This window comes from Hypanus sabinus, chromosome 15 (genome assembly GCF_030144855.1).
Source record: "Hypanus sabinus isolate sHypSab1 chromosome 15, sHypSab1.hap1, whole genome shotgun sequence".
Lineage (NCBI taxonomy): Eukaryota > Metazoa > Chordata > Chondrichthyes > Myliobatiformes > Dasyatidae > Hypanus > Hypanus sabinus.
Genome location: NC_082720.1, coordinates 65,733,293 through 65,860,110, shown reverse-complemented (window position 1 = coordinate 65,860,110; position 126,818 = coordinate 65,733,293). Strand labels below are relative to the sequence as shown.

Here is a 126,818-nt window from a genome sequence, read left to right as displayed (position 1 = left end):
GCATGGGGTGTCACATTATTTCCCGCAGAGCGAAAGGGACGCAAGATGCCAACCAGACAATTACTGGAAAGTCTGAATCTTGGGATCCTGATATTGCTGGCCTGTCCTGGTGAGATTCCTGGTTATTAGACGTTATGCTCTTTCTGGGAGATTCCTGTGGAAATTTTTATTGGTCAGAATTTAATATCTTTCTGCTAAGCTCACTGGCACAAAGAGAGGAGTTGGGGTGTGGGGGTTCTTGTCAAGATTTCCAATCCTCAGAGTAAAACTGGTGATTATGGAATGCATACATTTTTATCCCATGCCAGGCTGATGTGCTCTCACTCCAATCCACTACAGTAGAGGGCACTTTTTTTCACAAAATTACATAAATTTTTCACAGACACAATACAATTTAAAATTAAAATAGGGTTACAAATATCTACAAAACACTGAGTTCCCAATGGGAGGGACATTCCCTGAAATCCCCCACTATGCCTACAGTAACCACATGCTCCCTTTCTATGGGCACTTGGGTACAAAGAGGGGCATGCATCATCTTGGGCAGAGACCTTGATGGTCCACTGTCAGGGCAAGGTCATCCTGTCCCACAGTGATCTTCTGTCGGCTTTGGTTGTATGAAGGATGCCAAGGAGCCGTGTTGCTGTTTCATCCACTGAAACAATTTGTCTCTCTCTGGTTTGGTGAATCTGTGGACTCTCTACCTTCATCATGTGGTTTTCGGCCTTTGGTTTTGCTTAGCTGTTGCTCAGAGCTTCTTGCAGGGGTTGTCCCTCCAGACAGTTTCCAGTTCTCATATTCTCCACACCAAAGCAAAAAGTGCACACAGACAAAAATAGACTAACAGCCAATATGCAAAGGAAGGCAAACTGTGCAAATACAAAAATAAAATCGATAGATACATAAACACATGTATAACAAAGTAAATAAGTAACATTGAGAACATGAGTTCTAGGGTCCTTGAAAAGGAGTCCACAGGTTCTGGAATCATTCAGTTTTGAGGTGAGTGAAGTTATCCACGCTGGTTCAACAGCCTGATGTTTGAAGAGGAACTGTTCCTAAAGCTGGTAGTGTGTGACCTAAGGTTCCTTTAGCATTCCTAATGGCAGCAGCAAGAAGAGAGAATGACCTGGATGGTGTGGGTCCTTGATGATGGATGCTGCTTTCTTGTGGAGGTATGCTTAGAAGTGCTCTGTGGTGGGGAGGGCGTTTCCTGTGATAGATTGGGCCATATCCATTACTTTTTGTAGGCTATTCCATTCTTGGGTGTTGGTGTTTCCATACCAGGTCATGAGGCAGATGGTAAGAAAAATCCCCACTGCGCATCTATAGAAATTTGTCAATGAAATTTAGAAGGTGAATAATTGATATTCATTAATTGTGTGTGTGTATTTTTGTGTACATAACAGAGACAGAGAGAGAGAGAGAGAGAGAGAGAGAGAGAGAGAGAGAGAGAGAGAGAGAGAGAGAGAGAGAGATTACTTTTCAGGTATCCCACAAACAATCACTCCATGCAAAACTGTTAATCTGCCAAGACTCATCGACCTGCACCTGGACCATAGCCTTCCCAGCCATGTACCTATCCATATTTCTCTTAAATGTTGAAATCAGCCCCATATGCACAACTCAATATGCCTCCCTCTGAGTGAAAATGTTCCCCAGATGTTCCACTTAAATATTCCACCTTTCACAGTTAACCTATGCCTATTAGTTCCAGTGGAAAAAGCCTGCTTGCATTTAGCCAATCTATACTCATTATAAATTTGTATATCTCATATCAATTCATCCCACAATCTTCTATTTTCTAGGGGAAAATATCTTAACACATTCAACTTTTCTCAATAACTCAGGCCCTTGAGTCCCTGAAACAGCTTTGTAAATTTTCTCTGCACCTTTTCAATCCTACTTACATTTTTTCTGTAGTTAGGTAACCAAAACTAGACACAATACTCCAAATTAGTCCTCACCAATGCCTTGTACAATTTCAACATTACATCTCAACTCTTGCACTCAATACATTGATTTACCAGGGCCAATGTGCTAAAAGCTTTCTTAATGAGCCTACAGTGCTTATAAAAAGTATTCATACCCCTTGGGGCTTTTCATGTTCTTTATTTTACAACATTGAATCACAGTGGATTTAATTTGACTTTTTTTGAAACTGATCAACAGAAAAAGATTGTCTTGTGTCAAAGTGAAAACAGATCTCTACAAAGTGATCTACATTAATTACAATATAAAACACAAAATAATTGATGCATAAGTATTCACCCACTTCAATATGTCACATCAGATCATCACTGGTGCTGACAATTAGTCTTAGAAGTCAAAAGATTAGTTAAATGGCAATCTGATTTTGAGGACCTGTGTGCAGTCAAGATGTTTCAATCGATTGTAGTGAAATACACCTGTATCTGGGAGGTCCCACTGCTGCAGAGTCAGTATCCTGGCAAAAACTGGACCACAAAGACAAAAGAGCACTCCACACAACTGTGCAAAAAGTTATTGAAAAGCACAAGTCAGGAGATGGATACAACAACATTTCCAAGCCAATGAATATCCCTTGGAGTACAGTTAAGTCAATCATGTGAATTTACATATGAATGGCAGAGCAGACTCAATGGGCTGAATGGCCTAATTCTGCTCACGTCTTTATAAAGAATATAATTTTACCTCAGTTACATGCAACAATCCCATATGTTTTATATTATTTTATGGAATGGTGGATTTAGCTGGAAATGCTGCATTTAATGCTCCTCCACAATACCCCCATAACTAAGTGACTAGCTGGGACAGATCAGAGGGTAGTCAAGAACAAACATTGCTTTGGCTGGACTCATCCTGTTACTTACTCATGGGGCAAAAACAGCTACAGAGTGGTATGATTAAATAATGTTTTTACTGAATAATGGTACACGCTGGGCAACTCATGCTGTGAGATCCATGAACCTGGCCTGCAGAGAGAAAAAACAAACTCACGTGAAAACCACTATGACAGGAGAGAACGTTACACATGTAGGTGCCCAAGTGGATTCATTGCTCCATCATAATGCATGCACATCAATCACCATCTTGCAATCGATCTGATGCAGTTCACATCCATTCGATTGGGTGGCAGATTTTCTTCCTTTTCACATATTCTTTCACAAGACAATCCAGTGGTTGTTTGTGCACTGCTAGTTATAATTCTTCATTTTAAACTCCCCTCATCTATGCTGGGATCTAATGTCTGGAATCTGGTCCAATAAATCGAGCATTTTCAAACAAACTCTCACATTAATCATCACCTGACTTCATTGTCAGCAGAACAATCAACATAATGCTTATAAATTTCACTGAGAGCACAGCAGTTTGAAAATATTGCTATTTCTATTGGTTGCTAATGGTGTATCAATTTTTGGAATTTAAAACTTATTTGCATCTTTGGTAGAGTGACATCCCATACCTTAAATATGGTTGAATAGAATTAGGGACACAATCCAGAAGAGGGATGTTAAACAGACATTTCCAAAGAGGACGTTGTGCCACAACAGGTGTTCATAATGGAAATAGCTTACACTTAGAGGCCACTTTATCAGGTACATCTATTCATCTGATTATTAATGCAAATATCTAATCAGCCAATCATGTGGCAGGAATTCCATAAGCCCATAAGACAGAGGAGCAGAATTAGGCCATTTGGCCCAAAGAGTCTGCCCTGCCTTTAAATTATGGTAGATCCTTTTCTTTCCCGGCTCAGTCCCACTCCCTGGCCTTCTCTACATAACATCTAATGCCAATGGTAAATCAAGAACCTATCAATCTTCCAGCTTCAATACATCCAAATGCCTGGCCTCACCAGAAACAAATTCCACAAATTCATAACTCTCTGGTATTGAGAAATGTACCTGAAACATAATCACTATATATACCTGAAATATAATCACTATGTATTAGCTATTTACTATACTATGTAATCTCTTCTAGGTACCGAATATTAATATGTATTATTTTCTAAACACATTTTGTTACATGTTGTTTTCGCTAGATACGTTGTACTCTTTTAGCTGCATATTATGGCACTTACAGAACACCTGTTTGTTTTGCAGCACTATGAGCTGAGATGTATCCCATGTATTACACTCAACCTTTGTTTAGTATGAGATAACGGTGGCGGACAGGATGCTGCAAGCAGGAATGTAATGTGAGAGAGGCTGTCCAGAAAACATGATCTTGGCCACGAATAAGCTCCCAATGCAAATGGGTGAAACATAATGGTGGCGCACCGCGGGCTAGGCAAAAGCGATTAATTAATTCATATATAAATGATATGCAATTAAAACTCGATTGGGTATGCTGATGAAACCGGAATGTAACTGAGATAAGAAATTACTATAAAGAATGCTGTACACCAGAGCTCAGTGGGCTTTCGGTGACAAGTTCATTGATTGCCTCAGCCTTTGTTTGCAAATAAAGGTTTAATTTTCTTGAAGAATTGTCTGTGTCTCCAGATCATTTCAAGTAACCACGACACTGGCTAAAGAAATTTCTCTGCATCTCTGTTTTAAATGAAACCCCTCTCTCCTGAGCCTGTGACCTCTTGTCCTAGACACACCCACCATGGGAAACATCATCTCCACATCAATTTTGTCTAGGCCTTTCTATATTCAAATGGTTTCAATATGATTCCTCCCCCCCCCCCCCCAGCTTACAGTGAGTACAGTCCCAGAGCCATCAAACGTTCCTCATATGATAAGACTTTCATTCCCGGCATCATCCTTGTGAACTTCCGCTGAACCATCTCCAATGCCAGTATATATTTTCTTAAATATGGAGTTCAAAACTGTTCACAATACTCAAGGTAAGACTTCACTACTGCCTTATAAAGACTCAGCATTAGATCCCTACTTTTCTATTCTAGAGCTCTTGAAATGAATGCCAACTTCAATCTTCATATCATCTGCAAACTTGGCAACAAAGTCATTTATTCCATCATCTAAATCATTGATATACTTCAAAAAAAAATTGGATGCCAACACTTAACCCTGTGAAACACCACTCGTCACTAGCAGCCAACCAGAAAAAAATCCTTTTATTCCCAGTCCCTGCCTCCTACCAATCAGCCAATGTTCTAACCATGCTAGTAATTTTCCTGTAATACTATGAACTTGGTAAGCATCCTCATGTGTGGTACCTAGTCAAAGGCCTTCTGAAAGTCCAAATATACAACATCCATGGCATTTCCTTTATCTATTCGACTTGTAATCCCCTCAAAGAATTCAACAGGTTTGTCTGTCAAGACTTTCCCTTTAGGAGACCATGCTGACTTTGTCCTATATTGTCCTGTGTCACCAAGTGCTCTGTAACCTCTTCCTTAACAATTGACTCCAATATCTTCCCAGCCACTGAGGTCAGCCTAACTGGTCTACAATTTCCATTCTGCTGCCTCCCTCCTTTCTAAAAGAGTGGTGTGACATTTGCAATGTTCCCGTCCTCCAGAACCATGCCAGAGTCCAATGATTCTTGCAAGATCATTACTAATGCCTCCACAATCTCTACCACTACCTCATTCAGAACCCTCGGGTGTCATGGTCCGGATTGGGTTCCCTTTAAATTTATCTTGTTTGTGTTATGATCTGGACTGTTGACTCCTTGTTTCCCTTTAATTCCCTGCTTTCCCGTGTTCCTCGGGCTTGGTGATTAAAGGCAATTTATTCTCGACTGTTTATAAGTCTCCGGCTACAGCCGTTCAGTGTGGGAGCGTTAACAAAATCACCAAAGCCAGTGTGAGCCCAAGTCATTCAGGAGGAGCCAACTGAGTTTCTTGCCAGAGCAAGCCAAGTCTCATCTTCCTGCCCTTCCTGACAGTCTGACTCCATGCTTTCTTTGCCTTTATCCAATCTGTCCTATCCCAAGTCCCTTCACTGCGGGTCCTATACCCCTGCCAAATCAGTTTAAACCCTCCCCAACAGCTCTAAGAAACCTGCTCAGAAGAATATTAGTCCCCCCTCCAGTTCAGGTGTAACCCGTCCCTTTTAAAAGGTCATACCTCCCACAGAAGAGATCCCAATGATCTATGAAACTGAAGCCCTGTCCCCTGCACACATTCTCAGCCATGCATTTATCTGTCAATTCAACCTATTTCTACTGTCACTGGCACATGGCGCAGGCAGCAATCCAGAAATTGCTTCCCTGGAAGTCCTGCTTCTCAGTTTCTCTCTTGAGGACCTCTTTAATTTTCCTTCATATTTCATTGATACCAATATGTTCCAAGCCATCTGGGTGTTCCCTTCCCTCTCCAGTGTTTTATAAAGCTTCACCATTACATCCTTGCTTTTATATTCCAGTCCTCTTGAAATGAATGCTGGCATTACCTTTGCCTTCCTCACCACAGACTCAACCTGCAAACGAACCTTTAGGGAATTCTGCACAAGGACTTTTCAGAGCCTTTGTGCTGTATGTTTTTGAATTCTTTCCCCATTTAGAAAAAAAGGTCCACTATTTCATTTCTTCTGCCAAATTGCATGAGCAGACATCTCCCAATACTCTATTCCATCTGCAACATCCTTGACCAATCTCCTCATCTCTGGGAAAGGTCAGAGGAGAATAGCCAGACTGATTCAAGATGACATGAAAGCAATCATGACTCAAATAAGCAGATGTTAACAACAGTTTTGAGCAAAGGGGCAACTCTGAATGCACAATATGTTAAATCTTTAAGTCTCTGTGCTACAGGTGCAGAAAACTACAAATGTACACTCTGTGATAATTAAGTACCTTCTGTATGTAGTAAAGTGGTCACAGAGTGCATTGACATACTTGTTCTGTACATCATGTCCATCATTTTCTTGCAGCTTCTAAACACCATTGTGTGTCGCTGAAAGACTGCTATGGTCCCGTTTGACTGTCTCCCATCTCGCTCCTGTCTCCTTGATTACGCCTTAATTACAGTCATTAGATTCCCAGTTGCTGCTAATTCACTTGATTTCAACACATATGGTGTCCATCAGTGACTGCAGTATAAGAACCCTGGCGTCACAACGACTGGTCGCCAGTTCGTTGGTCTATTGCTGTGTGATAACTTTGTTTCTCGACCGCTTAGAACCGTTAGTTCTAAGTTCGGCTCTAGTTTCAAATTATTCCATGAAAACCCCGTCTCCGTGTCAAGACTCTATATCAGAGCTCCGTGTCAAGATACCTCTTGGTTATCTGTTCCACCTTCACGACTATGCGAGAGAGTGGATCCCGAGAAGATCCGGGCAGTGGCAGACTCGCCCAGTTACAAGCAACTCCAGCGACTTCTGGGGTTTGGAACTTCTATCGCCGGTTTATCAGGGATTACAGTCGGGTGGCAGCGCCAGTTACCTGACTTATCTCACCTTCAACACCTTTGCTTTGGGACTCCGAAGCTGACTCAGCATTCGCTGAACTGAAGAGGCGTTTCATGTCCGCTCCCATCCTGGTCCACTCGGACCCCTCCAGTCAATTCATTGTGGAGGTCGACGCCTCCAACTCCAGTCCCAACCTTCTGGACCTGATCAGAAACTTCATCCCTGTGCCTTCTTTCCTCGCCGGCTGTTTCCCCCTGAACGAAATTTTGACGTGGGGAACCGGGAGCTACTGGCGGTCAAACTAGCGTTGGAAGAATGGAGGCACTGGCTGGAGGGAGCGGAACACTCGTTTATCGTCTGGACCGATCTCAAGAACCTTGCATAAATCCAAATCACCAGACGCCTGAATTCCCGCCGGACCCGTTGAGCATTATTTTATGGTCGGTACAGATTTACTCTCGCCTATTGTCCAGAGTCCAAGAACAGGAAACCTGACGCACATTCCCGTCAATACAATTCCAAGAAGGACCTATCCAGCCCGGAGACCATACTTCCGCCATCCTGTGTAGTGGCTGCCCTCACCTGGGAAATCGAGGCCGTGGTAAAAGAGTCCCAACGGGCTGAACCTGACCCCGGCACTGGACCCGGCAATCGCCTTTTCGTGCCCGATTCCGTTCGATCTCAGGTTCTGCAGTGGGGGCACACATCTTGGTTCGCCTGCCATCCCGGGAGTGATCGGACACTGTCTCTTCTGAAAAGACACTTTTGGTGACCTTCCATGGACGCTGTTACCCGTTCCTTCATCTCTGCATGTTCCGTCTGTACCCGTGGAAAAGCTTCCCACCGGCCACCTGCTGGATTACTTCGTCCCCTACCTGTCCCTTTTCGTCCTTGATCTCACATAGCACTGGATTTTGTAACGGGACTACCCCCTTTCACATGGGACCACTGCTGTACTCATTGGTGGTCCGTTTTTCCAAGACTGTGCACTTTGTAGCCCTCCCTAACTCCCTCCAGCTCGGGAGACCACAGACCTCCTCGTCCACCATGTCTTCCGCATTCACGGAATTCCTTCGGACATTATCTCCGACCGGGGCCCCCAATTTGTTTTGCAAGTCTGGAGATCCTCGTGCTGAGCCTTGGGTGCCCCAGTTAGCCTATCGTCCGGCTTTCACCCACAGACGAATGGACAAACCGAACGGGTGAACCGGGATTTGGAGGTGGCGCTACGTTGCATAACAGTCAACAACCCGTCTTCCTGTAGCAACCACCTCGCGTGGGTAGAGTATGCCCACAACACTGGTGAGCACCTCCACCGGAAGATCTCCTTTTGAATGCTCTCGGTTACAAACTCCTGCTGTTTCCCGATCAGGAAGAGGATATTGCGGTGCCTTCTGTTCAGGCCCATATCCGCCAGTGCCGTCAGGTCTGGGAAGACACACATACGGCCCTGCTCCGATCAGCTCAGCTGACAGCAACTGGAGGACTGTCGATCGCCATTGGACTCCTGCACCTGAATATCGATCTGGGCGGAAGGTGTGGCTCTCGTCTACAGATGTTCCTCTCAAGAACGAGCCCAAGAAGCTCGCCCCTCGCATCCTGGGACTTTGAGATTGAGAGCATAATCAACCCCACGGCGGTTCGACTCAAATTGCATAAATCTACGTACATCCATCCTACATTTCACATTTCCCAATTAAAACCGGTTTCCATCAGCCCCTTGTGCCCTCCAAGGGAACCCCCTCCACCCGCCCGGATGATCAATGACTACCAGCTGTTACTGGTTGTGCACTGTGGGGGTAGGGGCCTCCAGTACCTGGTCGACTGGGAAGGATACACCCTGAGGACAGTTCCTGGATTCCCCACTCCATCCTGGACCCTTCCCTCATCCTTGACTTCTGTCAGGACCATACAGACAAGCTTGGGGGATTGCCTGTAGTCTCCCTTTGGGGGGGTGGTATTGTCATGGTCCCATCTGGCTATCCCCCATCTTACTCCTATCTCCTTGATTATGCCTTAATTCCTGTGGTCAGGTTCTCAATTGCCGCTAGTCCACTTAATTGCAGTACACCTGGTTTCCATCAGAGTCTGCAGTATAAGAACCCTGGTATCACAGCGACTTGTTGCCATTTCATTAGTCTACTCCCATGTGATAACTTTGTTTCCCAACCACTTAGAACTGCTTGGTATAAGTTCAGCTCTGGTTTCATGTTATTCCATGAAAACCCCATCTCCATGCCAAGACTTTGAATCAGAGCTCCCTGCTCTGACTGCCCTCTGAACTGTCCTGGACAGCCACATGGTTGTGAGGGGGGTATTATGGAGGAACAAGAAATGTAGTATTTCCAGCTATGCCCACATTCCATTAAAGTATATAGAACACAGAGTTGTTGCGACAGGCTAGAGTAAAATTATGTAATTTATTAGACACGTGACATAGGAACGGCCTTAGGCAAAGCAGTCCAATGACTCTGCTCCACCAATTACATGTAAGTTCTTCCTACTGTACCAACAACCTTAGCAAAGATCATTTTCAAAAATGGTCCAAGATGTTTAACAGGAACTTTATCCCATGAATTGTGACCACAGCCATAGAAAGGAAGGTAGGTGAGATTAACAAGAGATTGTCAGAAGCAGATTCAAACTCAGAATCAAAAATCAGTTTCAATATCACTGACATAAGTTGTGAAAATGTATTGCTTTCCGGGAACAGTCAAGTGCAAGGCAAAAGGGAAATAAAATAGTTTAATGAAAAAGGAACTGGATAAAAGTTTGAAGAGATTTGCGGTTGGAAACCTCGAGACACAGGACTTGGCTATTGAATATGTAAGGATGAATGGTGGAGCATTTAAATTCAGAGATGCATAAGACACCAGGATTGGAGATTCAAATAAATATTTCATATGAGTTTGCACAAGATTGGAGTGATAGAGATTTGTGAGCACATGGTGAATTAGAACAAATAGTAGCAGCAGATCTCTCACTTCTAAATGTCCAATGGATCTTTCTATTTAATTTCTATTTCAGTAATGTTTCTTTTCTGTGCATTTCAGGCACTGTCAAAGATATCTCCCTTCTTCTCCCCTTCTCCTGATCCTCTGCCTAACCTTTATAAAAAAAACCTTGATAGCTAGTCAAGCCTTACTCCTCAGCTCAATCAGCTGTTAAAGCTATTAAAAAGAGAATGTGCATGTCTGACTACACTGTTACAAAATATTATTAAAAATAACAATATAATGTGTATCACAAAAGCAAAATCAAAACATTTCAAGAAAATGTCAATAGTCTCAGATTCACTTTGAATTCTCTCTGCACTGAAACCCTGATCCTTTACCTCAGAGCACAGTCTAGAAATTGTCAGCCAAGTTCTTTCAGTATGTGCTGACCTTGGTCACTGCACAAGCACATATGACAACACCACAGTTTATGGCTTTTCTTGACAAAATTTACATTAAAGGGTTTTGGATCAATGCCCCTTTCCTCAAATGTTTTTGAAACAGGTTCTGAGCATTAACACAATGCTGGGAAAGGGTAGTGAAACAAGGAACTGAAAGCAAGTTTTTGGTCCTCCTGTGAGTCTGAGGAACACCATCATAACTTTTATGTTTGCACTTTCCAACTTTTTAGGCTAAAAAAGTTTTGACTTTGAGAGAAAGAAAGAACTTTGTGAGATGCAGTCTGATCTTGCACTCAAGATGAGATTTATTGACCTACCCCTAGATGTTCTGGATTTCTGTTGAGGAGTATCCCATAATTCATAGGAAAGCAATTAACATTTTGCTGCTCTTTTCAGGTTCTTATATGTGTGAGCAAGCTCTTTCTTTTTTATGAAGCATCAAGAGAAGGATAGGGATCATTTCATTTCAGTTGAAAGTGAAATCCCTGTGTGCTTATCTCAAGTTCAACTCAGAGTTGAGTATTCCTGCAGCAAAAATCAAACACAGGTTTCAAATATTTGAGCCTGATCATGTCACTTCAAAGAAAGCGTATTTTTCAAAGACATGTATGAAATTGTGTCTTAGACTATATTTTCATTTGTATTGATTTGGCTTGTAGTTTTTTGCAATTTTATGATTCAACATTGCCAATAAATGTTCCTAGTTTAAGTAGCATTAATTGAAATCAATTTACAATTATTTAAATTAAATTTATCAAGCCTACCTTTAGAAAAATTAAATCCCATTTTGACCTAACCCAGTTATTTAACAGAAATGCATTATGTTTGCCTTACGAGTTTTTAAATTTTATGAAAGCAGGTAAAAAGAGATTAATTTCAAGTAAGTTAAGATTAATCTCTTTTTTCAAGAAAGGTTGCTTAAAAAAATCATTCTTTACCCCAAAAGAGCATTTTATTTTATTTTTAGATTATTATATCTACAACTTACTGATCACGCTAACGTATCATGACCTGTAGATTTAATGATTTTTACACAAGGATTCCCTGAGGCCTGAAAATTATTTCAAGGGCTCCTCCAGGGCAGAAAGGTTGAGACGGGCTAACCTAAACAGTACAGATAAGTGAAATGATACAGATTACTTCCTTTATTATAATTAATATTCAGACTTTTCATTAATTTATTTTTAACTTGTTATAACATTTATTTCTAAATGTTTTCCTATTGTTCCACAGATATTTGCTCATCAGAGGTCCACTGGATATTGAGAATCGTGTGTCCATAGAAGACAAACATGACCTTGAGACAAACATGGATTGTGTATATGAGGAATGCTGTGCAACACGAAGTCAGGAGCACAAAAAGTAGACATGAGGTTGCTTTAGAAGACATAGTGAAGAGGATCTTAAGAGTTTCTACAAAAATATTAAGAGCAAAAGGATAACAATTGACAAAATTGATTGTCTGAAAGATCAGAGGAGGAGATGTTTGCTGCTGAACTGGACAAATTTATGGATGACTCCAAGGTTGGACAGTGAGGAAGACGATTAAGGCTTGCAAGCAGGATCTAGACCAACTGGTGAAATGGACTGAAAAATGGCAGATAGAACTTAATGCAAACAAGTGTGATGTGTGCACTCAAGGAGGACCAACCAGGGTAGTCTTGCAAGGGTAGCATGAGGGCACTGAAAATGCAATAGAACTGAAGGATCTGGGAATACTTTGAAAGTCATGTCACAGGTAGATAGGCTCTTAAACAAAGCTTTTGGCATATTGGCCTTCATAAATTAATGAGTTGAGTACGGGAATGGGATGATATTTTGAAATTGTATAAGATGCTGGTGAGGCCTAAATTGGAGTATTAAGTCTAGATTTGATCACCTAACTACAGGAAAGATGAAACTAAGATTGAAAGAGTGCAGAGAAAGTTTACAAGGTCTTTGCCAGGACTTAAGGAGCTGAGTTATAGAGGATGGTTGAATAGGTTAGGACGTTATTTCCTAGAATATAGAAGATTGAGAGCAGATTTGATAGAGAGATACAAAGTTATAAAGTGTATAGATAGGGTAAAGCAAGCAGGCTTTTTCCACTGAGGTTCAGTGAGACTAGAACTAATAGTTGTGGGTTACAGGTGAAAGGTGAAATATTTAGGTAGAACATATTCACCCAGAGGGTTGTGAGAGTGTGGAACGAGCTGCCATCACAAATGATGGATGCGGGGTTGAAATCAACATTTAAGAGGAATGTGGATAGGTACATGGATGTGAGGGTTATAGAGGGCTATAGTCCAGGCACAGGTCAATGAGAATTGGCAGATTAATAATTCAACATGAATAGTTGGGTAAAAGGGTCTGTTTCTGTGTTTTAGTGTCCTATGACTCTAAATGTTTGTGGTCTCTCTCTCTTTTGTACATCTTCCTCTCTTGTTTTCACACATTAATACATAAAAACACACACACATGTATGCTAGTAATAAATATCAATTATTCACCCTGTAAATTTCATTGACAAATTTCTCTAGATGCACAGCGGAGAGTATTCTTACTGGTTGCAGCACAACCTGGTGTGGAAACAGCAATACCCAAGAATGGAATAGCATGCAAAAAGTAATGGATATGGCCCAGTCTATCACAGAAAAAGCCCTCCCCACCAGTGAGTGCTTCTAGAAGGAATGCTGCCAGAAGAAAACAGCATCCATCAGCAAGGACACACACCATCCAGATCATGCTCATGCTTTCTTATCACTGCTGTCATCGGGTAGGAGGTAAAAGAGCCCTAAGTCCCACACCACCAGGTTTCAGAACAGGTATTACCTTTCAAACATCAGGCTCTTGGACCAGCGCAGGTAACTTCACTCACCTCAAAACTGAACTGATTCCAGAACCTGTGGACTCACTTTCAAGGACTCTACAATCATGTTCTCAATGGTGCTTTTTTGTCTATAGGCCTGTATGTATCTATCTGTTCATTTTTTTATGTACAATTTGCACAATTTGTCTTTATTTGTATATTGGTTGTTTGTCAGTTTCTGTGCACAGTCTTCGTTTTGATATGGAGAACATCAGCAGTCTGGAGGGAAAACCCCTGCGAGAAGTTCTGAGCAAAATCTGAGCAAACCTGGTGGCCGAAAACCACTCAATAAAGGTGGAAGTGTCCACAGATTCACCAAACCAGAGAGAGACAAATTGTTTCAGCAGATGAAGCAGCAGGACGGCTCCTTAGCATCCTTCATACAAACATAGCCGACAGTGGATCACTGTGAGAGAGTATGACCTCACCAAGGCAGCAGACAAATGAGGCTTTTACCCTAGATGAAGCCTGCCCCCTTTCCCAGGGTAAGTTCCTCCCCAAGTGTCCATAAAGAGCGAGCATGTGGAGGATTTCGGAGAATCGTGCCTCCCACCGGAAATGAATATTTTGCAGATATTATTAGTAACTACATTTTAATTTGAAATTGTATTTTCTTTGTGAAAAAGTTATGTAATTTTGTAAAAATGTGTCTTTGGTGGCAATGGAATGGAGTGAGAACAGATCAGTCTGGCATGGAATAAAAAGATATATTCATTCCATTAACACCAGTTGTGCTCTGAGGATTGTAAATCCTGACAAAAAACCCCACACCCAACCCGTGTCTTTATGCGAGTGAGTTTAGTATAAAGATGTTAAATTCTGACTACGAAAAATTTCCGCAGGAATCTCCCACAAGGGACATAACATTGATTAGAATTACAGGGGTCTGGAGTCTCAACCGAACAGCCCAGCAGTCTCAGAATCTCTTACAAATTCACCCTCAACAAGAAGATTTAGACTTTACAGGAAGACTCTGGTCGGCACCTTGCGTATCTCTCCACTCTGCAGGAAATGAAGAGATATTCCCTGCCCAACTAGTCTGCGCTCACTCGATTCCTCTGACACCGAGGTCACTTTTATTTTAGAGAGCTGCATAGGTTTTTCCAATAAGAAAAATGCAATTTCAAATTAAAATCCGATTACTAATATCTACAAAGCACCCAGTTCACGGTGGGGGTGGGGGGAACACAGTTCCCTGAAATCCCCCACTGTGACCACAGTAACCGCACGCTCCCCTCTAGGTGTACTAGTGCAGAAACTTACTCTGGAAGAGGGGCGGGGAGTCGGCTGGCGCAGAGGTCTCGACTGTCCCCGCCCCTGGTTATCTACTGTCAGCTTTGGTTGTATGAAAGATGCCGAGGAGCTGTGTTGCTGTTTCATCCGCTGAAACAATTTGTCTCTGTGGTTTGGTGAGTCTGTGGGCTCTTCCGCCTGCATCGAGTGGTTTTCGGCTTCTGGTTTTGCTCAGCTTGTTGCTCGGAGCTTCCCGCAGTGTTTATCACTCCAGATCGTTGCCAGTGCTGATATTCTGCACATTGAACAGTGCGGTACGCACCGCATCCTGAAGGGGAAGAGCGGTGGTGAACCACAGTGTCTCCCATTGACTCGAGTCTCTGCTCAACCAACTCTTTCACACAGAGGCTGCTTTATCCGCAGTGACTCTACCCTCGGTGGGAGCAAGAATTTAGTTCTCGGTGTTCTGCTCGTTGGGTTTATTTCTCAAACGCCTCGGCCTGCAATTGCAATCGGTTTATTTCTGACCCAGGTACCGATATAGGACCGAGGTGACGATAAACTGTAACACGGTGACTGTGATCGGTGAAGAGAAATCTCTCTCTGTGTGGAGAACCAGCCGTCAAACTTCTGCAGTTTGTGTGATCTCATACTTTGTGTCAATGTCCCAATCGTGTTCAGCTGGAAGGAGCAGCGGGCGAGAGGTGCAGGAGAGGGATACTGTACTCAGTGACTGCGATCAGGAAATCGGGGAGCGAGGGCTTAACACGTCCCAGCAGAAATCTGTCCACATTGGGTGTGATCTCAGCTCCACTCCGGTGCACAACTCGGTCACATTCCCCGCGGTAGCATAGCGGTTAATATATCGATTTACAGCGCCAGAGATCCTGATTCGATTCGATTCCCGCCGCTGTCTGCACATTCCGCGTTGAGATGCTCTGACTGCTCCTGTTTCCTCACACATACAGAGGATGTACGGGTTCGGGTTTGTGAGTTGTGAGCATGCTGTGTTGGCGCCAAAAGCATGACAACACTAACATGTTGCCAATGCACATCGCAAACTATTCGAAATGACGCACTTCACCGCATTTTTAAATGTTTGTTGCATATGTGACAAATCAAACTAATCTCCCTCTCAGAAGCAGAATATGTTCCTTTTGAAGAATGATGAGGTGAACAACGAAGATGACTCTGGTGATCAGAAGGATCAGTTATCAGTAACAGTGATAGAAATCACAGAGAGGAAAGTGGGTTGGGAAAACAGATTAAATGTGCATAGGTTCGAACGGCAGGTGATGTTTTTTTCCCCCAATGAGTTGCCCTATCTCACAGAGTAAGTAGCCAGAAAGACTTTTCTATCAGACAAGCAAAACAGTCTAGAGAGCCCACTACCCAGGACATGTCCTTTTGTCATTGCTACCATCAAGGAGGAGGTAGAGGAGCCTGAAGACACACACTCAACATCTACGGAAGAGCTTCTTATAATCCACCATCTGATTGCTGAATGTGCAACGAACCCATGCACACTTTCTTAGTATTTATTGTTTTCCATTTACATGACTTATTTTATGTATATAATTTATTTATATATATGCTTATTGTAGTTTACAGTTTTATTACTTTGTCTCGCAATATAGATTTCTTAAGATTATTATAGCTGGGAAAAGCTCCCACTACCTATTTAAATGCTCCCAATTGCAAGCAGCTCAAATAGCCTCTGATACCAAACTCCAGTTCCTGACCTTTATGTGTGGCTTTGCTACTAAGCCATTTCTGCTAACAGGAGGAGGGCCAAAGACGGGTTACTGACACCTTAAAACCAGTAATTTCAGGAAAGTAGTGCTTATCAACCATGATTGGCAGCCCATCTAGAAGGAAAACTGATCTCAAACCTCCACTGCCTTTCATGTATACACACTCATGGGGAAGACGTTGAAAGCGGTGGCGCTGAGGTGGTGCTTGCTATAGCACCAGCAGAAATTACAATAGCTCCACCAAGAAATTAACCGATATTTGACATACAAATTGCAGCTGGTTTCTCTGTCTAGTTTTGAATACAGCTTTGTTTCTCCAGTTGATCTAGTGAAACAGCGCCCCCAATTACCATAGCACCCACGCAGCAATAAAGGTATAAACTCTGTGCTTGTCTAAGGTCAGATCCACTCTACACTTCAGCTTCTTCTTTCGCTGTCAATGTCTTGCCGTTGCTGTCTTCACTCAGTTCAGTTAAACCGATCTAAGATCACTTAAGGTGGTGATGTCACTCACTCGCACTCACGCGAGAGATTGATAGTATACATACGTTGTGTAGGGTCCAGGCGCAGATCCATGGCTCGCAAGTCCATTGGATGCCCCCCCCCCCCCCCCACACACACACACACACATTGTGCGTTTACAAGCTAGCGTGGGCCTGGCACGTGCATTATTTTGGCCGGCGTGAAAAATGGATCGATACTTCGTGACAAAACGACTTCATTCAGAGGAATCAGTGGTGTCTCGGCCTGAGCCTGTCTTAATTGAACGTGGCATGCAGAAAGATGCAGTAGGTGGGGATGAGGACGACAGCAGTTCATCGAAGGAGTGTTAGGGCGAAGTAGAGGAACAAGAAATGGAGCGGGATTCGGAAGAGGGCGTGGATGAAGCTGTTCTTAGTGCTGGTAGGAATACTGTTAGCGATGTTAGCCAGCAGCCTGAGGAAGGGCCCCGTCGGCCAGCAGTGAAAAAGTACCCTTCGCAACAGTTTGGCAATCAACAAAGGAGTTTCATTTGTGGCTGGCTTGACCTGTACTCCTGGCTGGAATATTCGATCACGAAAGATACTACGTTCTGCTTCGCATGCAGACATTTTCTGTGTGGAGGATATGGGCTCCATTCTGAGTCTTCTTTCACTGTCACCGGTTACCGCAACTGGCGGAAAGCTACAACAGCTTTAAAACCCACCATGTAAGTGCAGCTCATAAGTTTGCTATGGAGGCATCGGCCGAATTCAGATTGAGAAAACAAGCCGGTTCAAGATTGGGAAATATGCTTGAAAAGGATGTGCAAAAATAGTCCAAGAAAATCGTGAGTATGATATTACAGTTACTGCTATTAAGCCTAACGGTTCTGCTTAGACTTCCAAGCGGTGATACTGTTGATTTTTGTTTTAAATTTAGTAGCCGAATTCATTGAGGTATTGCATGGTCAGAGTACGATTTGTCCAACTCTTGGTTGCCTTATTTGACTTTAATAACGGTGTGTCTTTTGGCATTGTCTGTCTATGTAATGCGAATAGCAGTGGACAGTGCTGTGTTTTTCAGTTGAAAAGAACGCGTTTGACGCTGATTGCGGGATTCGTCCGTGATTCATGTTGTGCGCTATGGGTCGGATGCTCTGTTGGTTTGCTTGTTTATGCTCTTTGTAACGCGGGTTGTCTCCGATGCTGTTGACAGTGTCACAGTTCACTTGTATATTAGATCTATCGATTGCTGTTGCTTGTGAATCAACAGAGGCATTTGTAGTAGGCATATAATGCTTGAAAGTGACTTTTGAACGCCACGCGTCTGGCCTTGCGAATACATATTACCATACGATACATCTCTCAGCACCATTACTGAATAATTCAGCCCCACTGTAGCACCAGCAAGAAAAAATCTCTGGTGCCGCCAGTGACTGGAAACATCTGCAATGCCACTGATGCCAAACGGTGTCAGTCTCTGCCATTCCTTTGGAATTGTCAGGTACATAAAGAGGGACAACAACTTGCTCTCCGTATCGTACTGCCCTGGCTTGCATATCAAGTGGACAGCTGGGACACAACATTTTGTCGACCTCGACCAACGGGGATTCTCAATTAAAGTGTACGGCTGCAACAAAACAACAAATTTCAAAACATATGCTGGTAATATTAAACCTGATTCCGAATGCGTTCATTTTTTGGGCGGTGAAGCATTTACCAAAGTAAACCAAAGGGGTGGGGAAATACCAACAGGCAGAGAAATGAGTCTGAAGGAATCCTGAGGCACCATTTTCTACCCGGTGCCCAGATTTGAGGAAGAAAGCAATACAGAGCCAAAAGATAAGTGAACCTGATCTCTTGTACACAAACAACACACACAAAATGCAGAAGGAACTCAACAGGCCAGGCCGCATCGATGGAAAAAAGAACAGTCGACATTTTGGGCTGAAACTCTTTGGCAGGACCGATTCTCCTTGAGATTCTTGTAGACTTCTATTATTGGAACTGTTCAGGGTTATCTTACATTGATACATGGTTAAAATGATGAGTCTGTCAGCCTCATTTATATTAAATAATATTTCCTTTCATTTGGTTGAGACCGAGAGAAAGTGCAAAGAGGTTCTCAGAAATGTTATTTCACATAATACCCTGTTCTTTGTTCTTCTTGGGTGGTTCGACTAGGTTAACCACGACTTGTCTCCACTCTGGTCTATGTATCATGACCTCAGGTCATTGGTAGAATATTCTGAGGGTTCAGAGTTTTTTGCTGTTTTATTTTATATTTTGTGTGTTTCATTTAATTTTAATCATAATGTATTGTTGTGCTTCGGGGTTTCTGATATCGTATAGTTTGGTCTTAACAGACCCCAATCTGTTAAGTTAGACAACTTCTCCTCCACTCTCACCCTAACTCAGTTATATTGTAAATAACACTATTCTTTGGATTTCTGGTTAGATGCTAAATGCATTTTATTTGGCTTTGTATCTGTACTTGGCACAATGACAATAAAGTTGAATCTAATCTAATCTTTACATGTACAGTAAATTGCAATTGAATCAAAATCAGAGTTAGGTTTAATATCATGGTCATATTTCATGAAATCTGTTATCTTTATGGCTGCATTACATTGATAAATAAATATAGAGCAAAATACTGAATTACAAAAAGCATATACAGTACATGTCTATTGAATAGTTAAGATAAAAGTAAGTAGCGCAAAAAAAGCAGAAATAAAAAAAGTAGTGAGGTAGATTTCATGGGTTCAATGTCCATTCAGAATTCAGAGGCTGTTCCTAAATCATTGAGTGTGTGCCTTCAGATTCTGTACCTCCTTCCTGATGGTAGCAATGAGTACAGGGTGTGTCCTGGGTGGTGAGTGTCCTTAAAGCTTCCTAAGACACTGCTCCTTGAATGCTTCCAATTAATTCTCTTGAGACTTTTCAGGTCTCCAATTAAGTATACTAAGCTTTTGTCTTTTTATCAGAATGGTTACTTGTAAGCTTATCAAGAGTCTGAAGTTTTAAACAGATGGTGCTAACTCTTCGGGGGCTTGTTGGTCCTGATCCTTTCCTCGTGAAGTTTGGCAAAGTTACTCTGAGTTATCCTAGACCCTGTAAGCTTAACTGTTTTGTTTCTTTTGCTGATAAAATTCCTAGTTCTGTTTAACTTTTCTGAATCTCTGTGTGATCCTGCACTTGAGTCCGAAGCTGCAGTGTGACACAATGAATTCTGAGGTAGCTGATGAGTCCAATAAGGAAACCACAGACTGCCTGACAGGGTGGGTGTTGCAAGGGGGTGTTGGGAGTGGACCCAAGTGCGGGACACAGGCACCGAGAACTTGACACGGAGACAGATTTGGACGTGACTGGGACTCGGAGCCTTGGCTTGGAATGGGGCTTGGACTTGACAAAACAAAACAACGACAGACCACTCGTATTCTGGCTCGGAGCAGCAGCAAAATGGCCAGCAACACACAGCTGGATGGCAGGCTCTTGACTCGACCCAGGAACTACAGGTAGCAGGCTCTCTCTGTCACAGAGGTTGACCCATCCTTGGTGGCCCAGAACTTGCATTGCCGCACAGGCTCGGAAGACAGTCCCTATTCTCAGCAGCCTGAGCTTGCATTACTGCCCCAGCTATGGTGACGGACCAGCCCCGAGTAGCTGTAACCCAGAGTTTTTATCCTATTGGTTTGAATGAGGATTAGGTGCCCTAATCAAGGAGCCTGGTGGAACACAGGGAAAAGGAAATTAACTGAACTGAATAATCAACAGACCGGACCATGACAGTGGGTAGATAAAATGGGTAGATTGTGAGGCGGTTTGTTCCTTCTTTTGCTGGAGTATTACTTCTGTGTGTTCCTGGTGTGTGGAACTAAGGTTTCTAGTACCATACCATTCACGACCTTGAGCCAACCATGGACCAGAGATTCCCAGAAGTCAGTGAAGAAGTTGTCTCTTCCTTGAAGGAGGACCTTAACGCACCCATAAATCTTTTTCTCTTGATTATATTGACATGGAATTTATCTGGAGAAAGAGCTACAAGGCACATGACACCAGTTTCTCAATATTCTGAAAACCCCTGACGTTCACTACTGTGTTATAAACTAATATTAAAAATTTTAAAGAAAAAAGGCCAAAACACATGTAGTGCAAAGAATGTGCAAGAATGTAATTATGTCACATATATGCTCCAGCATGCATCACCGCCCAACCTGGGAAAAGCGTATAAATTCCACACAGGATCACCCATTACTTCAGATCCTGCAGAAGTGAAGTGGAAGAAAATCAAGAGACATTTCCTGAAATTGACTTTATTCCACATTCTTTCTTAGGTTCTACCTTAAAGCCAAGGTTTGTACAAGGAACAGTGAGCTGAAGATCTGTGATACCCGAAAAGGTGTATTGATTTGGCAATGTGGGATATGTCATCAAACATTTCATAAAATATCACTGCTTTGAAATTGTTGGACTTCGCGTGGTACAGGACAGGCCACACAGCTTTTCATTGGGAAAGGCCTTCCCTTTGGGGTCTCCACCATTGTAGTGTCGTCACTGCTGTAAAGAGCAAGTGTAGCAGCAAAGATGTGCACAGGAAATTCAAACAATATGTTGTTTCAGAGTTGGAGAGCTCCGAGAGAGGAGGCAATGCACAGGTCTGGGAGTGATGTTTAAAAGGGGAAAGCTTCGCGGGAACTTGGTTATATCCAAAGCACCAGTCATTAGCTGGAGAGCAGGGAAGGTTCAGGCATAAAAGGGAGACACTGCCTAGCAGAGCGGTCATCTCTGGGGTGGTTTGAGGCAGCATAGCAGGGCTTTGGCTCGTTTGATCTACAGCGAGTTAAGAGGGTAATTGGATGTTGTTTTTTAATTTGCCTTTTTTTTTGGAGGAATAGAGAACATGTCTGCAGGGTTAATACTTTGTTCTGGGTGTCAGATGTGGGAATCCTGGTATTCTTCCAGTCTCCTAGATGGCTACATCTGTGCCAGGTGCACCGAGATGCAGCTCCTGAGAAACCGCATTAGGGATCTGGAGATGTGGGTTGATGACCTACAGCTTATCAGGGAAAGTGATCAGGTGATAGATAGGAGCTGCAAGAAGTTAGTCACCCCGAGATGCGGGAGTTAGATAAGTGGGTGACTACCAGGGAAGAGATAGGAAGAACATAGATAGTAGAGAGCACCTTGTGGCCATCCCCCTCAGTAATCGTTATCTTGTTTTGGATGATGTTGCGAGGGGTGACCTAACAGAGGATGACCACGGTGATCAGGTGTCTGGAACTGAACCTGGTTCCATGGAGCAGAACAGAGAGAAGATGAGGAATGTGATAGTCTTAGGGGAATCCGTAGTGAGGGGAACAGACAGGATGTTCTGTAAGCCTGATGGAGATACTCACATGGGGAGTTGCCTCCCAGGTGCCAGGGTATGGGATATCACAGATCGGGTGTGGAGTATTCTGAAGGGACTGTGTGAACAGCCAGAAGTCTTGATACACGTAGATAGAAAATGGGAGGAGGTCCTGAAGAGGGAATTCAAGGAGTTGGGTAGGAAGCTGAATAGCAGGACCTCCAGTGTAGTAATCTCAGGATTGCTGCCTGTGTCATGTGCTAACGAGCACAAGAATAGCATGGTCAGGCATATTGATGTGTGGCTGAGAGACTAGTGTAAGGGGCAATCCTTCAGATTCCTGGATCATTGAGACCTTTTCTGGGGAGGTCCAATCTGTATAAAATGGGTGGGTTACACCAAAACCCAAAGGGGTCCAGTATTCTAGCAGGCAGATTTAATAGAGCTGTTTGGGAGGGTTTAAACTAATTTGGCAGGGATGGGAACTGGAATGATAGGGCTGAGGAAGGAGAATACAAAAATAAATCAAAGATAGTGCGCAACTGAGATGATAGAAGGGACAGGCAGGAGACAAGGCATAATCACAGCCAGTGGGATGTTACAGGGCAAGAGAGGTGTGGTGCAATTAAAATAGAAAGCAACAAATACTGGACTGAAAATGTTATATTTGAATGTATACAGCATAAGAAATAAAATGGACAATCCTGAAATTCGGCTGCAGATTGACAAGTATGATGCTGTGGCCATCTCTGAAACTTGGCTGAAGGATGGCTGCCATTGGGAACTGAACATTCAAGGATATATTGTGTATCAGAAAGCTAGGTTAGTAGGAAGAAGGAGTGGTGTAGCTCTGTGTTTAAGAAATAATATTAAATCATTAGAAAGGGATGACGTAGGTTCTGAACATGTAGAGACTCTATGGGTTGAGTTAAAAAATGACAAGGGTAAAAGACACTAATGGCAGTTGTATACAGGCCTCCAAACAACAGCCAGGATGTGGATTACAAGTTACAGCAGGGGATAGAAAAGGCATATCAGAAGGGGAATGTCATGATAATCATCGGGGATCATGAAGGTGGATTGGGAAAACCAGGCCAGTACTGTGCCTTAAGAGAGAGAATTTGTAGAATGGCTAAGGGATGGTTCTTCAGAACAGCTTATTGTAAAGCCCACTAGGGGATCAGTTGTGCTGGACTGGGTGTTGTGCAATGTTCCGAAGGTGGTAAGAGAGCTTAAGGTTAAGGAACACTTAGGGAAAAGTGATCATAATATGATTGAGTTCACTTTAACATTTGAGATGGAGAAATTAAATTCCAATCTGTTGGTATTTCAGTGGAATAAAGGAAATTAAAGTAGCATGAGAGGGGAACTGCCAAGGTTGACCAGAAAGAGACACTAGCAGGAAGGACAGCAGAGCAGCAATGGCTGGAGTTTCTGCAAAAAATGAGGGAAATGCAAGAGAGATATATTACAAATAAGAATAAATTTTCTAATGGAAGATGGACACTACCATGGCTGACGAGTGAAGTCAGAGACAAAGTAAAAGCAAAGGAGAGGGCATCCAAGGAAGCCAAAGCTAATGGGAAGATAGAGGATTAGGAAGATTTTAAATACTTGCAGAAGGAAACTAAGAAGGTCATTAGGAAGGACAAGATAAATTATAAAAGGAAGCTGGTGACTAATATCAATGAAGATACTAAAAGTTTTTAAGTATATAAAGGTTAAGAGAGTTGAGGGTAGATGTAGGATCAATGGAAAATGATGCTGGAGATATTGTAATAAGAGTTGCAGAGATGGCGGAAGAACTAACTGCATATTTTGCATCAGTCTTCACAATGGAAGGTATCTGCAGTATACCGGACATTCAAGAGTGCCAGGGAAGTGAAGCTCGTGCAGTGAAAATTACAACTGAGAAGGTGTTCAGGAAGCTTAATGGTCTATGGACCTGATAGAATGCACCCTCAGGTTCTGAAGGAAATAGCTGGAATGATTCTGGAGGCATTAACTGATCTTTCAAGAATAGATAGATTCTGGCATTGTCCCGGATGATTGGAAAATTGCAAATGTTATTCCACTATTTAAGAAGAGTGGGAGGCAGCAGAAAGGAAACTATAGACCTGTTAGCCTCACATCAGTGGTTGGGAAATTGTTGGAATCGAACCTGGAGGCACATGACAAGATTACATGTTAGATTATGAGGACACTCAGTCCTCATTTATTGTCATTTATAAATGCATGCATGCATTAAGAAATGATACAAAGTTCCTCCAGAGTGATATCACAAAAATACAGGACAAACCAAAGACTAACACTGACAAAACCACATAACTGTAACGTATAGTTACAGTAGTGCAAAGCAATACCATAATTTGATAAAGAGCAAACCATGGGCATGGTGAAAAAAAAGTCTCAAGTCCCAGTCCCCAATCGCAGGCAGCAAAAAGGGAGAAACTCACCCTGCCATTAACTTCCAGGCACCGACAACTAATGCATTGGAAGCACCCAACCTCAGCAGACTCTGAGTGCATCTGAAAACTTCGAGCCTCTGACCAGCCGCTCCGATACAGCCTCCTGAGCGTCATCCTCTGCCAAGCATCTTCAACCTCATCCTGGCCGCCGAAACAAGCAAAGCCGAAGTCTCAGAGGCCTTTTCCTCTGGAGATTCCGGACCACACAGTAGCAGCAGCAGCGAAGCGGGCATTTCAGAATTTCTCCAGATGTTCCTCCGTGCTCTCACATCTGTCTCCATCAAATCAGAACTGTGCATGGTACCCTACTTAACAAATAACAGATATCATTTCACTGGAGAGGCTGTGCGCACTGCGTCACTCCGCCATCTTCTCCTCCTCCTTCATGTGGGATAGGCCAATGCCAACATGGTTTCCTGAAAGGAAAATCCTGCCCAACAAACCTACTGCAATTTTTTGAGGGAATTACAAGCAGGGTAGACAAAGGAGATGCAATAGATGTGGTGTACTTGGATTTTCGGAAGGCCTTTGTCAAGGTGCCGCAAATGATGCTGCTTAGCAAGATAAGAGCCCATGGAATTACAGGGGAGTTACTAGCATGGGTGGAGCATTTGCTGATTGGCAGAAAACAGAGAGTGGGAATAAAGAGATCCTATTCTGGCTGGCTGCTGGTTACCAGTGGAGTTCCACAGGGGTCAATGTTGGGACCACTGCTTTTTACGATATATGTCAATGATGTGGAAGATGGGATTAATGGATTTGTGGCTAAATATGCCTACAAAGGTAAGTGGAGGAGCGGGTAGTGTTGAGGGAACAGAGAGCCTGCAGAGGGACTTAGATAGTTTAGAGGAATAGGCATGTTCTTCCAGCTACCACACAGAGTTCTGTGAAGCACCCTGGTTCCCTCACACATCCCAAACACGTGCAGATTGGTTTGGTTACCTGATCACTGTAAATTGCCATTCACATAGGTGAATTCAGGAGTAAGTTTATGGCTATACTGCCTTTGCTGAGATGTTGTAACATCAATGAGAAAGTCAGCCAAACTTCATTCAAAAATGACGTGAGAGTCAGGATGCAGTGACATAGCTCCTTAGATTTATTGCAAACTCAATGGCGTGACATAGTGAATAAGGAGTGAAACTGAAAAACAGCAAAATACAGTGCAATTACTGCATTGTTCCATTCTTACAAGTAAGTATGCACAGGTAAGTTAGAACTTGGTAAAGTTTTCTGCAAGATAGCGTGCAACAGAGATGATAAAAAGGACAGGCAGGAGATGAGGCATGATTACAGCCAGTTACAGGGCAATGGAGGCATGGTGCAGTTAAAACAGAAAGCAACAAATACTGTACTGAAAATGTTATATTTGCATGCACGCAGCATAACGAATAAAATGGATGATCTTGAAATTCAGCTACACATTGGCAAATATGACGTTGTCGCCATCTCTGAACCTTGGCTAAAAGATGGCTACCATTGGGAGCTGAATATCCAAGGATATATGGTGTATCAGAAAGATAGGTTAGTAGGCAGAAGGGGTGGTGTGGCCCTGTGTATAAGAAATAATATTAAATCATTAGAAAGGGATGACGTAGGATCAGAAGGTCTCTATGGGTTGAGTTAAGAAATAACAAGTGTAAAAGGACCCTAACGGCAGTTGCATACAGGCCTCTAAACAGCAGTCAGGATGTGGATTATAAATTACAGCAGGAGAAAGAAAAGGCATGTCAGAAGGGCAATGTCATGATAATCATTGGGGATTTTAACATGAAAGTGGATTGGGAAAACCAGACCAGTACTGGACCTCAAGAGAGAGAAAATGTGTAGAATGTCTAAGGAATGGCTTTTTAGAACAGCTTCTTGTTGAGGCCACTGGGGGATTGGCTGTGCTGGATTGGATGTTGTGCAATGATCTGGAGGTGATAAAAGAGCCAGGGTTAAGGAACCGTTAGGGAACAATGATCACAATAGAATCAAGTTCATTTTGAAGTTTGAGAAGGAGAAACTAAATTCCAATGTGTCAGTATTTCAGTGGAATAAAGAAAATTACAATGGCATGAGAGGGGAACTGGCCAAGGTTGATTAGAAAGAGTAGTGTCTCTTTCCTGTCAGGAAGACCAGCAGAGTAGCAATAGGTGGAGTTTCTGCAAAAAAATAAAAGAAGTGCAAGACAACCAGATACCAAAAAAGAAGAATTTTTTGAATGGAAGAAGGCCACAACCTTGGCTGTCAAGTGAAAGTAAAAGCAAAAGAAAAGGCATACAAGGAAGCCAAAGCTAGTGAGAAGATAAATAATTGGGAAGCTTTTAAAAACTTGCAGAAAGGAACTAAGAAGGTCATTAGGAAGGAAAAGATGAAATATGAAAGGAAGCTGGTGACTAATATCAAAGAAGATACTAAAAGCTTTTTTAAGTATATGAAGGGTAAAAGAGAGTTGAGGGTAGATATGGGACCAATAGAAAATAACACTGGAGATATTGTAATGGCAGATGCTGAGACGGCAGATGAGCTGAATGCCTATTTTGCATCAGTCTTCACAGTGGAAGATATCTGCAGTGTACCAGACATTCAAGAGTGTCAGGGAAGTACGTGCAGAGAAAATTATAACTGAAAAGGTGCTCAGGAAGCTTAATGGTCTGAAGGCGGATAATTCTCCTGGACCTGATGGAATGCACCCTCAGGTTCTGAAGGAAGTAGCTGGAGAGATTGCAGAAGCATTAACAATGATCTTTCAAGAATCGATAGATTCTGGCATTGTACTGGATGACTGAAAAATTGCAGATGTTACTCTGCTGTTTAAGAAGGGTGGGAGGCAGCAAAAAGGAATCTACAGACCTGTTAGCCTGACATCACTGGTTGGGAAGTTATTGGAATTGATTGTTAGGGATGAGATTACGGAGTACCTGGAGGCATATGACAAGATAGGCCAGAGCCAGCATGGTTTCCTGAAAGCAGACTCCTGCCTGACAAATCTAATGCAATTCTTTGAGGAAATTACAAGCAGGGTAGACAAAGGAGATGCAGTAGATGTGGATTATTTGGATTTTCAGAAAGCCTTTGACAAGGTGTCACACATGAGGCTGCTTAGCAAGATAAGCGCCCATGGAATTACAAGGAAGTTACTAGCATGGGTGTAGCATTGCCTAATCAGCAGAAAACAGAGAGTGGGAGTAAAGGGATGATATTCTAGCTGGCTGCCGGTTACCAGTGGAGTTCCACAGGGGTCGGTGTTGGGACCGCTGCTTTTTATGATGTATGTCAATGATTTGGACTATGGTATTAATGGAATTATGGCTAAATTTCCTGATGATACAAAGATAGGTGGAGGAGCGGGTAGTATTGACAAAACAGAGAGCCTGTAGAGAGACTTAGATAGTTTAGGGGAATGGGCAAAGAAGTGGCTAATGAAATACAATGTTGGAAAGTGTATGGTCATGCACTTTGGTGGAAGAAATAAATGGCAGTCTATTATTTAGATGGGGAGAGAATTCAAAATGTAGAGATGCAAAGGGACTTGGGAATCTTTGTGCAGGATACCCTAAAGATTAACCTCCAGGTTGAGTTGGTGGTGAAGAAAGTGAATGCAATGTTGGCATTCATTTATAGAATATAAGAGCAGGGATGTGACGTTGTGGATCTATAAGGCACTCATGAGACCACACTTAGAGTATTGTGTGTAGTTTTGAGCTCCCTATTTTAGAAAGGATATACTGACATTGGAGAGGGTTCAGAGAAGATTCACAAGAGAGATTCCAGGAATGAAAGGGTTACCATATGAGGAACATCTAGCAGCTCTTGGGCTGTATTCCCTGGAGTTCAGGAGAGAATGGTGGGGGGGTGGGATTTCATAGACACATTCCGAATGTTAAAAGGCCTGAACAGATTAGAAATGGCAAAGTTATTTCCCATGGTAGGGGTGTCTAGGACAAAAGGGCATGACTTCAGGATTTAAGAACGTCCCTTTAGAACAGAGATGCAGAGAAATTTCTTTAGTCAGAAGGTGGTAAATCTGTGGAATTTGTGCCACGAGTGGCTGTGGAGGCCAAATCATTGGGTGCATTTAAGGCAGAAATAAACAGGTTCTTGATAAGCCGGGGCATCAAGGGCTATGGGGAGAAGGCAGGGGAGTGGGGATGACTGGAAGAATTGGATCAGCCCATTATTGAATGGGAGAGTGGACTTGATGGGCTAATTGGCCTACTTCTGCTATATATTATAGTCTTAAAATGCCAGACAATATATGAAATAAGTTTTTGCTTAACAGCTGACTCGACCATGCTGAGGACACGTTTGTGTTACTTTCACAAAGCTACATGAATCTCTACCATTTTCTCCACAACTTGCCCAATGTCTAAAGCATTGGGTGTTTTCTAGTTAATCACATGATCTAATGGATTCAGAATCAGGTTTATTATCACTGACACGTGTCATCAAATTTGCTGTTTCATGGCAGCAGTACAGAGTAAAATATTAAAAAATTACTGTAAGTCTATATTTATTTATATCACTCTGAGCACCGGTGTTCCCCAGGGCTGCGTGCTCAGCTTGCTGCTGACACATGACTACACTGCTCGATCCAGTTCAAACTGAATCATCAAACTCGCTGATAACAACAATGGTTGGCCTCATCCACAACAACAATGAGATGGCATACAGTGTTGCAAGGGGGCTGTGGGAGCAGACCCAAATGCAAGACACAGATGATGAAGTAATAGGAGCAGGACAAGGATTATCAAGAATGCAAGGGAAGTCAGGAAGCAAGGATTGATCATAGGGAAATCCAAGAGAAAGCAAAGCACCAGTTTTTAGAAACAAAGCTGGACGTGGACACAGGCCCTGGAATAGACAGGGATAAAGGGCCTGGGCTAGGACATCGAATTGGAGCACGCGACCTGGACGAGGAACTTGGAACTAAGAGCCTGGACGAGGACTCCGAACCAGTGACTAGACAAGGACTGAGGATCAGGGTCTTGACTGAGACTAAGGACCAGGGTTTTGGCTTGGACTCGGGACTTGGATCGGACTTGACACTCAACTAGGACTTGGATCGGTCTTTACACTTGACTGGGACTGCGAACACGAAGCCTTGACTTGGATTGGACTGGGAAATGAAGCACAGAGCCAGGACCACTCCTTGGATACAGGACATGGGGCCAGGACTCCTCTTAGACACTGAACACAGAGTCGGGCCCCCTCCTTAGGTACCGGACATACGGTCAGGACTCTTCTTATACACAGAACATGAAGAGACAAATCTCCACTCAAGGTAGTGACAAATGGCCGGACCTACCCAGCGAAGGTCTGGACATGAAGAGATGGTTCCCAACTCAAGGTAGTGGCAAACGGCCGGAACTACCTAGCGAAGGTGAGGACATGAAGCGACAAGACCACACTACAATAGACGGTTCCTTATCTTGATGCAACAAGGCTCTAGTCTCACTCTGGTGGGTTAACTTGATGGGGAGTTGCAGATGAGTTCACAGATGAGGTAATTCACAGGGTTCTGATGGGAATGGTCCAGAAAGGAATCACTGGTTCCCCAGAGCTACCATTGTTGCCAAACCAAAACGAGAATCAGGTGCCTCAATTAAGGCACCCAACGGAACAAGGGAAAAACGGAATAACCGGAGTACGGAATCCATTGACCGGACCATGATCTGGAATGCGGACCTCCTGGACCAGACCATGCGAGTACCCCTCCCCCCTTCCCCATGGGAGTCTCCAGGCGACCAACAGGCTTGCCCAGATTATTGGTTACCTGAGTGGTTGGGGGAGTTTCAACAAGAGGGGACCCTGGATGGTGCAAGTTTAATGACAGTGTCTGTGTTGCTGGGTCCATGTCTGACTGGGTCATTCTGTTGCAAGGCGGTGGTCGGAGCAGATCCAAATGCAAGACCCAAACACTGAAGTACTAGGAGCTGGACAAAGATCATCAAGAATGCAAGGGAAGTCAGGAAGCTAGGATTGATCAGAGTTGGAACCACTATGGTTCTGGAAGTGCACATTACAGACAATCTCACCTGCATTCTCAACACCACCTCAGGAAAGTACACCAATTTCTCCATTTCCTGAAGAGATTGAGGTAAGGGAGGCTTCCCAGCCCTCCAACCACTCCAGCCAATTTTACAGAAGCACCATCAAGAGTGTTTTGACCAGCTGCATCACCGTCTGATATGGGAATTGCAAGGTATCCATCTGCAAATCCCAACAAAGGTTTGTGAGGGCTGCTGACAGGATCATTGGGGTCTCTCTTCCACCCATCATAGATATTTATCAAGAAGGCTGCATAAACAGGACCCTTAGCAGTGTAAAGGATCTTCCCACCTGACCAACAATCTCTATGATTCCCCGCCATTAGGCAGAAGTTATTGTTGCATTAGAACAAGAACTATTAGCATGGGCAACAGCTTCTTCCCCCAGGCCACAAGATGATTGAACTCCCTGCTACTACCCAGATCTAATCACATATGAAGTTTCAGTATCATTAAGCTGTCTAATTTTTAACTTGCTAGATCCATAAATGCACTTTTTATTTGTTATTTTACTTGTGATAATATTACTTTAATCATTATATGTTTGAGTTGTAGGTTTTGTGTTGTACACCTTGGTCCGGAGGAACGTTGGTTTGTCTGATGTATACATGTGTATGGTTGAATGACAATAAATGAACCTGACCTTGAACTTGAAAGTGAAAATGAAGAAATAATGCAAAAGACAAATAATGAGGTAGTGTTCATGAGTTCATAGACCATTCAAAAATATGATAGCAGAGGGGAAGAAGCTGTTCCTTAATCAGTGAGTGTGAGTCTTCAGGCTTCTGTACCTCCTCTTGATGATGGACATATCCTGGATGGTGAGGATCCTTAATGATGGATGTCACCTTCTTGAGGCAGCACATCCTGAAGATTTCTGTATGGCATGGAGAGTTGTAACCATGATGGAATCAGTTTAGTCTCCAACCCTCTTCAACCTCTTATGACCCTGTGCATCAGAGCCTCCATACCAGGATGTGATGCTCTCCGCTGTACAGCTGATGGAATTTGCAAGATTCTTTTGTGACATGCCCAATCTCCTCAACTTCCTACAGAAGTAGAGCTACTCTCATGCCTTCGTTGTGATTGCATTAATCCACTGGGTCCAGTAGAAATCCATAAGAGAGGCTAGGCAAGTGTAACAGCCTGGTTAAAATTTTTACTGCTATCCTGTAAGTATTTCATTTTGGCATTTCTGTAAGAGCACTCTATTCTGCTTTCAGCTTGTTTTGGTTTGAGCAGAGATAAGGGGCTTTGTTCAATATAGGAATGTGGTGTCAGCCAATCAGGATGGTAGAATTTGGGGAAGATTCTAAAGAATGCTGGGTGGGCAGGTGTTTGTTGACGGGAGCTGGGAGAAGACAAGAGGGAAGATGGTGGAGGATGTTGTTCCTGTTCCACGGGTCCTTTGTGCAGAAGAATGGCCTTGAGGAGGAAGGGCCAATACTTCCATGGGAGAGCCAGTTTGTTCAAGATGGATTTTGAGTGAACTTGGGAAGGTAGTGTGTGCTTTCACACAGACCGGGAGTCCAGTGCATGAGTCACAGACAACTTCAAGATTTCAGCTCCACCATGCAGATGGGCTTCAACCTTCCCACAGGAATCTGAAACTGAGTAGAGGCCTTGCCATAATGCCATGGATTGCTTTTGTCACCCAGTGACAAGAGGGTCACCTTTTCCTTTAGAAAAGTCATAAAAGCTGAAAATGTTGAAATTCTGAAATGAAAACAGAAATTATGCTGGACGTGCTCAGTGGATTAGGCAGTGTGCCAGGAAAGAAAACAGAGTTATTGTTATAGCCTGTGACTCTTTATTGGAATGATAATGTTGCCTGATTCTCTGTATCTTTCCAGCATTTCCCATCTTTGCATTTGGAAGCTTTCAGGGGTGTGCAAGGAAGATGATCCCAGGTATGTGGAGTGTAATTGATCAGGAAAGGGAAGGACCTCACACCATAGGTTTGCCCATGTCCCTGAGCAACAAACAATATGCAAGAATACCTCAGCAGGTAGAGCAGCATCTGTGGAAGGAAAGGGATTGTCAATGTCTCAGGGCAAAACCCTGCAGCCAGCATCAGCAGTCTCTTGTGTCTTCATCTGTTCCTGGTGTTGGTTGTGCCTGTGGTTTCCCACCCTAAATGTTGGAGAATTGCTGCAGCTTCCCACATCACCAGGAGGAATCCAACATCAGACTGCAGAGAGAGAATTCCTGCTGAACATTTATCAGGATCTTCTGAACTGCAACATCCAGAAGTGCAAATTTTTATCTTCAAAATACAGAATTAATTCTATTCTGATTTCAAAGTAATTTTTCAGTGTTTCGCAATTGAATTGGCAGGAATTCCTGACCACATCAGTTGGCTGCTACTCCCAGTCCCAGGAAATCTGAGCAACACACACAAAATGCTGGAGGAACTCAGCAAACCTGGCAGCATCTACGGACCAGAACACAGTCAGTGTTTCAGGCCAAAATCTTTCGGCAAGACTGGAGGAAAAAAAAAACTGAGGAGTTGAATAAAAAGGTGGGTGGAGGGGAGAGAGAAACACCAGGTGATAGGTGGAACCAGGAGGGGGAGGGATGAAGTAAAGAGTTGGGAAATTGATTGGTGAAAGAGACACAGACTGAAGAAGGGGGAATTGGATAGGAGAGAACAGAAGGCACTTGTAGAAAGAAAAGTGGGGAGGAGCTCAGAGGGAGACAATGAACAGGCAAGGAGATAAGGTGAGAGGGAAAAGGCAATGGGCATGATGAAGGAGGGGCGGGAGGTCGAAGTTTACTGGAAGTTTGAGGAAACGATGTTGATGCCAACAGGTTGGAGGTTATATGGGTAGCCTCCAACATGTTACCATGAACATTGATTTCTCAAACTTCCAGTAGTACCCCCCTTCACCTTTCCCCATCCCCTTTACCCTCCCTCATCTTAACTTCTTGTCTGTCCATCACCTCCCTGAGCACCTTCCCCCTTTTTTCTTTCTTCCCTGGCCTTCTGTTCTGTCACCAATCAGCTTCTGAGCTCTTTATTTCATCCCTCCCCTCCAGGTTTCATCTATCACTGAGTGTTGGTCTCCCCCAACTCCCCACCTTTTAAATCTACTCCTTAGCAGTTTTTCTCCAGTCCTGCCAAAGGGTTTCGGCCTGAAACATAAACTGTACTTTTTTCCCATTGATACTGCCTGGCCTGCTGGGTTCCTCCAGCACTTTGTGTGTGTTGCTTGGATTTCCAGCATCTGCAGATTTTCTCTTGTTTGTTAATGAGAGAGGTCACAGGAGAAAGTCCAGACTGGTTCAAACTGATATGAAGGTGACAGTAACTCAAATAACCATGCGTTACAACAGTGGTATGCAGAAGAACATCTCGGAATGCAAAACACATTGAACCCTAAAGTGGATGGGCTACGGCAGCAAAAGACCGTAAAGGAAGTGCCCAATAAAGTGGTGACTGAATGTATATCACTATTCTTCTATACCTTCTGGGTCAAAATCATTGACCTACTTACTAATAATGGAGAGTGTCCTTACCTATAGGACCACAATGATTCAAGAATGGAGCTCACCACCATCTTCCAGAAGTGGAAGGTGGATTTATCCATTCAACAGCATAGATTAAATGACTAAATATTCAGAAAGCCCAGATTTGGTGTAAATAGGTTAGTGTCCTATGAAGGACTAGTGTTTTAATGTAACCCCATTGTGTTTTGTTTAAATCATTACTGTTTGTCATGACAAGTTTGGAAATACTAAAGATTGGCTTTTATTTGTCATATATACTTTGGAACATCAAAACCTGAGTTGAAATGTTGCATTTTGCATAAACAACAACACAGACAAAGGATTGTGCAGGGGGCAGCCCACAAGTGTTGCCATGTCCCTGACACCAATATAACACGCCCACCATTCATTCTAGTTGTATTGTAACAAATATGCCCAGTCTATTTAATCTATCTTGCATAATGAAGCTGTATTTTTTTCACATCGTATCCGTAGAAGCTGAAACAAAATGTTGAAATTGTTTTCAGAAATATGATTTTCATTTATAAATCAGAAGTGATAATGAGATGATTGAATCTTTGAATTATGTTAACTCATGGCAAATACATTCGTGAAGGTGCATCGCAAATCGAAAATATAAAAAATGATTTCAAAATATTCTACTTTCCACATATCCACTCCTTTGCAGATTATTCATATGTTTTTTTGTTATCTGTGCATAGATAACAGATGAGGCATTTTCATTTGAAGAAGGCAGGTTCTGAAAGAGAGAAATACCGGTTATGCTCAGTGAACACAGTATTAGGTACAGTATGTCTGTTCAATAATGTAAATATCTAATTAGCCAATCATGTAGCAGCAACTCAGTGCATCAAAGCATGCAAGCATGGTCAAAAGCTTCGGTTGTTGTTCAGTTCAAACAGTGGAATGAGGAAGAAATGTGATCTGAGTAAGTTTGACTGTGGAGTGATGGTACCAGACAGGGTGGTTTGAGTATCCCAGGAACTGCTGACCTGTGATATTCACATACACCAGTCTCTAGATTTTACAGAGAATGCTGTTAAAAAGAAGAACATCCAGTGAGCAGCATTTCTGTTGGCTAAAATGCCTTATAAATGAGAGAGGTCAGAGAATGGCCAGGCTGGTTCAAGCTGACAGAAAGGTGACACAGCCTTCTTGGGTATGGGGAGAGTAGTAGGGATAAGCTCCCACTACATATTAAATGCTCGCAATAGCATTCATCTCAAACAGTTTCAGAGAAACAAGTCCAACTCCTGGTCTTCACGTGTGGCTTAGCTACTGAGCCTGGTGGAGACATTTAACCATTTTGTACTAAAAGGAGAAGGGGCAAAGGAGGGTTACTGGCACCTTGAAAAAAGGCACTTCATGGCAGATGGGGCTCAAGAGTTGTGGTTGGCAACACATCTAGGAGAAGAAAAGCTCTTATCTCAAATCTCCACTGTGTTGTGGCTATACCCACTAATGGAAAGGCTTTGGGAGAAAACCCTGAGGGGAAAATCCAGAGTTGGAGTCCCCAAGGCAGTACTACATTGTGTTCAAACCTGTCTGGCAACTCCTCCAATGCTCTTGGTGTCAAACTGTATTGGTCCATTGGATTCATCTGCTGCATGGAGAGCAGGAGCCTGCTGCTTGGGCAACCACTTGTTCTCTGTAGCATACCACCCTGACTTGCCTATTGACATCAACAGCTAGGACACAACATCCATGGTCGACCCCACCCAATGGAGAAAAATCACAAAGCTGATGTGCAGAACAGCAACAGAATTCATGAAGATACACTCAGTGGTCACTTTATTAGGTGTTGGATGTACCTAATAAAGTGTCCATTTAGTGTATATTTCAGCCAGTTGATATTTTATCTCTTTAGATCAGAAAAGATCTCTACAGATCAGAAAAGATCTCTACAGGTTTGATTTGGAAGTTAATATTTGTTGGAATTGGGATTTCACCAACAGAAATCAATGTTCTTACAGTATCTGACACTTGATTGGAGGATAGTGTGGCATGTGTCTCCCCTGTGATAATTTCAAACATCACAATTAAAAGATGACAGTAGTGGATCACACTGATAAAAGAAGTGACAAATAGAATGCACGTGTCCTAAATTGACTGTATCACTCTCTTCCTGACAAAGATTAGCAAACTAATAATGTTAGCAAAGCAATAAGAATAGCGCACGACTGCGCAAATATGTGGAAGTCGGCCAGTGAGAACAGCAGGAAGAGTTTAAAAGGAAGACAGATTTACAGAGTGGGTGTTGGAGGAGCGGGCAATGGAGTAGTGGGAGACAGAGTAGGAAGCCTTTGGCTCAACGGGGCATAGGCGATAAGGGGTCGAGGCCAGGTAGGTTATCTTTTTAAAATAAAAGCAGAGAATATGTGTGAGAGGTTGGTTTTTTGTGCTCGGTGTCAGATGTGGGAGGTCCTGGAGACTCCCGGCCTCCCGGACGACCACATCTGTACCAGGTGCGTTGAGCTGCAGCTCCTTAGAGACTGCGTTAGGGAACTGGAGTTGCAGCTCGATGACCTTCACCTGGTCAGGGAGAGTGAGGAGGTGACAGAGAGGAGCTATAGGCAGGTAATCACCCCAGGACTATAGGAGACAGAGACGTGGGTAACAGTCAGGAGAGGGAAGGGCAAGAGGCAGATACTAGAGGCTGTCCCAATAGCTACAATAGGTACTCTTGCTTGAGTACTGTTGGGGGGGGGGACAGCCTATCTAGGGGAAGCAATAGTGGCTGTGCTTCTGGTACAGAGTCTGGTCCTGTGACTCAGAAGAGTAGGGAAAGGAAGAGAATTGGAGCAGTGATAGGTGATTCTATAGTTAGGGGGTCAGATAGGCGATTCAGTGGAAGCAGGAAAGAAACGCGGATTCTAGTTTGCCTCCTTGGTGCCAGGATCCGGGATGTTTCTGATCATGTCCATGATATCTTGAAGTAGGAAGGAGGACAGCCGGAGGTCATGGTACATATTGGTACCAATGACATAGGTAGGAAAAGGAAAGAGGTCCTGAAAACAGACTACAGGAATCTAGGAAAGAAGTTGACAAAAGTAACAATCTTGGAATTATTGCCTGTGCCACATGACAATGAGGATAGGAGTAGAATGAGGTGATGCATAAGTGTGTGGCTGAGGGATTGGAGCAGGGGGCAAGGATTCAGATTTCTGGATCATTGGGACCTCTTCTGGGGTAGATGTGACCTGTGCAAAAAGGACGGATTGCACTTGAATCCGAGCGGGAAGGTTTTGGCTGGAAGGTTTGCTAAGGCTACTGGGGAGAGCTTAAACTGAATTGCTGGAGTTAGGAACCAAACTGAAGTGGTGGAGGAAAGGAAGGTTGGCTCACAAATAGAGAAAGCTTGGAGACAGTGCAAAAGGGAGGATAGGCAGGTGATAGAGAAGAGACACGATCAGTCTGATGGTTTGAGATGTGTCTATTTTAATGCGAGGAGTATCATGAATAAAGCAAATGAGCTTAGAGCATGGATCAGCACTTGGAACTATGATGTTGTGGCCATTACAGAGACTTGGATGGTGCAGGGGCAGGAATGGCTTCTTCAAGTGCCAGGCTTTAGATGTCTCAGAAGGGATAGGAAGAGAGGCAAAAGAAATGGGGGCATGGCACTGTTGATCAGAGATAGTGTCATGGCTGGATAAAAGGAGGAAGTCATGGAGGGGTTGTCAACAGAGTCTTTGTGGGTGGAAGTTAGGAATAGGAGGGGGTCAGTAACTCTACTGGGTGTTTTTACAGACCACCCAATAGTATCAAGGGCATTGAGAAGCAGATAGGGAGACAGATTCTGGAAAGGAGTAATAATAACAGGGTTGTTGTGGTGGGAGATTTTAATTTCCCAAATATTGATTGGCATCTCCCTAGAGTGAGGGGTTTAGATGGGGTGGAGTTTGTTAGGTGTGTTCAGGAAAGATTCTTGACACAATATGTAGATAAGTCTACAAGAGCAGAGGCTGTACTTGACCTGGTATTGGGAAATGAACCTGGTCAGGTGTCTGGTCTCTCAGTTGGAGAGCATTTTGGAGATAGTGATCACTATTCTCTCTCCTTTACCATAGTATTGGAGAAGGATAGGAACAGCCAAGTTAGGGAAATGTTTAATTGGAGTAAGGGGAAATTTCAGGCTATCAGGCAGGAACTTGGAAGCGTAAATTGGAAACATGTTTTCAGGGAAACGTACAGAAGAAATGTGGCAAATTTTCAGGGGATATTTGTGTGGGGTTCTGAGTAGTTATGTTCCAATGAGACATAGAAAGGATGGTAGGGTACAAGATCCGTGGTGTACAAAGGCTGTTGTAAATCTAGTCAAGAAGAAAAGAAGAGTTTACGAAAGGTTCAAAAACTAGGTAATGATTGGAAACTAGCAAATTATAAGGCTAGCAGGAAGGAGCTTAAGAATGAAATTAGGAGAGCCAGAAAGGGCCATGAGAGGCCTTGGCAGAAAAGATTAAGGACCCCAAAGTATTCTACAAGTATGTGAATAGCAAGAGGATAAGACATGAGAGAATAGGACCAATCAAGTGTGACAGTGGAAAAATGTGTATGAAACCAGAAGAGGTAGCAGAGGTACTTAACAAATACCTTGCTTCAGTATTCACTACAGAAAAGGACCGTGGCGATTGTAGGGATGACTTACAGTGGACTGTAAAAGTTTGACAATATAGGTATTAAGGAAGAGGATGTGCTGGAACTTTTAGAAAGTATCGTTGGTTAAGTCACCAGGAGTGGATGGGATGTACCCCAGACTACTGTGAGAAGCGAGGGAGGAGATTGCTGAGCTTCTGGCAATGATTTTTGCATCATCAATGAGGACAGGAGAGGTTCCAGAGGATTGGAGTGTTGTGGATGTTGTTCCCTTATTCAACAAAGGGAGTAGAGATAGCCCAGGAATTTATAGGCTAGTGAGTCTTACTTCAGTGGTTGGTAAGTTGATGGAGAAGATCCTGAGAGGCAGGATTTATGAATATTTGGAGAGGCTAATATGATTAGGAATAGTCAGCATGACTTTGTCAAAGGCAGGTCATGCCTTACAAGCCTGTTGGAATTTTTTGAGGATGTGACTAAACACATTGATGAAGGTAGAGCAGTAGATGTAGTGCATATGGATTTTAGAAAGGCATTTGACAAGGCTTATTGAGAGAGTAAGGAGGTATAGGATCCAAGGAGACATTGCTTTATGGATCCAGAACTGGCTTGCACAGAAGGCAAAGAGTGCTTGTAGAATGGTCATATTCTGCATGGAGGCTGGTGACCAGTGGCATGCCTCAGGGATCTGTTCTGGGACCACTACTCTTTGAGATTTTTATAAATGACCTGGATGAGGGAGTGGAGGGATGGGTTTGTAAATTTGCCGATGACAAAAAGGTTGAGGGTGTTGTGCATAGTGTGGAGGGCTGTCAGTGGTTACAGCAGGACATTGATAGGATGCAATACTGGGCTGAGAAGTGGCAGATGGAGTTCAACCCAGATAAGTGTGAGGTGGTTCATTTTGGTAGGAAAATATGATGGAAGAATATAGTATTAATGGTGAGACTCCTGGCAGTTTGGAGGATCAGAGGGATCTTGTGGTCCAAGCCCACAGGACACTCAAAGCTGTTCTGGTCAGCTCACTACAGGAAGGGTGTGGAAACTAGAAAGGGTGCCTAGGAGATTTACGAGGATGTTGCCTGGATTGGGGAACATGCCTTATGAGAGTAGGTTAAGTGAACTCGGCCTTTTCTCCTTGGAGTGACAGAGTATGAGAGGTGACCTGATGGAGGCATACAAGATAATGAGAGTCAGTGATTGTGTAGATAGTTAGAGGCTTTTCCCCAGGGCTGAACTGGGCATCATGAGGGGGCATAGTTTTAATGTGCTTGGAAGTAGGTACAGAGGAGATGTCAGGGGTAAGTTTTTTAATGCAGAGTAGTGAGTGTGTGGAATGGGCTGCTGGCAGCGGTGGTGGAGGCAGAAATGATAGGGTCTTTTAAGAGACTCCTGGATGGCTACATGGAGCTTAGAAAAATAGAGGGTATGGGTAATTCCTAGGTAGTTCTAAGGTAAGGACATATTCAGCACAGCTTTGTGGGCTGAAGGGCCTGTATTGTGCTGTATGTTTTCTATGTTTCTGTGCTCAATTTAATTGATCAAAATGTAATTGCTCAGTTTAATTGATTTGATCGATTAAGCGTCCAGCTGAATTGGAAAATTCGAGCATGGGCCAAATAGACGTAGCAGGGCCCGGGTCTGAGAATGAGGAATGACGTAAGGTTTGGATAATTTAAGCGCCAAGCCAGATTGTTATGGTCAGTGTGATGGGCCAGAGGTAAGGGACAGGCCAGTTCAGCTCGGTACACAGTGTAATTTACTTGTCTCTGCACTGACCTGAGGCCATGCCTACAACTCATGGCCCCCTGCATCAGATGCAGTGATGAATGGCTTCCTGGTTGTGGACTGATTTTCATGAACTTCAGTTCTGAAAGTTATTTGCTTACTTCTATTGTTTCCACAAATTGTTGTTATGTTTCTGCACATTGAATGTTTGATGGTCCTCTTTTAATGAGCTCTATTGAGTCTCTTTGTTTTGTCGCTGCCTGTAAGGCGTAAATCTCAAGGTTGTGTATAGTTTACATACTTCAATAATAAATATATTTTGAACTTTGAACTTCTGAATTTTGAATTTCCAGAAATCTTGTATCAATTCATACAGGTAAGAAAATGCATAGACCACAGTGAGCTAAAGAGATGATTGCAAATGAGATAAACTTTTTCATAATTCTTGGATGATTCCAGGTCAATGAGGAGTTGTGAATGTGAGCGTTCTTCAGTAAGTCCACTGGGAAATAAGGAAGTGGGAAACAGGAACTTTTTCCTGTTTTATTTCTATTGAAGTCAATGGTGTTCAAGAGAATGAAGGGAGATGCCATTGAAATAAATCAGATACCAATAGGCCTGGAGAGAGTGGTTATGGGAAGGTGCTTCCATTAGTAAAAGTGTTGTGAATCTGTGGAATTTCTTGCCACTGTGGCCTGTGGTGCCCAAATCGGGTATATTTAAGGAAGAGATTAATGGGTTCTTGATTGGTAAGGGGGTTAAGGGTTACAGGGTGACTGTTTGTAAAAAAAAAGATCAGCCATTATTTAAATGGTGGAGCAAGCTTGATGGACCAAATGACCTAATCCTGCTCCTTTCTCTTATGGTTCTGAGGTCTTACGGAAGAGTGAGAGATTAGAGACTTGCATTGAAATATACAGTGAAATATTAAACAAAAAAATGCCAGCAGATGCTGAAAATCCAAAGCAATGCACTCAATGTGTAGCATCTATGGAGATGAATAAACAGTCAACATTTTGGGCTGAGAATCCTCTTCAGGACAGAAAAAGAAAGGGAAAGATGCCAAAATAAATAAGGTAGGGGATGGTTAAGTAGGATAGCTAGAACATGAAAGGTGAAGCCAGTTGGGTTGAAAAGATAAAGGACTGGAGAAGAAGGAATCTGATAGGAAGGGAGAGTGGACATAGGAGAAAGAGAAAGAGGAGAGGATTGTCTGGTAAGAAGGGGTATGAGACCAGTGCGAAGAATAGAAAAAGAGTGGAGGAGGAGAAATCAATATTCATGCCATCAGTTTGAAGACTATCTAGGCAGAATATAAAGTGTTGCTCCTTCACTCTGATGGTGGCCTCATATCTTGGCATAAGAGGAGGCCGAGAACTGTCACTTTAGAATTGGGATGGGAATCAAAATTAAAATATTTGGCCAGAAGGAACTACCTTTTTTGATTGATTTGATTTGACACAAACAGTTTGCCATTATGCCATGAGGTTGATTTGACTCAAGTGACAGAATGAAATGTGATGATATGGACAGGAGATCAGACATTCATCACTTTTACTGATTTAGAATTGTGTTAGTTGACTTTATATGTCCTTTGAGGACACAAATCTGCCTTGATTTGGCATCCGGCCAGCAGCAACACTGCACAGTTGTGTTGCAATATCAGCCCAGATCTGTGGAGGGAGACCGGACCTGCTCATAAAAGGCTGGGTTACGGACTGAGTCTCAGCTGACTGTCCCACGGTGTGTTAATGGGGTGAGCGAGAAGCTTTAACCCAGGGCGGCCATATCAGGAGCCCAAAGCATTTCAGACTCATCACCAACAATCCTCATCTTGATAAAAAATAAAAAAATTCAAACAATTTTATCACCTGGCGCATTTTTCTCGAAGCAGATGGATGCATAATGAATATTTTTCTGTGTGTCTGCAAGGACAAATAGAAACAAAAATGATAAATATAAAGATTAGTTTTATTTGTACATGAACATTGAAACATCGAAACATGCAGTAAAATTTGTTGTTTGTGTAAACAAATAACACTGTCCGAAGTTGTGCTGGTGGCAGCCTACAAGTGTTGCCGTGCTTTCCACACCACATAACATGCCCACAACTTACCAACTGTGAACATAGTCTTTGGAATATGGGAGGAAATTGGAGCACCCAGAGGAAACCCACACAGTCATGGGAAGAATGTACAAACTCCTTACAAACAGCATCAGAATTGAATCCAATTGCTGTAAAGCGATAAGCAAATCTATTCACTACCGTGCTGTCCCAATTGATTTGAGTTTGTTCAATCTACTGAGTTCCTCCTGCAGTTTGTTTTATTGTTCCACACTTTTAGATCTTGTGTCTACAAGGAATTTGCTACTTTATCAGGAGGCATTAACATGCAAATCAAGTAATGGATTAATTCCAAAGTGCAAACATCACTGTTCAGTAAGGTAAAAATATTTAATGTGTCAAATATATTAAATCATTTATGTTGTTAATAGTTGTATGCATGTATACAAAACAATTATGTATATAATTTTAGTGGTTGGGCAATATCCTCCTACATTTCCTCTCTTTATTGCTTGTACTATATGACAAAGACATAACATGAAGATTTTTACTCCCTTGGATGTAATAAATAAATAAATAAACAAACAAACAAACAACAAACAAATTGCTTAGGGAACAATTTTCATCAACTTCACTTCTGCTCTCCATCACATCATCTTCCCCTTCCAACCAAAAGTTGTTTCAACCATATGTCAGCTCTTTTGTCAGTGAGTGCATCTGTGAAGTATCAGTCTAGATTACACATTCAACATGGACTTGAATCCAGAATTTTCTATTTCTAAGGAAATTAGCTTGTCAGACAAAGGTAACTTATCTAACCCCAACCTGTACATCTTCAGAATGTGGGAGGAAATCAGAGCACCCGAGGAAATCCCGAGAAAACGTATAAACTCCCTACAGTCAGTGATGGGAATCGAACCCTAAACTTACTGCTCGTGCTGTAAAGTACTGTGCTAATCAGTACAATGTGATACTGCCACAGAGCATCCCAAAGGATATCACCTCAGAATAGAGGGACATCAATTTAGAACAGAGATGAAGAGGAATTTCTTCAGCTGTAGAGTGGTGTACCTGTGGAATTCATTCCCACAGGTCGCAATGGAGGCCAAATCATTGAGTATTGTAGAAATAAATGTGTGGACTATTTTCTAAACAGAGAGAAAATCCAAAAGTCTGAGATGCAGAGCGACTTGGGAGTCCTTGTGCAGAACACCCTAAAGGTTAGCTTGCAGGTTGAGCCAGTGGTGAGGAAGGCAAATGCCATATTAACATTTATTTCAAGAAGTCTCGAATACAAGAGCAAGGGTATGATGCTGTGGTATTATAAGGCACTGGTGAGGCTTTGCCTTGAAGTGAACAGTTTTGAGCCCTTCATCTTAGAAAAGCTGACCTAGTATTGGAGAGGATCCAGAGGAGGTTCACAAGAGTAATTCCAGGAATGAAAGGGTTTTCATACGAGGAACAGTTGATGGCTCTGGGTCTGTAATCACTGGAATTCAGATAGATGAGGGGTGATCTCATTGAGTCCTTTCAAATGTTGAAATGCCTAGACAAGAGTAGATGTGGAAAGGATGTTTCCCATGATGGGAGAGGCTAGGACAAGAGTGCACAGGGACGCCCTTTCAAAACAGAGATGCAAAGAAATTCCTTTAGCCAGAGGCTGGTGAATTTGTGATTTTTTTTGCCACATACAGTTGTGGAGGCCAGGTTGTTGGGTGTATTTAAGGCAGAGATTGATAGGTTCTTGTTTGGACATGACATCAAAGGTTATGGGGGGAAGGCTGGGAAGGGGGTTGAGGAGGAGATAGAGAAAAATGATTAGTTATGATTGAATAGCAGAGCAGACTCGATGGGCCAGATGGCCTAATTTTGCTTGTATGTCTTATGGTCATATATTTTAGGCAGAGGTTGAGAGTTCCTGAGTAGTCAGGGAAAGAAGAGTTACAGGGAGAAGACAGGAGACTGGGGTTGAGACAGAAATTGATCAGCATGATGAAATGGCAGATCATACTCAATGACTCAAATGGCTCCAATATCTTATCGTCTAACACACATTGCATTGTTCCATATTTATTAAACAGAATCTATTAATGTAGCCCTCGCCTTACTCACTGGGCTCCTATGAAAACTTTGCTCATTAGCCAGCTCTGCTAACAGCCACGTGATTCAGCAGTGTGGAGACCACTTTTCACAAAAAATACACACCTAGGGTCAGGACGTTTTGGGGTTTAACTAAACAGGAAACCAGTGGTGTTCCCCTTAACAAAACCTTGATTTGAGCAAATGCTGTGTAAATACCGCCCATACACAGTTGTCGGTTGGCAAAAAATAACAGATTGTACACCGCATAAATTTATAAATGAAGTATATTTACAAATGTCAGTTTCATTGAAAAGTTAGTAGGAAAGAAAAAACAAAAAATTGAAAGTGTGTGTTACAGTTAAACCAGCTGAATGTGCACATAAAGTTGGAGCTTAGCCTGGAGTTGCCTTTTACTCAAGCGCCAGACCCATGATCTACATGAAAGCACACACTACGTTCCAGATCTCACTCAATCCATCTTGAGCAAATGGGCTCTGTCTTGGGAGAAATGGCCCTTCCTCCTTGGAGCCATTCATTGGCACAAAATATTTAGGCAATGGAGACGCTCCTTCCCATGGGATTCTCAGCCATCCTCCCTCCTGTCCTCTCCGAAAAAAATATCCCGTACTAGACTACTGTCCATCACAAGTCACTCTCCATCTCAGTGACTAGAATTTTCTCCTGATTCTGCCATCCTGATTGTCTGACACAACATTCCTATGTTGAACTGCAGGGCTTCTTATCTCTAGCCGAAACCGAAACTTCCTACCAGCAGTAAACACAGCTTTTCCAGAAACTGCCAAAATAAAATTTCTGCAGCCTAGAAACAGAATTCTTAACCAGGGCATTATATGAAGACCATGACTAATTTTTCTCTCTGATTTCATTCAGCCACTTCTCTCAGTTTTGACTTGATATTATTTCTACAGGATATATGGTTCTGCAGTATATAAACCCTGCCTCTGTGATGCTGGAGATTAGATGTTTGGAATCTGTATGATCACATGGCCTCTTGGAATTGAGATACATGTGGGTAGTTTGGGTTAATTCAGTTTATATTCTCTTAAATTCTAACAAAGTAGCTGCAGAAAGGATTTTCCTACAGTAGAGAGTCCAAGAAATAAACAGAGTTTAAAGACAGTGGTCACTCAGGAATGAAATGAGGAATTCCCAGATCATAATGAACCAGGTGAATTCTCCACTGGTTAAAGCCAAATCGTTAAATATATTCATAGAGTTAGACTTCAACCAGAGGGGTTAAATAATATGAAGAGAAAACTGGAATTTGGGAAAAAAGAGTTTTCACATTAAAAAAGTGGTCTGATTTATTTAAAAAATTCTGATTTTTCTAGAAAGATTGCTCTGCTGTTCATGTCTATTTAGAAATATCACATAATTTCTGGAGAAAACAAGGCTGTCTAATATGGCATCATCACACTACACTGACACTTTGGCTTATCATATGCAGTGATTCCAGAAACATTGAAGTACTGTTGAAGCATGTTGGAGGTATTCAACAGTGGATGAGATCTCATGAAATGGATAGTCACTTTTAGAGGGCAGGTGATGTTCTGCTGCCACCAACCATGCTGTCCATTTACCAGAAGTTTGATCAAGTTGTGTCTTTTTATTTATTTATTGATTGGGATACGGTGCGGAATTGGTCCTCCTGGCCCTTTGAGCCATGTCGTCCAGCAGCCTCCTTGATTTAATTTGAGCTTAACCATGGGACAGTTTACAATGTCCAATTAATCTACCAACCAGTACGTTGTGGAGCACCTGGAGGAAACACCAGTGGTCACAGGGAGAAAGTACAAACTCCTCACAGGCAGCAACAAGACTTGTATGTGGATTGTCCATACAGTAAAGTGTTGTGGTCTATCTATATTGGACTGTTGTAGAATGCAGAGTGAGGTCTGTGTTGTATGAAGAAGACTGGGAGGGAGCGAAGAGTAGGAGGCTCTAGACAGGGCATTGGATTGATCTGTCAGTTTCGTGCCTGAGATCCCATTCCTCCAAATATTCATTTTAATTGCAAACCTACAAACTGTTGAGTTAGTAATTTCACAAAAGTTCAAGGAGAGACATTCAATGAATAAGAGATTGATCTATTTACCTCTTTGTATTGCCTTTCTACTCACAGACATATATTCAGCAATATGGCTGGTCTCAGTCTCTGGCATCTCATTAGTTCCTGGAAAATAATCATTTCATTTCCTTAGTTCAATTTGCAAGAAGCAACATTGGGTATCTTTGGAAAAAAAGTGCTCTATTAATAATGACAGCTACCAGCATGAGGCTGAGGTTGATAGAATGATGATTAGCCAGGTCACAAAGGGATACTGGGAGAAGTCAAGAGACTGGTGCTGAGATGAAAGTGGATTGGCAATGGTGAAATGGTGTAGAAAACTTGATGAGCCAAATGGTCTAATCTGTCTCCTATATATTTTTGTCTTATAATGCCATTATATTTCAGTGTTTGAAAATAACTTTTAAGTTACTTAGTCAAGATGAAACTGCTGTGCGCTAATGGGACATAAAAGTAAAGTTGCTTTGATACCTCTGCCTTGATGTTACCTTCTATGGACTGAATTTCATTTGGACTTGCATAAAGATTAGAATCATCTTCTGTGTTCCTCATTGTTTGCTGCGATTTCTGTTTTGGATTTCCCAAAGCTGTAAAGACAGAGGACAGCTTTCAAAATGCTTTCCACTTTTTTCTCGAACTTCATGCATTTCGCAAAATGCACTTCAACTGCCCATTATTTCAAATTTTTACAAGTTAAAAATATGTGACAATATGTAATTGATGTTTCTATAGTCAATAGATTCATCCTTAATGATAGATTAATATCTGACTTTGGAATCATATTCCTCTTCAAGTACCTTACCTGTAATCTTGCGCTTTCTTAGACACAACACCATCACCAGGATAATGATGAAGAGAAAGGCCAGTCCACCAGTAATTACAACAATGGTGTGTTTAAAACCGTGATCCTCTGTCAAAACAATAAGCATTGATTTCTCACTTATTTTGCTAACATCCTTCAAAAGCTGTCTAAATGGCTGAGAAATAACATTGACTAATTTAAATCACAGGTTCTGGGTTTAATTTCTGATCAAGGTTAACTAACCTGAATATTGAAGAACTGTGGCGACCCATTTCCTAGCGTATCCGAACCGACTCACAATTAGATAGCCTACGGGGGTTTGCGAGCACAGAGCTTTGGAGCCTCTGCGCCTTGGGGGGCCGGTTGACAGAGGCTTAAAAGTGAGGCTGAAGTTTTCGAATAAAGTTTTTTCCTTCGACTGCAGTTACCGACTCCATGTCGTAATTTTAGCGCTGCGTGTAGCACACCGCTACAGAACTACACCAACCTCAGTAACCATCAGAGAGAGACAAGAAATGGATCACAGTGGAAATTAGGTCCCGATCTCAATCGGGCATCGCTTTCTGGCAGGAGATGTCTGGGAATATGCAGCTGACAGGGATCCAGTTCATGTGTGAGGCTTCCCACTGTTCAACAGGGGAATGTCCATCATAGTCTGTGTTTCTACTGGGATAGGAATTGCCACAGTGAGGTGGCTTTTGCCCCAGAACTTCTATCCCCTCTGAACGGGAGCTGCAAATGCGAGATACATTCAGCAGGTTAGATAGCTTTTGTGGAAAGAGAACTGGGAGAATTAATGTTTCAGGTCTTTTGGAAAAACCACTGTCAGATTCCAAGGAAGTATATTTGGAAACTTCTCCAGCAGATTTGAAAAGCAGTCTTTGGAAAAATTTTGATCAGATTCCAAGGAAGAGTCTGACCTTAAATGTTAACTGTTTGCAGTTTCCACAGATAATGTCATACCTGCTTAGTGTTTCTAGGCCACTACCTACCACCCCACTGACCTCTGCCTCCAGCATGTAATTCTCTGTAACTTCAGCCATCTCCAACAGGAGCTCACCACCATTCACATCTTTCTGTCCCTCACCCCCACCTTCCCCTTTCAGTATGGATAGCCTCCAACATAACTCCCTTGTCCATTTGTCCCTCTCCACTGATCTCCCTTCTTTTACTTATCCTTGCAAGTGCGACTCCTCCCTTGCTACCATTCAGGGCCCTAAACATTCCTTCCAGGTGAGGTGACACTATACCTGTGAGTCTGTTAGGGTCATCTACTGTATCCAGTGCACCTGGTGTGGCCTCATGTATATTGTTTAGACCTGATATAGATTGGGAGACTGCTTTGCTGAGCACCTATGCTCAATCTACCAGAAAAAGTTGGATCCTCCAGTGGCTTGCCATTTCAAATCTACTGCCTATTCTCATTCCGACATGTCAGTCCAATCTATTGCTGCGATAAGGCCACACTCAGGTTGGAGGAGCTACATCTTATATTCTGACTGGGTAGCCTCCATGAAAATTGATTTCTCGAACTTGTGGCAATTGTGCAACCCATCACCACTCCCCATTCCTGTTTCCCTCTTTCACCCTATTTCCTTACCTGTCCATCACCTCCCTTAGTGTTCCTCCTCCTTCCCTTTCTTCTATTGTCTTCTATCCTCTCCTATCAGATTTTCCCTTCCCCAGCCCTTTATCTCTTTCACCAATCAAGTTTGCAGTTTTTTACTTCACGCACCTCTTCCAGTTTCATCAATCACCCTCCATCCTGTACTTCTTTCTCTCCTCACCCCACCTTCTTGATCTGACTTCTCATCTTTTTTTTCAGTCCTGATGAAGGATCTCGGCTCAAAATGTCAACTGTTTATTCTTTTCCATAGATGTTGCCTGGCCTGCTGTGTTCCTACTGATATTTATGTGTGTTGCTTTGATTTCCAACATCCGCAGATTTTCTCCTTTTGAGGTTTCCAGTATTTTTCTCTTTACTTCCTGTATCTAGAACTTTCTGTTTTCCAAGTACTAAAACTCTGCTGTGCATTTAACTACCACCTACTGATGACCGTGCAGCTGAAATTCACAATTCCATTGCAGTCCCAGTGAAAATTTATTTGTGTATTTTCGGCACACACCCATCACTGATCTATTCACACTGTGACTGACATCAAGTCTCCTGTCTTTGAAGGACATCTTAGCACCTGACAGAATCAGGCTGTAGTTAGGCCAAAGGATGAGGAGCTTTGTGTGCCAGACTGACTGGAGTTGTGAAAATAATGAAGAATATAAATGAGAAAATACTGTAAATTATACTGCGAACATGAGTTGCAGTTTTCTTGAAATTGAGTCTATATGTTGTGGAAACAGTTCAGAGGTTCAGGTGAGTGAAGTTAACCACACTGCTTCAGGAACCTGATGGTTGAAGGGTGATAATTTTTCTTGAACCAGAATGTGTGTGATCTAAGGCTCCTGTACCACCTCCTTGAAGAGTGTTACAACTAGGGGTTGTTTTTATCAGTCAGTATGTGGATTGTATTTTCTTGGTGTCACCTCATGAGGATGCACTGTTCCTTGGATTGCTTACCTTTCATGTCTAGTTTTCAGTTTGTATTGCAGGTGTCTCATTTGGTATCATGGGGATTGTTAAACTCTCTTTGCATTTATCACATTTATTCAATTTTCTATAATTAGCATTGGATTTTCAATGTCTTGATATTGTGGTTGTCGTCTTTGGGGTTATTGCTTCATCTGAACACCAGGGCTATCTGATTGGTCCAGTGCATACCTTGTGGGTGGGGGACGGGGAGCATGCCAACCCTTCTTTGCTCGGCTATTGTGGACCATGGTCTGGTGAAACACTGACCAAGTTCCTTTGTGTATTATGAGAGATTTCAGTTCTTTAAGATCCTATAGAGTTTGCCTGAGTTTTTGTTAGTTTTGCTGGTTAACTTCTATAATAAATCTTTTGTTTTGTTTGAATTACCAAAGTTTCTGGGATTCCTGCATTTGAATTCAGCAGTGAGCCAGACAGAGTGTATGGCCTGTACAGTGAAGCATAGCAGTGCTCCTTGTGAATGTGCTTAATGGTGGGGAAGGAATTACTTGTAAAGGACTGTGATATAATGGGAATGTTGCTGCTTCTCAGAGTATTAAATCACCAACTTGAATCACTTCCACTGTCCACTGTTAGAGCTCAGCATACAGAGTCTATTCCAGGCTCTGATATCAGATGCATGATCAATGTGGGCAGCCCACAGAGCTAACAAAGTGTAACTCAGGGCTCAGTGGCAATGCTAACCTGAGAGAGGGCACTACCATTGGTTCACTAATCCTTCCAGTGCATTCCAGTGGTTGGCATTTTAATATAGTGGCTATCATAATGCTTTACAGCACCAAAGAAAAGGATTCAATTCCCGAGGTTATCTGTAAGCAATCTGTCCGTTCTCCCTGTGATACGTGTTTCCTCCGGGTGCTCCAGTTTATAGAACATAGAATAGTACAGCACATTACAGGCCCTTCAGCCCACAATGTTGTGCTGACCTTCAAACCTTGCCTAACATATAACCCCCCACCTTAAATTCCTCCATATACCTGTCTAGTAGTCTCTTAAACTTCACTAATGTATCTGCCTCCACCACTGACTCAGACAGTGCATTCCACACACCAACAACTCTGAGTGAAAAACCATCCTCTAATATCCCCCTTGAACTTCCCTCCCCTTACCTTAAAGCCATGTCCTCTTGTAGTGAGCAGTGGTGTCCTGGGGAAGAGGCACTGGCTGTCCACTCTGTCTATTCCTCTTAATATCACGTACACCTCTATCATGTTTCCTCTCATCCTCCTGCTCCCCAAAGAGTAAAGCCCTAGCTCCCTTCATCTCTGATCATAATCCATAGTCTCTAAACCAGGCAGCATTCTGGTAAATCTCCTCTGTACCCTTTCCAATGCTTCCACATCCTTCCTATAGTGAGGCGACCAGAACTGGATACAGTACTCTAAGTACTCACAGTACACTGTACTCATAGTTTTTTTTCACATTCCAAACACACATGGTTTAGTAATGAATATTGATTTGTGGGCATGCTATGTTGGCACTGGAAACATGGCAAAAATTGTGGTCTGCCCCCCATCTCATCCTCGTACTGTGTTGGTCGTTGATACAAACAACATATTGCACCGCATCTTTTGATGTACGTGTCACTAGTAAAGCTAATCTTTTGGGAGGATTTTGCTGAGTCTGCCTTGATGTTACCATTTGAAAGGATGGTCCTGACCAAAAACAAGACAAATATCCTCCATTGCAACACAAACAAAATGCTGGAGGAATTCAGAAGGCCAGGGAGCATCTAGGATAATAAATCCTCCAATATCTAATACACAGAAAAACATTGTCCACTAATATGAAAAGATCACAGTGACAACCTGGAAAATATGAATCACTTAAGATGGTAGTGCGATATTAGTACGCAGCAGCCTCTCCGCACTCTGGATTGGGGATTGTCAAACGTTATGTGGATTTTCTGGTGTAGTCTGTTTTGTCATGTGCTTTTGTGATATCATTCTGGAGGAACATCGTCTCATTTTTTAACTGCATTGCATTTGTTGTTTCTAAATGACAACAAACTGAATCTGAATCTGAATCTGACTTTGAATCTGACTCGTCAAGTTTCAGAGGTCACCTCTCAGAAAGGACAGACATCAGTAATGAAATTCATGTGTGGTGAACTACATATACCCGTCTGGACACCCCCCCCCCCCCCCCGCTGACTGCTCCTGTGGCTCCTCCCACTGACCCCGGTATAAAGGCGATTGAGGCCTGAGCCCTGCCCTCAGTCTCCAGGATGTAGAATGGTGGTCAATTGCTGCTTGTTCTTTCTTCCAGTCAATAAAAGCCAATATCTCACCTCAAGTCTTAGAGAGTTATTGATGGTGCATCATCATGATTGCTTTCTAAGTATCAGGACAACTTTTTGCTCTTTAATCTATTGTGATCCCACCTGAGGCCTGGTCTACCTACCAGAGAAGTAATCTTACAAGCATGTGCTGGACCCAGAGATATGACAGAAACATCTTTTATTTGAAAGAAAGATCTCAAAGACGTCAATGTAAAAAACCTTGGGTCTGTTTTTATGAAACAAAACACACGTCCATTTTCTTTGGACCTTATCATCTGTCGGAATAATCAGCACTCTGGCGCCCCACAGAGTCTTGAAGAACTCATTACAGCTCCGCAAGTGCTCATGAACCATTTAGTTTCACTCAATGCTTTTAACAAGAATAATATTTTATATCAAGTAATGAAATAAGATGACTAAGAAAATTGATAAAAGCAGCATGGAAGATGAAGTTCACATGGATTTTGGAGAGTCTTTTACAATGCCCCACATGACAGGCTGGTTTGGAAGTAATTCAAAATGCTTTGGAAAGTTGGGAACATAATAGGCAGGGTGATAGGAGACAGAGAATTATGGTAACTAAGCATTTTCTGACTGGATGTCAGTGCCAAGTGGTGTACCACAGCTGACCATTGCACTTATGCAGTTAGTATAGACCACATCAACACCCTGCCTCATCTACCTCTGATATTTTTTTAAAGATTTTTGAGACATGATCTCACACACACTGAGCCATGTTGATTCTCCCTAATCAATCCCGGTTTTTCCAAATAAACGCTAACCTTGTCCCTCAGAATTCTCTCCAGTAGTTTATACATGGGAGCCGTTAAGCTTACTGGTCTATATTTGCTCAGTTTTAATCTGCAGCCTATCGGAAATAAAGACACAATATTATCCACCATCTACTTATCTGGCACTTCACCCACCACTAACACTAATGTATTTACCTCAACTGTGGCTCCATAAATTCTTCCCTAGCATCCATCAATTCCTTTGGATATTCTAGATAAAGACCTGGAGATTAAGCTAACATCATACATTTAAAGATAATCAGCGTCTCCTGCACTGCAATGTGGAATATCCAAGAGACATGCCGATTAACTTTCCTCAGTTCCCTTGTCCTAATGTCTTTCTCCATGGTAAAAAAAAGAGTAGATTTATTCATTGAGGAGCTCACACATTTCTTATGGCTCCACACATAGACTCAGTAGTCACTTTCTTAGGCATCTTCTTTAAGTAATAAAGTGGCACTGAGCGTATGTTCATGGTCTACTGCTGTCATAACCCATCCACAGCAAGATACAATGTTTTGTGTGTGCAAAATATTCTTCTGTACAACACTCTTGTAACACATCATTATTTGAGTAACTGTCTACTTTCGCTCAGCTTGAACCAGTCTGGCCATTTTCCTCTGAACTGTCCTATTGAAAAGGATTTTTGTCCGCAAAACAGTCAGTAACTAATTTTTTTTTGTTGTTTTCGCACTGTTCTCTGTCAACTCTAGAGACTGCTGTGTGTAAAAATCCCCAGAGATCAGCAGTTACTGAGATACTCAAGCAGACTTTGTCTGTTACCAACAATGATAAAAGTTGTTCAGACTACATCACATTTTTTCTCCATTGTGATGTTTGGTATGAGCAACCACTGAACCTCTTGACCATATCTGCATGCTTTTATGCATTGAGTTGCTGCTACATGATTGGCTGATTCAATACTTACACTCAACAGAACGGCCACAGAGTGTATTTGTTCACTTTGTTCACGTGTGTTTTACGGCCAAGCCTCAGAAGTTGGGACTATTAGTCATGGGACATCATTCAGATGTTATGGTTACTTACTTGCAGATACAGCACAGAACAGTCCTTTGCTGCCCAATGAGCCACACTGCCCAACAACCCTACCTTATCCAACCCTAGCCTGATCACAGGACAATTTACAATGACTAACATCTTTGGAATGTGGGAGGAAACTAGAGCACTGGGAGGAAACACACATGTTGATGAGGAGGACATGCAAACTCCATAAATATGGCACCAGGATTGAGCTCTGAAGAATGACATTGCAAGCTGTAATATAGTCACACTAAATGCTGCTCTGCCGTGTTGCAATTGAATCTGTTGTGGGTTGGGGATAACAGCCAGTTAATATCAACAAGAACCACTTTTTGTCCATCTAGTCCAAGGCACTATTAATACACACTATTGTCTGCAGAGAGCCAACTTTCAACAAAGTGATAAAAAAACTATATTTTGATTGCCTGACATTTCATCCTAAGAAGCCTTCTCATTGTCCACACATGTTAGAATATTCAAAGGTATATTGTCAGTGGAGATTTTTACACATTCTACAAATGCATTTCTATACAAGACTTGTATACACACAAATAAGAGCATTAGGCATTGGAGCAGAACTTGGCTTATTGAGTTTACTCCTGATCATGGCTGATTTAATTTCCAGATCAACACCATTCTCAAGACTTGAGCTGTAACTTTTATGGCATTAATCAATCTCCCCTTCAAATATATCCAATGACATGGCCTCCACAGCTTGATGTGTCAAAGAATTCCACAGATTCATGACACCCTGGCTAAAGAAATTCCTCTTCATCACTGTTCTAAAGGAATGTCGTTCATTTCTGAGGCTGTGCCCTTTGGTCCTGGATTTCCTTATTAGTGTAGACATCCTCTCTATGAACACTTTATATGGGCCTTTCAGTATTTAATAGGTTTCAATGCGATCTCTCTTTATTCTTCTGAACAAGTACACACCCAGATCCATCAAAGGCTCCTCATACATTAATCCTTTCATCCCCTTTGTTGAAGGAGACAATGTAAAACTGTATTTAATGACATGCTATTATTTTAGAGTTTAAGGAGTAGAAAATACCAATTTACTTTGAGTTCAGTGAGATACTTTTGAGGATTTCTCTAAAATGTCTTGTCATGCTGAACAAAAACATCTTACATAGACTCTCCAGTCTCCACATGACTCATTCACTGTCACAACACTAATTGCTGGGATTCCCAATATTACACTGAAGTATCACTCTCTAATCTGACCCAGGAGAGGTTTGATTTAAGTTGGAAAAGGAGAAGGAATTTCTCAGTTGAACTTCATGCTTTAAGCATGTTGCTTGTGTTTTACAATTTGAGATTTTAAAAGATTTCTCATTAAAATTTAATTTTAAGAGCTTTGAACTGCCTGACAGTGTTTGGGTTGGAGACAATACAGTGCTCTGATGCCCAGTCACTCTTGGGACTTTGCCATTAATGTCTAGAATGGGCTTAGCATTCATCAGTGTGGACAGGATAGAAGGTGTGTGGTGATTGTGGCCGTGGGCTTGGTCCAGTAATCGAATGGAAAGTCTCCATTTACCTGACATTACCCAATGTTGTCTTGACTCTGTGAACCTCCCAAGAGAATCAGAGATACAGGGAAAAGAACCTGTTTGGAAGTTTCACTGAGGCAGTGAGGATGGTTTGTTGCTCAGTGTTGACATGTGAACCACCATCACAGTGCTGTGTGTGAACAGGAGCTGCTGGTGGTTGTCACGGTGACTCCACTTTCTATGCAACACCAAGACATGATGCTGTATCAGGATCTCGGTCTAAAATACTGAAAGGCAAATGGCAAATTAAACTAACAAAATGTTTTAATGATCAGCTCTAACAGAAGAGCCTCCTTCCTGTGTGCTGTGACCGTTACACAGAGACAAGCAGGCAGCTACTCCACAGAGAGACTTTCTGGAAGCTTCTCTATAACTATTGCTGCAATTTACACAGGAGAGTTGATCATGGACTACAATCCTTAAAAGGTGCATTCGCCACATTACATGAACCACCTATGATAAAGTGCAATTTTAGTATCCCATAATTGGTAACACTTACCCGTGTCTACAGTAAAGTTTGCTTTGCTTGTGAAAACAATGTTACCATTTTCCCGCACTTCACACTGATACAACTCCCCATCCTCCACTGTAACGTGTCGGAGCATCAGATAGACGGTGTTATTCAGCCGGATCTGATCAGTGTTTCTCCTGTTCTGCTGGGATGAGCCCACTGGATTCCAGTGGAGACTGACAGTATCTGGGAGTCTGGAGATGGTACAGCTGAGGGTGACGTCACTGCCCTCCACAGGCCGCTGTGGACTCGCCTCAACTGTGAGAAACAGACCAATGAGATTCAGAGTGAGTGGTGACATGTACAGTCCAATGATCGGGCTCAAACTGAACTGTGACCATCAAGGAAAAACTGCAGATCTTGGAAATCTGAAGTATAACTATTCTGATGATGTGTGTTTGACCAGTATCTTTAAATGTTCCCCATTCCACAAGTGCTGCCTGATCGGCATTTTCTGTTTTTGACCTCAGGAAATTTATTTTCTCTATAGTTCTTCATGTATGCGTGCATCCAAGTCGTAGAATAGCACAGCAGGTCCTTTGAAACTCAGCCCAGTTCAGCCTGGGTTAGTGAGGCAGAGCAGAAACCAGGACCTTTCCCCAAATCCGCTGGAGTGTCAGAGTTCAGCTCAGGGGCAGGCTGTTTGAGGGGATTTGTGGCTGTTGATACCCCAGTGGGCTGGTGATGGAATCTCACCAGAAGATGGTATACTGGAAGTGTAACGACTGTCTGACTGGGATTACCATATTACATGGAAAAGGCAGCAGTCTGACTCTGTCCTCAATGTGCCAGCACGATTCAGTAAGTCAACCTGACACATGGACAAGGAGTCTGTGGATAAAACTGACATCTAAGGTCATTACAGTCGCAGAGTTGATGAGTCCTAATGCAGATTGTTTTGTGCAGTTTTGGACACCAGCCTATAGCAAATGTGGAAATAAGGATGACAGGTAAGCTAATAGAGGTGTATAAGATGATGAGAGGCATTAATCATGTGGATAGTCAAAGGCTTTTACCCAGGGCTAAAATGTCAAGCATGAGAGGGCACAGTTTTAAGGTGCTTGGAAGTAGGTACAGAGGAGATGTCATGGGTAAGTTTTTTTTTTAAAACACAGAGTGGTGAGTGCATGGAATGGGCTTCCGCTGGCAATGGTATAGGCGGAAACGATAGTATCTTTTAAGAAACTCTTGAATGGATACATGGAGTTTAGAAAAATAGAGGGTGATGGGTAACCCTAGGTAATTTCTCAGGTAAGGACATGTTCAGCATGGCTTTGTGGACTGAAGGGCCTGTATTGTGCTGTAGGTCTTTCTATGTTTCTATGTACTGAGAAAATTTAAAAGGATGTTGCTGGGTCTGAAGGATCTGAGTTATATGGAAAGATTGAATAGGTTAGGGCTTTATTCCGTTGAATGTAGAAGACTGAGAGGTGATTTGGTAGAGGTACACACATAATTGTGAGGGGTACGGACAGGGTGAATACAAGCAGGTGTTTTTCACTGACGTTGAGTGGGACTATAACCAGAGGACATGCGTTAAGGGTGGCAGGTGAAATGTTTAAGGGGAACATGAGGGGAAACTTCTTCACTCAAAGGGTTGTGAGTGGGTGGAAAGATTTTCCAGCGCAAGTAGTGCATGTGAGCTCAATTACAAAGTTTAAGAGAAGTTTGGATACGTAAATTGATGGTAGGGGTATGGAGGTTGGTGGGAGTAGACAGTTTAAATATTTTCAGCACGGACTTGATAGCCGAAAGGACCTGTTTCCTTGGTGTACATTTCCATGACTTTAATTCTTTAAAATGGTTCCTGGGCGGTTCTCCTTTCATTGAGCCTCCATGAGAAAGGGCTTTTCAAGAGACATTGGTTCGCTGAATGCCTGCTCTGACTTTCAGTCCCTCCTGGAACATGGCTAGAAATAATGAATTCCAGGAGCATGCAAGCTAACAGACATTTTGATGTGGTGAAATCAATGTGGCACAATTAAACCCTTTGAACAATGATACAGGGCCAGTACTTTGGTCAGGATGGTATCTCATGACAACTCTACTGCTCTTTAGTCTGTCTGATGGCAGCACGTAATAAGCCAGAGCAACTCAGCATGTCAGGCAGCATCTCTGGAGAGAAATGTATGTTGACTGTGCATTTCTCTGCATAGATGCTGCCTGACCTGATCAGTTCCTCCAGCTTTGTGTATTTCTCCAGATTTCAGCATCTCCATGAGACAGTGATCTTCCCCTCATTTAGATGTCTAGACCTATCAATGTTTAGCCCTATGCCTGGTCCTCAGACTGGATTAGTCTGGGTTGTGCTGAGGGATTTGCCAGCTCACACTCACTGCTCTGATTCCCCAGGGTCCTGCACTCACCTGGGTTAAATCTATAAGGACAAAGATTGGCTGAGAGCATTCTGGGGCCAACCAACGGTGCCATATATGGTGCACAAGCTAATTGAATAGACTTGTGTCAAACAGACGGGGCAGACTAGCACCTCCTGCAAACTGTGGAGAGTTATCCATAGGAGGCAGAGTCACATTCCCAGGTTTGTGCTCTGCTGAAGCTGCCAACTGTTGGAATTTTGCTGAATGGTACCAATTATATTTCGGTCTCAGCATGGTGATTTGGATTCATGCATACGAGTTTTCGATGCAATTGAATTAATACATTTATCCCTCTGACTTTAACGCTGCTTCCTCAGCTGCCCTCATGGAGTGAACTCCGATAGGGTCCAAATTCCACAGACAATGGACTTTCTCATTGTTCTTGACCAAGTGAGCCATTGACATGGTCCACTGGGTAACACTGATCATCAGTTTCAGTGTCCAGTCTCACCCCAGACCCACTGTGCTGAGATTCATTACACATCATCAATGTGTTTCGTAACACAATTTAGTCCATATTGGTGGTCGCATCCATTAGTCTCGTGAGACCATGGAACTGCACCTGGAATGGTTTTGAGGATGCAGGCCTGGGCAAGGTTGTATGGAAGACCAGCAGTTGCCCATGCAGCAAGTCTCCCCTCTCCACGCCACTGATGTTGTCCAAGGGAAGGGAAAGGGCCGATACAGCTTGGCACCAGTGTCATCGCAGGAGTTGCCAGAACAAAGTTGAAGACAATGTCAGACTGCCTTAGGGACTCCAACTCCAGGATTGTCCTCAGAGCTTACTCCCAAAGCCTTTCCCATGAGTGGGTACGGCCGCAAGGCAGCAGAGGTTTGAAATCGGAGTTTTCCCTCTCCTAGGTGGACTGCCTTCCCAGGCTGATGAGCTCCATCTACCCAAAAGTCCATATTACAGCATGCCATTGAACAGACCATAGTACTCACTGTGGGGTAGATTCCTTGGCTTCCTGCTCTTGCAGAAAATTGTCAATCTATTTTTATGTTTGAACCAATGAACAAATGTTTTTTCCTTAGTTGTTTTAATGGGAGATTTACTCTAATTATGTGCATAGAAATATGTTATTGATCCTTGTCTGGCTCACTCACATTTAATCTCAAAGTTTTCATATTCTTTCTGAATTTGTTATCTTGGCTGTGTTTGAATCAAAGTGATTAATCCTGCAAGTTCAATTGGGTACTTTCTAATTCTCAGATTAATGGTGCCAGAATCTGGATCCATCCACTGGTACAAGTGTCTGCTTCTCTAGTATGACACCCTGTTCCACCAGGCCCTGTCTGTTCTTTGGGAAGGCCCCAGTTTCCAGATGTCCTGCCCTGAATGTGGTTTCTATTCCCAGGCAACAAAGCCCTTCCTAGTGTCTTTCCCCTCCCCAGCCCCTGTGAACTGCACGTTCCCCATATCTTCCTCCTTCATTTTTCATCTCCTCCCCCTTATTCAATGCTCCACAGTCCTCTCCTTCTGCTTCCTTCTGTTTCAGCCCTTTGCCTCTTCCACTTATCACAGCCCAGTTTCTCATTCCCCTCTTTCCCCACATACCCACTCTCCTCCCTCACATGGATTCACTTAACACCCACCAACTGTTGCTCCTTCTCTATCTCATCCTTTTATTTTGACTTCTGCCTTTTTCCTGACTATTTATTTCCTCGTGAACAGTCTCAGCCAGAAACATAGACAGTTCTTTTCAATTCATAGATGCTGCCTGACCTGATGACTTTCTCCAGTATTTTGTGTTTGTTGCTTCCTTTCCTCACTGTTCCTGGTGAAATAATCAAACACTATTTGCTCCTGTCAAACATTTCAAAGGCAGTGATCAAAAATCATCCCTATATTTGTTTTAATGGAAGATTCACTCTTGGCATTGAGTGAATGAATTCTCACAAGTCTCTCAATCTCTCAGTATTTTGCAAGAAATTATTTGAAGAGAAACAGAGAACTTATCTGACCCACTCACCTTTGATTCCAAATACTTCATATTGTTGTAGGATTTTCTTCATTGGTTGTGTTTGGGTCAAAGTGAACATCCCCGCAAATTTAAATTTAGAACATATAATTATCAGATTAATACTATCATACTCCAATCTTTGTTCCTGATACAAGTCATTGCCTTTCCAGTCATTGTACCAATATCCATTCCAACTGCCTGAGTGGCTTCTCATGAAAGACCTTAACTTATAGGTGTGCTGCCCTGAGTGTGGTTTCCAGTCCCAGACAACAGTGCCATTCCCAGGATCGTCTGGTCCTTTTAACACAATGTCCTCTCTCTTATCCAAGAAATAAATCTCATTTCTGTTTTCTGTTGGAAAGAGAAACAATAACAAATGAATGAATATTTAAGACACATTTCCTTCTTCCCATGTAGGTCATTTATGTTGAAGTTCATTATTTCCATTTTTTTTTAAACTTCTACAGACTCTTAAGTGAGGCAGACACAGCCTGTGAAAATGCCTGTGTTGAATAACCTGGCTGAATCCCAAGATATTTCTTGACATGAGAGGAGTGAGTGGAAGACAGACTGAGGTGGGAGACGGTTGTGCTGGGTCTCCACCTACTCTGTCCTGTGATAAGATTTCTGGAGATGTGTGGGTATCAGGTGGATCCTGTATGCACCCCTAGCCCTTGTCATGGAGGACTCGAGACAGAATAAACCTTCTTCTTTATCCTTCCTGTAATGTGATCACCAGAATTGTTCACAATATTCCAAATGTGACCCAAATAAACAGTTACACAGCTAACCTGCCACATTTTATACTCAACATCTTGAGTGATAGAGACAAGCATGCCATCTGCCTTCATTACCACCCTATCTACATGTGCTACCACTTCAAAGAGATATGGACTTGCATCCTTCTGTTAATCAGTACGCCAACGAGTCTTTAGAATGACATTTAGCATATACATTCAGAATCAAAGTCATTTTTGATATCGCTGAAATTTGTTGTTTTGTGGCAGCAATACACTGCAATACAGAATACTAAAAACAGTAAATTACATCACAATTTGAAGGTGTCGATAAGACTACAAGACCATAAGATATAGTATAACTAGGCCATTTGGCCCATTGAGACCACTGTGCTATTTATTCATGGGCAATTCATTTTTTCCTCTCCTCAGCCCCACTCCCTAGTCTCCTCACTATAACTTTTGATGTCATAGGCTATCAAGAACCTATCAATCTCCACCCTACATACATCCAATTACCTGGTGTCCACAGCTCCCTGTGGTATCAAATTCTACAATTTCATCACTCTCTGGCTTAAAAAATTTCTCCACATATCTGTTTTAAATGGACGCCCCTCTATCGGGAAGCTGTGCCCTCTTGTCTTAGGCTCCCCTACCATGAGAAACATGCTTTCCACGTCTACTTTGTCTAGCTTGTTCAACATTCAAAATGTTTCAATGAGATCCCCACTCATCCTTCCAAGTTCCTGCGAATACAGGCCCAATCATGCCACCCCCTCTGCCTGCCTTCCTATCTCTCGAGGGACAATGTGTAACCCTGGACATTCAGCTCCCAACTACAACCACAATTCAGTGATGGCCGCAACATCAAATCCAACCATGTATAAAAGTGCAACAAAATCTTGCACCTTATTTCTTATACGCCGTGCATTGGTATATAATTTAGTACATTATTTAGATACAGTAAGTACCATATCTGCTTTTTTTTCGAATCTGCATCCCTAATACAGATACTCCCCCTGCTGGCTGCAATTTTGTTCTAGCATCTGCCTCCCCTTCCAGTTTTGCCCTATCATCTGCCAGTATCTGGGATGCTGGGGAGACTTGTGCCCATGATGCAGCTGGCTGCAGCTTCTTCCAATCCTGTGCAGTGGCCCTTCCATACCAGGCAGTTATGCAACTAGTTAGGATACTCTTCATGGTACATCAATAGAAATTTGAGAGTGATTTTTGTGACATGCTAATTCTCCTCAAATTCCTAATGAGATATTGCCATTCTTGTGACTTCTTTGTAGTTGAATCAAAATGTTGAGACCAGGATAGATCCTCAGAGTTATTAACATCCTGGATCTTAAAACAGCTCACACTTTCCACTGCAGATCCCTCAATGTTCCCTCAACTTTCTGTTCCTGAAGTCCATAATCAAATCCTTGGTCTTACTGATGTTAACTGCAAGGTTGTTCCTGCAACCCCACTCAGTCAGCTGATCTGTCTCACTCCTGTATGCCTCCTCAACACCAAATGGAAATTTTCCAAGTTGATTCTAGCCACGACAAACCCCTCTAACACTTCACCATAGTAGATGTGAGTGCAACTGAGCGATAGTTGTTGAGGCATCTCAACCTGCTCTTCTTGGGCACCAATATGATTGTTGCTCTATTGTAGCAGATGAAAAACTTCAACTTCAGCAGTGAGGGATAGATGTTGTCTTTTTAACACTTCCATCAGGTGATTTTGGCAGGTTTTCGGAATCCTGCAAGGTCCATTATCAGGGCCTAAGGTCTTCGTGGGATGTTACCCTCTTGAAAGATATTCTAATGCTGGTGTTTGAGGCAGTGATCATAGGGTCACTCTGCAGGATTCACATAATGTAGTTTTATTCTCCTTTTCAAAGATTGTAGAAAAGGCATTGAGCTTATCCAGAAGTGGAGCATCCATTCATGATATTATGTTGCACTTTGAAGGAAATAATTGCCTGCCAACCCTGCAGGAGCTGATGTGCTTCCTATTCTGTTGCTAACCTCAATCAGAATTGGTTTTCCCCCTCAAAATGGCCTTCCCTAGGTTATCACTGAACTTCTTGTAAAATTCTGGATCACTGTTCCTGAATGCTACAGATATGGATTTCAGCCGACTCTGAGTCTCCTGGTTCATGAACAGCTTTTGGTTTGAGTAGCTCAGGCAAGTTCTTGAAGGCATACACTCAATCACATGGATTTTGATGAAGTCAGTGACAACTGTGGTGTATTCATTCTAATTCGGAGATGAAATCCTGAATATTGTTCAGCCCACGTATTCAAAGCAGTCGAGTAAGTGCTCCTCTGCTTTCTGAACATACTATACCTTCTTGGCCCTCACCACTGGTGCTTCCTGTACATTGGGAGTAAAGGGCAACCAAGTGATCAGACTTTCCAAAGTGTGGGTGTTGCATGACATGGCAAGTTTTATTAATGGTGGTATAATAGTTTTTCCAAATGTGGTGGCTCCTGTAGCTCTACATGTGATGTGCTGGTGGTTGTTGTTCAGAGAGTTCTTCAAGCTTGCCTGGTTGAAATCCCCCACTATGATAGGGAAGTTATCAGGGTGCAAGGTTTGGTGCCTGCTGATTATGTTGCTCAGCTTTTCCAGTGCCTACTTGTTGATGGCCTGAGATGGAATGCATGATAGTGGTAAAATCACTCAGCAGGTAAAATGGACGACATTTGTCTACTAAATGTTCCAGATCAGCTGAGCAGGAATGAGATAGAATTGCTAGATTTGTGCATCACGATGAGTTAATCATAAAGCACACTGCACCTGCTGTGCCTTTAAAAGACTTTTAAAATGGTGAAGCCATTGAGCTACAACACTCCATCCAAAATGATTGTGATAGCCATGTTTCCCTCAAGCAAAGTACACAGCAGAAGCTAATATCCCTCTGGAACACACAGATTAACACTGTCCTCAACTGCTCTGTATTATATAGTTATATGGACAAGGTTGTTTTAAATTCAGTCTACAATCTCTATGTGCCTTAATCTTCTGGGCCAACCTACCATATAGGACCTTGTTGAAAAGTTTACTAAAGTCCACATATCCTCATCTTTACCCTCATCAATTATCTTTGTGTCAACTCAAAACAAAACTGTCATTTGTAAGTCATGACTTCCTCATCGCAAAGCCACACTGATTATTGCTAATAAATCCATGTTGGTTTAATGTGAAAACATCCTATTCCCTAAAAACCATCTCCAATAATCTTCCTACCACTGATATGAGGTTCACTGCTGTATAATTTCCTGTTTTGTCTCTATTTCGGAAGTAGAGGAGCGATATTGTCCATTCTCCAACCCTTTATGCCCTTGTGTGGCAAAAGAAGATTAAAAAAAAAGATTTGAATCAAGGAATCTCCTTTCTTGCCTCCTGTAATAACCTTGGAAAGAACCCAGCAGGCACTGGGACATCATTTGCCTTACTGCTCAAAAAGGGACTAAACATCTCATGCCTGGGAACATAAGCAAATTCTTCCCTGGTCGCATTATGTTCTTCTCCTCTATGAATACTGATGCAAAATTCCTTGTGCTTGTCGATCACGTTTTCGCTACATCTTATAACAAACAGCATGAATTCAGAATGGATCAGTATACTTGCCATTCTTTCAGTAATACATCAGCTTGTCTTTCTGCAGTTTGTCATATCCTCAAGATCAATTGACAAAATGTTGCAAGTTCACTATTAGCAAACACTCTGGTACATTACAGGTTCCTTTTGTAACAGACCAAAATGCCATTTTTTAAACTACAAATAAAGTACATTTTCAAAGGCTTCAGGCAAAAATTTACTCCTTTGTCATTGAGTGGTGTTACCTTATTTCGAGTCGCTCTGTTGTGTATAATGTTTACGTAAAATTCCTTGCAATTCCCTTTAATCCCATTCACCAAGGACACCATGGAGTCTTTTGGCCTTTTTGCTTTCTGGTTTAATTTTGTTTTGTACTCCCATATCAGATTCCTAAACCTCACATATTTTTCCGTTCCCATTATAACTAATTTGGAATGGAATGGACTTTATTACTTACATCCTTCATATACATGAATAAAACCTTTGCATTGTGTCTCTGTCTAAATGTACAATGTGCTATTTATAGTAATTTACAAAAAATTGTATGTACAACAGGATAGTCAATATAGCATAGAAATACAGTTGTGTCAGCATGAATTAATCAGTCTGATGGCCTAGTGGAAGAAACTGTTCCAAAGCCTGTTGGTCCTGGCTTTTATGCTGCAGTACCATTTCCCGGATGGTAGCAGCAGGAACATCTTGTGGTTGGGGTGACTTGGGTCCCCAATGATCTTTTTACACATCTGTCTTTTTAAATGTCCTTTATAGTAGGAAATTCATATCTACAGATGTGCTGGCATCTCTTGTCATCTAATGTTTAACATTTTTTTCCTCTCACAGGAACATAGAACCAGTTGGCCTTTAACAATTTCTCACATGGCTGATATGGAATTACCAATAACTGCTTCTCCCAAGCAACTTTCCCCAACTCCTGCCTAATACTGCTGTAATTAACCATTCCCTGAATTAGCGATTTGCCCCAAGTCCCAGTCCTCTGCATATCTATAACTATTTGAATATTTTTCTAGTTGTAATTGCTGTTCCCAAAGTGCTTCACCAACCTCCCACCTCAATCCTCTCCACTCCAAAACTCACCTGGAAAGGCTCATTTTCCAATACAATGTCCAGTCTGGCCTCCTAGGCAATATTTATATAATCTGTCAAGAAATTGTGCTTGTTGCACATAACTAACACTCTATAACTAAACCTTAGCACTAACTTGTCTTGGTCAATATTGAAGAGATTAAACATACCACCACATGTACTAGTTGCTTTTACACTTTTCATAATCTAATCCATGTTTTATTCCTTTATCTCCCACTGTCTTTGTGGACATTAGCCCATCTGCTCATAAATAGAGCATTGTGTTTGCTATTGACACCTTCCACCTCAGACAATTGTCAGGAGATAGATGGCATGGTGATGCAGGAAAAGAGCTTGTGGTGAGATAGAAAACAATTATATCAGGTATTATTGTGTAGAAGGGGTGCATGTGTGTGTAATATTTTCTCATCACATATTACAGTTGACAAGCACAAGATGATGTCAGCAACTGACTGGTGAAAGCAAGAAACAGTTTTCAGATGGTGTCATTAAAGAATGGCATGAGGATGAGAAATAGGAGGGTCCCAGTTTAGGTTGTCAGATGGAGACAGGGGAAACTGTGCAGAAGGTGAAGTGAAGAGATTGCAGGTGAGTTTTTAAGCTCCAATTGGACCAGCAAGTTGAGAGCAGTTCTGCTTGGCTGAACTGTGGTGGGGAGTTGTTGGAGATGTTGTAGACAACTGTCTCAAAGGCTGCAGACAGGCTGCAGAGGATAAAAAAGGAGAATTTCCCTCTGCAACATACTCACAGGATGTCATTTCTGACTGTGGTGGGAATTGTCTTGGTGCAGAAGGGAAAAGTCCTGGGGGAGGAGCTCAGAGATGGAGCTCTGTTCATGACAGATGGATTGGGAGACAGCAGCACATTCAGGAACTCAGAGAGGAATGTGAGTTTGACACTGGGGTGCAAGTTTATATCAACAATAATAAAACAAAGTGATTGTTATCAGAGAAGAAAAAGCACTCACTTTGTGTGGAAACAGGATGAAGATGTAAAACAAAGAAATAAAACTTCAAACACGCTGGCAAAGTTCTCCAGTGAAACCACAGCCTCATTTTGTGGGTTTCCTGTAAGAAATGAAATGCAGCTTTAGACTGAGAAGCAGAAACCCATTGACAGCTCCACTCAGCCCATTTTAAAGGTGTTGAAGCAGGCAGTGGCCACTTTATTAGGTACACCTGCACATCTGTTCAATAATATAAATATCTAATCAACCAATCATTTGACAGCAATTCAGTGCATTCAGACATGGTCAGACTTTCAGTTTGTTGAGACTAAACTTTAGAATGGAGAAGAAATGTGGTCTAAGTGACTTTGACTGTGGAATGATTGTTGATGCAAGACATGGTGGCTTGAATGTCTCAAAAACTATTGGTCATCCAGGATTTTCACACACATCAGTCTCTAGAGTTTACAGAGAATGGTGTGGCAAAAATGAAAAAAAAGTGGCAATTTTGTGGGCAAAAATGCATTTTAATGAGAGGTCAGAGGAGAATGGCACACTTGAACTGATGGAACTACGAGACCACTTCAGTGTCGGAGGTATTACTGTGAATCATACAGTATGTAGTCCAGGCTGGGTGTGGACAGAATATAACAAAACTGAGTATTTTTTTCCAAGATTGGTTTCAAGTCACCATGAACCTGACTGGCTTTGAGTTCTAGATTTCTTCGTCATTTTCACCTGAGGACAGAGATATTGAGGCTGGAACTGGGGCCTGGAATTATTTGGCAAAAAGCGAGCTCTATTGCTTTGGTCGTTGACAGATATTTTACTGGGTATAACACTGAGAAAATCTTGACCGTGAACCACTTGGGAACTGAAGTTCTAAATTTCATTTTGTGGGCTCTGCCACTGGTATATTGTCACTGCTGTAATAGAGTCACAGATTCTACAACACAGAATCAGCCCCTTTGGCCCATCTTCCTTGAGCCAGCCTGGTCTTTGTCTACTCCTCTCTATCTGCACTCGGTCCACAGCCCTCCATACCTCTCTAATCCATGTACCCATGCAAAATTCTCTGAAATGTTGCAATTGAATTCACGTAGAGCTACAGAGTCACAATGCACTGCAGCACAGAAACAGGACTTCCTGTCTATCGAATCCATACCGAACTATTATTCTGCCTAGTCCCATCAGCTCTAGCCAATAGCTCGCCATGTTAATTTGAATTTTAAGTACTGTTAAAGCTGTAGGAAACGTTACTATTGTGGGGTGGAGTTTTGACAAAATGGCGGGTAAAGGCTTTGTTCTGGTTCAGACTAGTGCTGACATAACGGCATGGAACTGCCTCGTGCTATTGGAGCCCCGGGAGAGAGGGGGCTGTGGTCTGTCTAAACTTTCTGGGAGGAGGAGAGTGTAGGGGAGAGGGCCAAATTGCAAGCCGAGTCTCCCGTAGAATTCAAAGACGGAGTTTTCTCATTTTTGCCGAGCGACGGGAGGGAGTGGTCTGATTTGGAATGTCTAATGAGTCCCCCAGTGAAGAGTGAGAACTCGGAGTTGGTATCAGCCCTTACCTCCCAGGCAAATAAATGGCCCAGTGCCCAGGTAGAGGGTCCTAGTTATCAAAAGCTGAGAATGTTTTCTTGAATCAAGCCCCGAGGGGAATAAAAGTATGAGACTTGGCCGGAGCAGACTTGTTAATTGTTAAATAAGTGACAGTGCACTGATGATGTAAAGAGACAGAGATTAGTTGAGAGTTTGAGGTGGAGGGCTGCTGACCTTGAGAGAGCCGTGAAGGCAGTAACCCCTTGCCACTGCTGCGGCCTACATGCAAACACTGGAAAAGGCATTTCACATGATAGGAAACCCAATGACAGGGTTTCAGATCACGTGCCAGGAGAAGGGGGAGAAGCTTTCTGCCTACCTCTTTCAGCTAGGGAGGCAGCTTAATTGCTTGTGGCATAGAGGGGCCATTCAGACGGCTGAGGTGGATAGGTGAAGAATGGACCAAACAGAGAAAGGTGTCCAGTCCCAGGACCTGGGGTCTCCGACTATCTGGACACGCCTCCCTCCCTCATTTGTTGATCTGATCAAAGAAGTACTGGAGGAGGAGGATGCATCAGAGGTGTGGGGTGGGGGGCTCTGTCAACAGAGTACAGTCCTCGGTAGTGGCCCCCTGTATCGAGGTGACCTCGGACACCCAAGTTGTGGAGTGATAAAGGAGATCGTGGCAGAGTTGAGAACTCTGATGTCCCAGGTTGTTATCAGTGGGTGTGCCCACCCCCCTATGATGAAACTGATAGGGAGGCGGACCCTCTAAGGGGACGGACTACGTAGAGGGCTGCTAGTGGCCAGGGTTCCACGAGAAGTGGAGTGACTGGTATTGTCTATTTTAACTGTGGTGAAGAGGAATACTTCAAACACACTTCAAATGGGAGTGTGAATGACAGGAAGCCCCTCGGAAAGTGAGTCCCCAGGTATCTAAGCAGAGAGAGACGTCAGGAAACTTAGAAGAGACCCAGTGAGGGAACGGCCTGGTGTATTGGGGGGGGGGAAAACATGTTCCCAGCAATATATCAAGGAAAATGCTAAAGCAAAAAACCCTATTCCTGAAAGCTCAGTGGGGCCAAGTTCCAGTGTATCACTACAAATAGAGGGTATTTATGCTAGAGCACTGTTCGACACAGGGTTGCAGGGCACTTTGCTGTACTATTCATTTACAACCGATATCTGATGCATTTACCATTGACACCACTCAGAGCACTAGAGATCTGGGGTCCTAGTGCAGGTGATGATCCATATGCTGGCTATTGAAGCTGGAGTTTTCGGATGCAGATGTGGGAGTGGCTGAGGTCCTTGATACATCAGTGCTGGTTTGTCCGGACCCCCTTGAGAAGGGTGGAGTTTCAATTCTTGTGGGGACAGATACTCTCATTGTGAGGAGACTCATGGGAGCCTGCAATGATAGAGCTGGAGAGAGCTTTCTGAGATCATTGTCCATTCACCCGGTGCTTCGAGCTGTGTGAATGGCTGTCTTGGGCCATGTAATGAATTTAGATGAGGATCTGTGTGGTTCATGCAGTCAAAACCCAGTGTGTTACAGCCTGGGGAAGTAGAAAGGGTGATGGGAAACCCCAAATTTCCCGGAATGCCTTATGCCAAGGCCCTCTTAGTGAATACTCCGGAAAACCATGAAGAGGAGTCGGGCGTGCCCGCTGGGTACTGGTGAGGCCTGAACTGCAGAAGCTCTTGGTTGTACAGGTGAACAGGACGGCAGTGACCATCAAGAACACTACGAAGAGGGAGGTCACCTTCAAGTGGCGGATGCCCCGGGGCATCTTTTTCCCAGTGACAGTAATGTCTGGTGTCCCTGTCAGGCAACCCAGGGACAAACTCTGTTTGAACAAGGTAACGTTGACAGCTGATTCATTCAACTTTGGGGACTTCCCAGTACCTGTGAGTTAGAGAAGGAGGTTGATAGAAAAGATGTTGAAACTGGAATGTGTCTTTTCAACTAACGAGTGTGATGTGGGTTGTTCCAAAAGCACTCACCACACCATCCGGATGACCGAGGACACCCCGTTCAGAGAAAGGTCATGGTGACTGGCCCCTGCAGAGGTGGAAGATGTTCAGCAGCAGTTATGTAAGCTGAAGGAAGCTGGGATCATCACTGAGTCCAGAAGCCCCTCTGCATCCCCAATAGCAGTGGCCAGGAAAAAAAAGTGAGAAGGGACAGATGTGTGCAGAGTATGTGTACTTTGAACAGGCATACCGTCTCCAACTAGTATACAGTCCTGAAAATCGAAGACCCATTGACCTGTCTGAGTGGTGCGAGGTGGTTCAGTGTGCTGGACCTGAGGAGTGGATATTACCAGATCAACCAAGAGTGAGACCAACAAAGAGAAAACTGCATTTATATGTCCACTAGGATTCTTCCAGTTTGAAAGGATGCCCAAGGACATATCAGGAGCTGCTGCAACCATCCAGCATTTCATTGAGAAAACAGTGGGGGACATGAACCTGCTTGAGGTATTGCTGTATCTGGATGACCTCATAGTCTTTGGGTCCACCTTGGAGGGACATGAAGCAAGGCTACTGAAGGCTGAAGGGTTTTAACTTTTCCCTAGATGAGTGCCAGTTCTGCAAAACATCTGTTAGCTATGTTGGGCACATAGTCTCACGGGGGAGTAGTTACGGATCTGTCTAAGATAGTGGCAGTGACCACATGGCCAAGGCCCCAGACTGTAAGTGCTTTGTGCTCGTTTCTTGGGTTCTCCGGATAATATCAAAGGTTCATGAAGGCCTATACAAAAGTGAGTCACCCTTAAATCAGCAACTATGTGGTTACCCTCCCTTGGGGAAGAAAGAGAGGAGGGTAAAGAGTATCTTAGCCTTTCGGAGCCTTCTGGACCGAGGTGGGATGCAAAATGTCAAGAGGGTTTTCTGGGGGGACGTCACGTGATGACGTAGGATCGAGACGCTGGAACCCTGCCCTCCCGTAAAAAAGTAAATAAATTAATGTTTAAGTGAAGAAAAGTTGATCAATACTTTTTTAAGGTTACTTATAAACTACTCCGGATTGTTTTAAGCTATGCCTCATAAACAGAGGATGAAGAAAACTACTATCGTGAAGACAGCTCAAGTTGGAACAGAATCAAGGCCCACTTCTACTGAGGAACCGCCGACTCAGGTACAACACATCACCGGTGAAACAGAACAGGAGACTGCGGCAGCATCAGCCATTTCTAAAGGAAAAGATCAACGAGAACTGCGCAAGCGTAAAGGAACGAGCATGCGCAAACGAGAGCAACCAGAACTACAAAACCCAGCAGCGACTGAAACCGACAGTGAAAGTGAATCTCAGAGAGAGTCGGACTCTCTGGAAAAATCAGACGAAGATGGAGATGAAAGTTCCTCTGAAAATACAAAAAAGACTTTGAGGCAAATAATGCATAAATTAAATGCATTAAAAGTAATTAAAGAAAAAAATAATAAATATGGTGGCTATGTTTGATAAAATGACAAAGAAACAGGAAAAAATGGAAAAGAAAATTACAGATTTGGAAGTCAAAATGGAAGATATGGAAGGAAGAATGAAGAATATGGAAGATGATAATAATGCCTGGACATCAGAAAGAAAACAACTCGTGGAAAAAATTGATAAGCTTGAAAATTTTAGTAGACGCAACAATATTAAAATTGTTGGACTTAAAGAAGATACCGAAGGAAAAGACCCAATAAATTTTTTTCAAAAAATGGATCCCTGAAAAATTGGAAATGGGAGAAGAAACTTCAATTGAGATTGAAAGGGTGCACAGAGCCTTAAGGCCAAGATCACAGGATGATCAAAATCCGCGATCAATTTTGATAAGATGTTTAAGATACCAGGATAAAGAAAAGATTTTGAGGGCGGCTGCCAAAGGTGCCAAAAGAAGAAAAGGTCCATTGATGATAGCAGAGAAACCAGTTCTTTTTTATCCTGATATAAGTTATAACCTTTTGAAGAGAAAGAAAGAATTTAATCCAGCTAAGAAAGTCTTATGGGAAAAAGGTTATAAGTTTTTAATGCGTCACCCAGCAACACTGATAATTTTTTTGGAGGAGGGAAAAAGATTTTTTCCCGATTATCGAGATGCAGAGGCGTTCACACAAAAACTTCCATTTATTCGCTAATTAAACGTAGAGACATCTAAATGTAATGGTTAAAGACGAAGACAGAGATAACGAATGGAACTGATGGACATTTAAGGATGATATAAGGGAGAAAAGTAAAATTTTAGAAATATTAATTGAGAATAGTATGTTTTTCCTTTTTTTATATGTATACTTTTTATGTTGCGGGGGTGCTGGGGAGCTTTGAATTGGTTACTACGGGATTCACGTGTGTAATCATGGCGATTGCCATGACCCGTACAATAGAGGGGGGTAATATAACCATATAACCATATAACAATCACAGCACGGAAACAGGCCATCTCGGCCCTCCTAGTCCATGCCGAACGCTTACTCTCACCTAATCCCACTGACCCGCACTCAGCCCATAACCCTCCACTCCTTTTCTGTCCATATACCTATCCAATTTTACCTTAAATGACACAACTGAACTGGCCTCTACTACTTCTACAGGAAGCTCATTCCACACAGCTATCACTCTCTGAGTAAAGAAATACCCCCTCGTGTTTCCCTTAAACTTCTGCCCCCTAACTCTCAAATCATGTCCTCTCGTTTGAATCTCCCCTACTCTCAATGGAAACAGCCTATTCACGTCAACTCTATCTATCCCTCTCAAAATTTTAAATACCTCGATCAAATCCCCCCTCAACCTTCTACGCTCCAATGAATAGAGACCTAACTTGTTCAACCTTTCTCTGTAACTTAAGTGCTGAAACCCAGGTAACATCCTAGTAAATCGTCTCTGCACTCTCTCTAATTTATTGATATCTTTCCTATAATTCGGTGACCAGAACTGCATGCAATATTCCAAATTTGGCCTTACCAATGCCTTGTACAATTTTAACATTACATCCCAACTTCTGTACTGAATGCTTTGATTTATAAAGGCCAGCGTTCCAAAAGCCTTCTTCACCACCCTATCTACATGAGACTCCACCTTCAGGGAACTATGCACTGTTATTCCTAGATTTCTCTGTTCCTCTGCATTCCTCAGTGCCCTACCATTTACCCTGTATGTTCTATTTGGATTATTCCTGCCAAAATGTAGAACCTCACACTTCTCAGCATTAAACTCCATCTGCCAATGTTCAGCCCATTATTCTAACTGGCATAAATCTCCCTGCAAGCTTTGAAAACCCACCTCATTATCCACAACACCTCCTACCTTAGTATCATTGGCATACTTACTAATCCAATTTACCACCCCATCATCCAGATCATTTACGTATATTACAAACAACATTGGGCCCAAAACAGATCCCTGAGGCACCCCGCTAGTCACCGGCCTCCATCCCGATAAACAATTATCCACCACTACTCTCTGGCATCTCCCATCTAGCCACTGTTGAATCCATTTTATTACTCCAGCATTAATACCTAATGACTGAACCTTCTTAACTAACATTCCATGTGGAACTTTGTCAAAGGCTTTGCTGAAGTCCATATAGACTACATCCACTGCCTTACCTTCGTCAACATTCCTCGTAACTTCTTCAAAAAATTCAATAAGGTTTGTCAAACATGACCTTCCATGCACAAATCCATGCTGGCTACTCCGAATCAGATCCTGTCTATTCAGATAATTATTAATACTATCTCTAAGAATACTTTCCATTAATTTACCCACCACTGATGTCAAACTGACAGGTCTATAATTGCTAGGCTTACTTCTAGAACCCTTTTTAAACAATGGAACCACATGAGCAATAGGCCAATCCTCCGGCACAATCCCCGTTTCTAATGACATCTTAAAGCTCTCCGTCAGAGCTCCTGCTATCTCTACACAAACTTCCCTCAAGGCCCTGGGGAATATCCTGTCAGGACCCGGAGATTTATCCACTTTTAAATTTCTTAAAAGCGCCAGTACTTCCACCTCTTTAATTGTCATAGGTTCCATAACTTCCTTATTTGTTTCCCACACCTTTCACAATTCAATATCCTTCTTCTTAGTGAAGAAGAAATCGTTCAAAATCTCTCCCATCTCCCTCGGCTCCACACATAGCCGACCACTCTGATTCTCTAAGGGGCCAATTTTATCAATGTTGTGTTTTTTTTCTTTCACAACATTAGTAGGGGGGTATTTTGTTTTTTTCTTTATATTCTATTTTTCTTCTATTCTTTTGCCTGGATGATTGGTGGGGACACACAGAGCAACATGGAGACTTCTAAAGAGATTTCCCAGGATACCATGAAAGTGAAAGATTAGGTATTATTATAGATTGAGTAACATAATTAAAAATAATGACTAATTTATTGATTTTTTTAAGTTTTAATGTTAATGGGCTTAATGGACCAATAAAAAGAAAAAGAATTTTAACATATATTAAAAAAATGAAAATAGATATAGCTTTCTTACAAGAAACTCATTTAACGGATATAGAACATCAGAAATTAAAAAGAGACTGGGTTGGAAATGTTATTGCAGCTTCATTTAACTCAAAGGCGAGAGGAGTTGCAATTTTGGTTAATAAATATTTACCAATTAAAATACAAAATGTATTAATTGATTCGGCAGGAAGATATTTAAAAATTTTTCAGAACTATGGACTCTTACAAATTGGTCAAGTATGACAAATACAATAAATGTTTGGTTAAGATTAGTGCAGTATAATTTTGTACATTAATTATATATTACACCACAAAAAATAAATAAATTAAATCCAAATTTATCGGATCAGTGTTTCCGATGTAACCAAGAAACTGGTACTTTTTTACATTCTACATGGTCTTGTTCTAAAATTCAACCTTTTTGGACAAATTTAAGACTTTTACTGGAACAATTTACAGGAACACAATTTCCCCATAATCCAATATTACTCTTATTAGGTGATATTGAGGGATAAAACCAAAACTCAAACTAAATAAATATCAGAAAGAATTCATAAAAATTGCACTGGCAGTAGCCAAAAAAGCTATTGCAGTTACTTGGAAATCAGATACATATTTAAGTATAGACTCTTGGAAGAAAGAAATCTATGGCTGTATTCCATTAGAAAAAAATTACTTATAATTTAAGAGATAAATATGAAACATTTCTGAAAATTTGGAGCCCTTATTTACTAAAGACAGGACTAAATATATAGATGCTCTGAAAATGAAACAATTGGTTATTCGGGGAAATAAATAAATAAATAAATAAATAAATATAAATAAAAGTTATTATGAACTCCATGGAGCATGTGGAGATCTTCCAACAACCAGGCACTCTTTCTTTCTTTTTTTTCTCTTTCTTTCTCTTTTTATTTCTATAAGGTAGTCAGGGGGAGGGGTTAAGGGGAGGGGGGAAGGGTTATATACATTTTTTTCATACTTTACTCTGTAAGTAAAAATGCAATAAAAAAAGTTTTCAAAAAAAAAGAGGGTTTTCTGTCACTGAAGCAGCTTATGACACAGGCACCTGTGCTGGCTTTTGCATACCCCTGATTATCATATGTACTGCATACAGATGCCAGCAGAGAAGAGTTAGGGGGTGTTCTGTATCAGGATCAGGGCACAGGGTTGAGACCTGTTGTGTTTGTCAGCCAGAGTCTATCACCCTCTAAGAAAGATTATCCTTCGCATAAGTTGGAGTTCCTGGCATTGAAATTGGCTGTGGTGGATAAGTTGAGTGTCTACCTCTATGGTGTCAAGTTTGAAGTGAAGATAGATAATGATTCCCTAACTTATATCCTGACCTCGGCCAAACTGGATGCCACAGACCGTCGGTGGTTGGCGGCCGTGTCTGTCTATGATTTCAGCCTGAGTACCAGCCAGGAAGTAGGAACATTGATGCTGATGCTTTGTCTCGATGTGCGCATGAAGGGCTGGACAGGGTCGAAGAGTGGGAGAGTGTTTCTGCCCCAGGGGTGAATGCCATGTGCCAGATTTCCATCATGGTGAAGGCAGAGGGGAGGCAAGGGCAGGATTGAGCAGAATTACAATTGGCAGATTCTGATGAGGCCATTCCACAAGCTTATTGTGACCTGACTTGTTCTCAAAACAGACCAGTTACCGGAATTGAGTCCTGCTGAAGTGGCAGCTACTCAACGGGATAACCCAGGCATCAGTAACGTTTGAAAAGGGAGACATGGCCCAAGTGGAGAAGATGAAACATGCTGTGGAGCCTCCATTACTGAGAGAATGACCTGGATTTGAGTTGTGGAACCAGATCCTAGTTTGGGTCACATTGCTTCCAGACTGGCTACAGTGTTCCCAGCTGGTTCTGCCTGAGAAGTATCAGAGGATTGTATTGAAATCACTTCATGATGATTCTGGCCATTTCGGGATTTAAAAGACCTATGGATTGCTCAGAGATCTATTCTACTGGCCATGGTTGAAGCCGAAGTTCGAAGAACAGTGCAAGTGGTGTATTCACTGTATACAGAGGAAGATATTGCCTTCAATGGCCACTCCATTGTCCCATTTGCAGAGTGCGGGGCCCCTTGACCTGGTGTGCATGGATTTCCGGTCAATAGAGCCAGATGCCAGCATTGTGGCAAATGTTCTAGTCATCACAATCCACTACACCAGATACGTGCAGGCTTTCCCTACCAAGGGCTAGAGGGCATCCACAGTGGCCAAAGTGTTATGGAGGTATTTCATTTATTATGGCCTGCCCAGGTTGATACATAGTGATCAGGGATGGATTTTGAGAGTAGGCTCATACATGAGTACTGAGCGTGCTTGGAGTTGAGAAGTCAAGGACTGCTACATATCATCCACAGGATGATCCTCAGCCTGAGAGGTTTAATTGAACCTTGGGAGACATTCTAGGAACCTTGGAAATTAACAAGAACAAGTGGAGTTGACATATTGGATGTCTGGTCCACTGCTACAACTGTACATGAAAAACAAGATTCTGGGCACTCGCCATGTCATCTGATGTTTGGGCACAAGGCGAGGTTGCCCATCGACTTTTGTTTTAGGACTGGTGAGGAAGACCTACCACCGAAGACTTATCCGACGTATGTGTCTGAAATGAGAAGGGAGCTGAAAAGGGAGCCGAAAAGGGCTCATGAATTAGCTGAGTTTGTGGCTGCCAAGCAGAATCAAAGAAATAAGAGGATGTATGACCAAAAGGTTAGGTTCTCCCAACTCATGCCAGGATACCAAGTCTTTATAAGGAATTTAGGGCTACCTGGGAAGCATAAATTGGCTGACTGCTGGGTGGCTATGCCCTATGTAGCTGAGAGTAAGATGTCAAATGTGCCAGTTTTCTGGGTGAAACCAGAGGATGGGAATGGGACTGTCAAGATTCTCCATTGGAACCAGCTTCAACCACTGGGACAAGAGATTCATGTTGACCCAGAGGCTGCCTGGAGCCTACACCTAGTAAGAGGACTGTGTGGGGACACAGAGCGACTGAAGAACCAACAGTAGGGGAGATTAGACTGGCCTCCACCCCTGAATAGGATATTGATTCGGAGGATGAGGAAATGGGGTGTGGTATGTGCAGCCTTTTGCTAACTCCCCATTGATTGAGGAAGAGATTCCCAACCCTTCTTATGCTGAGTCAGGTGAAATCGGGGGCACTATCTGTGGACAGGCTGGGTTTCAGCAGGACCGTGAAAGGGATGAAGGGAGGCTCAGCCAAGTGGCAGAGGGATCCAAGTTGCAGGAGGGCATGAGTGATAGACCCGGGGAGGCCTCACCAGATAGACCAGCATTATCCCACGGAGTGTCGGAACCTGACAGTAGATGACAGGGTAAGGTGGTCTCATAGAATCAGAAGACCCCCAGATAGGCTGAGCTATGTAGCACTGGGGAACAGAGTGCTAGGGTATTTCCCTAGTGAGATATGTCACTACCCTTTATAAATGGATTGGAGGTTCTGGCATCACAAAATTCCTTTGAAAGCAGTGCTATTAATAACAGGATGACGAATTATTTCGAAGTCATGAGGACATGACTATTTTAGTGAGAGGAGAGTGAAATGCCATGATTCACATGGTTCATATTTTGTCTCTGTTATACAACTTCATCTTGAATGCGGAGTGACTGAGCCTTCTTGACCACCCTCCCAAATAGGATCTTGTCAAATGCCTTGCTAAAGTCCAAGTAGTCAACATCCACTGCCTTATCTTTATCACTTTTCCTTGTTACTACCTCAAAAATCTCTAAAAGATTGGTTTGACATGACCTACCACACACTAAGCCATGCTGACTATTCTTAATCATCACACATCTATTCAAATATTCATATATCCGGTCCATTAGAAAACCTTCCAGCATCTTTCCCATGACTGATGTCAGGCTCACTGGCCTATAATTTCCTCTGTTTCATTTTAGAGCCCTTCTGAAGCTGTATAACATCATTGGCTACCTTCAGTGCTTGGCACCTCACTTGCCACTAGGGATGATTTAAATATCTCTGCTAGGGGCACGAAAATCTCTGCACTTGCCTCCTGCAGTGTCCAATGAAATGCCTCATCTGGCCATGTCGATATATCACCTTAATCTGCCTGAAGACAGCAAACACTTTCTCCTCTGAAATCTCTATAGAGTCCATGAAGATTATACAATTTTACCTTCTACATACTCTATCTCCTGAGTAAATGCAAATGCAAAAAATGCATATAAGATCTCCCCCATCTCATTTGGTTCCATGCATGGATTCTGAGCTTCCAGAGGACTAGTTTTGTCCCTTGCAATCTTTTTGCTTTTAACATATTTGTAAAATCCTTTCTGATTCTCCTTCACATTGTCTGCAAAGTCAATCTCATCTGTTTCTTTTAGCCCTCCTGATATCCTTCTTTAGTGTTCTCTTGCATTTCTTAATGTTCCATAGTCACCTCATTTGTTCCTACCTGCAAAGTACCTTTTATTTTTTCTTAAACAGAGGTGAAAATCTCTTGAAAGCCAAGGTTCTTACACCTGTTATCTTCAACTTTTATTCTAACAGACACATACAAGCTTTGTACTCACAAGATTTCACATTCGAAGGCCTCCCACTTATCAAGTACACTTCTGCCGGACAACAGCACGTTTCAATCCATACTTGCCAGGTCCTTTCTGATTAAGGATCATTAGGAATTCTACATACTAATTCAGAACACTTTCCTGAAGACATTTGATAAACTCTATCCTACGCAGTTCTTTTAAAATAGGGGAATCCCAGTTAAATAGTGGAAAGTTAAAATCACTGACTATAACAACCTTATGGTTCTTGCAGCAGTCTGAGATCTCCTTACAAATTTGTTCCTCTAAAGTCTTCATACTTTTGGATGGTCTGTAAATAGCCTCTTAACATGGTCATAGCTTTCTTAGTGCTCAGTTTCACATGTTTTGACTCATTAGACAAGTTCTCCAATCTGTCCTGACTGACCACTGACGGACTTTTTCCTAGACTAGTGATGTCACCACTTCTTCTTTAATCCCTCCCACACTGTCATGCCTAAAACATTGGAACTGAAGAATATTGAGCTGCCAGTCCGGACCCTCCTGCGGCCAAGTATCAATAATGGCTACAAAATTATAACTCCCAAGTGTTGCTCATGCCCTGAACTCATCTGCCTTTCCTGCAATACTTCTGGCATTGAAATATACACATCTCAGGACATTAGTCACACCATACTCAACCTTTTGATTCCTGACTTTGTCTGACATCTTTGAGGTGATATGACACGTAAGAAAGTTATTAGAGAGAGTTCTGAGCATGCACAGGGATGATAGAAAGATTGAGAAACATGGTATTGTAAAAACATTGTGGCTGTTGTTAAACAAAAGTTTTAGTTTAAACAGAAAGTGGTTCTTTATTAGTAACCCACGGTACGTATGAATATAAAGAACACAACATGGTGTCAGAAGTCAGTCTAGAAGAATAATGAGACTACTGCTGGCTGTTGATAAAGAAGCAGCACTTTTATAGGTGCTCCTACTCTTTTTAATTTACTACTTCCAGCTTGTTTTGAAAACTTACTTTTAAATGTGATATTGCTTTTTGATGAGTCGTGTTAAAGCTGCTAAAAAAGAAAAGACCCTCCTGTAAATTTGGTCGACTGTCTCTCTTTGGGAGGGGGGTGGAAGTGGTTTTCTCTTTTTCTATCAGCTGCTTAGTTCTCTTAGCTTCATTTGTTGCTTGGTTACTTTAACTTAAAGCTCATTCTTTGGATTTAATATATATTCCTGCTGTTTTTAATCTAACCTCTCTTTTAAGTAATAGTTAAAATGGATCATGCAATCAATTTACTCAGTTTTAATGTGAAAGGATTAAATCATCCTGTGAAACGTATTGGGATATTTAATTATATTAAGAATTTGAAAGTCTCAGTTATTTTTTTTTACAAGAAACACATTTGAAAATGTGATAATTTATGTCCTTTCAGCTGTTGGAAAGGTGTATCTTTCCATTCCTCCATTCAGGTGAACGCAAGAGGAGTTTTGATTTTTATAGACAATTCAGTTTTGTTAGTTCAACATATTGTAGTGTCTGATGCAAATGGACCTTTTGTTATAGTGTCAGGGAAATTAGATAATAAATTAATGATTTTTGCTAATTTGTATGTCCCAAATATAGATGATCCAGGGTTTTTTGAATTTTTTTTTTGCTTTTGCCAGACATATATTTATATTCTTTGGTTTTGGGAGGATACTTCAACTGCTGTTTTGGTCCTGTTTTAGACCGTTCTTCTTCTAAATGATTGATTTGTAGTAGATCTGCCTCCTTTATCCAATCTTTTCTAATGAAATGTGATATTGTAGATATTTGACCTTTTTGGCATCCAACAGATAAAGGGTACTCATTTTTTTCTCATGTTCATCATTCGTATTCCAAGATTGATTTTTTTTTGTTGTTGATAGCCAATTGATTCCATTGGTTTGGTCCTATGAATATAAAGAAATTGCTGTTTCAGATCATGCTCCTGTGTCTTTATCTTTAAATCTTCCAGGTGTCTCCCAAATAAACAGATTCTGGCATTTTAATCCAACTTTGTTATGAGATAAAGATTTAAAAAAAAATTTTCAGAGGTAAATTATTCTTTTTTTTTTGAAGAGATTCTGCTAGAAGAGACTTCCCATCATATTTAATGGGATGCTTTTAAGGCTTATATTAGAGGTCAAAGTATCTCCTTTACTCCAAGCGTTAGGAGAAAAGATAATAAGGAGAGAATTGAATTAGCCAATCAGTTGAAACAATTAGACCAAAAATATGCTTTGGCTCCAGGTCCTGTTTTATATAAAAGGTGTGTTGAAATTAAAACTAAATACGATCTGCTTTTAACTTATCCAATTGAAATCCAAATTTTTAAAGATAAAAGTCAGTCTTATGTTCATGAAGAAAAGAACGGGCAAACTGTTAGCTAACCAATTAAAGACCTTTACAGTTAAACATCAAATTAAAGAAATTTGTAAAGCTAATGGTGATAAAGCATCTGATCATTTAGAAATAAACAATGCTTTTAGAGAATTTTACTCTAAACTTTATAGTTCTGATCCTCCTAACGATAACACTCTAATAAATAATGTGTTGGATCGATTAAACATTCCGACACTTTCTGATGATATTTGAAAATAGTTGGATCAACCTATTTCTTATGAGGAAATTGCCGAGGTTGTTCACTCTATGCACTCAGGGAAGACTCCAGGTCCTGATGAATGTTCTGGAGAGTTTTATAAGGATATTTCCTCTATGCTTATACCTCATTTATATTCAGTCCTTTCTGACTTTTAAAAATTAGGTAAGTTGCCACAATCTTTTTATGAAGCCTCTATTTCGCCTATTCATAAGAAGAATAAGGACCCAATTGAATGCTCTTCTTATAGACCTATTTTTTTTAACTTAATGGTGATACTAAAATTTTATCTAAACTTTTGGCTCATAGGATTCAAAATATTTTGCCATCTATTATCTCTGATAATCGGACTGGTTTATCAAAATGCGATTTTTCCACTTTAATATTTGTCATTTACTGCATGTTATTTATTGTCCTTCTAAAGAGATTTTGGAATGTGTGATATCCTTAGATGCTGATAAAGCCTTTGATTGGGTTGAATGTAATTATCTATTTAAATCTTTACAAAAATTTAACTTTAGGCCCAATTTTATTCAATGGATTAAATTACTTTATTTATCTTCCTCTGCTCAGGTTCTTACTAACTCTCAGTACTCTAAAGTAGTTAAACTTCATCGTGGAATAATCAAGGTTGTCCTTTGAGTCCTTTGCTTTTAGGTTTAGCTATTGTTTTCCAGGAATCTAATGATGTCACTGGTATTTTAAGGAGGGGTATCACCCACAAAGTTTCACTTTATGCTGATGACCTTTTGCTCTACATTTCTAATGTGGAGTCTTCTTTACCTTCTTTACTTTATTTATTCTCTAGCTTTAGTCAATTTTCAGTATATAAACTTAACTTTCATAAGAATGAACGTTTTCCTTTGAATGATTTGGTATTAATACTAACCTTCTTTTTAAATTTGTAAGAAATCATTTTACTTATTTGGGCATAACAATCACTAGGAATTACAAATTCCTTTCTAAAGAAAATATTTTTACACTTCTGAGTTATGTTGAGAAGATACTATCAAGATGGTCACCACTCTCTTTATCATTGATTGGCTGAATCAATTCTATTAAAAAGAATATTTTGCCTAAATTGTTATATTTATTTCAGGCCATACCTGTTTTTATTCATAAATCCTTTTCTGATTCTTTGGATTCTATTATATTTTCTTTTATATGGAATACTAAAATTTCTCAATTAAATAAAGTTCATCTTCAAAAAGCTAAAATGAATGGAGCTTTAGCATTACCCAATTTTTGGTTTTATTACTGGGCAGTCAATGTACGAATTCTTAGGTTTTGGTTATATTTTATTAATTGAGAGGACTGTCTGGTCTGAGTTTCTTTAGAAACTGTTAATAAATTTTCTATCATTTCTCTTCACAGATCCTCAATTCCTTTATCTTTAAGTAATTTAACTGATAATTTTGTAGTTAAACACACTTTGAGGATTTGGGTACAATTTAGAAAATATTTTGGTTTATTGAGTTTTTCACTTTCCATCCCATTTTTTCTAACTTTTTTTTAAACCTTCTATGGCTGGTGTAATTTATGAAGAGTGGAATAGATTAGGTATTAAATGTTTTCATGAATGTTTGTTGGAGATAGTCTCTCATCATTTGAACAACTGTCAGTTAAGTATAGTCAACCTAGAACTCATGTTTTTCAATATTTACAAATTAGAGACTTTTTGCGTTCTCAAGTACATACATTTTCTAAATGTCCAGATAAAAATTTACTTGATATGATTTTCAATTTCAAACCCTTCTATAATGCCACTATATCTAATATTTATGGTATGTTGTTGGGAATGAGAACTATTCCTTTAGATAAAATTTAAAATCTTTGGGAACAAGATTTACAGATTTCAATTTCTGAGGACACTTGGAATCAAAATTTAAATTGGTTAATCCTTTATTGTTATGTGCCCGTCATTCCCTCCTACAATTCATAGAGGTTCATAGAGCCCATATGTCTAAAGATAAGGTATCGCGTTTTCATTCGGATATATCTTCCGATTGTGATAGATGTAATAATGGACAAGCTTCACTAATCCAAATGTTCTGGACTTGTCCAAATCTTGAAAAATATTAGAAGGGAGTATTTCAAACTTTTTCGGTGCTTTTTAAAGTAAATCTTAAACCTAATCCTTTGACTGCCATATGTAGTATAGTTGGAGAAAATGATAGTACTTTGGAGACACATGATTTGCATATTTTGCCCTTTATTTCTCTTATAGCCAGGAGAGCATTGTTGCTTAAGTGGAAGGATGCTGCTCCACCTACTCATACTCACTGATTTCATGATGTTATGCCTTGCTTAAAGTTAGAGAAGATTTGCTGTTCAATTTCTGAACCTAGACAAGATGTTTTAACATTGCGGGACCTTTTTTGAATTACCTACAAAAACTTTGATTTGCTATTAAGCACAGATGTTGGCTAATAATATGTTCTACTATAAGTAAGGATTTTTCCCTTTTTCTTTTCTTTTAACCAAACAGCTGTTTTTTTCTGGTAGTGGGTTTAAATTTTTTTTGTAAAAAATTGTTTCTTTTCAATTTTTAAATTTAATCTATATGGATATGGTGTAATTACACTTCATCTGTGATTTCATTATATTGTCATCGTTATATATTATATATCTTATATACTATATATCTTACTGTACCCAATATTCTTTTATGTAAGAAATTAATAAAAACTATTGAAAAGAAAGAAGGAAGAATAATACATTTCCTAACACGAGAGAATCAAGGATAATTTTGTGGAAAAAAGAGTTCAAACTGTCGCATGGATGTAGCTGGGGATGAACCCAGATGCAGGACACATGCGCTGCTGCAGACTCATTAGGTGTTAGCACCACTGCGAATGGAGAGCCAGTATCCCAGAGAGTCTTTATACAGAGACAAGGTTCATGTGGAGAATCCAGGAGACGATGCAGAACTTAGAACTGACAGTTCTAAGTAACCATGAAACAAGGTTACTCATACAAGAGTTGGCCAATGAACTAGCAGTTCCTTATTGTGATTCCAGAGTTTTTATCCTGCAGTTGCTGATGGGAAGCAGGTGTGTGCAATTTGCTGAACTGGGAATGATTGGAAATCAGGCAAGGTGTTTAGGGCCAAATTAAAGAAGTAATGGGGAATTGCCAGATGGGACCATGACACAAACTGTTTTGGTGTTTGCTAACAGTTGTACAAATGGAAGGTTTGGAGCCTCCATCGACACTTCAACATAGCTAAGAAATGGAGAAAATTTAAGCAACATTTTGAATTGTACTTTTAAACCAAAGCAAGAGGCAGAGAGGGAAGAAGTAAAGGCATCTTGGAGAGAAGCTGTTTTTTTTAAACTGATCAGGAAAAAGAGGCTAGACTGTGCAGGCACGTGATGTAGCGTGCCAAATGTTTAAAAAGGAGAGGAATTTTTCAACAATCTTTAAATCAAAATAAGAGGCAGAGAGGGAATAAGTAAAACCATCTCGGAGAGAAGTTGTTAGAAAAGTGGCTAAACTGCGCAGGCGCATGACATAGCGTGCTAAAGATTTTTTTAAAAAGTCCACCATATACAGCGGCCATCATTGGAGTGGACTGTGGCAGAATGTGACAGCTTTGGCTCAACAGGTTTCTGCGAGAACAGGCAGAGGTGAGGTTTGAATGTGGCATGACTGCGCAAGCGCGTGAAAGTCGGCCCATGAGGCAGCCGGAGAATTTAAAAAGCAAGCAGAGTCTAAGGCCGAGCTTCACTCCAAGTGAAGTAAGGCTGGGTAAGTTCCTTTCATTAATTTAATTATTTTATGTGTAGGTAATGAAGGCAGCATTTAGGGCAGTTGAGTTCTCTGTTTACAGTATGTGGGAAATCAGGACGATCACAGTTGTCCCTGAGGACTACACTTGCAAAAGGTGCATCCACTGCAGCTCCTGACAAACCATGTTAGGGAACTGGAGCTGGAGCTGGATGAACTTCGGATCATTCGGGAGGCGCAGTGGCAGAAATAAACAGAAGTTACAGGGAGATAGTCACCCCTAAGAGTCAGGAGACAGGTAGCTGGGTGACTGTCAGGAGAGGGAAGGGGATTAGACAGAATGAGCAGAGCACCCCTGTGGCCGTTCCCATCAATAATAAGTATACCGTTTTGGATACTGTTGGTGGGGACGACCTACCAGGGACAAATTGCAGTGGTTGCATCTCTGGCACTGAGTCTGGACCCTCAGCTCAGAAGGGAAGGAGGGAAAAGAGGAGAGCAGTAGTGATAGGGGATTTGATAGTTAGGGGGACAAATAGAAGGTTCTGTGGAAGAGATCAGAAGAGATCAAGAATCCCGGATGGTCTGTTGCCTCCCTGGTGCCAGGTTCTGTGATATCTTGGATTAAGTTCTCAGTATTCTCAAGAGGGAGGGTGAACAGCCGGATGTCGTGGTCCATGTAGGGGCCAATGACATGGATAGGAAGAGTGAGGAGGTCCTGAACGGTGAATTTAGGGAGCTAGACGCCAAGTTAAAGGACAGGACCTCCAGGATAGCAGTCTCAGGATTGCTACCAGTGCCACGTGCAGGCGGGTTTAGAAATAGTAAGATAGTGCAGATCAACAAATGGCTGAAGACATGGCACAGGAGTGAGGGTTCAGATTTATAGATAATTGGGCAGTTTTCCAGGGAAGGTGGGAACTGTTCCGGTGGGACAGTTTACATCTGAACTGGAGAGGGACAAATATTCTTGCAAGTTTGTTTACTAGAGAGTCTCCAGTGGATTTAAATTAGAGACAAGGGGGCGGGGGAAGCCAGAATGTAGGAATACATGTATGGGAGAAAGAAAAAAATATAGTAAAGTTGTTTACACCGTTAGAGATAAACAGAGAGGGAGAGGTGGAGAATTTCTTAAATGCATTAATTTTAATGCTTGAAGCATTGTAAGAAAGGTGGATGAGCTTAGAGCACGGACATATACCTGGAAATATCATCATGTAGCTAGTAGTGAAACATGGTTGTAGGAGTGGTGTGATTGGCAACTAAATACTCCTGGATTTCGTTGCTTCAGGTGTGATAGAATCGGAGGGAACAAGAGGGGGAGGTGTTGCATTGCTTGTCAGAGAAAATATTACAGTGGTGCTTTGGCAGGATAGATTAGAGGGCTCATCTAGCGAAGCTATTTGTGTGGAATTGAGGAATGGGAAAGGTGTAGTAACACTTATAGGGGTGTATTATAGACCACCAAATGGGGAGCAAGAATTGGAGGAGCAAATTTGTAAGGAGATAGCAGATATTTGTAGTAAGCACAGGATTGTGATTGTGGGAGATTTTAATTTTCCACACATAGACTGGGAAGCCAATACCATGAAAGGGCAGGTTGGTTTGGAGTTTTTAAAATGCGTGCAGGATAGTTTTTTTTTGCAACAATACATAGAGATACCAACTAGAAAAGGGGCAGTGTTGGATCTCCTGTTAGGGAATGAGATAGGTCAGGTGACGGAGGTATCTGTTGGGGAGCACTTCTGGTCCAGTGATCACAATGCTATTAGTTTCAATATAATTATGGAGAAGGATAGGACTGGACCCAGGGTTGAGATTTTTGATTGGAAAAAGGCGAACTTTGAGGAGATGCAAAAGGATTTAGAAGGAGTAGATTGGGACAATTTGTTTTATGGGAAGGATGTAATAGAAAAATGGAGGTCATTTAAAGGAGAAATTTTGAGAGTACATACTCTTTATCTTCCTGTTAGGTTGAAAGGAAAGATTAAAAGTTTGAGAGAGCCGTAATTTTCAAGGGTTATTGGAAACTAGGTTTAGAAAAAAGAGAGATATATCTACAATAAATAGAGGTAGCATGGAGTAAATAATGTGCTCGAATATAAAGAATGTAAAAAGAATCTTAAGAAATAAATTAGAAAAGCTAAAAGATATGAGGTTTCTTTGGCAAGTAAGGTGAAAATAAATCCAAAGGGTTTCTACAATTATATTAATAGCAAAATGATAGTGAGGGATAAAAATGGTCCCTTAGAGAATCAGGGTGGACAGCTATGTGTGGACCCAAGAGAGATGGGGGAGATTTTGAACAATTTCTTTTTTTCAGTATTCACTAAGGAGAAGGATATTGAATTGTGTAAGCTAAGGAAAACAAGTAGGGAAGTTATGGAAACTATGATGATTAAAGAGGAGGATGTACTGGCACTTTTAAGGAATATAAATGTGGATAAATCTCCAGATCCTGACAGGATATTCCCGATGACCTTGAGGGAGGTTAGTGTAGAAATAGCAGGGGCTCTGACAGAAATCTTTCAAATGTCAATAGAAACGGGGATGGTGCTGGAGGATTGACTTATTTCTCATGTTGTTCCATTGTGTTAAAAGGGTTCTAAGAGTAGACCTGGCAATTAGGCCTGTAAGTTTGATGTCAGTGGTGGGTAAATTAATGGAAAGTATTCTTAGAGGTGGTATATATAATTATCTGGATAGACAGGGTCTGATTAGAAACTGTCAACATGAATCTCATGTGGATAGGGTGGTGAAGAAAGCTTTTGGTATGCTGGCCTTTATAAATCAGAGCTTTGAGTATAGGAGTTGGGATGTAATGTTAAAATTGTACAAGGCATTGGTGAGTCTGAATTTGGAGTATTGTATACAGTTCTGGTCACCGAATTATAGGAAAGATGTCAACAAAATAGAGAGAGTAGAGAGGAGATTTACTAAAATGTTACCTGGGTTTCAACACCTAAGTTACAGAGAAAGCTTGAACAAGTTAAGTTTTTATTCTTTGGAGCATAGAAGGTTGAGGGGGGCTTGATAGATGTATTTAAAATTATGAAGGGGATAGATAGAGTTGATGTGAATAGGGTTTCTCCATTGAAAGTAGGGGAGATTCAAACAGGAGGACATGAGTTGAGAGTTAGGGGGCTAAAGTTTAGGGATAACACGAGGGGGAATTTCCTTACTTATAGAGTAATAGCTGTGGGTAACGAACTTCCAGTAGAAGTGGTAGATGCAGGTTCAATATTGTCATTTAAGGTAAAATTGGATAGGTATATGGATAGGAAAGGAATGGAGGATTATGGGCTGAGTGCAGGTTGGTGGGACTAGGTGAGAGTAAGCTTTCGGCATGGATTAGAAGGGCCAAGATGGCCTGTTTCCATGCTGTAATTGTTATATGGTTATATATATTTATCGGCAATCAATGCAGATCGAAAACCGGAAAAAACAAAAGCTGTGCTTCTACTCCACGTAATATGTGACGCAATTGAGTTATATAATCTTTTTTTTAAATGGAGGTAATTTGAAGTTAAAATCGATAATGGTCAAATTTGAAGCATTTTGTATACTGAAGCATAATGTGACGTACAAGCGGCATCGATTTTTTACATGTACGCAGAGAGCTGGTGAAACTATTGATCAAAATGCTACTAAGTTGAGACTCCGGGGTAAAACATGCAATTTTGGAGAACTGACAGACTGACAGATTCTCTCACTAAAGACAGAATTGTTTGGGCATTCTGGATAATGGTCTAAGAGAAAGATTCTTAAGAGAACAAGACAGACTTGGAGAAAGATTTGATGCTCTGTATAGCTTCAGAAGCCGTGACACCACAGGCTAATGTACTTTTCATTGAGAGCTGCAATGTAGACACATTATGAAGTGCAAACCTATTAGAAAAAATAATAAAACGACAACAAAAAGAGAGCAAGATGTCATCTGAGAGAAAAAAAACAATGTAATCGCTGTGGGCGGCAGCATTGTCCAAAACAGTGTCAAAAATAAAGGAAAATGTACAATGACTGCAGAAAGAGTAAACATTTTTCATGCTGTTGCAGAAGCACAAAAAAAATAAAACACGTAAATGCAGTTCTTGAAAATGAACTTGAGGAGTTTTATATAGATGTGCTTTGTGAAAACAAGCAAAGTAAGAATGTCTGGACTACTCCATTGCAAGTGAACCAAAACAATCTTCTTTTTAAACTGGATACTGGAGCACAAGTAAATGTTTTTGCAGAATCTGAGTTTAATGCATTAAAGCCAAGACCAAAGTTACATCAAACAATTATAAAAGCGACTGGGTATTCAGGTGCAGACATTCCAGTTAAAGAAACGTGTGGCAAAAGTATCACACAAAAATATTGTGCACACGCTTTCATTTGTGAATGTACAGTCAATATTGGGTTTATCTGCCTTTGAGAGACAGAATTTGATGAAAGGAGTTTTACTCCTGCAAAGTGACAGAGGCAGAATACAGTGACTTGATGGAAGAGTATGAGGTCTTGTTCAAAGGACTTGGTTTTCTTCCAGGAGAGCACACGATTAAACTTGACAACATACTGCCATCCATGTAGGAAAGTGCCTTTTGCATTACATCATCAACTCAAAACAGAGCTTGACAGAATGGAATGGCTAGGAATCATTAAAAAAATTGATGAACCAAATGAATGGGTCAATTCACTTGTCATTGTTGATAAGAAAAATGAAAAACTGAGCATTTGCTTAGATCCAAGAGACTTGCAATGAGGCATTAAAAGAGAGCATTTCAAATTGCCTACTCATGAAGAAATTATGTCACAGTTTCCTAATGCAAAGTAGTTTAGTAAATTAGATTCATCCTCTGGTTTCTGGCAACTTCAATAAGATGAACCGAGTTCAAAGTTGTGTACCTTTAACACTCCTTTTGCCAGATAATGTTTTCTTCAGCTTCCGTTTGGAATTGCATCAGCTCCTGAAGTATACCAAAAAAAACGATTCACATGATATATGAGCACATTGAGGGTGTGGATAGTTCTGTGGATGATATTATTGTTCGGGGATCATCTAAACAATAGCATGACTGCAGACTCAGACAAGTCTTTGGGGCAACATGAAAGGCAAACCTGAAGTTGAATAAAGACAAATGTCAGCTAAGAGTAACTGAACTTACCTTTGTGGGTGACATCATCAGCAATGAGGGTGTGTGTCGTGATCCATTGAAGGTTTCTGCTATTGAGAACATGCCAAGATTGCAATGGGTTCATGGGCATGGTCAACTACATGGGAAAATTCATACTCAATCTGATCAAAAGCTTCTGATTGTATTGTTTCGCAAACCTTTAAGTGATTGTCTTTTGCGAACTCAGCAAATGATGATCAAATTGCAAAGGTATGTATTCAATATGTCATACACATCTGGAAGATTCATGTACTTGGCTGACACACTTTCCAGAGTTATGGATCCAACAACAAAAATTGGTCACAGGGACAGTGTTGATGTTCAAGCATTTGTTGATATGATCATAGAGACTGTACCGGGTGCTCCTCAAAAATTGGAAGGTCAAGGTTTGATAAGGGTATCGTGGACCTTTTTTGAATACACCCTTACACCTAACAATGAGGAGTAACTCAACTCCACTGTCATTCTTCCCTGTATTCCTATAGTTTCTGAAAGGATCACCAGGATCCGGAAGAAATATCAGATTAACACCATCCACAAACCTATAAGAAAGATCAAAGAACATTTTATGCAGGTCAAAGATGATCTAAGGCTCAGGTTGGCTGGCGTTTACAGGATTCCCTGGGAATGAGAAGCAATTTATATCAGACAGAAAGGATGCACTATGGAAACCCACAACAAGGAGCGCAGGAGATGTAGCAGTTTGGGTTACCCAGAGAAATTAGCAGTAGCAGAACATTGCATTCGCAATGGCCATAGGATTGGATTTGACGGCACAAAATTATTGTGCCACGCCAATGGCTTTTGGGACTGCCAAGTTATGGAAGCCATTGAAATAAAACTAGAGTAAAAAAATTTTAACAAGGGCAAAGGTCTTGCATAAGGGAGAACTGGAATTCAATTGTAAACAAAGTGACAGAGCAAAACCTGATTTGATGAGGACTGAACAATCAGGAAGGATGACTACAGGGGTATAAATGCCACCAAACTAGACATGCCCAGGGATCATCCCTGATGAAGATGACACTGAAATGACAGTTATAATCAAATACTTGTATGCAGCTGGAAGACCTAGAAGAGTTTATTACAAATAAATAATGTCTGAATGCCCTTATTTAATCAACAGTGAGACAGACTACAACAGTGGAACTGATTGAAAGAGTGAAGTGTCAAACAGTATAAATGCATTAACACTGAGTTCAGTTATTTGACCACATATAAACCTCTCCTTTACTTGAAGTGAGATTGCAGTGATGTTGCCTACCTTTTGGGAAGATACTGATGAAGGAGTCCACAGAGACTGAGCTTAGAAACTCCGAGCACGGTGACACACCATAGACTGAGTTTCCCAGGCTCTGCACTGTAAGTGTAGAATCTGTCATGAAACCACAGGGCAGACAAGCTTCCTCTTCCTTTTCAGCTCCGGGTAGAGGTATCACTGACGTGTGTTTAGCCTATGAAATCTCAGCTCGAAGTAGCTATTTTGGGCAATCCAAATATGCAAAGTCACTGAAATCAAAAATGATTTGAAAGAGTTTAGACTTGGAACATTATTATTTTAAAGGTTTTGGGGGGGTATCAAATGTGCAAGGTGATGGTAAATGATAGAATATGTCATAATGGAAGGATCAAGGTCAATTTTGTTGGGTTCTAGCTTTATTAATGAACTGTGGTGCTCTGGCAGATTTAAATTGTATTCAGAAACATGGTGAACTATGGGTTGAAGAAAACACAAACAAGCTTGATTTGATATTTAAGGTAATAAACGATTTTCAAAGTTTGTCCACTATTGACTGTGAATTTACAGTTTTACCCAAGGCAGAAGTTCTATCCACCATCTTCGTAATGATCCAATTTTCTCCTGTGCCTTTTAGTGTTTCCCATAATGAACTCACAGGTTGCCCCAGGATGTTCACAGCTCTTGAGAATAACTAGTGATCATCTTTACTCCAATGCCAATTAAAGGAAAGTTGATTTGTTAAGTAATTTTCATTTGTTCCGGTTACCCCAAGTAAACCAATCTTATGAAAGAATATTTATTGATTGTCTGAAGCCAATTCTCCTTTTAAACAGTGTTAATGGAACTGTACAGTTCTTACTTGTAATACAATCAAGAAATATTCTTAAATGTATTGTCACAAGGGAACAGGAGGCTGGACCCAAGTGCAGGATGCAGGCACTGAAGTACTAGGGGCAGGACAGGAATAACCAAAGGATAGAACCAGATGGGGAGACCAGGTCATGCAAAAGAGACGGGGTGTGCTAGGTAATCCTGGGGTTCAGAGAGAGTCCGTGGCTAGGCAGGAGAGCCGCCTGGGTGGCCGCATAAGTCCTGGGCAGGGCCGCCTCCCAGGCAGGAACACAGAGGCCCGCGCAAGCTGCAGGACACCTGGGCAGGTAGCAGACACAACCCATCAGAGGTGAGGGGTAGGAAGAGGACAGACTACCCTGCCAGGCAACGCCTGCTACCTGACGGAGGCAAGGGATTGGGAGGGAACTTGGTCCGGGGTGACTCCAAGGCTGACTCACAGAACTTGGGGATGAAGCCATGGGCCCTCCAAATCAGGACAACTGGAATGAACAGAGCCAATAAGAGAAAACACTTTGGAACATGGCAGCCCAGCTCACACAAGGCAAACAGGACAAAATAGGTTCAAAGCAGGACAACACAGACTCACACACTCTGTACTAGAGACCCTTATATCCACCTGCCAGTTGATAGGCAACAGGTGCACCTTCTTAAGCCAAGATGTTCCTATTTGGCTTAAGAGTGACAGGAGGGATGGCTGCAAGACCCAGAATGCGGGCTCCGCACGGGACGATAACATGTATAAACAGTGCAATTAAACATAGATGTTTCTGCCAGTTCTGATTCAGGGTGTTGACTTGCTGAAGTTTGAAAATTATTCTGAGCACTTCCTCAACTGAAAAACTACAGTGGTGAACACTGCTGTCTCTCCATAAATCCATAAGACACAGGAGCAGATTTCGATCATTCGATCCATCATGTCTGCTCTGCCATTCCATCACAGCTGATAGATTATTTTCCTCAGTTCCATTCTTCCAACATCTCCCCAACACCTTTAACACACTTACTTATCAAGAACCTATCCAGCTCCACTTTAAATATACCCATTGATGAGTGAACTTCCAGGCTCTACTGATTTGCTCTCACTCAATTTCCACTGTTGCCAAAGATACTCTGACCCACAGTGATCACCACAGCCTAGTTTGTGTCTGTCTGATCCACCTGCCTTTAGCTTTGTCAATGTAAACACTTAATTCCCCATTTCAACAAATATTTCTTGTTAACAAAATGAGGAAATGGATATTGAAGATTGTTCCTCATTTTATGCTGACTCAGCTGCAATTACCCATTTCTGTGCTAAATATTCACCCCAAATATTAATCGCAGTTTCCTCCACAAACATCTTTCTTCTCTATTATTTTGGCTAAAGATCAAAGCTCCAGAGATAAAGACAACAAAGAGTGATTGTTGGAGGAAGAGGACCAGCTATGGGATTACTTTGAGTCAGTGGACTGGGCTGTGATCAAGCTCTCATCTATAGATTTGAATGAATACTCCATGGTTGTCATGGACTTTATTAAAACAGTTATAGATGAGTGTACTCCACAAACATCTCTCAGGATCAACCCCAATCAGAAGCCTTGAGTGAACTATGAGATACACAATCTGCTGAGAACCTGAGGACAGTGAGGGACAGAGGGGTTTCATGGAGAATGTGCACTGATCCCTATTCCTATCAGGACAGGTAGGCAAGATGGTCAAAGAACCATCTGGGATTTTTGCCTGAATTGGCTGAGGCACTTTATACGGGAACAAGGAAATACAAGAAAGACACATGAATACACATTCAGCTTCTTAATTCAGCCATCTTTCCAGCCCATCCACCCACCTTCTCCCTCACCTGCTCTCACCTATCAGCTGCCAGCTTGTACTCAAGTTTAAGGTTAATTGTCATACAACCGTGCACGTACAGTCATGAAAACAACCAAAGGAAACAGTGTCCTCCAGAACATCTGTGGCTGGAGTTTCTGGGTGCAACTTGGAAACGTGCAACAGGATAGACTCATCCTAAAGAAGTATTCTAAAATGAGGGTGAAATAGTCATGGCTGACAAAGGAAGTCAAAGACAGCATAAAAGAAGGGACGTTAGCCAATAATATAAAAGAGGATACCAAAAGTAGTTCAATATAGAGAGTAAAAGATTGGTGAGTGTGGATATCAGACCACTGTAAAATGACGCCGGGTATGTAGTAATGGAGGATAAAGAAATTTCACACTTAGCAAGTATTTTGCATCAGTCTTCACTGAAGAAGATGTCAGCAGTAGGCCAGAAATTCATATGTGTCAAGTGGCAGAACTTAGTATAGCTGCTATTACTAAAGAGAAGATGCCTAGGGAAGCAGAAAGGTCTGAAGAAGGATAAGCCTATTGAACCAGATGGACTACATCCTCAGGTTCTGAAAGAGGTAGCTATGCTTGTGGCATGTACTAGGCCTCATGCTATGGCAACACCTGTTGCAACTGTCTAGGAGAGATGACATCAGAGGCAGTGTGGTATGGTGTCCACATTGGCATCTGTGCTGCACACCAGAATTGGTTTGGTGGAAGAAATACTGGGTGGTATTCACCTGCAAAAATCTGTGAACATGTTCTGGCTGACAACATCCATAGACTCAGGGACATGGGTTATATTATGTTTCTTTTCCTGTGACTCTATGTTTACTGAAATCTTATACATGACCTGCACAGTTTATGTCTGGGGGTACTTTACTTTGAACTTTGAAATTTTCAACTTTGAATTCATGCTGACAAGCTTAGAAGTTTTGAACCCAGAAACAATCATACCAGGCACATCAGTGGCTCGACTTCTATAGGATTGCAACTCTACAAATCTCTGGTTAGACCACACTTAGAGTATTGTGTTCAGTTCTGGTCACCTCATTATAGGAAGGATGTGGAAGCTATGGAGAGGGTGCAGAGGAGATTTATCAGGATGTTGCCTGGATTGGAAAATAAGTCTTATGAGGCAAGGTTAGCAGAGTTGGGACTTTTCTCTTTGGAGAGTAGAAGGATGAAAGGGGACTTGATAGAGGTCTACAAGATTACGAAAGACATCGATAGGGTGGATAGCCAGTACCTGCTTCTCAGGGCATGAATCGCAAACACCAGAGGGCATATGTACAAAGTTAAGGGAGGGAAGTTTGGGGCAGACATCAGGGGTGTTTTTTTAAACAGAGGGTTGTGGGTGCCTGGAATGACTTGCTAGAGTTGGTGCTGGAGGCTAAAACATTAGAGGTATTTAAGAGCCTCTTGGACAGGCACACGGATGAAAGAAAAATAGAGGGTTTCAGGATAGTGTGGGTTTAGTATTTCTTTTTTAAGGAATATATGGGTCAGCACAACATCAAGGGCTGAAGGGCCTGTACTGTGCTGAAGTATTCTAGTGTTCTGGGATTTTGTGGGAGATTTGTTTTGTCTCCAAAGGCCCTTTCAAATTTCGAAACATGTACCCTGGAGAGTGTACTGATTGGTTGCATCACCATCTAGTACTGAGTGTCCAAGCATAGGATCACAAGAAGATGGAGAGGATCTTAGACTCAGCCAGCACCATCATGGGCACATTCCTCCCCACGATCCAGGGCATTTTCAAGAGGTAGTTCCTCAAGAAGGCAGCATCCGTCATTAATGGTGCCCACCATCTGGGACATGACTCATGCAAGTTTTATTGTCTTCCAACTCTACACATGTATATAGCCAAACAACACAGCGTTCCTGTGCGGCCAAAGTGCAAAAGACAAGACATAGTTACACACAGCACATAGAGTTACAATATCCCAAACAGTCAGAAAAATAATATTAGTTTGATAGATTGGAATGGGATTTTTTATTTAAGGTATTGGAAAAATATGGATTAGGAACATCATTTATAAAATGGATTAAAACCTTAAATACTAATCCCAAAGCTAAAGTAGTGACAAATGCTCAAATTTCAACATCATTTCAGTTAACAAGATCAACTAGGCAAGGTTGCCCATTATCACCTGCTTTGTTTGTGTTGGCAATAGAACCACTAGCTGAATTAATTAGAATGGACCCAGATATTAAGGGTTTCAGAGTTAATCAGGAAGAATACAAGATTAAATTATTTGCTGATGATATTCTACTTTATTTAACAGATCCATTACATTCACTACGCAAATTATCTTATAGATTAGAAGAATATGGGAAAATATCGGGTTATAAAATAAATTGGGATAAAAGTGAAATTTTACCTCTTACTAAAGGAGATTATAATTAATGTCGATTAATAACTCAATTTAGATGGCCAGAAAATGGTATAAAATATTTAGGTATAAGAGTTGATAATGACATAAAAAACTTATACAAATTAAATTATTTACCACTTTTGAAAAAAATTCAGGAAGATCTTGATAAATGGATGGCATTACCAATAACATTAGTAGGTAGAGTAAATACTATAAAAATGAATATATATTCCCTAGACTACAATATTTATTTCAATCATTACCAATACAATTACCCCAGAAGTTTTTTCAAGAGTTAAACAAATATGTGAGGAAATTTCTCTGGAAAGGTAAGATGTTAAGAATATCATTGGAAAAATTGACATGGAAATTTGATCTAGGAGGATTACAACTTCCAAATTTTAAGAATTATTATAAAGCAAATCAACTTAGATTTATTGCATCTTTTTTCGAGAAAGATAAACCGGCATGGGTTAGAATAGAACTAGATAAAATAGGAGAAAACGTACCAGAAGATTTTATATACAAATGGGAATCTAAATGGATACGGGAAAAGAAAGAATCTCCTATATTAAAACATTTGATTGGTTTATGGAATAAGATAAATGTTGATGATGAGACAAAAAAATCTTTATTAGCAAAGAGATCTTTAATTCAAGATAGACTTATTCCTTTCACAATGGACAATCAACTTTTATATAATTGGATTCAAAAAGGGATTAGATATATAGGGAATTGTTTTGAAGGAGGTATATTAATGTCATTTGATCAATTAAAGAATAAATATAAAGTATACTTTATTTTGTTACTTTCAATTAAGGGCTTATTTAAGAGAAAAATTAGGTCAAACAATGTTATTGCCGAAACCTAATGAAATAGAAATTTTAATTCAAAAAGGAAATATTAAAAAAATTATATCTTGTATGTATAATTTGATTCAAAAACAGGCAATTAAACAAGGAGTCCATAAGTCAAGACAAAAATGGGAAAGTGATTTGAATATTAAAATTGAAGAAACAAATTGGTCAAGACTATGTCTTGATAGTATGACAAATACAATAAATGTTTGGTTAAGATTAGTGCAGTATAGTTTTCTACATCAATTATATATTACACCACAAAAAATAAATAAATTAAATCCAAACTTATCGGATCAGTGTTTCCGATGTAACCAGGAAACTGGTACTTTTTTACATTCTACATGGTCTTGTTCTAAAATTCAACCTTTTTGGACAAATTTAAGACTTTTACTGGAACAAATTATAGGAACACAATTTCCTCATAATCCAATATTACTCTTATTAGGTGATATTGAAGGGATAAAACCAAAACTCAAACTAAATAAATACCAGAAAGAATTTATTAAAATTGCACTGGCAGTAGCCAAAAAAGCTATTGCAGTTACTTGGAAATCAGATACATATTTAAGTATAGACGCTTGGAAGAAAGAAATCTATAGTTGTATTCCATTAGAAAAAATTACTTATAATTTAAGAGATAAATATGAAACATTTCTGAAAATTTGGAGCCCTTATTTACAAAAGACAGGATTAAATCTATAGATGTTCTGAAGATGAAACAATTGGTTATTTGGGGAAATAAATAAATATACATATTAAAGTTATTATGAATTCCATGGAGCATGTGGAGATCTTCCAACAACCAGGCACTCTTTCTTTCTTTTTTTTTCTCTTTTTCTTTTTTTTCTATAGGGCAGTTAGGGGGGAGGGGTTAAGGGGAGGGGGGAAGGGTGATATACATTTTTTTTCCATACTTCATTTTGTAACTACTTAAAAATGCAATAAAAAAGTTTTCAAAAAAAAAAAATAATAATATTAGTGCAACTCCCTGAATGGCATGGCCTGAAGATTGATGGTACATTGGACGTTGTCCTAGAACCAATTTTCTGTGAGAACCAGTACACAGTAGCTCCTCATTTCTCACTCTGGATTGCCTAGTTTGTCTCTCGCTCTGTTAACCCCTCAACAAGGCAATCCAGGTTGTCTTGCACTGGGTCAGCAGTAGAGAAAGGCGATCTAGCTGTCTTCCAGGGAGCAAACACTGAACAACGGCACCAACAGGAGAGCCGGCCTGCAGTGATGAAGGCCTGGTCCACACAAAAATCGAGGTCACACAACTCTGCCGCCATTGGCTGCACCAAAGAACCAATGATCTGGACTTACATTATTTTATATTACCAATGTCCAACAGGTCTTGCAATCACAAAAAAAAACTTTAAGACGTGCATTTGTATTATTCTTTGGAACTGGACAGTCCATTGTGACAAAGCACACCATCATCTTATTGGAAGAACAATTCACCAGAAACAGCTTCATCCCCTACACCAGCAGATTTGTGAACAATCCAAGAAACCATTTCTTAATATTTTTATGCTACTTATTTTGTTAATTTATAGTAAATCTATGTCTTTGAACCATCTTGCTGCAGTGAAACAATCAACTTTACATCCTATAAGCCTGACATGAATTCTGAGTCCGAACTTTTGATTATTTCATTTAATCTACATGGCTTTACTCACAGTATTTCTCAAAATTCTGAATAGTTTTACCTTGAATATTTCATTGTTGATGGTTTATAAGTTCTTGAAAATGCATTCAAAACATTGGGAAGCCTTAACTTGGGCACATCTGATATCTTGCACCTCCTCAGACTCCGCAGTGTCACTTTGATCAGATTGGAAGGATCCTGGAGATTACATGGGATGTCATTTCTTGCAACCTCTTGCACTTTCTTTTAATCTCAGCCAAATAAGAGCAGATATTATTTAGTGTAAGCACAGCAATGAGAAACAAGTCGAATGCTGATGTGTGTAGATTCAGGTTCAGATTTATTTATCACTGGTACATTGAAACATTCAGTGAAATATATCATTTACATTAACAAGTAACACAACCTGAGGATGTGCTGGTGGCAGCCCGCAAGTGTCACCTACAATTCAGGCCTCTACTGCCTGCTCAAAGACAAGTGACTTGGACAGGTAATGAAGGAAACACACAGATTTCATGCTGTCCATAGTCAGTGTGTCCTGGGATCAGATGACTGTATGAGCAGGAGGCATGAGAAGGTAGGAGCACAGCTTAGTTGGCATGCCTTGAGTTTGGGGTTCCATCAATGGCTAGTCTGGATATCAATACCAAAGGTTGGAGCCTGAAGGTCAAATGAAAGTTCAGAATCTGAAGCCCGACAGCTGGAGGCTGGAGTGTGATTGGGTGGGAGGGAGGGATGGGGTGTGTATTGCTGCTGTTATTTTCTTCCATGTTATTCTCTGTGTTGTTCTGCCAAGCAGTGTGGGCAGGGTACGTTGAACTGGAAAATGTGGTGAAATCAGTGGATTTTCTTCGTCATCCATCCCAGTCAACTGTTCATGTTGCTGGACATCAAATGTGGAACACAGAATGCAGAGTGGTGTTCTGGCCTCTAACCCCTCCATGTCATAGTCCCTAGAACTAATCTGATCCCTAACTTCCCCATATCACTATTCCCAAACCATAACCTGACCTTTAACTCCCCTTTCTGTCCCCAAAACCAGCTTTCTGAACTTAAAAAGAGAACAACTAGTAACAGGAAATCATTTTAGCTGGTATTTTCAGTTACTTGTCTCAATCCAGTCCTGCTGGGCACATTGAGAATAACATTACCTCAGGATTCCCTCAGACTCATTCCACTGTCCTTCTGTCCTCTGCCCCCCCCCCCACCCCGCCACAACTTTGATTTATTTTCTCATGCGGTGAAATCATGTGTCAGAACGTGATTGGACAGAGTTCGGAGCACGTGCAGAAATGATAGAATGATCGAGAAGCATGGCAAATGTAAAACATGGTTTTGTTGTTGTTGTAAATAAAAGTACTAGTTCAATTCTTCCAGAATATGGTTTGTTATTAGTAACCCAGGGTACATATAAAGAACACAACATGGTCTCAGAAGTTGGACTGGAAGAATAATACATTTACTAGCACGGGAGAATCGAAGGTAAACAAAGAAAAAAAAGAGCACAAACTGTTTTGGTACTTGCTAACTGTTTTACAAATGGAAGGACTGCAACCTCCACTGTCACTTCATTTATCTAGGAATGTAGCTGAGAACTGGAGGAAATTCAAACAGCGTTTTGAAATATCACATATTTATCAGTGATCGGAGCACATAAAAGATGGGAGAAAACAAAAGCTGCGATTCTACTCCACGTAATTGAGGTATATAACCATTTTATTTTTGAAAATGGAGATAATTTGAATTTAAAAGTGAAAATGGACAAATTTGAAGCATTTTATATACCAAAGCGTAATGTAACGTATGAGTGATACAATTTTTTCATGTATACGCAGAGCGCTGATGGTATTATGATCAATTTGTTACAGACTTGAGACACCGCAGTAAAACATGTGAGTTTGGATAACTGACGGAATCTGTCATTAAAAACAGAATTGTTTGTGGCATTCTGGATGATGGTCTGAGAGAGAGACTGGAAAAGAACAAGATTTAGATTTGGAATAAGCTTTCTTCCGCCGCAAAACTTCGGAAACTTTGACGCCGCAGGCTAACAAGCTTTTTATTGAGAAGTGCAACGTACACACTGTGCACAAACATATTAGAAAAAATAATGAAGTGACAATGAAACTGACAGAAAGCAAGAATTCATCTGAGAGAAAAAATACTTGTGATTACTGTGGCCAAAACAGTGTCCAGAGGATTGGAAAAGGTGCAACAACTGCGGTAGAGTAAATATTTTTCATGCTGTTGCAGAAGTAGAAAGAAAATTAAAAAAGTAAATGCAGTGCTTGAAAATGAACGAGGAGTTTCATATAGATGTGCTTTGTGAAAACGAAGTAAGAATGACTGGACTATGCCATTGCAAGTGAACCAAAACAGTATATTGTTTAAACTTGATAGTGGAGCACATGTAAATGTTCTTGCAGAATCTGCGTTGAATGCATTAAAGCCAAGACCAAAGTTACATCAGACAAATATTAAAGTGACTGTGTATTCAGGTGCAGACACTCCAGTTAAAGGAACATGTGTGGCAAAAGTATCACACAAAAATATGGTGCACACACTTTCATTTGTGGTGGTGCCAAAAAATGTACAGTCAATATTGGGTTTATCTGCCTGAGAGGGACTGAATTTGGTGAAAAGTGTATTAGGCCTGGATAGTGACACAGATTCAGAATGCAGTGACTTGATGAAAGGGCAAGACAGAACAGAATTTGATTCCAACACAGAAAAAGTAAAAGAAGTCATAAAGAAAGCTCCCAGACCCATCCCTTTGTTATTAGCATCAAAGAACACATTGCCACCAAAACCAGGAGTTACAATATTGCCCTCTGGAAGTAATGCACATGTATCAATGGGCCATGCATTCCATCACAATCTCACCTCTTCAGGAGGATGGAGGCCAAACTTGCCAGTACAGTTCAATGCTGATCTGAACCCAAAAAGTGAAAAGAATCACAATCCAACTGAAGAAATGAAAGCACAAGTGAAGGAATTGAGAAGTTTTATTGAAATGATGAAGTCTCAGCATAAGAAAAGATATTGCACTGTCAACAAATGAATTATATGAAGAAAAGAAGTGGGAGGAATTAAGAAAGCTACAGTACTTGAAGAGGTACAACCCTCCAAACAGAGGAGGGAGCAGTGTTAAGAAATAGCAAAGACTTTAAGAAAGAGCCAGCTTCTGAGTTTCAGTTAACTGACACAGACCTGACTAAACATAGAAATAACAACGAAACACAAGATCTGTGTGAACCACAGAAAAGATCAACTCGTGTTCGTAAACCCCCAGAGAGACTGATAGAGACATGTTAAATTATGGATTTGCTCTTAACAATGTTGCTAATTGTTTTTCTTTTTATGGAAAGGAAGATGTGGTGATATTACGTGTCAGAACATGATTGGACAGAGTTTGGAGAATGCGCAAAAATAATAGAATGATTGAGAAGCATGGCAGTGTAAAACATAGTTTTGTTGCTGTAATAAATAAAAGTTCAATTCTTCCAGAATATGGTTTGTTATTAGTAACCCACGGTACGTATAAAGAACACAAAATCTCAAACCCTTCATTCTCTAGAAAATGAGCCCAAATCCCTCCTAAAACCAGGATGGTGCTGAACAGCAATGTCTGTTGAGGTTGTGGCTCAGACTGAGTTTTTTTTTGTTTGGAGGGATGGTTTTGGGGACAACACAGTGAGGTAGGGGTCAGATTAGTGTTTACAGACAGGGATGAGGGGAAGTTATAAGGCAGAGGAAGGAGTGAAGTGGCAGAGGCTGCAGCCATTGGCAGAGTCCAGGTCAGAGTGCACTGAAGTCAAAGACCAGTGATCCCAATGGTCAGTGATTGAGGTATGTGGGCAGGAGGCCCGAGGACCAGTGAAAGTCAGGGGACCCTGAAGTAGAGGTTGATGGTCAAAGTTGAAAACCCTGTTGATAACTGACCCTCAGTGTAAAGCGTAAACTATCTTGAATAAACTCCACTATTTGAGATCAAATAGCACCCTTTGAAATTCAGGTCCATTTTTTACCTTCCCTCTGCTTTCCTTTTCAACCAGTTTAGCACCTTATGTCAGGCGCACTCAATGGCAATAATGTATAACCTCGAGCTGTAAAAGAAGAGGAAGCTCACACATCCTGTCATTTCATCAGAAATGGCATCAATTACTGAGCCTGGGGAGCTCAGCTTGTATGTCCCTGTCTCTGAACACCTTCACTAGTATCTTCTCTCAATGTATGTAACCTCTCTGCAATCTCACTTCAAGTGAAGCAATGGTTTAAACAGGACCTCAACACTGAACAGTGCATGTATTTATTTACTGAGATACAGTGCAGTGTAGGAGTTTACATTCCTTCGAGCCATGCTGCCCAGTAACATTACCCCCAACAACACCACCAATTTAACCCCAGCCTAGTCTCAAGACCATCCTGAACTACAAGAACTTTTGGCACTGAGGGTCTACCCCATCAGTGAGCTGCTTGCTGGTGGAGGTGCAGATTGTGTTGCTGCCTGCTACAGGGAGACATTGAAAGTATTGGAGTTCATTTGAAAAGGCAGTGTGCAGTGTAACAGTGGGTGATTGTCTTTGATGTTTCTCTTGTTAACATTGAGATTCCGCAGGCCTATTTCCCTATTTATTGGTGCAACAGCTGGGGGGAAATTACATGGCTTCAGTTGCAGCGAAGTCCAGGCCCGAAGCTGTGGGGTTGTCCGCTGTTGTAGTACAGGAGAGGAGACAGTGGAGGAGATGTATCACAGCATCCATGTTGGGTTGGGGGCTGGTCTCTCCCCTCACTACTGCCCTCTAGTGCTCAGTTGGTGGAATGGAAAGCTGGATTGCTTGTGTGTGTAGTTTGTCTGCAGACTGCCAGGAAGTGCACCATCAGTTTGTGTTTTGTGCTGTGTATGTTTTGCACCTAGGCCCTGACGAACGCTGTTTCATTTGACTGTATTCATGTAATGTTGAATGATGTCTAACTTAAACTTGAATTGCTGTTACTTTCCTATCAACTTGAACCATTCTCCTCTAAATTCTCTCATTAATAAGGCATTTTCACCCACAAAACAGTGACTCACCGGATGTTTTTCTGATTTTTTTCAGCATTCTCTGTCAACTCTAGAGACGGGTTTTGTGTGAAAATCACAGGAGATCTGCAGTTTTTGAGATACTCAAACGACCCCATCTGGTTCCAACATGATTCCATGGTGAAAGTCACTTAGATCACATTTCTTCCTCATTCTGATGTTTGCTCTGAACAATAACTGAACCTCTTGACCATGTCTGCATGCCTTTATTCATTGAGTTGCTACCACAATTGACTGATCAGATTTTTGCATGAATGAGCAGATATACAGGTAAGTTCAAAGTTCAACATTCAGGGTAAATTTATTATCAAAGTACATATATGAAACCATATGCAACCCTGAGATTAGTTTTCTTGTGGACATACTCATTAAATCTAAGAAACTCAATAGAATCAATGATCCAGGAAGGTATTGTTCTGTTCAGCATTAAGGATCTGAGCTGAGCTCAGTGTAGAACTCTGGGAATCTGAGCCACAAGAGTGACTGGCACTCCCCTGTTTACATCCAGGACCAGAGATCAAGGATCTATCTGAGGATCAGGCATGGAGCTAAACAGTGGTACTCGCAGGGTCAGTGATATGTTGACATTTAAATGTGACGAAGGTCACCGTCAGATGAACTGAGTCAAAATATACTTGAGCCCTGAACTACTAGGACTATACACAACTCCACAGGCACTGGACCCAAGTAGCTGAGGTGAGACTCTATTGTATCAAAGTGAGTACACCACAACAAAACGTCAGTTAAGTTACATAGTCTGCAAATTAATTTTTTCTGGTCATTTTCCAAGAGTCAAGGTGGGCTCCTTGAGAGCTGTTCCTCAATAAGACTCAATGATTGGACCTTGCTCTGGTAAATTTTAGTTCATCACAAATTCTGGGACTGTAAAGTCATTTGATGTAGATTTTTGTGCTCAAGCTTCCAGTATATTTATCAGGTTTACTTACCGAAGTGTGCTGGCACATTTAGGACAAAGTGACTTTTCCAGCAATGTGTTTGCTGTACTTCCAGCAGACCATCCTTTAGTGGGATTCCATCGCTTCCCCACGGTCACCACTGTGCTTGAAAACAAAGAGCTTTCTTTTCTGTTCACATGCAGTCAGTATTTTCCCAGTGTCACATTGTGGGTATTCAGAGTTCCTGAGATTGTTCACATTTTATGTCTAATTGTTTGTCTTTGGACTTGCTCTGGGTTTTCATTTTGTGTTGCAGGTGTCTTTGGGGTCATGGGATTGTTAGTCTCTCTTTGTATTTATCACTTTTATTCAATTTGGGATAATTTAATTGGCACGGGATTTTCAATGTCTTGTATTGTTGTTGTTGGCTTTGGGGATTATTGCATTGTCTGGACACAAGTCATCTGATTGCTCTGGAATTATTATGTGCTGCAGGGTGTATTTCAGAGGGTATGCCAAACTCTTTCTGTTGGGCCGTTGTGATTCCTTGTCAGATGATTCTCAGACCAAATTTTTCAGCGTATCATGAGTGATTTCTGTTTTCCAAGATTCTGTAAAGTTTGCATGAGCTCATAGATTTTTTTATCCTGGTTAATTTCTGTAATAAATTTTTAGTTTTGTTTGAATTGCTGAAGTCTCTGTGATTCCTACACTTGAGTTTGCCAGTGACCCTCATACACACTGTGGCATCGACAGACACAAACACTCTCCAAACTGTATCCCCCTAAGTCACTGGGGTTCCCAGCCTGGGGTCCACAGACCTCTTGCTTAATAGTATTGGTCCATGGTAATAACATTTTGAGAAACTCTGTCCAAAAATGAACACTGATGCTCCAGTGGGTTGAAAGGGAAGGTCATTATTTCTGCTCTGTCTCACTGACCTGGGTGAAGTCACATCACAAATTGTTGCTGCTACTGTGTAATTCTATGTTTTTGATGCAAATTGCCATATGCCTGACTCAATAAGTGAGTGAGGTCCAAATGCTGAAAATGGGCCCATCCTAAGCTCTGTTTGAACCCGATCATTGGAGTGTACATGTCCCCACTCACCCTGAATCTCACTGGTCTGTCTCTCATAGCAGAACAGGAAGAACACTGATCAGATCTACTTGAATAACACGGTCTATCTGATGGTCCAACATGTTACAGTGGAGGATGAGAAGTTGTATCAGTGTCAAGTGCAGGAAAACAGAAACGTTGTTGGAACAAGCAAAGCAACTTTTACTGTGGCTGAGAGAAAATGTCAAGAAATATTAAAGTAATTAAGTGTGGTTAGATATTAATGAGGCTCTTGTGTCATTGGTGGCTCAAGTGATAGTGCGATGGGCGAACAGGGAAGACTGGTACAATGTTGTAATGGTGCACCAATACTGGAGATGCAAATAACTCTGAATCAGAACCATGGCTGGGATATCTTTTCCCTTTGTTGGGTACAATATTCTCATTGAACTCTTCCTATCAAGTGTTTGAATGATAACTTGCAAGTTAAACTAACAGAACTATTTATCTAATGAAGGACCTTGGACACAGATATTTCTGCACACGGAGAAAAGCAGGAAGCAGTTCCACAGTGGACTGTAGACTATGGCCAAGTGTCCTCATGTATAAATTTTGGCAATGCTCAAAAAGAACAACACACACAAAATGCTGGAAAAACGCAGCGGGTCAGACTGCTTCTATGGAGAGAAATAAAGAGTTGATGTTTTGGGCAGGATTGGAAAAGAAAGGAGAGAAGCCAGTATAAGGTGGTGTGGAGAGTTGTTAGAAGTACAGTCTGACAGGTGATAGGTGAGATCTGGTGGGGGAGGAAGATGGATGGGTGAGGGATGGGGGATGAAATAAGAAGATGCAAGTTGATCATTGGAAGAAGACAAAGGATGAAGAAGAAGTAATGTGACAAGAAAGAATAGTGGACCATGGAAGAAAGGGAAGGAGATGGGGTACTAGAGAGAGGTGATGGGTTATGAGGAGAAGCCAGTGAATGAGAGGGTAAACAGTATGGGGAACAGGAAAAGAAAAAAGGCAGGGGTGCGGGAGAAACTACAAAAGTTAGAGAAATGGATGCTCATGCGATGAAGTTGGAGCCTAATCAGACGGAAAATCTGCTGGGGAAAGAATGACCTGTAAAAAAGGGACAGTATGGACATGAATCCAAGAAGGACCAATATTCTTGTGAGCAGGTTTGTTAGAGCTGTTGGATAGAGTTTAAGCTAATTTGGCAGGGAGATGGGAAAAAAGCAAAGATAATGTGGGTGTCAAGGGCAAGCAGATGACAGAACAAAATTGCAGCCAACAGGATCAGTATCAGTACATTAGAGATGCAGAACCAAAAAGGTTAGCAAATATAGTATTCAGGGTGTTGTATGACAATGCACAGAGTATAAGAAATAAGGTGGATGATCTTGTTGCACTTTTACAGAATGTTGGTTATACTGTTGTGGCCATCATTGAATTGTGGGTGAAGGATGGTTGTAGTTCGGGGCCAAATGTTCAAGGTTACACATTATATTGGAGAGATAGGAAGGTAGGCAAAGGGGGTGGCAAGGCTCTGCTGCTAAGCAATGGCATCAAGTCATGAGAAAGATGTGACTAAGGACTGGAAGATGTTGTAACATTGTGGGTTGAGTTAAGAAACCGCAAGGGTAGAAAGATCCTGGTGGCAGATATCTACAAACCTCCAAACAGTAGCTGGGATGCGAACTACAAATTACAACAGGCAATAGAAAAAAAGCATGTCAAAAGGGCAATGTTATGATTTCATGAGAGATTTAACATGCAGGGAATTGGGAAAATCATGTTGGTATTGGATCTCAAGGGAGCATATTTGTGGAATACCTATGCGATGGCTTTATGCAATTGTTATTGAGCCTGCTAGAGGATCAGCTATACTAGGTTGGGTCTCATGTAATAAACCTTTTACATTCAATGATTAGGGAGCTATCTCCTAAGAGTTCTTCTACATTCTAATCACTGAATGTAAAAGAACCCGTGGGAGACAGTGATCATAATATGATGGAACTCAACATGAAATTTGAAAGGAAGAAAGTAAAGTCTAGCACAGCAGTATTTCAGTGGAGTAGAGGAACTGACAGTGGTATTAGAGAGGAGTTGGCCAAATTGTAGGAGATGCTGGTACAGATGACAGCAGAGCAGCAATGGCTTGAGTTTCTGGGAATAAATGAGGAATGTTCAGGATAGATGTTTTCCAAAAACAAAGAACTACTCAAATGGCAAAACAGTACAACTGTGGCTGACAAGGAAAATTGAAGTTAATATAAAAGCAAAAGAGAGAACATACAACAAAGCAAAAATTAACTGGAAGTTAGAGGATTGGGAAGCTTTTAAAAACCTACAGAAGGCAACCAAAATAATTATTAGGAGGGAAAAGATGAAGTAAGAAATTATGCTAGCTAACAATATCAAGTTCACTTAATTGATAAAGAAAAAAGTTTTTACAAGTACATAATGATTAATTTTCAAGTTTACTCATTGTTGAGGAAAGCAAATGCAATGTTAGCATTCATTTCAAGAAGACTAGAATATAATAGAAAGGATATAAGGCTTCACTTGGACTTGTGAGCAGTTTTGGGTCCTTTATTGAAGAAAGAATATGCTGACATTGGGAAGTGTTCTATTGGATTTCACAAGAGTGATGCTGCAAATGAAAGGCTTATTGTATGAGGAGTGAGTGATACCCCTGGGCCTTTGCTCACTGTAATTTAGGACAGTGAGGGGAGAGGATCTCATTGAAACTTATTGAATGTAGAAAGGATTAGATAGAGTGGATGTGTAGAGGATGTTTCCTCTGGTGGGGGAGTTTAAGACCAGAAAGCACAGCCTCAGAATTGAGTGGCATCCATTTAGAACAGAGATAAGAAGGAATTTCTTTAGCCAGAGGGTGGAATTCCTTGCCACCGGTGGCTATGGAAGCAAGATCATTGGGCATACTTAAGGCAGAGATAGATAGGTTTTTGATTAGTCCAAGTATGAAAGATTACAGGCAAAATGTAAGAGATTGGTATTGAGAGGGAAATGGATCCATCGTGATGAAGTGGCACAGCAGCTTCAATGGGCCAAAAGGCCAGATTCTGCTTTGAATGTCATAGGACCTCTGGTCTTATGGAACTTCATCCTTGGTAATGGCCATCAACTTCTTACCAGCCACATGAAGTCAGGTTAACTGGCCTGCAAGATACTTTTTTTGTCTACCTCCCTTTTTAAAGAATGCAGTGACATTTGCAATTTCCCAATCCTCTAGAACCATTCCAGTATCCAGTGATTTTTGAAAGATCACTACTATTTGTTTTCTGTTGGTTTTAAAAACTTCCCAATCCTCCATATTCCCACTATTTTTTGCTATATCATATGCCTATTCTTTTGCTTTTATGCTGCTTTGGACTTCCTTTGTCAGCATGGTTGCCTCATCCTCCCTTCAGAACACTTCTGCTTTGCGATAAATCTATCCTGTTCCTTCCGAGTTGCAGACAGAAACTCAAGCCTTTGCTGTTCTGCCATCATCCCTGCTAGTGTCCCATTCAATCAACTTTGATCAGCTCTTCTCTCATGCCTCTGTAATTCCCTTTACTCCACTGTAATTACTCCTCTTAAATTGTAGTGTGAATTCTATGATATATCGTCACTACCTCCTGATAGAGCTCCTTCACTTGCTAAGCATATCTGTTTCACTATGTAACACCTAATGCACAATTTGATTTCCCTTGTGGGTTCAGCCACAAGAATGTCAAGAAGCCATTTTGTAGATATTCCGCATATCTCTTCTTTTGGGATCTAGCACCAACCTGATTTTCCTAATCTAAATATGTATTGAAATCTCCCATGACTATAATTACATTGCCCTTCTTACATGCCTCTTCTATCTGCCATTGTAATTTGTATCCCACTTCATGGCTACTGTTCTCCCATCAGGGTCATTTTACACATTGAAGTTTCTTAACGCTCTTCACAAGGACTCTGCATCCTTTAAACCCTAGTCATCTCTTACTAAGGATTTGATTTTAATTTTCACCAATGGAGCCATGCCACCCCCTCTGGCTACTTGCCTGTCCTTTTGATACAATGTGAATCCTTGGATGTTTAGCTCCCAACTACAATCTTCTTTCATCCATGACTCAGGTATGCCCACAACATCACAGCTGCCAATTTGTAACTATGCTACAAGATAATAACCTTATTCCATATACTGTGTGCATTCAAATGTAACATCTTCAATAATGTATTCAGCACCATTTTCAATTATACTTCCGTGTTACCAGAGGTTAAATTCTTATCCTTTCCAATCATTTTGTATTTTTATTTATTATGCAGACTTTCATCACTATGTACCAAAACCTCTGGCTGTTTACTTTCCCCTTTAGAATGCTGTGGACCTGAACTAAGGTATCCCTGACCCTGGCACCTGGGAGGCAATTTATCATCCAAGTGTCTCTTTCACATCCACAGAACCTCCTCTCTGCTATTCTAACAATTGAATCACCTACTCCAAAATTATTCCTCTTCTCTTCATTCCCTTCTGAGCCACAGAGACAGAATCAGTGCCAGCGATATGGTCACATGCTGGTGATAGTGACCTTGAAGCAACCAGCTGGTCGTAAACCCCATCTGGTTCACTTTGATATTTCAGGTGAGCAAATCTTACCTGGTCTGGCATACACGTGACTCCAGGCTGTGATGGAGAGTGTTTGATAAATGCACTCTGTACACAGGAGCATTCACATAAACATTGCCCTGTCACTTTGCTGTCATTGCACTGAAGGTGTCCACTTTAATGTCGTCCATGGTATATTCTTATAATCGGTTGGCTTTGTGACGTCTTTCCTGCCACAACATGTGGAATATTGCATTTTCTTAAAAATGGGAATATGTAAATGATGTGTATATATTACTTCTACACTCTTTTAAGATAGATACCTCAGTTTATTTTGTAATCTGATTGTAACTACATTGAGAAGTGTGTCATATTCTAATTCATGTGTATTCTCAAGTTGACTTTGTGGGTAGAGAGAGATCTAGCAGTCGGGAGTTCGAACTGGCTTTTGTTTTGTTTTCTGGTAGCTATCTTTTTTTTGTAAATATTGTCTGTTTTCTTTACACAATTTTCACTAATTGTTTTTCAGTTTGATACTTTGATGCACCAACTAAACATCTTTGCGAGAAAATTCAAAGCAACTCCAACCCATAACCCACGTATCATAATACACACCTACAGCAATGTGGTTGCCCTTTATGAGCCCCTTGAAATGCCTTGATCCTCCATTCTGTTTGGAATTAGTTGGGGATAGGCACTAAATGCTGGCTTTGTAGCAGCCTCCGCAGCCCTGGATTGAAAACTAAATATTTCCAATCAGGTTTGTCAGACTGCAATGGAATATATTTTACAAGTGAAGACTTTTCAGTGGGGCTGTACTAGGAATAGATGTCAGGGAAGCAAAGAAAAATGCATCAGGAAACCAGATAATTATGAACAGTATTACAGGAAGTTCTAATCTTAAGTGAAGTTGGCAGGACTGGGGCAAATAGTGTATAATTTCAAAAACTGCTCTTAACTCAACAGCTTTCCACCGATCCCAAAGCATGTCCCAAACTATCACAATCAGAAGAGTTTTACATTCCCTTGACGATGTGAATGGACTTCTCAAGTGGCCAGGCAGCATGTATGAACATCTAGGGTTGACATCTGTCATGGGGACAATAGAATTCAAAATAGAGAAGTGTCTGGTAATGCAAGTTGTGAGGGTAACCAAAGCAACTCGTATCAGAGCAGTGAGGGGCAAAAAGGTTTCATGGATAATGTGCACTGATCCCTATCCCTATCAGAACAGGTAGGCAAGATGGTCAAGGAATCATCTGGGATTTTTTCCCTGAATTGGCTGAGGCATTTTATACAGGAGCAGGGAAATACAATAAAGACATGTAGTTAAGCACATGAATACACATTCAGCTCCTTAATTCACCCGTCTTCCCAGCCCATCCACTCACCTTTTCCCTCATCTGTTCTCTCCTATCAGCTGCCAGGTGTACTCAAGTTTAAGGTTAATAGTCATACATCCGTGCATGTACAGACATGAAAACAACCAAAGGAAACAGTGTCCTCCAGAACAGATATAGCTGGAGTTTCTGGGTGCAACTCAGAAAGGACAGGATAGATTCATCACAAAGAAGTATTCTAAAATGAGGGTGAAGTAATCGTGGCTGACAAAGGAAGTCAATGACAGCATAAAAGAAGGGACGTTAGTCAATAATATAAAAGAGGATACCAAAAATTGTTCAACATATAAAGAGTAAAAGATCGGTGAGTGTGGATATAAGTCCGCTAGAAAATGACACTAGGTATGTAGTAATGGAGGATGAAGAGTGATCACACTTAACAAGGAATTTGCATCAGTTTTCACTTCAGAAGATGCCAGCAGTATGCCAGAAACTTATATGTGTCAGTTGGGAGAAATTAGTGTAGTTGCTATTACTAAAGAGAAGGTGCTTTGGGAAGCAAAAAGGGCTGAAGGTCAGAGGCAGTGTGGTACAGTGTCCACGTTGGCATCAGTGCTGCACATCAATATTGGTTTGGTGGAAGAAAAATTGGGTGGTATTCATCTGCGAAAATCTGTGAACATGTTCTTGCTGACAACATCCATAGACTCAGGGACATGGGTTATATTATGTTTCTTTTCCTGTGACTTTATGTTTACTGGAATCTTAAACATGACCTGTGCAGTTTATGACTGCTGGTACTGTGCTTTGCACTGGAAGAACACAGTTTCATTTGGCTGTATTCATGGGGATTCATGTATGATTGTATGAGAATTAAACTTGAACTTGATTACAATTTGGCAGTTGATAGGTGAGAGCAGCTGAGGGAGAAGGTGGGTGGATGGGCTGGAAAGATGGGTGAATTAAGAAGCTGAATGTGTATTCATGTGTCTATCTAATTGACTTTATTGTATTTCCCTGCTCCTGTATAAAATTACTCAGCCAGTTCAGGCAGAAATCCCAGGTGATTCCATGACCATCTTGCTCAGATGTCCTAATATAACTCAGGATCAGTGCACATGCTTCTTGAGTCCTTTCTGTCCCTCACTGTCCTGCTACAAGTTGCTTTGTTTTCACCCCCTCCTCCAATTTGTATTACCACACACCACCCCGAAGAAGGGTGTCAATCCAAACCGTCCATACATGCCACCTGGTTGGTCCAGTCACCTCTTCAAGGGAATGTAAATCTCTTTCAATTTTGCTGGTTCAGGGCATGCTCTACTCTCTCTACACCTGTGACTGCATGATTAGGCACAGCTCAAATAGTATCTATAAGTTCACTGATGAAACAATTATTGTTGGCAGAAATTCTGATCGTAATAAGTAGGCTTACAGGAGTGAGATATATCAGCTATTTCAGTTGTATCACAGCAACAACCTTGCACTCAATGTCAGTAACACCAAAGAACTTCAGAAAGGGTAAGATGAGGGAACACTCACCAGTATTCTTTGAGGGGTCAGAAGTGGAAAGGGTGAGTAATTTCATGTTCCTGGCTGTCAACATCTCTGAGGACCTATCCTGGGCCTAACGTTCCAATACAGCTCAAAGAAAGCGTGACAGCACCAATGTTTCATGAGCAGTTTGAGCAAATTTGGTATGACACCAAAGACACTCGCAGATTTCTACAGATGTACCATGGAGAGAATTCTAACTGGCTTCATCACCGTTTAGTCTTGGGATGGGGGGGAGTGTTGTTGCTTCTGCACAGGACTGAAATAAGCTACAGAGAGCTGTAAAGCTATTTATCTCCACAAACACAAATGAGCTTGATTTGATATTCAAGTTAATAAAAGATTTTCAAAGTTAATCTAATATTGAGTGTGAGTTTACAGTTGCCCCAAGAACGTCACAGTTTTCGAGAACAAATAGTGATCTTTGATTCAATGCCAATTAGATTTAATGTGCATTTGTAAAGTAATTTTCATTTATTTAAGGTCTGGTTACTCTCAAATAAATCAAATCTTATTTAAAAATGTTAATTCATTCACTGATGCCAAATTTCTTTTTAAGATGTGTTAATGGAACTACATAATTCTTACTTTAAAATAGATGAAGAAATATCTTTAATGTATGAATAATGCTATTAAAATTGGAAGCCTAAAGCTGTTTAAGGGTGTTCAGGGTGTTGATCAGCTCAAGTTTAAAATCTATTCTGAGCACTTCTTGAACTACAGCTGTGAAACATTGTTGTCTATCCATAAAGCCATAAGACACAGGAGCAGAATTAGACCATTTGATCCGTCGTGTCTGCTCTGCTATTCCATCACAGCTGATTTATTATCTCTCTCAACTCTATTCTCCTGTCTTCTCCCAGTATCCTTTGACACCCTTACTCATCAAAAACATATCCAAGTTCACTTTAAATATTCCTATTGACCTGGCTGTCACAATGGTGTGATATTCTGCACCCTGCTGATCTGCTTTTATTCAATTTCCACTGTTGCCAAAGAGACTGTAGCCCATAGATATCTGCAATATCTGTCCATGCCCATCTGACCACTGAGTTTATCTTTGTCACCACAAAATGTTGATTTCCCATTTGATCAGACTTTTCCAGTGAATAAAATGAGGAAATGGGCAATGAAGTTTGTTCCTCATTCTGTGTTGACTCAGTTGCAATTGCCCAACAGATGTAGGTCAAACTGCCAAATATTCACAGTTACTTACTGTTTCCTCCTAGTCATTTTACTGTATTTTCTATCAGTTTGGCTAAAGAGCAAATATCCAGCGATTAGGACAACAGAGGTGGTCGTGGGAGGCAGAGAAGCAGCTATGGGATTGCTACATGTCAGTGGACAGGCCCGTGTTCAAGGACTCATCTATGGATCTATCATGCTCATCACAGACTTTATTAAAGCAGTTATAGATGCGTGTGTCCCCAGAAAATCATTCAGAGTCTTCCCCAGAAATTTCCTATAGTCTAAGTACAATCTCTGCGAAGCCAGCTCAAGGGCAAAGTGGCAATTCCAGACCAAACTTAAATCAGCGGAGGATGCTTAACAGTTGTGACAGGGCCGGAATATTATCATCTCTTGTAAAGTTAAATCAAGCGACATAGGTGACAACTAGTAGGTTGAAATATTCACTGAGATCTTCACCCTCTCACTTTGGAAGTTTTAGATGTCCACCTGCTTCAAGCAGGCTTCAGTTACATGGGTGCCCAAGAAGAACGTGGTAAGCTACCTCAATGACTATCATCTAATAGCACTTACATTCACAGTGATGAAGTGTTTTGAGAGGTTGGTGATGAAACATATCAACTCCTACCTGAGAAGCAACTTAGATCTGTTCCAATTTGCCACCAGAAGCAACACAGCAGATGCCATCTCATTGGCTTTTCACTCAACACTGGAACATCTGGACAGTAATGACGTGGACATCACAGTGCTCTTTATCGAATACAGATCAGCATTCAAAACCATCATCCCTGAAAATCAAATCAATGAGTTCCTGGTCCTTGACCTCAACACCTTCTTGTGCAATTGGTTCCTTAATTTCCTCACAGAAGACACCAGTTAGTTTAGACTGGCAACAAACTCTCCTCCATGATCTCCATCAACAGAGATGCACCACAAGGCTGTGTGATTAACCCCCTACTCAACTCACCGTACACTTAGGACTGTGCGAATGAGCACAGCTTCAAGGCCATATTCAAGTTTGTTGATGACACCATTGTCGTAGACCAAATCAAAGGTGATGATGAATCAGCATATAGCAGGGAGATTGAAAATTTGCCTGCGTGTTCCCATAGCAACAACCTCTAATCAATGTCAGCAAGACCAAGGAGCTGATTATTAGCTTCAGGAGGAGAAAATCAGAGGCCCATTAGCTAATCCTTATCAGAGGTGAAGAGGTTCAGCAACTTTAAATTTCTCAGTGCTAGTATTTCAGAGGACCTATCTTAGGCCCAGCAAGTAAGTGCAATTAAGAAAAAAGCATGACAGTGCTTCTACTTACTGTGGATTTTGCAAAGATTCAGCGTGACATTAATACTTTGACACACTTCTATAAATGTATGGTGGAGAGTATATTGACTGGCTGTATTACAGCCTGGAATGAAAATCCTCCAAAAAGTAATGGATCCAGCCCAGTCCATCATGGGTAAAGTCCTCCCCACCATTGAGCACACCTACATAAAATGTTGCTCCAGGAAAGCAACATCCATTATCAAGGACTCCCACCACTCAGGTCTTGCTCTCCTCTCACTGTTGCCAAGAAGAAGAATGTGAAGGAGCATTGGGACTCACACCACCAGGTTCAGGAGCAATCATTACCCCTCAAACATCAGCCTCTTTAACAAAAGAGGATGAAAATTCAACTTCATTTTCCCCATCATTGAAATATTCCCACAACCAATGGACTGCCTTTCAAGTAGTCTTCATCTCATGTTCTCGATAATTATTGCTTATTGATTTCTATTATTATTTATTTATTTTTGAATTTTGCACAGTTTGTCGTCTTTTGCACACTGGTTGACCTCTAAAGTTAATGTGGTCTTTCATTGATTCTATTATGCTATTACATATTCAATGATGGATTTATTGAGTATGGCTGCAAGAAAATGAATCTCTGGGATGTATATGCTGACATATATGTACTTTGATAATAAATTTACTTTGAACTTCGAACACTGTGTGGAAAACTTGCTCCTCAAGTCCCTTTTAATTCCCTTTCAAGTCCCTTTTAGGTCAAATATGATGGCAGAATATAGTATTAATGGTAAGACTCTTGGCAGTGTGGAGGATCAGAGGGATCTTGGGGTCTGAGTCCATAGGACACTCAAAGTAGCTGCGCAGGTTGACTCTGTAGTTGAGAAGGCATACGTTGTATTGACCTTCATCAATTGTGGAATTGAATTTAGGAGCTGAGAGGCAATGTTCCAGCTATATAGAACACTGGTCACACCCTACTTGAATTACTGTGTTCAGTTCTGGTCATCTCACTAGAAGAAACCATAGAAAGAGTGTAGAGGAGATTTACAAGGATGTTGCCTGGATTGGAGAGCATGCCTTATGAACTCGGCCTTTTCTCCTTGGAGCAACGGAGGATGAGAGTTGGCCTGATGAAGGTATATAAGATGATGAGAGGCATTGACTGTGTGGATAGTTTGAGGCTTTTTCCCAGGGCTGAAATGGCTGCCACAAGAGGAGACAGGTTTAAGGTGCTTGGGAGCAGGTACAGAGATTAAGTTTTTTCATGCAGAGAGCGGTGAGCGCATGGAATGGGCTCCCAGCAAAGGTGGTTGAGGCGGATACAATAGGGTCTTTTAAGAGACTTTTGGATAGGTACATGGAGCTTAGAAAAATAGAGGGATATGGGTAAGCCTGGTAATTCCTAAGGTGGGGACATGTTCAGCACAACTTCCTGAGCCGAAGGGCCTGTATTGTGCTGTATGTTTCTGTATTCAGTAACCTCCCATTTTTGGATTGTCCAACTTAGCTATGTTATTCTGAGTTTTCATTGGCTGAAGCATATTTAACACCAGTGATGTTCGAACCCAGAGCTGAAGAGAGAGGGGAAGCTGCCCTGCCCTGTGGTTTTACGAGAAATGCTGTCACATACAGCATAGAGTCTGTGTGTGTCACTGAGCCCAGAGTTTCTATTCTCAGCAACTGGATTCTGTTACCACCACCTTCCTCAAAGGTAGGTGACCTTACCGCAATCTCACTTCAAGGAAAGGAGAGGTTTAAATGGGGTCAGACAATGAACTCAATTTTAATTATCTTGTAGTGTTTGATACTTCTCGCCTTCAATCAGTTCTGTTGTTGCAGTCTGTCTCATTGTCCGTTAAACAAGTGCATTAAAACATTATTTATTTGTTCTTTTTCTTGGTTTTCTCTCAATTGCAATGATGGAGGGTTCTCATAGATCAATTAACAGCATCCCGTATTATCGAGATTTTAAACTTTCCTTCTTGTTGTCTAGACAATACAACACCTTCGATGTCAAAATGGATTTAATTTTTCCAGCTTCCCTGCCAACGCTCTGGGTGTGTTTGAAGTTTCCATTCTCGCTCACAGTTCTGCTGCCTGTTCAGTTCATGACCTGAGTAGTGAGGTCAAACTCAGTTGAAACCATGTTGCTGAGAAGGGTGTATTTGAATACGACAGACAAATTAAACAGGCAGCTCCTTAATGTGAAATGAATGGCGCAACAAAGGATGAGAAATGTCTTGATAGAAGTGTGGAAGATGATGAGAGGCATTGATCGTGTGGATAGCCAGAGGCTTCTTCCCAGGGCTGAAATGGTGAGCATGAAAGCACATAGTTTTAAGGTGATTCGACGTAGGTACAGGGGGATGTCATAGGCAAGTTTTTCACACAGAGAGTGCTGGGTGCATGGAATACATTATCAGCCACAGTGATGGAGGCGGATACAATAGGGTCTTTTAAGAGACTCAGTTAAAAGAGAATTAAAAGAGACTTTTTAGAGAACAACCAGCCTGTCCTGAAGAGCTCATCCTCATGGAGGCTCAATGATTGGAGACCTGCCCAGGGATATTTCGGCAGCTTACCAATTTAAGTAGATGTCAAGTTTATCCACAGTCTCCTAGGCATGTGTCAGGTGGACTTATTAAAGTGTGCTGACACATTGAGGACAGAGTCAGACTGGTGACTTTTCCATGTAATATGTTAATCTTGGTAAGACAGTCGCTACATTTCCAGCGCACCCTCCCCTGGTGAGATTCCATCACCTTCCCACTGGGGTGTCGACAGCCATAAACCCCCTCATACGGTGTGTCCCTGAGCTCAACTCTGACACACCAGCAGGATCAGGGGAAAGGTCCTGGTTTCTGCTCTACGTCACAAACCCAGGTTGAGCTGGGCCAAGTTTTAATAACCCTGCTGTGCTATTCCACGACTTGGATCCACACATACTGCAGAACTGTGGAGAACGGAAACATCCTGAGCTCAGAACAGAAAATGCTGGAAAATTCAGCCAATCAGGAGCACTAGTGGAAAGGGGAAAATTAATAATTCAGATCAAAGACACATCATCAAAATAGTTTCTATTTCAGATTTCCAGCATCTGCATTTTTCCTTAATGGTTATGTCCTGAGTTCAGTTTGAGGGGGATCATTGGACTGCACATGTCACCACTCACTCTGAATCTCATTGGTCTGTTTCTCACAGTTGAGGCGAGTCCACAGCGGCCTGTGGAGGGCAGTGACGTCACCCTCAGCTGAACCATCTCCAGACTCCCAGATACCATCAGTCTCAGCTGGAAACCAGTGGGCTCATCCCAGCAGAACAGGAGAAACACTGATCAGATCCGGCTGAATAACACCGTCTATCTGATGCTCCGACACGTTACAGTGGAGGATGGGGAGTTGTATCAGTGTGAAGTGCGGGAAAGTGGAAACGTTGTTCTCACAAGCAAAGCAGATTTTACTGTAGACATGGGTAAGTGTTGTTACAAAATGTTGGATACTAAAATTGCACATGTATCGTAAGTGGTTAATGTAAAGTTGGGAGCGAACCCCTTGAAAGATTATAGTCCATGATCTACTGTCCTGTGTAAGTGGATGGAAAGAAGATTCCAGAAAGTCTCTCTGTACAGCAACTGTCAGCTTGTTGCTGTGACAGTTAGAGCACACAGGAGGGAGGTACTTCCGTTAGAGCGGATCATTTAAACATTTTGTTAGTTTAATTTAGCATCAGTCCTTCAATATCTCAGTCTGAGACCCTGATGCTGCATCATGTCCAAATGTTGATTAGAAAGTGGAGTCACCATGACAACCACCAGCACTTGCTGTACACGCTCAGCACTGGGGTCGCGGTTCACATGTCAACACTGCAAAACAAACTGTTCCCTCTCCCTTAGTGATACTTCTAACAAAGTCCTGATGCTGTGCCATGTATCTGCTGTGGACAGGCTTCAGAGCAGCATTTGGCTGTGAGCAGAACCAAGGGATGAGGGAGAGCAGAGTATTGCTTAGTGGGAATGGCAGAGGGATGGAGAATAATAACGAGGAATAAAGGAAAAGTTTGAATAGGATGGAATGAGAGAGGAGGAAGGCAGCGGGTGAACAGAGAGAAGTAACAGAGACAGGATATGGGGCTCTTATCCCTGCAAGTGGAAAAATTGCTATAACTGTTAACTCCATTAACAGCCCCAGAAAGTCTTTTCTGGTGAAGTAGCACTTCACTTGCAAACCTGTTGGGGTTGTCTGATATACCCAGTGCTCTCAATGCGGCCTCCTTTGCCTTGGTGAGACCTGATATAGATTGGGGAACCACTTTACCTTTGCTCCATCTGCAAAAAAAAACAGGATTTCCTGGTGGCCAACCATTTTAATTATAGTCCCCACTCCAATTGTCCATGTTCAGTTGGTTTTTGGCTGATGGCCCCCTCACTGCCACGATGAAGTTGCTAAGGATGGAGGAGTAATACCTCATATTCCATCTGGGTAGCATCAACTTGAGTGCATGAATATCAAATTTATTAACTTATGGTAACATCCCCCCTCCCTTTCTCGCTTTTTCCATTCCCCTCTCTCGAACCCCTCTTACCTTTTCTCTTCTCCTCACCTGCGAACAACTCCCCTTGGTGCCCCTCCTCCTTCCCATTGTCCAATGATCCTGTCGCCTCTCCGATCAGATTCTCTTTTCATCAGCCTTTTGCATTTTCCACATGATTCAGGGTGTTTACAAGTCTGGACTGTCTGTGTTGATGGTCACAAAATTCTGATTCTGTGTGACAGTGAGTGAGAGGGTTAGGGAATACTCCCTCTCCCAGTGTAGAATGCCCTCCTGCTTCAAAACATTCACCATTCTCCCTGTACCTAAAAAGACCAAAGTAACATGTCTGAATGACTGGTGTCCTGTCACACTCACCTCAATAATAAGCAAATGCTTTGAGAGGCTGGTCAAGGACTACATCTGTAGCTTGCTGCCGCTCACACTGGACCCGCTACAATTCACCTACTGACACAACCAACTGACAGATGACACAATAGCCACAGCTGTACACACCATGCTTACACATCTGGAGAAGAAGGATGCTTATGTGAGAAAGCTGTTCTTGGACTACAGTTCAGCATTCAACACCATAATTCCATCCAGGCTTGACAGGAAGCTCAGAGACCTCAGCCTTGACCCTGCTTTGTGCAGCTGGATCCTGGATTTCTGATCAGATCGCCAGAAGGTGGTAAGAATGAGCTCCCACATCTCTGCCCCTCTGACCCTCAACACAGGTGCCCCTCATGGCTGTGTGCGAAGCCCCCTCCTTTACTCTCTGTATACTCATGACTGTGTCACCACCCACAGCTCCAATCTGCTAATTAAATTTACTGATGATATTACATTGATTGGCCTTATCTCAAATAATAATGAGGCAGTCTACAGGGAAGATGTCATCACCCTGACACAGTGGTGTCCAGAAAACAACCTCTCCCTCAATGTCACAAAAAACAAAGAAGCTGTTTGTGGACAACAGGAGGAATGGAGACAGGCTAGCCCCTATTGACATCAATGGATCTGGGGTTGAGAGGGTGAACAGCTTTAAGTTCCTTGGCCATCCACATCACCGTGGACCTCACATGGTCTGTACACACCAGCTGTGTGGTGAAAAAGGCACAACAACACCTCTTTCACCTCAGACAATTGAGGAAGTTTGGTATGGGCACCCATATTTTAAGAACTTTCTACAGTGGCACAATTGAGAGTGTCCTGACTGGCTGCATCACTCCCTGATAATGGGAACTGTACTTCTCTCAATCGCAGGATTCTGCAGAGAGTGGTGCGGATAGCCCAGCACATCTGTAGATGTGAAATTCCCACTATTCAGAACTTTTACAGAGACAAATGTGTATATAGGGCCTGAAGTATCATTGGAGACCCAAGTCATCCCTATCACAAACTGTTCCATCTGGTAAACCGTACTGCAGCATAAAAGCCAGGACCAACAGGACCTGAGACAGCTTCTTCCACCAGGTCATCAGACTGATTAATTCACGCTGAGACAGTTGTGGTTCGGTGTTATATTGACTGTCCTGTTGTGCATACTATTTATTACAAATTATTGTAAATTTCACATTGCACATTTAGACGAAGACATATCATAAAGATTGTTGGCTCCTCATGTATATGAAGGATATAAGAAATAAAGTCAATTCAATTCAGAGGGAGTTGCTCAGATCCAAGCCAGCTCAATTGTTCTATTTGCCAGCAGTGACCACTCTATATCCTGTGTGGGAAGCTCTCCTATGGGGCTATTTGATCCAGATGCTGATGTGATCCAAATATTCTTCAGAAGTTAAAGAAAAATAGAATTTGTTGCTTATGAATATTTCAGATTCAGATTCAGTTTATTGTCATTTAGAAACCACAAATGCAATGCAGTTAAAAAATGAGACAACGTTCCCCCACAATGATATCACAAAAGCATATGACAAAACAGACTACACCAGAAAATCCATGTAACGTTTGGCAATCCCCAATCCAGAGTCTGGAGATGCTGCTGCGTATTAATATCGCACTACTGTCTAGCGCAGGGGTCGGCAACCTGCGGCTCCGGAGCCGCATGCGACTCTTTCATCTCTGTGCTGCAGCTCCCTATGACTTTGGAAAATAAATGATGAGTATTTAATTAAAATGTATTTTATGTTAGTTTGTTAGTTTTTGAAATGTAATTCTAAATTTGAAGATTATGGTGATCTTGTACAATCTTTTCTTTCTTTTTCAATTTTTTTATTGATTTTCATATATACATATAAAAAAACATAACATAATGAGTAAATTATGAATACAATAGACTTGAAGTCACGTTGATAATAAGATAACAATATCCTATTAAACATCAACAGAAAAAAATACCTTAATCAATCAAGTCCATATGATTATATATGAAAAAAAACAAAAATAACCATTAAAAGAAGAAAAAATTTGAAAATATGTGAAAAAAGTATATATTAAGAAAAATAAAACACTAAACTAAACTAACATGGGCAATAATAATAGCTTACAAGTATATGATAGTGTCAAAAAACTCCAGAACTCCATACCTGAACATGAATAAGCAGAAAGAAGGTCTGGAAAAGGCCAAATTAATTCATATGAAAATGTCGAATAAACGGTCTCCAAGTTTCTTCAAATTTAATTGATGAGTCAAAAATAGTGCTTCTAATTTTTTCCAGGCTCAGATAAGAAATAGTTTGAGAAAACCACTGAAACGTGGTAGGAGGATTTACTTCTTTCCAGTTTTGTAATATAGACCTTCTGGCCATTAATGTTACAAAAGCAATCATTCGTCTGATTGAAGGGGAAAACTGATTACCATCTTCATTTGGTATGCCAAAAATTGCAGTAATAAAATGAGGTTGTAAATCTATATTCCAAATTGAGGAAATGGTAGTAAATATGTCCTTCCAATAGTTATGTAAAGTGGGACATTACCAAAACATATGGGTCAATGAGGCCACTTCTGAATGACATCTGTCACATTGAGGGTTAATATGAGAATAGAATTGAGCAAGTTTATCTTTAGACATATGAGCTCTATGTACAATTTTAAATTGTATTAAAGCATGTTTAGCACATATAGAAGAGGAATTAACCATTTGCAAATTTTTTTCCCATTTATCTGTTGATATATTATATCGAAGTTCTTTTTCCCATTCTTGTTTAATTCTAACTGATATTTCTGGTTGTATCTTCATAATCATATTATAAATAAAAGCTACTAATCCCTTCTGACAAGGGTTTAAGGTAAAAATCAAATCTGTAAAATCCACTAAAGTTGAATTAGGAAAAGTTGGTAATATCTGAATAAATTAGATTTAGGTAATTCAAATTTGTTGGAAAGTTGGTCAAATGACATCAAAGTATCTTCAAAGAAAAGATCACGAAAACATTTTATACCTTTCCTTTTCCATATGTTAAAAGCTTGATCTGTCCAAGAGGGTTTGAAAAAGAAATTAAGTAAGATAGGGCTATCAAGAACAAAGTTTTTCAAAGTAAAAAACTTACAAAATTGAAACCAAATTCGTAATGTATGTTTAATAACAGGATTAGATATTTGTTTATTAAATTTAACTAAATCAGCAGGAAGACAAGAACCAAGAACAGAGAATAGAGAATATTCCTTTACCTCATTACATTCCAAATTTACCCATTGTGGGCCCAATGGTGAATCCAAATCTAGTTTCCAATACAATAAATTACGAATATTATTTGCCCAATAATAAAATCTAAAGTTACGTAAAGCTAAACCACCATCTTTTTTAGATTTTTGTAATTGCCTTTTACTTAACCTAGGGTTTTTATTTTGCCACACAAATGAGGAAATTTTTGAATCAATGTTATCAAAAAAAGATTTAGAAATAAAAATTGGTAAGGCTTGAAATAAGTATAAAAATTTCGGTAAAATCATCATTTTAATAGCATTAATCCGACCAATTAATGATAAAAATAAAGGAGACCATCTTGTAATAAGTTGATGAATTTGATGAAGCATAGGTAAAAAATTCAGTCTAAATAAATCTTTATATTTCTTGGTAATTTTTATACGTAAATAGGTAAAGTTATCAGTAACAACTTTAAATTTTATCCTATCACTCAATAAAGTTTGTGCATTTAAAGGAAATAATTCACTCTTATCTAAGTTTAGTTTATAACCAGAAAAAATACCAAATTGAACCAACAAGGATAAAATAGCGGGAATAGACCTATCAGGGTCAGAAATATATAACAGCAAGTCATCAGCATAAAGTGATAATTTGTATAACTTCTCATTACGGGTAATACCAAAAATATTAGGAGATTCACGAATAGCAATAGCTAAAGGTTCTAATGCAATATTAAATAATAAAGGACTTAAGGGACAGCCTTGTCTCGTACCATGAGATAATTGAAAAAAAGAGGATCTATAGTTATTTGTAAGAACAGAAGCAACAGGTTTATAATATATTAATTTAATCCATGATATAAAGTTAGGACTAAAATTAAAATTTCTCAATGTATTAAATAAATATATCCATTCAACTCTATCAAAAGCTTTTTCAGCATCTAATGAGATAACACATTCTGGGATTGTGGGTGGTGAAGTATGAATTATATTAATCAATTTTCTAACATTAAAAAAGGAATACCGATTCCTCATAAAACCAGTTTGATCTTCTGAAATAATCTGTGATAGTACTTTTTCTAATCTAATGGCTAAAATTTTTGTAAGAATCTTAGAATCTACATTTAATAGTGATATAGGGTGATAAGATGTACATAAAGTAGGATCTTTATCTTTTTTAAGAATTAGAGAGATATTAGCTTCATAAAAAGATTGAGGTAATCTCTTCTTAGCAAACGCATCATTAAAAATTTCACATAACCAAGGAGAGAGCAAAGAAGAAAAAGTTTTTAAAAATTCTACTATATAACCATCAGGACCAGGAGCTTTCCCTGAATTCATTGATGAGATAGCCTCTCCTATTTTCACCATAGAGATAGGAGCATCTAACAGGCTATGGTCTTCATCTATCAGTTTAGGAATATTCAAATTGTTAAAAAAATTATCTATCATGGACTGGTCACCATCAAATTCTGATTGATATAAAGATTTATAAAAATCTTGAAAAGTATTATTAATTTCTTTATGATCAGTAGTTAAATTACCGTCTTGTTTGCGAATTTTAATAATTTGTCGCTT

General features: G+C 41.1%; 1 protein-coding gene across 1 annotated transcript; it reads right to left on the bottom strand.

Moving 5' to 3' along the window:
• Positions 1-34,749: 34,749 nt before the first annotated feature.
• Positions 34,750-92,626, bottom strand: LOC132405174 (uncharacterized). Its single transcript, XM_059989872.1, has 8 exons — positions 92,553-92,626; positions 60,865-61,206; positions 56,502-56,771; positions 47,729-47,836; positions 47,415-47,513; positions 46,954-47,031; positions 42,562-42,615; positions 34,750-35,105 (listed from the first exon to the last, which is right to left on the bottom strand). The coding sequence occupies exons 2-8, from the start codon at positions 61,067-61,069 to the stop codon at positions 35,086-35,088; spliced, it is 834 nt and encodes a 277-aa protein (XP_059845855.1). The 5' UTR covers positions 61,070-61,206; positions 92,553-92,626; the 3' UTR covers positions 34,750-35,085.
• Between the last annotated feature and the right edge of the window lie 34,192 nt (positions 92,627-126,818).

What these genes read in the sequence shown, in the direction of transcription:
- LOC132405174 (XM_059989872.1), bottom strand. Translation starts at nt 61,069, where the DNA reads ATGAGAAGCCACTCAGGCAGTTGGAATGGATATTGGTACAATGACTGG. An exon ending in TGAAGTATTTGGAATCAAAG is followed by an intron (nt 56,772 to 60,864) that starts GTGAGTGGGTCA and finishes TGTTTCTCACAG; the next exon opens with TTGAGGCGAGTCCACAGCGG. An exon ending in TGAAATTCAGTCCATAGAAG is followed by an intron (nt 47,032 to 47,414) that starts GTAACATCAAGG and finishes ATTATTTTCCAG; the next exon opens with GAACTAATGAGATGCCAGAG.